Below are 121,356 nucleotides of genomic sequence, written 5' to 3' on the forward strand. Positions count from 1 at the left end.
CCTATAATTTATTTCAACCAACACGTTTCGATTCCTTGACAGCCAACTTACAAATATTCCATGTTTAAGTTTACATATAAAAGGAAGGAAAGTAACATTGAATTATAATTACCAAAACTTGGGATCCTCTGGCGAGAAACAATCAACATACCCCTCGTCTGACTCAAGAAGGTCGTCTTTATGTTGGTTGATTCTTTTGGATGCTAAGATGTTTTATGTCAGATTTAAACCCAGTTTTCCAAATGAATTGCATCCGAATGACATGCTGCTGCAATACTAGTTTATCCTCTTATCTAAGATGATTAGCCATATCTTTATCAAATTTCTGTCAGGAATGTGTTATTCAACACTCTGGTGATATGACATGAGGGCCCGATGGAAAAATACTGCTAAGAAGAAAACACCCCCCCCCCAAAAAAAAAAAACAAAAACAAAACAAAAACAAAAAAACAATAAAACAATAAAACTAACGAACAAAACAAAACAAATCTTTTCTTACACTCAGAGGAAATGACGTTCAAGACTACGACCAGGAATACGACCAGGGTGCTAGTAGAGGTAATAATCTTCACACAATAGGAAAAACGACTCCGGTAGGCTATCTCTCTCGTGCTGCTGTACAAACTATAAGAAGGCGGAAAGCTGATTTGTACTTTCATTACATAAAAATAAGAAGAATATCAAGGCCAGAAAATTCATGAATGCTCAAACAAGGTATCCTGAATCAAGTATAAACAATTATTCAGGAATCTTTAATGTTTCTTGAGAAAACAAAGAGAAAAAAAGGAGCTAGTCACCATTTTGTTTTCTTAAATAAGAGCAACATAAGAAAATGATAAAAATACCGAAGAGATCAACATCCTTAAAGGACTCAAGATTTAGATATTCAAAAGATGATGACAACTTCTAATCATGCGAGATCTTCAATCTATCACGCAGCCATCAACAGAAGTAATAAAACCAAAGACAATAACCACACTATACAGATTCGCAATAAACAAAATAGACGGCAAATGGCCTAATAGGAACAGCGAAGACAGAAAAATAGTACGATTTCACAACAACCCACATAGCAGAAGCAGAAGTTACCGTCGTGGACGAAATGGAAACCCGAACAATTGGTTCCAGAGGAGCAGAAGCAAAGAAAACTTTCAGAACAAGAACAACTGCTAAGGGAAAACTTAAAAACAGCAAAGAAAGTATCATGTAAATATCCAATATTCATGAATACAAGTTATTCCACGTAGAAATCAGAATAGATAATTAGTAGACACTGGCGCATCAGTGAGTGCAACGTCCCAATATTTTCCCTCTAGATTACCAAATGATATAGTTAAAAATGAAATGGAATGTCTAGACGAAAAACTTCATAGCACTTGTGGACGGAAAATGAAAATTTCAAGATTGTTGCTGCAAAATACTTAATTTGGCCAACCATAAAGACATATATTTGGCGTCCTCGTCCAAATGGTAAGTTTCAGGTAACTTACTATTTGGGCAAGGAGACCAACGTTTACCATTTTGGGCTGTTTTTTCAGCAGATGCACCACCTGACTCAGGAACCAGCACCGGTCCTACAGCACCACAATCGTCAGCACCTTTAGAAGCTCCACCGGACACCGTAATAAATGTGGAGAAGCTGCTGAATATCATGCAGGAAATGTTGAATTTCACGCAGAGAACACCCGATATTGACAACCACCAGCTTGTCCCACATGGTGCTAACAAACACCCACCAACTGGTGCCCCGGGCGAAGATGAGGGAGACCTCTAAAAGACGGAAAAGTAGTTCGTAAGTATCGACTACAACATTCAAAATTCTAATTTGTCTTTTTTTCGGATATTTCCGCAAATGGTTCGATATGTCACCAGCTTACAGAAAACACCCACAACGCAATCAACGAAGTTCAGCAAAACCATCCGCCAGACCACGGGAATCATCACCGGGTAAATCTGCATATTTAATGGAAAATCAATTAATAAATAATTAAATATTGTATGTGGATTCCAATCTTCAAGAACGCAAAAAAGACGTGTAAAAAAAGAAGGAAAATTTTAAGCCACCTACACGCATCATATCCGACGAAATCAAGAAGAACAAGGAGCTGGCAGGGAGACACATGCCGAACATCAAAAACGTTACTCGACGTTTTTAGGTAACTCGTTTTTAAATTTTTTAAAACAATCAAAATAAATCCGTCTAATACTCATTTACTTACTCCAGATACATAAGATCCAAACGCTTGCCTCCTAACCCAAGGACCGATGAGCCATTTTTAATATCGACGTATCCTTCTTCCCTGCTGATTTTTTCAAGGAGCTGTATTTTCTGGAACGGGAAACAATAGGACATTCCGCTTGCTTTTCTTCACATCTATAATGAAGAGGCAGATGGAGGAATGCAGAATGTGGTTTCTGGACCTTTCCACTTCATTCGTGATCCCATCAAACAGGTAGAATCTAATTATTTTTCCCATGTATCTACTAACAATATTTTTCCTAGTTGTTCTCCAAAAACGGGATGATCAATAATGAAAAAGGAGATTTGAAGCAGGTCCCATTGCTGTTTTTCTATATGACACGACGACGGGCAGTTGATAACGTTGCAATCTTTGACAAACTGAATGTATTAAACAAGCGTTAGGCCTAAAAATGTCTTAATAACCTTCTACTATGTTATTACCGTATGTTTTAGGAAATCATGCCCTTTCCTAGGGTTCAACGCATCGTCACCGACTTCGGAAGAGCCATCTTTGTTGCTTCAGAAAATGTTTTGCCCATTGTGTCCATGCATGTCCATGCAATTTTCATTGGTGTCAATTCATCATGAAAAAAATCCGCGACTTCAAACTTTCAGTGGAATACAACAAAAAAGGCCCTAATCCAGTTCGGGACTTTGTATTTCATTTACTCTGCCTCGCCTATCTTCCAGGTAACATTTAATTTATTACATTTTCACGATTATAATTCTGAATTTGTTATTATTACTTAGCTGAGAAGATACCATCGGTTTTCGACTCCTTGCGGACTACGGCACCGCCAGAACTGGGTAGGTTACTGGACTACATGGAGCGAAACTGGAATCGAGGTCGATTCTGGACTCCGGCTCACTGGTCGCGCTACAACCTTCTTTTACGTACAAATAACGAATGCGAAGGCCTGCACAACGATTGGAATAAGGTAACGTTTTATTTAACATATACAAAAAAACTATTTTTACTAATGGTTAATTTCTAACAGTTGGCGGTTAGACCTAATCTGCCATTTTACAGAATGACCATGGTGCAAACTATATGTGTGCAACTATGAACAACTATGCGACGACGTCAAGTTAACCCAGAAATTACTTTCCCACGAGAAGATAATACCCTTACAAACATTATGCTAAAGTTTGAAATTTTGGAATATGAAAGGATAATAAAAGACAAAATAGCAGCTGAGCAGTGTTACGTGACAAATTGTATATTTCATGTTTGCCTGCACTTTAAATTGGAATACCTCAACTGACAGCATGAATAAACTTAACTAAATAAATTTTAATGCTTGAACTTATTGATGCTTCTCATCTTTTGAAAGAAACAATACAAAAAACCTACAATACTTGTGCTAAAATTTTCCAGGTAAGGAACGGGGAACCTTCACTGACAGTAATGTCTATTATAACCATTCAGAAATGTTCCAAAATATTGCAACATTATTTTTACAGCTGAACTTGGAATACTTAAGGTAACAATTACTACATGTGAAATCAATATAAGGAATTAACTATGAAGAGTTTAGCAGTGTTACGTAGTCAGCTGCTGCCCAATGTAGGTAAACCTGTACGATATCCACTGACAGGAATGCAAATACAATAGTAAGATAATTTAATCACCTGAACTTGGAATCTTAGGTTAAGTACTCTCACATTTACTGTTATCGGTTTTGAGTCTTGGCAATAGAACCACGTTAAACGACAAGTCGAGCAAGAGTCACTGAACCAATACTGACCAAGGGAATAGTTAAAGTATTCTGTATCAAAATGGGAAAACAAACCCAATCCCTCTAAATCAATTGAGGAGTGTTGACTTTACTAGAAAACGATGCAGAACATGGGTACCTAAATCTGGAATTCAGTGGACTAGAGCCACATACAATTCATTCGGTCACTCTTAGAAACGCATGTATGGAAATCCATTCCTTGTTTCATTTATGATGCAAGGTGGTAGGCTTTACGATTTGGTCGATCAACTATTTGTTGACACCATCATTATGATGAAGGAATGAATGAATTTAAAACATCTAATTATTCCCTAAAATATCCGTACTATTGCCGTCCCAACTATTCCCTTACAACATATAGATAAGACAGTATTCTAGAGCAAATTACGTTGGGTATTGCGCCAACCGTTCGAGAACTGCACTACTCACTCTAGGAGGGAAGGGTCAACTTTTCCAAGTAACAACAATGCCTAAGACGAATAGCTTATGTTGGCGTTCCTGAGCCCGCCAAGAGCGTCCGATATAATTTGGCTCGCGCCAATTAAGCGTCGTGCAACACACTTCTCCACCCGTGTCTCCTCCATTTTTCTGCTAATTTCCGTGCAGATTGGTATGTACTCTGGTCTTTATGTAAATTGTGTGTGTGTGTGTGTGTATATATATGCGTGTATTTCGTGTTTTGTGAGTCCTGGATTTCGGAGCCCGTCACCGGATCTCCTTTCTGGATACCACCCAACTCTCTCGCAAAAGTCGCGTGTTCGGCGGCCATTGTGTGCCCCCCCCCCCCACCGATTCATTCTGTGGGTTTTTTGTGGGCCGTTTGCGTTTATTGTTGCTGACAGGCAATCAGCAACACGCCCGTGAAAATACAACGGCTTATTCAAACACGTTTCCGTTTTTGTGTTTCCCGTTTTTTTACATGTTTTGAATAACAATAGAACTGACCGACTGACAGACTGACACTGACAGGTGATTCCTGTTTTTAAGACTTGCAAGTGCCAATGCCAAAAAAGTGAGTGTTAAGTTTATAAATTCTGAAAATATAATTATTACAAATGTACGGTAAGAACGGAAACTAAACGCTACACTACACGCACACACACACACACATATTCCCAGTGTAGAAAAGCACGCACGTACGAAAGCGCGGGCTATGGAAAGAAAGCGGGAATTGCGAAAAGGGTTAGACAGCGCTGATGGTGAAAGCAATATCTCAAAAACAACAAAAAATATCCAATGCATAAGTTGTGTGTAAGAAAAACTGCAGACCCAGTTTTGCCAATAGTAAACTAAAAGAACACACTCAGAATATGATTGTAGAAGAACAGTTGAACACGACGAAGGACAGCTAGGCCTTCATATCTGAAATTGTCACCGTTACTTGAAACAGGGGGGAAGACAATAAGCCATAGGAGCGGTGTGATCCACGATTGAGGCACACATAGCCAACAATGAATCATAAATAAAACATTGACTTAAGCAATGTGCCAGTCAACGATGTCTCTGAGGAATTCGTGTAGTTTAACCAGCTAGAAGTCGTTGTGTGGGAAGAAAACAACTCCAGAAATGACGTGGTGGGAAAGTAAGAAGGACGTCATTTACCCAAAGTTGCTTTTTCCACAAGCAGTGTGAGCTGCCACCAGCCAGCCAGCAATATGTACCAGATTAGTACAGAACAAAATTTTAACGATTTGCTTAAAAATTTGGAAAAGTAGTACGAGGTGAAAGAGTAAACTAAATAAAACACAGTCTGTTGAAGTTGAACGTTGAATGAATTTCAAAACACTACCAAATTCAATGTATTGAAGCCTCTTCTTGTACGCACTACGTTTTCTTAATTGTTATTGAGTATTTCATGACATAATGGAAGAATACATTTGTTTTCAAACAAGGTTTATTTATTTTCTATATTTTGAAAATCTTCTTTAACTTCTGGCAGCAAAATATCAAACTTAATGCATTGTCAACAATGAAACCTTCCAAAACACTACGTCCAATTAGTAAACCAAGTTGGGTTGGAGAACATGAGGAACTAGGTTTTAAATAAAGAGTTTCTTAAAGAAGAGAACTTACGGGTAACAAGATGACAAACATATCTAACTGTTGAGACAACAATCGATATCTCAAATAAAAAATAATAAACCTTTTTTTTCTAGCAGGAAGATAACCGTTGACGTTTCGGCACCGATTCTTCAACAGACTCGTTTTCATTGATGTTACTGTGTAAAGAAAAGGGTTGATTATCGATGGCATTGGAATCTGCAAAGGCAATTAGCTTCATCTTGTTGAATGTTGCCACTGTGGTGTCTTTCATCCAAAGGTCTTCCAGAATGTCCTCTATTGTAGCTCTTTCTAAAGGGGCCACTTTCAACATTTTTTGGCCCAATGCAAATCTTTCAGCCGATACGGAATCTCAATTTTTTTCCAATCGAAAATGACCTGGGAAAAAGGCCAATAATTAGTATTGAGAATAACTAAAAAAAAACGAACTGGACAAGTAGCAAACCTCTTACAATTGGCGTTCTCACTGGTTGATAGCGCATCGCTGAATGGGTGATAACCCGACAACATATAAAAAAAGATCACGCCAAGGCTCCAGACATTGACGGCAGCAAGGTGCAGAGGGATTCTCGCAATCACATTGCGCTGGCCTACGTGTCCTTCGCCGATGAAGCCTAATGTCATTTCATTTCATTGCATTGCACATTAGGTCACTCATAACTGCAAACTTGGTTGACACTTGGTCTCATTTTGCAGTGAGTTACAAATGGCAATGGATGTCCTCGACAACAATTTCATTCTTGGCTGCAAGGCTTTCGTCGTGCGGGAAATGGTGTTTCACCATTCACGCGGCGATTTTCGGACGGGGCACGTCTGGACACACACAAATGGTACCGTTTTCTCCGTTACTCAGTTGAACTTTCTCCTCACATTCACTGCAATACCAATGCATATGTTTATTTTCATTTTCATTTTTTTTTCTTTTTTTTTTACGTTCACCTACTGTTTTAGCCACCGCGCTTGACTATTGTCGCATTTTTGAATCTACAAAGACATTGTTGTGTGATGACTGCCTGACTTGCGTCCATTGTAAGATCATGTTCCCCGGACGTCCGCGAACATGTGCCTTGTTTGACGTCACCGTTATTGAAGCAATTTATTTGGCTAGGAAGGCTTTGCGTCTGGCTGGTGGTCCAAGCACCCCTCGTTCCCCCTTGGATCACGCCGTTGGCGGTCTGCGGCAACGCTGACCAACTGCCGCGGCTGATTGATGTCAACGACGAGGCTGGTGGCGGCGACTCATCTCGGGATTGTGTTTCGTCAAGCGGTGTATTGCAAGAGGTTGACGGTTCTGCCGCTTCTCTGACATTGGAGTGGATTCAAGATTTGGCTTTTGGAGCAGTTGACCCGGCCCAGCCATTGATGAGTTTTGAAGAGTCCAACAACGAGTCAGACAACCCGGCCGCAACTGCCAAAGTCACTTTCGCCGACGTTGAGGCAATAGATGTTCCCTTTGTGGACGAGCCAAAGTGGGCGGAGGGTTTCGACTGTCCTTCTCACGCGGTGCCGTGTCATCTTGGCTTCTGGGACGGTTTCGTTTCGACGTTTTCGGCCAACTCCAACGACTCGGGGGTGGCTGACTTGTACGTCAACTCTGCTCCCGCGTTGGAGACCAGTCTCCGGAAATCCACGTCTTTGGCAGTAAGAAAATTTTACACTTACGTAGGCCATCCAATTGTCTAAACTTTGACTTTCATCTTTAAGTTGTTTGTATAATACAACGCCTGTATTTTTTTAAATAAAAAAAAAATTAATGTTAAGAATTTACTTTTAAACAGCGATTCCTTTTCTTACGTGCCTTTTTTCAAATTCAGATACTCTTGATTCCAATTGATTCACTTTGGATTTGAGTGATTCTACCGTAATTTCGAGATTATCGCCGTTTTCGACGTCAGCTGATGCGAGTTTGTTTATTTTATCTGTGGCCATTTGTAATTTTGCCTAGAAAGGAACATTGACGCAATGAGTATCGCTTAGCAACTTTCGTGTGGCGAGAAAAGAAAATGATAATTCAATACTTGTAATTTAGATAATGTTTCTACATTACGTTTTTCCTTTTTTCATGCTTGTGGAATTGTTTTTTGACACTTTGCAGGTAATCACAGACAGGTAGTCGCCGAATCCAAGTGATCTTTAGCTGCCAATAGCCACAACAGTACTTCTTTCATTATAGTCTGATAGGCCGTGAAATTAACTTGTTCGTTACTGCTGCTCTTCCAACTCGCTTAACAATCGAAATCAGCCAAATTAGAACACATGTGAAAATAAACAAAGGTGAAAAATTTACCGAAGCGCTGGAAGATTCTGTCGTTGTCTCTGCTGGACTGTTACCATTGGCTTGAACCAAGGGAACTTTGGCATGAGGTAAGCCTTGATAAAAAAAAAAGCAAATTTTAAGTGAGAAAGTTGGGATAGCTGTTTGCAGTGTTATTATACCTTTTATAACAACGAGAAAAGATTGTAATGCCTTTTCGGGGAGAAAGAGAAACAACGTACATTTGAGTAGGAAAGTTGCGGTATTTGTTTGCACAGTTATTCTTTATCAGGCAAAATATTTTGGCAATAATTGGTCATGTGAATAAGCAGGTATTACAGGATATCGATTTGACGTCAAATTAATTTCACATGGCTGGTCGCGCTCGGAAAAGCAAAAATAAACCAAGGTAAAGAAATGAAATGTAATACGGCAAACAATAAATTTAAATCGCGCTACAAAATCTCGTTCGGAAATGCTAAAATTCACTGATCGCGGTCGGAACCAATTAGAAGGATTTTTAACGAGGACTTTTTTACTTTAAAACGAATGCTAACCTTAAACCTTTTCTTTAAATTTGTTACTAGCTTAAATTGTCTATTTCTGTCTCAAAATTAACCATTTGGGTAGACAAATAAAAATTAAGTGAAAGAGTGACTCACATTTTGTTTTTGAGCAGTGCGACGATATTATTCAATTTGACAGGCATCAGGTACGGTGTTCGTGACATTCCTTTCCAAAAAGATGTTCAAATTCAATAAGATTTCAAAGAATTCAAAGACCGTTTTTTAAATCAAAGAATTCAAAGAATTCATTACCGGTGGCAAACCTGCTCATTCCTTTTTTTTAAAATCAATAATCTTTGTCACTCCGGATGGCGGAAGACACTTGAGGAATTCCGTCCCAAAAAATTAAAAAAAAAAGGAAATTTCCAATCGACTTTAATATTTCAAAGGCGAGTCTTACGTGGAGAAAAAAGGAGGGAGAGAGCTTTCTATATGCTTTCAACCATATAATTTCATCAGCTTATCGATTTTTTTTCATTATTATTATTATTAGCCTACTATTATTTTGGGGCAGCCGAAGCGATCCATCTGCCGGATCTCTCGTCGGCGGGATAGAGATCCGGACTCTGGCCGACTATAAGACGTCATGCCAAAACGATATGGGATTTCACGCTGCCATGTGCCTCAACTTGTCCCATCCAATTTTTCACGGCCAGAAGGATAACCTATTAACGAAGCTGCCACTTGTGTCGTTCCAGAACTGTCAACGATGACGACAAGTGGCGAGCAAAGAAAAATCAACAATTTTCTCATTTTTTTTTACCCCGTTTCACCGTCGATGACTAGAAATCAAATCAAAACGATTCAATCCCGCCGGATGTGTTTCTACGTAGAGGAAAAAAAATTGAACATTGAATTAAATAAGACCAGATTAAATTTTTTGGGGGGCTTTTTGCAAAAAAGGCAATTTATAGGACTATAAATATCCAGTCCAACTTATTATCCAGTCCTATATAAATATCCAACAACCCACTGCGCAATTCGGCCCGCGTTCAATCTGATCCGCTTTTTCCATGAGGCGAGCGTCTCCGAAACGACGCAGAGCATCCGGACGGCATCAATTCCACCTTGGGGGTTATTCACCGGTTATTGGTGAAACTACGTGAAAATCGCTTCGTTCTCGGCAAAACTGATGCCGGATGGTGATTTGAATTTCACGCTCCGGTTGGTTCCTACAACCACCTACAACCACATCAAGGCGAAAAGAAACTCATAAAACACCTAGTATCTTGTCGCCGTAAACAACTGAGGTTATTCAGGAGAAAAAAATTCAAATGTCAATGTTGGACCAAATCAAGTCTTTCCTGAACCCACATCCCTAGAAGCAATCGATTGGCTGGTATATATCAAAGTGCATGGTGGAATGACGCCATAAATCGAGGCATGGTGTAAAGAGTCTTCTTGTTGTGATGACAATGATTTGCTTCAACAGAATCAACAGATTTGCCGCCAACTGTTTTATAAGTTAAATTTGCTATATTTAAAAAATGCTACCATTACTTAACATTATAAAATTTTAAGGTGTTGCTTTTAAGCTGAAGAGATTTTTTGTAAGCCTTGCATGGTGGATTTCCCACATTTTTTGCTTTTTGCTTTTCTGCTTCCGTGCCGGTTAGTTCTTTTATTTTTTAAATTTTTTTTTTATTTCTAAATTTATACATTTGCACCAGCACTAGGTCGCGTCCCTGGTGGTCTTGTGTTCATGAATGAACGAAATATGTATTTTAATATATTGAAGTTATTTATTTTTGTTGTGATCTGGATGTCTCTGGCTGGACTTTGTTTTTTCCTAATTATTATGTGTGTCAAATTGTTATGAAATATTAAATATGAAAAATCATTTCTGGGCGGGATGATCTAACCATAGTTGTTACTTTCACGATAAGAATGTTTTAAATTAAACTAAAATTAGATGAAACAAAATATACCGGTACTGATTAACAAACTTGTTGACGATAACAGTTATAACGAATTTCTTGAAATGGCCAAAGGTAAATGTTTTTTTCCACAACACAAAAAAAAATTTGGGGTTTCAATATACAATTTCTAATCCAAAACATGTTTTGTTTTAGATGAATTGTTACCATTTGGACGACAACCAAAGCCAAAAGAAATTGAAAATGGGACAGCCAGCATCAATTCGATAAAGTAGATGTGGTTTCGAAAAAGTAGATGGAAGCGTCTCTTCCAATCCCTTGAAAGCACATAAGATACATCATGATTGACTTTTTGTCAGGATTGGATGTGTTCACATCCGAAAGATAAACGAAAAAAGAAAACAAACACGTTATTGACAATAAAACATTGGATGAAGGGAAACCGGCTAAACGAGTACAACTCACCTTTTGGATTTAACAAACGCACTATCTCCAAGTGCTTGTTGGCCATACGAAAAGCGTATGCAAGGCGTGCGGTTGGTGCCGGCTTTCGGAATCGATGAATCAAGGCAATAAAGGCTAACCCATCTGACCACGAAGTTGTAAAATTGGTTATGGCGATCTCAGCGTATTTCTGGATTGGGAAGAAATAAAATGCTTAATTTAAGTCCTAACAGTCGACTGCAAAGAAAAACGATTTGAATGCCATCTCGCGTTAAGAATATTTAATTTTTTCAAATAGTTCAGACTAAAACTTTGTTTTGTTATTTTTTTTCCATTCAAAACAAACAATGGAAAATCACGAGGAATACAAAGTTGAGGCAATTCTGGATATGGGGTAAGTTTTTTCAAGATTTATCAATTAGAATTCCATTAAAGTTTCATTATGGTTATCTATTACAGAATATGTCCAAAAGGCAAAACATGGTACCTTATCAAGTGGATTGGGTACGAAGAATCCACATGGACTTTTTACAAAAATGTGGGCGATGGATGTCCTGATATAATGAGAAAATTCTTGAAAGAGTAAGTTTTTGTTTTTTTATTTTTATTTTGACCACAGCTATTATATTACCTTACATGTTACAGCTTCAAAAAATCCAACCGTGCACCAGTTGAGTTGGTGGTAACCCATCCATTCACTGCGGAGCCAGAAGAATCCGATGAAGATTTTGCTAATGAAGTAGTGGAGCCTCCTCCGCTTCAAAATGAGAATTGTTCACCAGCTTCATCTTCTCATTGTTATGGCCAACATTCTCCTCCAGCTTCATCTTCTCATTGTGATGGCCAACATTCTTCGCCAGCATCATCACTTCATCTCCATTATACCTAAATTGCCAAGACGGCGACCAGCTCTCTATCAGAGGACATCGTTGAATATCTCGCGCATTGTCGCTACGAGTCAGTGTACGCCGACACCATGGCGACCGTTGCAAACTCACCCGCCTAGGCTGACTACACGCGTGTCAGAGTATGGTATTTGAAAGCGCCCAATGAGATGTTTCTCCAGCGAGTAGACGACGACGATGCCATTCGCCAAATGCTGCTGGCCGTTGATTTGGCTGCAGAGACTGCACGGCCTCTCTCGGAGCCCAGGGTAGGTCAACCCTGTCTCGCTTTCGTCAGAAACTTTTGCGGTGTTCTCCACTCGGCGGGAACTGCTCTGTGGTGTAGGGTAGTCGTGGAGACTGTGCTGTCGCCGAACGTCACTCTTTTATTGTTGGACTTTGGTAAGGTTGTCTCCATGAAAGTTTGCCCATGGAGCCTTCGAAGAATGAGTGCGGATCTCGACCAGATCCCGTTGATGGCCAGGAGACTGCACGCCCCAGTGTCATTCCGTACAGCGAGGGCAAGTGTTCGGTGGACGCAATTTCCTTTGCAAGAAGCTTTTCTCGAGAGGGCACTTACACTCTGTCGTGTGTAGGAGACGTCGGCCTGCTGACGGAGAACGGTCTAGACTGGTTTGTGATGATGCAGAAATTTCAGCACATTACATTTGCTCAGCCTCGACTTCCACACACTATTTCATCTTTAACTGGCAGTTACTGTAAAGGAAATTGAATTTGTGTTACGTTGCAAGCTGGCGTCCAGTTTTTGAAACACAAAAGCATGCTAAACCTCTCTCTGCGTTGGGTAATTGTTTTTTGGTTTCCCGAACCGCAACCGTCAGCTATCTAGTCTGTAACTAATTTCACATTTAACGGAATCAATTTTATTTGAAATTTTTATGTTTGTTTCAAGATTTACAGACTTGTTGCAGTCCTTTCGGTACCGTCCTTTGGTAGGTTTACTGTAATTATGTATTTTGATATGCGTTGCCACAAAAGAGAACATCTCTAGATGCCGGTGCTAGCCGAAATGAGAGCTTCTTTCTTCGTCTTTTGCGGCCCTCTACCGGACTTTTCTACGCATCACTTAACACAAACAAACTAAGCACATATTAAAGAGTTGCCAGATTCCAAAAAATCCAAAGGGACTCTTCACATCGTATTTCCTTGACATTTCAATTATAATTCTAGAAGAATTAGCTTTAAAGCTAATGCGCGTGTTTAAAAGCTTTAAAGAAATTGGGATCTTCCTCATCATAAAAAATGATAGACGTTATGGTTATTTCCATTTATTGGCTTACAAATACACAATCTTTAAGGCGGATATGTAAATCTCGCGCAGTTTCTTTTTTTTTCATTACATGTCTTATTCGACCATTTACATATTGAAAATGACTAAAAGAAGTGTGTGTTGTATTTTATAAAACTTTTTGATGTCTCATAAGTGTTATACCCAAGGATGATAAATTAAAAACATTGAAATAGTAGCCACGTAGCGTGTATATTGTCGTCAAATTTTCGCAAAAAGTTTATTTTTTAGCGCTAGAGGGAGGTAAAAAACAATCGGAAAAATAATCGACAAAAATTAAAGGCAAATCAAATTTTTCCCACAGAAATTTAATTGCCGATTATTTTTCAGCGATTATCGCTACCAGCCGATTATCGGCAAAAAAAAAATCGCGCGGTAAGTCTGAAGCAACGTATCCCAAGGTAAAAAAAAATATAAATGTTAAACTTCAAACCCGCTCTATATTTTGGGATGAATTTTATTTTGATCGAGATAGTACAGTCGAAATTAGAATAAAAATGAAAATGAAAATAAACATATGTATTGGTATTAAAGTGAATGAGAGGAGAAAGCTCAACTGAGTAACGGAGAAAACGGTACCATTTAAGTGTGTCCGGACGTGCCCCGTCCGGAAATCGCCGCTTGGATGGCGAAACACCGTTTCCCGCCCGACGAAAGCCTTGCAGCCAAGAATGAAATTGTTGTCGAGGACATCCATCGCCATTTGTAACTCACTGCAAAATGAGACCAAGTGTCAACCAAGTTTGCAGTTATGAGTGACCTAATGTGCAATGCAATGAAATGAAATGACATTACGCTTCATCGGTGAATGACGCGTAGGCCAGGGCAATGTGATTGCGAGAATCCCTCTGCACCGTGCTGCCGTCGATGTCTTGAGCCTTGGCGTGATCTTTTTTTATATGCTGTCGGGTTATCACCCATTCAGCGATGCGCTATCAACCAGTGAGAACGCCATTGTAAGAGGTTTGCTACTTGTCCAGTTCGTTTTTTTTAGTTATTCTCAATACTCATTATTGGCCTTTTTCCCAGGTCATTTTCGATTGGAAAAAAATTGAGATTCCGTATCGGCTGAAAGATTTGCATTGGTCCAAAAAATGTTGAAAGTGGCCCCTTTAGAAAGAGCTACAATAGAGGACATTCTGGAAGACCTTTGGATGAAAGACACCACAGTGGCAACATTCAACAAGATGAAGCTAATTGCCTTTGCAGATTCCAATGCCATCGATAATCAACCCTTTTCTTTACACAGTAACATCAATGAAAACGAGTCTGTTGAAGAATCGGTGCCGAAACGTCAACGGTTATCTTCCTGCTAGAAAAAAAAGGTTTATTATTTTTTATTTGAGAGATCGATTGTTGTCTCAACAGTTAGATATGTTTGTCATCTTGTTACCCGTAAGTTCTCTTCTTTAAGAAACTCTTTATTTAAAACCTAGTTCCTCATGTTCTCCAACCCAACTTGGTTTACTAATTGGACGTAGTGTTTTGGAAGGTTTCATTGTTGACAATACATTAAGTTTGATATTTTGCTGCCAGAAGTTAAAGAAGATTTTCAAAATATAGAAAATAAATAAACCTTGTTTGAAAACAAATGTATTCTTCCATTATGTCATGAAATACTCAATAACAATTAAGAAAACGTAGTGCGTACAAGAAGAGGCTTCAATACATTGAATTTGGTAGTGTTTTGAAATTCATTCAACGTTCAACTTCAACAGACTGTGTTTTATTTAGTTTACTCTTTCACCTCGTACTACTTTTCCAAATTTTTAAGCAAATCGTTAAAATTTTGTTCTGTACTAATCTGGTACATATTGCTGGCTGGCTGGTGGCAGCTCACACTGCTTGTGGAAAAAGCAACTTTGGGTAAATGACGTCCTTCTTACTTTCCCACCTCGTCATTTCTGGAGTTGTTTTCTTCCCACACAACGACTTCTAGCTGGTTAAACTACACGAATTCCTCAGAGACATCGTTGACTGGCACATTGCGTAAGTCAATGTTTTATTTATGATTCATTGTTGGCTATGTGTGCCTCAATCGTGGATCACACCGCTCCTATGGCTTTTCATTGTCTTCCCCCCTGTTCCAAGAAACAGTGACAATTTCAGATATGAAGGCCTAGCTGTCCTTCGTCGTGTTCAACTGTTCTTCTACAATCATATTCTGTGTTCTTTTAGTTTACTATTGGCAAAACTGGGTCTCTCTGCAGTTTTTCTTACACACAACTTATGCATTGGATATTTTTGTTTTGTTTTTGAGATATTGCTTTCACCAACAGCGCTGTCTAACCCTTTCCGCAATTCCCGCGGTTTTTTTCCATTGCCCACGCTTTCTTACGTGCGTGCTTTTCTACACTGGAAATATGTGTGTGTGTGTGTGCGTGGTGTAGCGTTTAGATTCCGTTCTTACCGTACATTTGTAATAATTATATTTTCAGAATTTATAAACTTAACACTCACTTTTTTGGCATTGGCACTTGCAAGTCTTAAAAACAGGAATCACCTGTCAGTGTCAGTCTGTCAGTCGGCCAGTTCTATTGTTATTTAAAACATGTAAAAAACGGGAAACACCAAAACGGAAACGTGTTTGAATAAGCCGGTGTATTTTCACGGGCGTGTTGCTGATTGCCTGTCAGCAACAATAAACGCAAACGGCACACAAAAAACCCACAGAATGAATCGGTGGGGGGGGGGGCACACAATGGCCGCCGAACACGCGACTTTTGCGAGAGGGTTGGGTGGTATCCAGAAAGGAGATCCGGTGACGGGCTCCGAAATCCAGGACTCACAAAACACGAAATACACGCATATATATACACACACACACACACACAATCTACATAAAGACCAGAGTACATACCAATCTGCACGGAAATTAGCAGAAAAATGGAGGAGACACGGGTGGAGATGTGTGTTGCACGACGCTTAATTGGCGCGAGCTAAATTATATCGGACGCTCTTGGCGGGCTCAGGAACGCCAACATAAGCTATTCGTCTTAGGCATTGTTGTTACTTGGAAAAGTTGACCCTTCCCTCCTAGAGTGAGTAGTGCAGTTCTCGAACGGTTGGCGCAATACCCAACGTAATTTGCTCTAGAATACTGTCTTATCTATATGTTGTAAGGGAATAGTTGGGACGGCAATAGTACGGATATTTTAGGGAATAATTAGATGTTTTAAATTCATTCATTCCTTCATCATAATGATGGTGTCAACAAATAGTTGATCGACCAAATCGTAAAGCCTACCCCCTTGCATCATAAATGAAACAAGGAATGGATTTCCATACATGCGTTTCTAAGAGTGACTGAATGAATTGTATGTGGCTCTAGTCCACTGAATTCCAGATTTAGGTACCCATGTTCTGCATCGTTTTCTAGTAAAGTCAACACTCCTCAATTGATTTAGAGGGATTGGGTTTGTTTTCCCATTTTGATACAGAATACTTTAACTATTCCCTTGGTCAGTATTGGTTCAGTGACTCTTGCTCGACTTGTCGTTTAACGTGGTTCTATTGCCAAGACTCAAAACCGATAACAGTAAATGTGAGAGTACTTAACCTAAGATTCCAAGTTCAGGTGATTAAATTATCTTACTATTGTATTTGCATTCCTGTCAGTGGATATCGTACAGGTTTACCTACATTGGGCAGCAGCTGACTACGTAACACTGCTAAACTCTTCATAGTTAATTCCTTATATTGATTTCACATGTAGTAATTGTTACCTTAAGTATTCCAAGTTCAGCTGTAAAAATAATGTTGCAATATTTTGGAACATTTCTGAATGGTTATAATAGACATTACTGTCAGTGAAGGTTCCCCGTTCCTTACCTGGAAAATTTTAGCACAAGTATTGTAGGTTTTTTGTATTGTTTCTTTCAAAAGATGAGAAGCATCAATAAGTTCAAGCATTAAAATTTATTTAGTTAAGTTTATTCATGCTGTCAGTTGAGGTATTCCAATTTAAAGTGCAGGCAAACATGAAATATACAATTTGTCACGTAACACTGCTCAGCTGCTATTTTGTCTTTTATTATCCTTTCATATTCCAAAATTTCAAACTTTAGCATAATGTTTGTAAGGGTATTATCTTCTCGTGGGAAAGTAATTTCTGGGTTAACTTGACGTCGTCGCATAGTTGTTCATAGTTGCACGCATATAGTTTGCACCATGGTCATTCTGTAAAATGGCAGATTAGGTCTAACCGCCAACTGTTAGAAATTAACCATTAGTAAAAAAAGTTTTTTTGTATATGTTAAATAAAACGTTACCTTATTCCAATCGTTGTGCAGGCCTTCGCATTCGTTATTTGTACGTAAAAGAAGGTTGGAGCACGACCAGTGAGCCGGAGTCCAGAATCGACCTCGATTCCAGTTTCGCTCCATGTAGTCCAGTAACCTACCCAGTTCTGGTGGTGCCGTAGTCCGCAAGGAGTCGAAAACCGATGGTATCTTCTCAGCTAAGTAATAATAACAAATTCAGAATTATAATCGTGAAAATGTAATAAATTAAATGTTACCTGGAAGATAGGCAAGGCAGAGTAAATGAAATACAAAGTCCCGAACTGGATTAGGGCCTTTTTTGTGGTATTCCACTGAAAGTTTGAAGTCGCGGATTTTTTTCATGATGGATTGGCACCAATGAAAATTGCATCCCAAGTGGACACAATGGGTGAAAAATTTTCTGAAGCAACAAAGATGGCTCTTCCGAAGTCGGTGACGATACGTTGAACCCTAGGAAGGGACATGATTTCCTAAAACATACGGCAATAACATAGTTTGAGTAGCAAGTTGTGTAACAACAGTTGGAACTCAAGGGACGTGACTTTCTTTGTATCTGGAAGTAGATATTTCAAAAATAAATTTCAAAACTATGAATGAAAATAGAAACTCTTATAAATCTAAATTTTCCTCTGCCTTGACAAGTTTTTCTAAAGTAATTTTTCCTTCGTGCTTTCTTGTAACTTCTTTCCCCCGAGCTACACTTCTTCTTCAACATGTTTCCACGATTTTCCGGGCAATTGTCAATTGTCTTGGGCGAAGAATTGCTCAAAAACTTAAACTCATCTTCAATCTAAACGAAAAATGATCAATTATAGATATGTTGTCAAGACTGCTAACACTTCTTGGCTAAAAACTTACAGGTCCATTCATTACAGTAATGAATATTTGTTTAATATTGTAGTTGCTTTGACCTTGCCTTTAGCTATAAACTTCCTATGGCTTTTACGAGTCATAGCAAACTTTTCCAACATCTCTTCTCGGTAGTTTTTCCGTTTAATTGGGGAATCGAGCACCTGCTCACGCAGGAATTTTTCAGCATCAAGAATGTCTTCAAGTGAAACTAGTGTTCCATAGCTAAACAATTGCGTTTCAGAATCCCGTCTGAAACATAGTGCTTAGGTATTTTATATAGACATAAAATGTTTGGCGGTAGAAATACTCATTTGTTTACTAACATCATCTGTTTTCTCCTGCTAGAGGGATTCCATACCTTGGAAGGAATGCGTTTAACTCGTCTGCAAAGGAAATGCAAACAAAAGATATTTCCAACATTTTTGAAATAGCACAATTTGCTGCTTTTTAAAATTCGGTTAATAAGTACTATTGTTTGAAGGTTTGGCGCTAAATCTTTTCCCACGAACAAAGTAATCCAGTGGACCCTTGATATGTATGTCCATCAAAAAACAAATCCTGTGCATACACAACAACAAGATCTATTATAAAATTGAGGTACACCAAAATTATAGTTATATACCCATGGACTTTTTGACGATGTGTTTTCTGTTGAGGGGTACAAATGTTCGATGGACTTGTCCATCTTTAAAAACTCCTGTGCTGTAGGAAATTTTTTTCGACTCTCACCTAAACTTACGAGAATCTGCAATTGTACGACAAGATAATTCTAGACTAAAAATTGTGTTAAACATTGTTATGTTCATGAAAATTGCCGAAAAAGAAATTTTTTTAAATTTCTATTGGACAGAGATTCGGAGGCCGAGTATTACCCAGTTTATTGCACCTAACTTTGACTTTTTACATATGTACATGAGGAGAGTTGGGGGAAAATTTACAATAGAAAATTTACATCTTTGTATGGAAACTGGGCCTGACGGCAGCTCTGGTGCGGGCAGACAAGTGGCAAAGCAACGTGGTAAAACAATGCACCTGTCCGGCTTGGTTAGACCTTGAAGACCACCGGCCAAGCTATGTGTTCAAGAAGGGATTTAATTACGCTACAAAACATGTGCTGTCAAATTGAACTACTGCGTCATACCGATCAGTGTAGATTCGAAAACAAACACAATCAAAAAACAATTTTACGTGATACCATATCTAACAGAAACTTGTTTATTAGGAATGGACTTTATCACAACAAATTCCGTTATATTTAAAGGTATAGCTAGGAAACTTTCATGCGTTGTAAACAAGAAAATAATTCCAATTGAAAGAGGAATTTAAAAAATTAGACAGTAAAAAGTAACGCTGAAAGGTGTAAAAATATCAGTAAATGAAGAAGCCGACCCAATTAAAATAGAAGATACAAGTCTAGATATACACAGAGAAAAAAAAACTAAACTGATAACGCCCACATCACGCTCCCATCCACCTTGCTAAAAACAAAGGAGGAGGAAAAAGCCATTCCTTAAAAAAAAATTAAACATTAGGTCACACTACTGAAGCATCCGTGCCAGCCACAAAACAATTAACACCAAGAAACTCTCGGCGAGATCATCATTACAAAGAAAACAGCCACCACTACAAGGCCAATATTGTCTCGGGAGAAGGTCGATTGACGATCAATTTCCGCCAATGGATCTCACGCCGCAATTGCAGGAGGATAATTCACAATGGGACAAGAAAATTATCGCCTTCCTAATCCCCCCGTCCCCCAAAAAATGGATTTTCAATTCAAAATTCGATTGATTTACAGATGCAACAGATTGTGTTTCATGAAGTAGCCGACAAAATCCGGAATCAACAAGAACAACTGGCCGGCAGTCATTGCTAAAAATTCGTCGTTAATGGATCAGCAAAAAGGATTCTAGAAGATAAATCCGATTCTCTTTGCAAATTCTTCCAAAATTCTCTTCGTCTCTCTTCTTTAATCCAGTTACGTTCCACAACCCTTATACTATGTAAATTGAATTCATTTTAAATACAATTCAATATTCGCTGTTTCAAGCTGTCGAACAACTGCAGAAACCACAAGAGTCATCAGTCGTTTCGTCTAACATAACTTACTTTTGCCATGCTAAAAATTCGTCCAGTTCGTCGTTAATGGATCCCCAATAAGCAGTCCTACTACCAGACTTGAAATATCAATTTGCTTGATAATCTGGACTACATTCTCAGAATCGACATCTTCTGATCTGGAAGCGGGTATTGGCAAATTGAGATCGAAGAAGCTAGACGACAAACCTGAAACAGCCTTCTCAACAGAAGATGGATATTATTAATTTAATATAATTCCATTCGGTCTAACAAACGCACCTGCTACTCCAGCGTTTTATGAACGAAATCTTGAAATCAGTAATTAGGAAATTTGCGTAAGTAATACCTTGACGACGTAATCATATATCCAACCACTATAGAGATCTGAAGCATGTTAAACATATAGACCAAGTATTAGCAGGGTGTCCTCTCATAACATGTCTCGCTTTTTCAAGAGTTTCAGACTAAAAAAATGAATTCCCTGACTTTGGCTAACGCAGAATATCACAAAATAATTAAGTGACTAGCCATTTCTGTATTGCATTTTTCAAACATGAACTTAACTAGGTTAAAGGGTCTGTGTTTCCACTTTAATTTTAAATGATTTCGGAGAAATTGAGACAGGTTACTCGATTAGTTTGGGGATGACTCGAGAAGGCTGAAATAAAATCTACATGTGCGATAACTGCGTTTCAAGTCGTCTTCTTTCCATTGATAATTGTTCCAAGTCTAGCTCCGTGAATTTCTGTTTATTTTTTATTTCTTTTAACTTCGCAACCAACGACTTTCTTTTCCGCTATTTTGTAGAATAACTGGCCTCTTGCCTCTTCTTGTTCTCTTCAAAAGCCTACCGATAGCGGAAAGTGTTGGAATTATTCCATGCGCACCATCTAGACATGATGTGGCACCACTGTATGGTCTGTCGTCTGCTATCCTAAAACCACGCTTCTTGTCAGTTGAATAGCGAACTAGCTATCTTCAATAAACGCTAGCTCTTTTCCCTTGCACTTTGTTAAGTAACCATTCAACATCACTACATATCCCAGGTATATAATTTATTAACTGTGTGAATAATTATAAGATGAGTGTGCCTATTAAAGTGATGTGTTGCACCCTCACTTACAATTATGTCAAAATCCTACAGGTTATGGGCCCAGCTACGCGCTACCTACCTCGTGGATACTAAAGAATGAACACATCCAAAGATGTTTCTCACATTGCCAAGTTTGATGGCCAAAATTATTCATTGTGGAAGCTGGGACTATGGGTCCTGCTCGAACAACACAACCTCATCGACATAGTAACTGGAGATTACACCATCCCTCAAATGGTAACAGTTTACTACAGCAATATAAATATGCCAATCAAACTTGCAGTAAAGACCCCATATTTACAAATGATAGATGGAAGATGCTGAACGTGATGCTCAACTAGCAATCATAGCAGAAATCCAAGATTGGAAAGAAAGAGACGTAAGAGCTCGAGGCTACATTCTTTCAACAACTGAGGTATCAATCTACAGGATCACTCCTAATATATACAATCCGGTTGATAACTTTCCTACATTATATATGTTTATAGTTGTCACAACAACGACTCCTCATTGATTGCATAACTGCACACCAAATGTGGACTACACTCACGGCTCAACACCTTGAAAGGGCATCTGACAACCAACACGACCTGTTGATGCGGTATTATGACTACAAATACCAACCTGAAACCGACATGAAGAATCATATTGCCAACATAAAATCCATTGCCCACCAATTGGGAGAAGTTGGACGCCCCATAGAGGAGAGAGAGCTGATCACCAAGATCATTAGCACCCTCCCGATTGACTACAAAGCTTTTGTCTCTTCATGGCGACATGTGGCAACAGAAAAGCAAACTTTATTGACTCTCACCTCCCTCATATTACAAGAGGAGAGAGAAATTACGAAATGGAGGCCAAAGTCAAGCGATAACAAGGATTCTGCTTTTCACGCCCAAAATCGTGACGAATCTCAGGGATACTCGAATCACTATCAGAAACGTAATTATATAATATAGTTATCATGATTCAATTTATCTAAAGGTTCCAATATTCTCAATCAATTACAGAAAGAGGAAGGGGAAAGAACCACTCCCAACACACTAAAGGCTTGAGTCGAAAAAGTGGACAAGACCGGAACAAAGGAGACAAACCGATGCACTGCTCATACTGTGACAAGACAAACCACGAGATAGAGAGCTGTTACACCAAGAAACGTCATGACCGAACTGATTTCGAACGTGCTGAACTAGCCAAGAAGATGAAGATGAATGACGGGTCTGCCAAGGTGGCATTTGCTCAACATAGTGAAAAACTTTAAACTTGAATCTAAAAAGTGTTGTATTACATTCCAGAAATACAAAGAGACTCAGAACTCCAGCTCATTTCCTATCACATCTCGTCTTGAAACTCGAAGTACTGGTGATTGGTTTGCTGATTCCGGAGCGACACAGCACATGTCGGATCAGAAGGAATGGCTCGTTGATTTTGTAACTGTACCAGATGGCTCCTGGAACGTCGACGGAATTGGTTCGGCCAAATGTTCAGTTAGAGGCTACGGAGACGTCAATATCTGGACTGAAGTAAATGGTGACAGGAAGCCCGCCACCATCAAGAAAGTCTTATACGTGCCAGGGCTAGGCATTAACCTATTTTCTATTGCCGCAGCCACAGACCTTGGATGGAAAGTCACATTTGCTGACACCATGGTTCACATTTCCTCAGAGAAAAACACCAAAATCATAGTCGGAGAACGAGTAGGCAGAAATTTATATCTCTTAGCCATTCAAGCTCGATACAAGGAGGAGCCGACAAGCTTTGCACTGGCATCCTCTGTCTCACCTGCCATTTCCACGTGGCATCGTCGCCTGGCACACCTAAACTACTACACCATCGTGAAAATGGCGTCAAGTGGTGTAGTAGAAGGTCTGGACCTAGCAAATAAAACCATTCCACCAGAACCTTGCAACGGTTGCGCATTTGGCAAACACCAAAGATCACCTTTTCCCATTGGCCGGAATCGAGCAACTTACACTGGAGAAATGATTCACGCCGACCTCTGCGGCCCAATGGAAGTGGCATCACCAAACGGGTCCCTCTACTTTGCCCTATTCATTGATGACTACTCAGGATGGCGATTCATCTCATTTCTTAAGGCCAAATCTGAAGCCGTGGACTGTTTCAAAGAACTTATCCATGTCATCCGTGGAGAGACAGGCAACCTGGTACGCACCTTCCGGACGGACAACGGCGGAGAATGGTCCAGCCACGAATTCGCCACTTGGATGACCAACAAAGGCATCCGCCATGAGACGAAAATTCCACACACACCCGAACAAGACGGCGTGTCCGAAAGAGGCATCAGAACAGTGACTGAAGGCCTACGAAGTTGTCTTTACGACACTCGTACCCCATTGGAATCATGGAACACCGAAGTGGTTAATGGAGCGGTAAATCTTATCAAAGAAAGTGGACTCCCGAAGTATCTCTGGGCTGAGGCAGCGTCATTCACCGTCTATACACTCAACCGCGTGTTAAGCAAAGTCTCACCCGTGACCCCTTTCGAAGCCTGGCATAACAAGAAGCCCAACTTATCGCACCTGCGTGTTTTCGGCTCAATCGCTTTCATCCATATTCCAAAAGCTGAAAGACGAAAGCTGGACCCAAAGAGCACCCGTTGCATCTTCGTTGGTTACAGCCACACCCAGAAGGCCTACAGATTTTGGAACCCGACAAACCGAACAATTAAGATCAGCCGGGACGTCACGTTTGACGAACATCATCGTCTTGTGGGTATACCAGGGGAACCCCCCGCCTACAACAACCAGAAAGCTCACTCACCGACCCTCGTCCAAGTCCAGGAGGAGCCATTGGCGGCCACCAGTGGTCAAGAACAACCTATCATCCACCTAGATAGTGACCCTCAGACCCAATTGAATGAAGAGATGCAGCCCAACCAGCCTACCGAGCCCAAAGCTCCTGATGAAATCGACGTAAAACAGCAAACTCAGCCACGTCGCTCCCTCAGAGGTCGAGTCCCCATCCGAGAGTGGAAGGCATGCCCGGTTATGGACCGACCCGAAACCGACAACTCCTACATTCCGCTCAACTACCAAGATGCAATGAACTGCCCGGCTGCCAAGAACTGGAAGATAGCGACTCAGGAGGAGTATCAGTCGCTGATCGACAATGGAACCTGGTCCATTGTCTCCTGTCCGAAAGACCGAACGCCCATCAAATCGCGCTGGACATTTGACATCAAGCCTGGATTGAATGGTGAACCACAACGCTTCAAAGCCCGATTCGTAGCTAAAGGCTACAGCCAACGCCCCGGGATTGACTTCAATGAGACATATGCCTCTGTCGTCTCCCATGACACCTTAAGGATCCTCTTGTCCGTTATTGCCACTGATGACCTCGAAGCACTCCAGGTCGATGTCAAGACTGCCTTCCTCTACGGCCCCCTTGAGGAGGAGATTTTCATGGACCAACCTGAAGGATTCATCATCCCAGGCCAAGAAAGCAAGGTGTGCCGTCTCCACAAGTGCATATACGGACTCAAACAAGCATCTCGTGTCTGGGGAGACCTGTTCACCGATTTTATTGAGCATCATGGCTTTCAAAGGAGCGAAGCGGACCCATGCCTCTTTTCCCGAGTACGCGGAACAGAAAGAACTTTTCTAACCACCTGGGTAGATGACGTCATTGTTGCCAGTAATCAGCAGGAGGCCATTAACGGATTCCTGATCGCCCTTGGTGAAAAATTCCAGTTTCGATCCCACCCCCTACAACGATATGTGGGCATCGCAATAGCTCGCGATCGAGAACAGAGAAAACTCCACATCTCCCAACCAGAATATATCTCCCAGATAGTGAAGAAATTTCACATGACATCATGTTCTCCCAAGTCAATCCCGGCAGACCCAAATGTCCACCTAGTCAAACCAACTGAGAAAAAGGAAGAAGAAAATGCTTTCCCGTACCGAGAAGCCGTCGGAGCTCTACTCTACCTAGCGCTGGTATCACGACCTGATATATCCTTCGCGGTGGGTCAGGTGGCTCGTTTTGTTGAAAGTTACAACCTCTCCCATGTCAAAGCTGTTCGCCAGATCATCTCCTACATTCACGGAACCCCTAACCATGGAATATGCTTCGCTGGATCAAACATAAACCATCTGGTTGGGTTTTCAGATGCTGACTACGCGGGATGCCAAACAACTCGACGCTCAACAACTGGAAGCGTCTTCATGTACAACGGAGGAATAATTGCGTGGTGCAGCCGCCGTCAAACCTGTGTGGCCCTGTCCACCACCGAAGCAGAGTACGTGGCCGCTAGTGAGACCGCGAAAGAAGCGATCTGGATTCGCCGCATTCTACCAATTTTCCAACAGGGCCCAGAAGCGCCAATTGTCATCAAGTGCGATAATCAAAGCGCAATCCAACTCGTATGCCACCCTGACCAACGTCCAAAGACGAAGCACATTGCTATCCGCTACAACTTCATTCGCCTACAACAAGCAAATGGAGAGATCAAAATGGAGTTCACAAGATCGGCGGATCAACTTGCTGACATCATGACAAAGGCGCTAACAAGCCCCCGTTTTCATTCCATCCGTGAAGAACTAAGCGTCGTACCGGGATTCATCTAGGACAGCAAAAAGGATCCATCATGTCCACCTGAGGAGGAGTGTTGGAATTATTCCATGCGCACCATCTAGACATGATGTGGCACCACTGTATGGTCTGTCGTCTGCTATCCTAAAACCACGCTTCTTGTCAGTTGAATAGCGAACTAGCTATCTTCAATAAACGCTAGCTCTTTTCCCTTGCACTTTGTTAAGTAACCATTCAACATCACTACATATCCCAGGTATATAATTTATTAACTGTGTGAATAATTATAAGATGAGTGTGCCTATTAAAGTGATGTGTTGCACCCTCACTTACAATTATGTCAAAATCCTACAGAAAGTAGACATGCCGTCATCATCTTCTTTGAAACTGGAACGTCCAGTACTCTACCATAAAAATTGGTGGTGTCGCTAATTCTTCGTAGATTGACAAGGGGCTCTTCATGAAGATTTTGAAAGATAAAAGTTTCGTTGACAGAAAAAAAAAACTTTCGACTTGAGCCCGCCCGTGGCTATATCAAGTGGTCGTAATCCATTGTTGGATTACGATTTTTCGGTAACAAAACACTTTGCAATGTGGATTTACGATCTGGTGGTTAACTTGTTGGTTTTCGGACCATCTTGACAATCAAGTGGTCGTAATCCAATCTTGTCCTTTTTTGGACCGTTGGGAATGCTGTTAGTAGAAAACCGAAAGAGGTGTAAGTTAATTAAATGTCAAGATTTCGTTTGGCTTATGGCTTATATTGTTTTATTAATCTTGATTGTTGGGCTTTTTTTAGGCATGTGAAGAAGGACACCAATCACAATTTTAAACTAGGAACAAGGCTGGTCCAGTGAAGATTTTGTGAGCACGGTCCACGGTACACATCAAAGTAGGCGAAATAAAATCGTCGGACGAAGGTATAGTCTTAAATAATGCTAAGTTGCAATAAATGGCAACTGTTCAGCAACACAGAAGAAAAGTAAGACTGATCCACAAGATTATTTGGAAGAAGAGGGAATATTAATCAAATACAAATATAAAATGTACAAATAACAAAGCAATAATTACAGCAGTACCGCACTACATTTTGCAACCCATAATACAGGGTCTACACTGCAATTTCATATTTGTAGTTATTGAAAAAATTGCGAAAAAATGATAACCTTTTTTATGTGTACATCTAACTTCTGCTGTGCAATGCAATCCCTGTAGAAATTCCGAATAAAATGCTATTCAAGAAACGTTAGTCCTCATTTATTCACGAACGACATCAATTCGCTATAGCTTTTACCTTCTAAAAAATGACAAATAAACCAGCAAAATGATTTCGTGTTCTATCGAATCGGTAGGTCAATATAGGAATAGAAATAAGAATGGTCGGAAGTCAGTAGTTCCGTATCCCCTTGATTTTTAAATAGCAATCCAGTTAGCGCGGTAGTGTTAGCAATGCGAATTGTAGTTTTTATTTTTTTGCATTCCAGTGATACAAATTTTGATGATCACAATTAGTGCTGTTCTGTAAGTGAAAATACGTTAGCAATTTGAAATTTGAATCATGGATAAGCAATCGAACAGTCGTCAAACAAGGGATTCTTTGCTGTTAAATGTGAGTTGTGGGGACTAGTGGCATGTATTTTGAATTGAGGTTTGATAATTTACATGTCCAAGATTTAAAACAGAAATTGGGTGGAATGCTTTTCCACTTTGCAGATGATGTTGAATGACTTGCCCATGTAGCATTAAATACGCAAAAACTACTTGCCGTCGGTCAGAGCGTGAGTCCACGGCATGCATTTAAAAAGTTGGGATACCGATATCAAATTGAATCGAACTATAAGTCATACTGCTAGTTTTTTTTTCTTCAGAAGACCTTCATCATTCCGATTTAATTTAATGTAATTTGAAAAAATATACCGGCTCGATGGTCTAGGGGTATGATTCTCGCTTAGGGTGCGAGAGGTCCCGGGTTCAAATCCCGGTCGAGCCCTGATATTCATTTTGATTTTGTTGATTAGGAACTCCTGTAATCCATATTCTAGAACGTGGTTTGTGTAAGATTTGGTAGCTAATTTCATCCAAAAACTTAATGCTATGATGCAATAGTATCTCGTATACAAGCACCTGGCATTCAGCAAGTTTTCATTTCGATTAAGAAGTGAAAGGGTATTTTTTTACAGATAGCAGAATCTTAAAGTTTTCATTTATTCATTAGCACATGAAAGATAATTATTTGAGGATGGCGGTATCTTTGATTTCAACTTACAGGTTTACCTATTCACAATTACTTTAAATCTTAATACTTAACATCGAATAACATCGGCTCAATGGTCTAGGGGTATGATTCTCGCTTTGGGTGCGAGAGGTCCCGGGTTCAAATCCCGATTGAGCCCTATTTGGTTAATTTTTCTTTAATGTGTTCCTATTACAGATTTGCTCGAGATTTGACTTGTTGATCAGTGTCGACTGACGTGACTGTTGGCTCACTTGGCTGTCGTTCAGCAATGCTCACTTGTGGGCCATCCTTTCGTATCTTTGAGGCATGGGGGAGTTGAGCCTGCTCCAGCTACCCGGCCAGCATCATTCGACTACATAGCCGACTTGTACTACCCCAGCTGGTTAAAGTTCAAGCCAGATTTAAGCAAATAAAAGTTCGCCGTTCTAATTTTGTAAGCATATACAGTACCTACCAGAAGTTTGGAAACGCCCGAGAGAAGCTTATCTAGAAAGCTGATTTTCGTGGCGTTCCCAAAAATCCATTTTTTCACGGGGGACAACCAATTTTTTTTTTGGAAGTAGCCATAATGGTCGGCTACTTCCTGAATTGTTTTCAGATTTTTATATCTAGGGGGAGGGCATCTACAAATGGATCTAAAAGTTTGGAAACATGCTGTAGGGGCTTATTAGAAATCGGCTACTTTGACGGTCTCTAAATAGGGGACAAATACACTTACAACGACGCGAAAAGTTGTGAAAAAAGAGCTTCGTAAGCTCTACAACGCGCGTCATTGTTTGAATTTTTCAAAACACATGTAGTATAACTAATTTTTAATTCAAAACGGGATTTATTATTTTATCCCTTTATTCCCCTATTTCCCAACTAAACAGTGTTGCCGCTTTTTCCCTATTGTCGTGTTATCCGAGGGAGGGAAATATAGCCTGAATTTATTCAATTGCCGCAAGGGGCGTAATAGTATTGACAGCGAAAAGCATTTCCGTTGGTTTTTTGAAAAAACAAAAATTTTGTTTTTGAACATTTTTCTAACCATCCCTCCAACGGCCGACCCGCCGTTTGCAGCGCCCCTTGCGGCACTTGAATAAATTCAGGCTTCGGGTTAGCGGGACGCATTGAAGCACGGTTGTAGTTGAAAATACGGGCAAGATGATCCAAATGAGGAACTGCATTTATATTTTCTTTTAAATACTGGCCCCTCGCAACTTCTTCTGCCACATGAAGGCCTCCAGTTTTCAGCTTAAAGTTTATCGCTACAAAGTTTTCTACTATTTTTATTCCAAGCTCGTCACAGTCGTTAAATACATCAATATTTTAACAAAATTTAAAAAAATTATCAAATGTCAGCTGTCATGTTAGGTTTTGACATTGCCTGCTGAAATTGAGCTTTTACTATTTTTCTGGCCTGTTTGTGTAATTTTAAAATATCAATGACCAATGTTTTCCTTCCTTGTATTATATATGTCGTGGATCAAGCAGCTGAACATATATGCTTGCCACTCTTTGATGTCACTTATAGATGTAGTAATCGAAGTGGTTGCAACACAAATATCAAGCCGTTTCCTGAGAAGAAGCGGCTTACTTTTTTTCTTGTGTATTTTTCCTGTGTAATTACAATTTGAAAAGAAAAGGGAAATTTCCTGAGAAGAAGCGGCTTACTTTTTTTCTAGTGTATTTTTCCTGTTTAATTACAATGTTAAAAGAAAAGTAAAATTTCTGTAAAATGGTCCATCCCATTCCCATTCTATCACTTAACTACCACCGGCAATCAGTGTTCCAACGGAAATGAAAATTCTTTGTAAATAAATAATCAAAATTTTTCCCCTGACAAATGACAGAAGAAAGACGTTACCTTATCGTTTGCAGAAGATGATATGGGATTTGATACAGGAGAAAAAAGAGACAACAAAGAATTCCGGCGGGCGTGAGAAGGAAAAAACTGCCAGTAACTGCTCCGCCTCTAACAGAGACTTACAATGTTTTTTTTTATTACTGGTCAAACAAAATATTTGATTGTGGCTATTAACAAAACGCCAAAAGTCCCTCGAAGGAAGGGCAACTCCTCGGCAGATACCATTCCTGCAACCTCAGAGGCAAAGGCATCCGCACCGGGGATTGTTTTCTGCCTCACCATAAGAAAATCACATCGTTGAGTCGATGCTTTCAAAATAATTTCGCAACGGTGTTGAAGATGTCTGGTTGTTACCGGTTGTCGGACTTGTTGACGTCTTTTAGTTTGTTCCCACCAGAAAAAAACATTGATGCCTGAGCGCCCAGATCACCAGTTTGGCTGTTGGGCCGTTTCCAGAGCATCTTTGGGGACGTCATGCGCTTGCTGCATACTCTGCAACAGCTCCGACCGGTACGCAACAGTACCACTTTATATTAAGGACTGGACTATAGATTGCTGAAAAATTTGTATCGAACAACCATACAAGCATACTATAAACAGACAGGGAAACATTTGGTAACTTAATCAACTGCCTCTTTGGACAAGTGACTTTTTAATATTACATGGCAAAAAAATCGAACAAACCTGCATATATTTGAGTGTCAGAAAATGGTTCCTAACACATTTATGGATGCAAAAAAATATATTTTTGTTTTTTAATCCTGGGGTAATAAAGAATTTTTGTCTTAGACGATCACTCTTTCTTCGTCCATCTAGTCCAAAAATACCGTATGCTGATTTTTTGGTTGGGCTCCGTCACTGACTACTACTTTAATAATTATATTGTGTTTATGGAGAATCAAATTGTTTTGGTGATAAATTCAAATAGGATACTTCCTGATGCAACACCTTTGAAGCGAAGAATGCAAAAGGCTGTACTAATTAACATTTGTACGGCAGGACAAGAATGGTCAAACATGGCAAGCAAGCCCCTTCGTAATTTTGTATTCAAATCTTTTCCAAAATCGACAAAGCCATGGTGTTCTATGGTTCCTTTTATATAGGGGGTCATTTTTAATCTTTTTTTTTATCAAAGAACAATTGTCCTCGTGTGCTCGAGAGGGTGCTCGAGCCTTAAAGAAAATTTTTCGCGGTTTTAAATACCAAATCGTTGAAACTGAACTTGCGCTCAGTAGTCGATAACATTCTTCTTATTGTATTCATGGAAGGGATAGGAAGTTGACCCTCTTTTTGAATGTATAGGTATGCCTTTGTGCTTTTCAGTTTGAGGACCAGACTTGCCATTAAGAAGACGTTGTTGTATTGCATGAGTTTTCTTGGATTTGGCTTTCATAATAAAATTTTCAAGTCTGAATTATTAGGAGTTGCTGTCAAATAATAAAATATTTATTATGTTGCATGGTCATGTAGCTACATGAAAACACACATGGAAAAAGTAATGATGTTAATAAGGTTATTTTCAACATAAAAATTAGAATGTGTCAATTGCTTTTCTATAGAAAGACATATCAGGTAAAGTGCGGTTTTTAAAGAAAAACAGATATGTTGCATCAATCCAGATCCAGAAGTCATAAAAGGTTTACGTGGGATCAAGATTTGTTCTTTCATTAAATGGACACTTTGATGTCTAAGGTTCTAGTAATGATCAAAACGTTGGCTTTGTCACAATGTCCAAATAAAAGCATTTTTCAACATTTTATTTCGGTATCACCCGATTTTTCTAAAAAATACCATTTTCATTATTCTTTGTGTGCGATTAATAGAAATGTTATTTTATTCACATATTTCCAATTTCGACTTCAGCTCCTGCAACAAAGTAAGGCTAGTCAATGTAATTTTGCAGATGGATATTTTTTTTACAAACCTCGGTCTTCTGTTAACTGTGATCTAATTTACAATTGGCACTTTTCAGTTGATTTTTCATCCTTTTTATGTTTCAATTTCAGAAACACGTTACGTTTCTCAAATTCCTCCAAATTTTTTACCAACGGGTATTACCTCCCACAACACTCGATCGGTCTTACGCATTCTGATGCTGGTTTCCGGAACTGGAGTATTGCCACTGCAACACAATATTCTAGACGACGAATTGTTGGCTTTGTTGGTTTTTGCCAGTTTTTTTGTTGTCTTAGTTTGATTTTGCCAGCTTTGAAATTTGTGGATTGGAATTGCCAAAGAAGGGAATATTCGTAGCTGTGCATGGCTTCGCTCTATGACGATTGCACGTGCGCCACTGCTCTTTTTAAAAGCTTCCCTTCCCCCCCCCTTCCCCCCAAAATGATTGACTCATTCTTTTTTCTGAGAAGAAATAATTTTTTTAAAGTAGAAAGATCGGCAAAGGCGCTGGTGCCCGCGCCAATGCCCTAACCACCCGTGCCATTACGCCGCCCATACCTCCGACTGAACCTCCAACAATGGATGAAAAATTAGCTTACAAGAAAGCTCCACCGCCTCCTGGAGCAGCTACTCCATCTCCAGCAGCACCGCCTACTCAGACACCAGTACCTTCTTTACCTCCGTCGTCTCCTCTATGCTCCCACTGCCAGCTAATGCAGATAATTCCAAAAATTGCTGGGGATGATGGAGCAGAACAAGTGCGTCTGCAAAAAAGACTTTCTTTTCGTCACCTCACCTCTCCGTGGAAGGCACAGTATCGCCGAGCCAAGGAAAAATTCTCATGTTCAGTTTCTTCACTTCGGTTCATTTCAGTTTCCTGCCAAATTCACGCCAATAAAAATAAAATACAAAAATACTAGCGCAGAGTTTTTTGGTATATCATTGTTGTTATAAACCGAGACAGCAGATATTTGTTTTTTTCTATAGGTGACAAAACGTTCTGCCTATATTTATATTTGTTCTAGAGGCAATAGCAAAACAAAATAATAACTGACACAAATGAATTGAATTGAAAGCAAATCCAATCAGCAAAGGCTTTCAAAATAATGTTAATATTTATGAATGAATTCTGTGAATGAAGGTGTTGTTGTTGTTCCGCAGTCGCCCCACCCAGTCACCCCACCCATTCTTTTTGCGCTAAGGAATTTTAAACCGATTCCAACATCGAAGAAAGTAGCTAAGCCACTCACCAGAGTTCCATTTCCAGCACGAGGGAATGAATTTAACCTAGAGCCAAGTTGCCCTGTACCTCTTGGTTCCTCATTCGTAGACCTTCTAATACTTTTTTAAAAGAAAATGAAGAGAAATGATCTTTTTCTGCAGAAGTCAACGTGCAGCGGATCTATAACGATTTCAACGCAGGGAACTTTTCTTGAAAGTTTTGGTTATCGTCTTACTTCAATACTCATACGGCAAGTTGTCTTTCACATATTATTTACGTAATCCTTACAAGAGTCTTGGCCACTTGTCTTTGTCTTTTTCATAAGAACAAAAATAGGTCATCGGCCACTCTACCGCCGGTAAATTTGCACGTCAATCCTTTTGGGAATCATAGCTAGACAAGGTGTAATCGAAGACAATATTAGGGGTTGCGTTAAAAAGGAAAATTAAACTTTTGAAACAAGAATTGAGAACCGTTATTGAAAATTGGAAGCAGGTTTCTACAAATGGTAAATCGTAGTCGAAGCCATAAAAAAGTTGCTTTTAAGGGTGAACGAACACTAGCCCACCTCTGAGGTAAAATCAATTCTCAGGCAACTCCCGAAGAAACAGACAAGGATTATTTTGCTAAAAAATGTGTTTGTGGTTTAAAAGATTCAACGCGGATGTTTTGTAAATACGAAACCGGTTGCTTTTTATAGTAGTTGATTTTCATTTTAAGTGATTTTCATAACTGATTATTCTCTGCCCCAAATTTTTCTTTATTTTTCGAAATAGCTCGAACAATTTTGTTCCAGGTATTTTTATGCAGGTTTTGGGGCTGCACTCCGTAAACCCAATACCAGAACCCAACACCAGCCACAATTTCTTCACACAATCACCAAAAGCATCATCAGCACAAACATCAGCCACAGCCAACATATCAAAACAATCACTGCCGAACTCGTACGGAAGCGCATATTATAACACCCATCACTGATCTCTTTCAACTTACCACAGGCTCATTGAGGCTTTGGTAAGGACTAAAAACTATGATGCACAAATGCACAAGAGTACAATATAAACACTTCTTTTTTTATTCTTTTTTTATAGTAGGGAGCCCACAACTACTTTCAAACCCCCTTCTAACACTTACGAAATACAGATTTGGGATAGTTTCTTTTCTTGTGTGATTGTTTCAGTGCTCAACAATCTGGAAAGTGGATTGGGAATTTGTGCAATTGCCATTTTTATTTGATTGGTTCGTTTTTCCTTTCCTTTCGTTGGTTGTCAACATATTCCAACTGTTTTTTTTTTAAATATTCGAGCTCTTTTCTTTCTTTTCTTTTTGTTTCCCCCACTCCTTCTGTTGGAGATTAAGATTTTCTTCGAATCCTCCAACAACTACTAAATCAAAATTTGTAGTGGTGGATGAGTAGTAGGTCGCTGCACCCTGCATCCCTGCCACCACGGTCACCTGCCGATCATCCAGCAACAAACGGTGGAACCAATGAAGACCGAAACGGTAGTGATCGCTCTATTTTGGCCGGCACAAGCAGTGGCAGCGGCGGTCTGGGCAGCCCAGTTAGTCTCACGAGTAATAACAGTAGTGCTTAAGAACTAAACGGTTCTCTGGGAATGGAAGCCTCTTTTCTGGTCGTCTACCATCGAAAATGGTCTCTCACAACGCATTGTTTACTTGCGCGTCGTTCACTTGTTTATTGGCTTTTTGTCTCACGTCATTACGACGAGCGAACGGCATCCATCGAAGGGCGTGAATGACGTCGAGCGAAATGCAAATTTTCTTATATATTTCTTCCAACAATAAAAAAAAATACAAAGGTAAAATTAGATCATCGCTTCTTTCTTTCTTTCAAGAAAAAATCTACATAGGTGATAATACAACAACGAAACGCTGCATTTTGTCCGTGCGGTGAATGGCTTTTGAGGGGGGGGGGGGGGTGAATTTGTCTTAATGAGCGTACGCAATATTTTTTTTGTTTTCCAGTCGTGAAAGAATCGGTTGTGACATTTAATCAATACAGCGGGAATTGGAACGCGATAGAGACTTTGGCTGAAAGAAAAGGTGATCTAAATAAAATGAAATTGCAAACGGTAGGCAGTTCCATGTTGATGTGCACCCATGCTTGCATTCAATGCTGGAGCTGCTGCTTGGTATGGATGGGTAAATTGGATGCCCAAAATACATTCATATGACATCATTTGGGATCAGCCAAATGATGGACAAGACCATGGATGGACATCCATTGACCATCGTTTGTCACTAGGGCATTAACCACGACTTTCACTTCGGCGTCCCCTATTCCATGAATCGATGCATAAATGACAGCGAAAATAATATCGATAACCCCTAACCAACCAAGGGCGTTACTCAAAAAAATATACAAAAGCCTCATGATAAGTTTTATTTACGCTCTCCACCCACTACCACTCACAAAAGCTTCAGAATGTAGAACAACAGTGTCTCAGCATTTACACAGACTAAAGTTGGACTAAGAACTTTCTGTAGTTTGTAGTATTCCCTAGTATGACAGCGTGGCGTTATCACCGTGCAACTCTCTCACAACCGATCATCCGATCCGAACCAACTCCGAACCAATCATCAAAGAAACGGCCTAGAAACGCATGGCGCATGTTTCGAAGCAGCCCACAGTGTTGTGGATTTTATTATAATTCTTCGTGGTGACACGGTGGCAGGGCTGAGGTGACGGAAAAACGGAATTTCTCTACCGCGAGGTTACCATCTTTATTCGTAAACATAGGTTGGGTGGATTTGACCCACCTTTTCAATAGAGCGACAGTGTGCGGAGATTTAAACATTACGGCCGCGAGGTGTTACCCGTAGAGTTCTCAAACACCACCGTTACGTTGATTATTCCTATCGACAGTGCTTCTTCTTCCGTAAAACTCATTAATGGTTCATCCTACCATGGGTGAATAGAAATAGTTTCTGTGCGAAATTAAAATCGATCGTGGAGAAACACGCCGTTGACCATTGACCACCTGACTGAGCGGCGGGATATTTACACTATAACAGGAGGAAAGGTGAAGGCAAGGCTATCTATTTTTACCAATTCTGTCTCTATGAGTCAGCGCTGAAGTTTCCAGTATTTGAACTTCTTTTTGGGATATCCCCCGTTATTACTCTTGTTTCGACAATGTCGGGAGCCGTGGCCAGTTAGCCAACACGTATAGCAAGCTTGCGTCTTCCTAATATGTGCTGCAGAAGGGAGAGGGTGTGCGACATCTCTCTCGTTAGCCTAAGTTTAATTTCTCTGACCATGTTATCCAAAAGGGTGTTGAGACTGCAAACGTTTCTCGGTTCTTATGGATCTAAGCCTCCACCCCCAACTCACTTCTTGACGCATTATGATCCTCAATTTCTCCCAGAGATGCCTCGTCTAAACGACGAATGAGATCGAAGTAAGATTAGTCCGACGTCGAGTTGCTGGACAGCATTGCTTCTTTATTGGCCGGGCTTTTAAGCCCAAACACTATCCTTTGGATCACTTTCAACAGCGTTAAACGTACTGGATTTTACGATTACGAATTATGATTACGAACGATGAATAGGAACCCGTAGATATGGCGCGCGAAAAATTCTTAAAGGTGAAATTTTGAGGAAAGAAGGAAAAAAAAATCTCACGTGGGGATAAAAATTGGCTTTGAAAATGAACTCACCCCAAAGAAAAAAATTTGGCATTCAGAACATTATCCCTTTTAAAAGAACTTCTAATTTCTAACTTTCATATTGATTTTAACTAACATATTCATCCTCAGGTAGGATAAGAACATGAAATGCTCGCAATTGGAAGCAAAAAGCTCTCAACGTCTTGTTTTCTTTCAATGACTTGTTCTTTGTCTTTTTAGAAGAACCCAAAAGTTCACTCACAAATTCCTCTTTCGTGATCATCGTCTTTAAAAGAACACGAATTCTAAGATAACCAAGATTACAAAGTATATTTTATTGGAGACATGAGAAGGGATAACATACGATACTCAATTTTCTTCCCACACTTTAAACTACTTCCCACGAATTAACTAAACGAAATTTTGCACGAGTAGAGCACTTAAACAGGCGAAAAAAGAGAGAAAGCTCTAAAGACGTAGTTCACGGTAGGAAGTACTGGGCGATCTTGTGTGAGCCATCTTACATATCCTGCCAAATCGCCCTTACGTTGCCTACAGCCACTTGTAGCGAGAAAGAGAATGTTATTTTGTCAATGTGAAACCTAGGCGAAGGAGTTTAAACATAATGTTCAAGTATTGCGTTAAAGCTGATGAGCTGAAAGATCACCGGCTTCATTTTTATCAATGTCGGAAATGACTATTGCGTTCTCCTCAATGACTCACAGCTAGCTTGGACACACCTCCTTCTTTGTTCCTCACAAGAGCGGATCTCGGGAATCCGTCCTTTCCAGATCAGATCTCGTCGACGCAGTTGATGGTCCATCCTCCTCTCGAAGTGTTGTCAATAACTTGGAGTACTAAGTCTCCTACTTGGATATGGCATGGATCAGCCTACCACTTTCTCCTGTTTTAGGAGTGAAAGGGCTACTTCGGTGGTCACAAACGGAAATGGTCCACAATTATTTTGAAATTTCGCCATCTTCAACGAGGGGTTGGGCTGGACTCGTAGAGAACATCGTCTAGGAAACAAGGATTAACTCGGGCTAGAAAAAGATGGTAATGTGTTAGAACAGTTGGATCGTTTGGGTCTCTTGAGCATCTGCCAATGGGTTGATCTTTCATGATGGACGCGACCTAGACTAAATACAAAACAAGTACTTCATCGGGAAAGGAATGGTATTGCAGAATAAAGAGCAGTGCATCCTTGAACGTTTTATTGAAACTTTTCCACGCTTTTCCTTAATATGGGGCAGATGGTGGGGCAGATGGCAATTTTTGATAATGCTGCTAACGGAAGCCATCCCTAGAAGTTTTCAGTATTGCACGTGCACAACAATCAGCGTCCATTTGGTGGTCACGTTTTGTAAAAACAGGTGATCTTGCACAATGACTTTCGTCGCATGATGATCTGAAGGCAGTAATATCGGATATCCTTTGAGAAATGACAATACCCCAAACGACAGTCGACGCGAATAAGTTTCTTCTTCGAATCAATGAATGGTGTCAATGTGATTTTAGATGAGTTTGTTCTTTTCCCTTTTCTAGTCTCCGGTATACCTTTCCATAGCTTTCTCGTTGAGCTACATGCAGATGAGGATGACTACAGCTTCTTATATTTCAAAAGTTAAGCTATAGGGGTTTGATTTGTTTCACTGAAGGGAGGAGATTGTAGGTGATTTGCTGTGTTGTGGATGAGTATATGGAGATGAAACCAACTAAACCAATTTCGAGAGATTAATTTTTGAGTCGTTGTCTGGCGGCTCAAAGTATTTTGGTGTGGCTGGCCAGCTGTTATTGGGTTAGCGGAGGAAGCCAGGGCCGGACCACCAACGGGTTTCTTCCGTGAGAGAGGTTTCCTCGACGCTGTAGCTGCAGTCATTGGCTAGTTTTAAAACGCCTGGTATGAGTCGCCATTATTTCGCAGCCGGTAAGGATACCACCACACGGTTCGCTTCCCGAGTATGGTAGTGGCAATGGGTGAAGTAGATCCAGCGAAGCACAGTAGATGAGTCCCAGTATGTTTCGACATCAAATTTAAGTTGGAGGTCTCTTTTAGTCTAACGCGCACGGCAATGTCGTGACTTACATTTCACGACATGAAACAACTATAGTTGTTCGATGAAAGAATTAATCATCGCAACTGAATTCTTCTAACATTTTTTAACTTTCACGAAAATCCTATTTTCTGTTCTCACAAAAATTCTGCAACAGCGTTAGTATTATTTGCAGATTCCAAGATTTTTTAACAGTCTCATCCCCAACAATCCCCAACAGCCCAGAATTTAAAGTTTACACTCCAAGAAGAGGTATTAGTGCTCTTTCTAACGCGTAAATTATCAGTTCAATCGCTGAGTTAGATTGGAGTAATTCGGAACACCGACTGAGAATCTGTAGCGATATCCTCGATAAAGTGAAGCGTAATGTCCTTGAAACTGAAGATTTGTCGCTATTTTACGCAAATGATTACAAGGAGTTACTAGATGCTGTACGAGTAAAGGTATTTCATTTAAGTTCACTTAAAATTTACATATACTGACAATGATCTCCAAATAAGATAAATTTTTGAGAATTGAAGCGAGCGTCTATCTTTGTTGACTTTGGCTCCGAATAGCTCGACACACGAACAAACAAGTGATTTTTTCGGTGTTTCCAAATACTTCGCAAGTATCCAGTATACCCAGTCAAGCCGTTGATTTGAAAATAAGCAGTGGTATTTTAGCCCAAGCTCCCAAAAAGAGGAATGTTCATTGTTTGAGTGATGGTAAAAATTCATTTACGTCAAGTCAAATTCATTTTGAAATTATTTTTTATTTTTCAATAGAGGAAAAAGCGCGAATTATAGATTTTTATAAATCCGATTAATATAGTCACCAATTACCGTGAATGAAAAATGTAAAAAGTGTGAAGCAGCTAAATGGAAAACTAATGAAAATAAGGAGTGAATTTTGCTTGTCAACATCTACGTCAACTCTACGCTGCACACCAAAAAATATAGCCCCACTTGTGTAGTGTGCAAGCTGTCCGCCTTCTTTGAAAATAGACCAGCCTATGTCATCAATGTTGGTGCTAATTGCATACACTCTGTTTGCGTATGTTTGTACCATCAGAACGTCAAACTCAAGCTGGACGTAATTGATTCATTAATGACCCGCTATTCAATATCATATATTAATATTATTGTTATGATTATTAAGGTATGTCCTTCCAAGTAGATATACGTCAAGATATATCCAGTTACCTTTCGATGAAAAACTCTTTAGAATTTCAACTGTTGAATGAGACATATTATTAATAGTTATTTGTCTAGCAGATCAGAGCTACAAAAAAGTGTTAATTTAAGTTGTGTTATCAATTTGACTTTGATTTTCTGTTTAAGTTGTAATTTTTTTTTAGTTTCTGATTGTTTTTAAAATTTGTTGTTTTCTTCGGTTCTTGTTTTCTTCAGGTACATTTTTTATTTTGGTTGCTTTGCTTAATTTTATGTTAGTTATAATTCAGGCTTTTCCTTGTTTAGTTATAATTAGTCTTCGTTTGTCAAGTCCTTTTTTGACAATGTCTTTGTTAGACAGTTTAGTTGCTGTTAAGAATTTGAGTTAAGATGCATTGGAATTTTCTGACGCTCTCGCAAAAGAGAATAATTTCCCTTTTCAAATTAATGACATTATTACTTTTAAAGCTTTCAACGCTTAAGAATCTGTTGGATCCTAAATGTAAATTTTAGTGTATTGTGTACATTACGTGTTCCCAATATGTGCAACGCAAAAAAAAACAAGAGCAACAGGTGCGAGACCAAAATAGTGTGCTTAGGCCGCCAATTGTAAGTTTGGATTTTGGGTTGTTTTAATACCTACTATCGGCAAATTTCGAATTGTATCGGAGAAATTTGCTCGCCAACAACGCCATATAAAAAAAAATTCAATATGTATCGCCGAAAAGAGTGAGTTTATTACCTGCCCACTGTCCATTACATTATACACACAAAGGCTTAATATTTTCCTTTTTCAGATATCTTACGAAAAACCCAGCCCTCCATCAATTTGTAATTTCCGATTTGTCCCTGGAGAAAAATACCACTTTGAAAAGGAAGGAAATCCATTACAAATGGGGGCAATTCATGAAGAGTAAGGACATAATTGAACGAACGAAAATTATAACAATTTCAGTGTCAAGCATTGACGTAGTCTTGTACCCCTCGATGAACACCTGTATCACGGGGGTGAGAAAGCACTCAGAGCAGATGATCGACGTAAAACCCTGTTGGGTACTCTTAGATCGGTTATTACCCGAGAAGAGATGAGGAAAAAGAAGAAATTTGTAAACTCTAGGAGGAAAAACAACGCAAAGAAGGTTTGGCTAAAGAAGCAGCCGAGAAGGCCGCACAAGTGAATGAGCAAACCCAAACAATCATGCAGTTGGCCTCTATCCACAAACGCCAGTTGAACATAGAACAAGAAAAGCAGAGATTGGGCCAGATTTGGATGAAGCAGCTGCAAGCCAGCATGGAGAAGTTTTTGACAGTAAAAAGTACAGTGGTTACTCTTCCGGTCACACCGGTCAAAAGTACGGCTAAAAGACGCAAAGAACTACTCCTGGACGCCATAAAAAAGCAGAGACTGCTAAGAAGGCAATTGACGATTAGGAAACAACACTACAAAAGGAATTAAAGTCTGAATTGAAAGAAGATTTAAATACTAATTCCTTCATGTTTACTTCCAGATATCACCTGACTATCAAAGACATCACCGAGAAAAAGGCAGGAAGCTTAACTCAGTCAGAGAAGCTTTGTTGGTCATTGTCGCGACACTTCGCATGTCGCTTGATCGCATGTCAAGTTTCTTGAATCTTGCATTCGGTTTCCCAAATCAATTTTACCGCCAAGATTGGCTTCACTACGAGAACACTTAACCCCTGTCAAGTGGTTCAAGGTATTCAAGGGGTTTCAGGTTCCATCCTCACGGATGGAACCTTGTACAAAAAAGCAATCGGAGAAACCTAAAACAACCTACGCTGTGACAGTGGTAAATATCCCCGTGCCTGGTGGTGCAATAGTGCAAAACACTATTTGAGTACCAACGGTACAATAGTGCAAAACACTATTTGAGTACCAACGGTACAATAGTGAGCACCAACGGTGCAATAGTGCAAAACACTATTTGAGCACCGACGATGCAATAGATTTCTTAAGGAAGACCATTTGGCGAAGTCAAAAGATTTTTGCAATATACATTTTCTCCGTTGGCATTGTGTTGCTATAAGAACAATTTTCCAAACAAAAAATTAAAAACTATTTAAAATTTTTATTATTATTATTTAAGGCTTAATTCTGCGTAACTATTATTTCAGTAGAGAAACAGTGTAGTCTGAAAAATCTGATTTCTAGTTTGATGATGACTTTTCGTCTTCTTTTTCGTGTAATTTCATATAATTTCCTATATGGTTCTTATTGTGATTAATATGCAGATTGTGTCGAGAATTAACGACACTGAATTGTAGATTCAACTCATTTTCTGAAATCAAATTCAAGTTCAGTTTGCAAAAGATGTGTTAGATAAAAAAAAGAGGAAGAGAAAACAAAAGTGAGACACACCAACCTGTATGAACAAGAGTGAGGCTTGATCTGCGTTGTTTAAAACAAAGAAGGTTTTGAAATCAGGGGTTGAGAGGGTTGCGAATTTAGGTGTGCAACATTTCAACTGTGTAATAATTTGTGAGTGAAACAATAATTTATTTCGACAAAATTTCGCATAAGGTTTTGGCTATACTGATTGAGCTAATTAGAATGAATGAATATAGTTTTGGTAAGCTTATAATCAAATCATAATGACGGCAATATGTTCTTCATAGACTGAGAAAATGTTCTTAAATCGCTTATAGGTAACTTTAAAACTGATTATTGTGATTAAAAAGTTATTATCATGGGACCATGTTATGTTTTTATGTTATCGCAGTCGAATCATTCAAATAAGACCTGTTCTATTGAGTTGTAATTTTCACTCATAGGTGGCAATGGTGACTGTCCAGTATTTTTACAAGCTGTCCAGTATTTTTACAAGCTGTCCAAGATTTTTGACGGTTGTCCCAATTCAATTCAATTCATTCAGGCAAGAGAAAAACAGAAGACAGTTACGCCAATGGGTTTGAGGAAGGAACGCAGAAATTTTCAAGATGATATAATTTAGATTCGTAAGTTTTTTAAATACCCGGTTGCTATATTTTGGACCGATTCCGCCTCCCTTCGGTACATTATCTATCTAGCTATCTTTCATGAGGCAATGAGGCATGGAGTATGAACGATGAAAATTAGGAAAAGCTTCGATGACGACAATAAATATCAACAAAAATTGTCCTTCGATCGTCAGTATCTCTAGGATATTTCCAAAATTCTTATGGAGAGGTGAAAAGCCTCCGTCAAATCTCAGGTTCACATAAAGCCCCTTGGGCGCCTTCGGAATTATAGTTAGTTAAATTTTAGATGTAAGTTTGTAATTTAAGATGTGGGTGGGATTGACCTAACGTTAAAAAAGGCCACTATTTAACCGATTTTTACTATGGCTTTTTGAGGGGTTTGATATTTACTTAATGTAGCGCCATCTGTTATCAGATCTGGGAAAATCACAGCCGTCAAAAAGTAAATGGCCGGTACTCACTTTTTAAATAAATACATTGAAAAGGTTGAAAGAGTTCGATAGTTTCTTTTTTTAGGCTCAGAAACGTCTAATAAGCTCTATACCTAACTTTGGCATGCCTTATAGTAAAAAACTAAACCTTAAAAATACCCTAAATTGTGTTTTTCGGATTTCCTCGATTCTGATTGGTCGAGAAAATTCCCAATAAAGACTTTCGGGGTGCCTCTCTCAGCAGACTACTGTAACTTGTGCTGCATTAAGAGCCCCTAAACCTTCGGTAATTTAGTAAACTAAATTCCTCAGGGATAAATTTTGAATTCTCCATAAGTTCTTGTTGGTTCTTGTTCTTACGCAATGTTTAATTATACAAATATGTTGAGCTTCTCTCGATAAAGTAAACTTAGCAGATTATTAACTAGGAAAACTTTTGGAACGCTAGGCCATAAAAGGAAAGATTGTAGACTTCCGGTTTTGTAAAAAGAAATGTAGCACTGATAAATAATATTCTGATAATTCCAGCTTTTGATCTAAACTAATTTGGGGCAATTTCAGGTAACCCTTTAAGAAGAGATTCTTGATACAGTACCAAATATTATTGACTCGCAAAATTCCTCGTACATCCTCAGAAAAATAGATTTTGGGAGTACTTAAATCGCGAAATCGAACGCCTAAAATGCGAAACCCTACGCCAAACGTGCAGTATTTTTCTAATAACATTTTAAAACTGCTTTAAATTCTTAATTTTGATTGTTTCGTGGTTTTTACCTCTTTTAACTGTGCATTTGTTGAATGTTCCGACATAAACAATGGGTCGGTTTCTGCCTCACTCTCAGACCCTTCGACATTCTCGTTTGGAGTGTTGGGCGTGGCCTAAAATCCTACGATAGCTTCCTGCGGAGTGGCCGCATCCTTTGGTTTTTCCGTCGGGGACAAATGTGGCGGATCATCTGACGCCTTATTGTGGGATTCTTCCTCGCACCCGGACCCTACGGCATTCTCGTTTGGGGTGTTGGGCAATGGGCATGGCCTGAACATATCCAATCACTTCCTGTGGAGTGGCTGCATGCTGTGGCTTTTCCGTCAAGCCAAATGTGGCGGCTCATTTGACGCCTCGATTGGTCGTTTTCTTCCTCGCTCCTGGATCCTTCGGAATCCTCTTCGGAGTGTTAGGCGTGGCCTCAACATCTCAAGTCGCCTCACCCTTGATTACCAGTCTTACCTATATTTCAAAATGTGGTAATTATAAATTTAACAATATTTAAAAAGAAGACGATGACGAATTAGGGTAGCTCTGCACGAAAAGAACGTAATTCTTTTACAGTACGTCGCTCTTATATAATTGTTTTTTATTCATATCCTAGTGTAAATGTAAGAGAATCCGTAAATGTAAGAAATACCACGAAAATTAAAAAAATTCCGAAATTATCACGAAATTCGAAAATAATGACTTTCTCTTACTCACTCTCCCTCTCGCTACAACAAGTGACTACTCCTCCTCCTTCCTACTGCCGGACAGCAAAGACAACGCCCAAACAATCAAACTACTCGAGAAAGGTTTGCGCTACAAGAATGACCGCTACAAATTGGATATGGGATATGCCGAAAGATACGGTAGTAGCACCAGGTCGATTCTCGAAAGAGCCTAAATAAAAATGATGTCAAGACCAAGGCCACCGAGACAACAATAGGAGATTTCGTAAACCAAAGTCATGCAAAAAAAACTGGAAGAAGACGAACTCGAAGACCCTGTCAGCCATTCGTGGTACCTACCTCACCACGCATTCTTCAACCCAAGGGAGCCTGGAAAATTTCGAATGTTTTTTTTCTGGCGATGCTGCTTCCTTTCGTGTCATTTCATTGAATAAATGCTTGTTGACCGGCCCCGATCTGCTAACTGCTTGACTAAAAGAATACTCCCCAGTACTCCCCAGTACTACCACGGAAATCCGTGGTAGTACTGGGGAGTATTCTTTTAGTCAAGCATAAAACAATTTTTAGTTCGGCTATAGGCCACAGTGGTGCGCATTGGCGTAAGCTGCGCACGACTTTTGGCTATGTCGCGTACTTTTGGATTGCAATAAGATCCATACTCGGGAAGCGAACCGTATGTTGGGATCCTTACCGACAGCGAAACAGAGGCGACTCATGCAGGCGTCTTAAATCCAGTCAATGACTGCAGCCACAGCGTCGAGGAAACCTCTTTTACGGAGGACAACCGTTGTTGGACCGGCCCTGGCTTCTTCCGCTAATATAGCTGGCCAGCCACACCAAAATACTTTATGTCACCAGACAATGACTCCAAAATTGATCTCTCGAAATAGGTTACGTCGGTTTCATCTCCGGATACTCATCCCCTCCACTCTCTACTACAGAAAAATCCCAGCCAATGTTGGTTGAAAAGAATTTTCACATGGGTTCTGAGATTCATCCGCAATCTCTTCGCTTCAGTAGCAAAAAGAAAATCAAAACCCTTTAACTTAATTTTTGAAATGTGAGAAGCTGTGAGGCCATCCTCAACCGCATATAGCTTAGCTCAACGAGAAAGCTATGGAAAGGAATACCAGCAGAGACTAGAAAAGGGAAAAGAGCAAACTCATCTAAAATCACATTGACACCATTCATTTATTTAAAGGCGAAACTTTATCGCATCGGCGGTCGTTTGTGGTATTATCATTTCTCAAATGAAATCCGACATTACTGCGTTCAGTTCATCATGCAACGAAAGTCATTGTGCAAGCTCACCTGTTTCTACGACACGGGACCACCAAAAAGACACTCAGTATCTCCGCACAGGAAATACTGAAAAACCAACAAAACCATCTTTCTTGAATGTGGAATTGAGTAACATCATCAGTTTTTTTTAACTCTTTTGATTGTATTTAGGCTTACTTTACAATACACATCATCGCTGTTGTTGGGCGAAGTAACAGGATTAATAAAAAAGAATGAAAAAGAATTTTCGATTGTGCAGAATTGTTTCTCAGTAAATGTTCTTGTGTAGAATGGCTTTATAGCAGAGCTGAGAAAAGGTCCGAGAGACTTCGGCGCCCATTAAACTCGATTCCGGAAGCAATTTGAAAAGTTTGCGGATTTGAGTCGGAGTGAAAGGCAGGTCAGAGGAAGCAGAGAAATCGACGGCTTTAGATTTGCTGTCTATTGGGACGACTGGTGCAGATGGATTGCTGGGCGGATTATTAATTTTAGCATCTGGCAATTTCCCTTCTTCTAATTCTCCTTCCTATCGTTATTTCTTGGTATCCACTTCCATTGGGTAATCGTCTTCTGGAGGCGTAACAATTTCTTCCTTGATTTTTTTCTCATCAACAACCATCTCGTGATCCAGCTGACGGAGCAGTGAGTTGACGATGCGGTGATCGTACGAGCCGTGTAGACATGATTGCGATAAGCAATCGCGTCCCAATTGAACCAAAAAGCTCACAATGTCGTCAACTAATAGTTTAAAAGCTGTAGCTATCCTCACAAGTGCAGGAAGATTTGGCAGTTAAATTTCCATACGCCCATTACTTGGCAAAACTGGACCGAATAAAAGTACATATTACATGAATATCAAAATAGGTAGGTAATTGATTTTCTTACCGCAGAGAAGGGTTGATAGAGTGTTGACAGCTAGACGGGCGACATTGGAAGATCTAGGCAGTGTGAACTGTAAAGACAGGTGTGATATCAACAGCAAAGAGCTGCTGGGCCAAGTCCCCGATAATAGGCTGGGCAAGTAACTCGCGGACAAAAAATCAAGACAAATGCGCATTGTGCATGGCAGGGATATCCTGTGTCGTCAACAGGGCAACAACTGCACGGCAACAGAGCTGAAGGATAACCCTATCAAATGAATAACAATCATTACAAATTGTTCAAGTATGTTTAACTATCCAAAGTACCTGGAAATGGACTAATATGACCAAATTTGGGTCTGCAATAATAAGTTGATGGAGGAAAGAACCAACAATGTTCTGAACCTCACGCAGTTCTGAAATCCGTTGATCGTTTGCCTGATAGAAAAGCAAGGTATCTTGTGATAAATTTCAACTTTCTGCTTTTGAAAAGAATATCAATTACCTCATCCTCGGGGGTCTGTAGGCAAAGCTCGAGCACTATGAACGACAGAGCTTTCTTGCGCAGCGATCAAGGCCATTTTAAGCGCTCTTCGCGTTCGCTGTCCGACGTGACTCCTGCCAAATTGCCAGGCCCTTGTGCAGCAACAGGATCGAAAAGCGGTTTGCCGAGTAAATGACGTGACAAATGGGTTCGAGCCTAGCCATGCTTTGAGCATGTATAGAAAAATTTGCATAGCTGGTGGACACCTGACAAAAAAAACGGTAATGATCAATTGCCATTCATTTTTAGTAGAATTACCTAAAAACTCGTGGATCGCACCGCAAAACGTGAAGTGGATCGAATTTCAAATGATTCTGCGTTAGAGTAGGAGGTTGACAGTCTTCCAAGGAAAGTTGTGGGCGAAGAGCATTGGCCGTCATTACCCAGAGTTGGCGTGGCAGGATCAAGTTCAGTTTTAACCAAATTTGACGATACATCTCTGAAGAAAATAAGTTTTGTTTTACAGGATAGAACTCTTCAATGATTCAGGAACATGAAACATACCTTGAACCTGTCTGGGAACAGTTTCATCGAGGATTGATCGAAAGTGCTAGATGAAGGAGTGCGCCACTTGCCACAATGATTTTGGGCCATTCCATGGTATTTCAATTTTTTTTTGTCGCGGTACCTCACCGATTTTGACGAAAAAAATACTGTGTGTTGTAAGCCATGGTTACATAACACTGTGAAATTTTAAAATTTTTTGGATCAGTGGTTGAGCGTGAATTGTTGTTCCAAATTTCCGGTTTTTTGCGGAATCGTAGTGCGGAATTTTCACTAAAACGTAAATAAAACGGCGGTGGATAGAGCAATTGAGATCGGACAAAAACCAAAAAAAGGAGAAAAAAAATGGAATTTTTTGGTTTGTGTCCGAGTCTGATCAGTCATTAGCAAGGTTACGCAATCTTCATTTAAAGAAAAAAAATTTAATGGCTAATATCTCCATTCTCGAACGGCGAAGCTGATCGCGACTTGCGCCATTCGATAGTCCGTCTTTATGTTTACTTATCCTGTAACAATTTTCCTCCTTCCAATCTTCGTGTTTTAGTTATGAATTATTTAAATGTGTTCGTTTCCCCTATCTTTTAACACAGGGGCCATCGCACCTTACACTTCTCCCAGAGAGGGGCGCGCGCATCGTTTACAGCTCCCCTAGGTATAGAGATAGGGAAAACGAACAGAATTTGCCTAAAATAAACACACGCATGTGTAATTAACTGCGAACGAATTTTTACTTTCACGCACGCTACTATGCGGCTGAACCACGAAAATTAATAAAAAATACAATTATAATTCAACTTTTTACGCCGAATCGAAATTCGAAAACAGAATAAGCGTAATATGAACATACGCATGTGTATTCAACTACGAACGAATTTTAATTTTCACGCACGCTTCTATGCGGCTGAACCACGGAAATTAATTAAAATTACAACTCTAATTCAATTTTTTACGCTTTATTGTAATATCAGGTCAGAATAAGCCTAATATGAACATACGCATTGTATTTAGCTGCGGGGAGGGGGGGGCGAGCTATATCGATTGAATTTCGTTGAATTTGGAATGCAGAGAGTATAGTATAGGAAGAAGAAGAGTTTTGTCTCGGATCACGTCCCCCAGCCTATATGGCTTTATATTTAAATATAATAAAGAAGAGAGTTGGTGGTGATGACTCGGTGGCGGTGCAAAAGAAGAGAGGGGGGGGGCTGTGCTGACAGCAACGGCATATAGGCCTATAACTATAACTGTATATATACACAATTACACACATATATATGGATACTCTGGTGCATAGAATTTGGCGACTTCCTTTGACTTCGTCTTCTTCTTTCAACATTAGTCTATAAGCATAAACCCTAGATTCAAACGATTTTAAAATAATACTAGCTATAAAAAAGCCACGCTCTAAGGGACAAGTCGACTCTCATAGACTAGTCGATAAGAATCGACTTTCCTCAGTAGAAAAAGTGACTGTGCGATTCGTCTATCAAAAAGGCACACTCTAATGGACAAGTCGACTCTCATAGACTAGTCGATAAGAGTCGACTTTCCTCAGTAGGAAAAGTGACTGCGCGATTCGTCGTTAAGGATCGATGAGATAGTGCGCGACCATGTTGCATAACGTAGGAACTGGATTTGTGGCCCACCAAATTCCACAACCATAAATCGTGAAACTATGACTCACACAAGTCTTTGTTCAATATTTCCCCTACAGTTTATTTAAGTACAACATTTAAAAGGCAATAGTTTTCGAAACAGAATAACAATTTAAAAAATAATAATATAAATAGCGACAAATTATTTGGAACGACAACTTTCAGCGGTGAGTTTCTTATTCTCCGATAATAATTCTTCGGTAGGTAAGAAGAACCGCTGTGTAAATGTGCGAGATTCCTCGAAACCAGTCTGGCAGCCTTTGAGCAATTGTTGAAATTTTTCGGACGTTTCGCACAACTTTCGCTCTTCTTCTTCAGCACCAGCAGCACTAGGCGGAGGAGGAACGACCTTGCGGGTGTCAAAGGGATTCTTGTAGTCGATTGGGATCAACGTCTTGTAATCGTGCTGATAGGTACTTTCCATCGGCCCGTAACTCGCCGAGTGATTCCAAAATAAAGTTGACGCAGGCGGTTGGGCTCTGACTGTTGGGCAAATCACAACCGGCTTCCGGTAATCGTGTTGGTACGTGCTCTCCATCGGACCGTAACGGATAGCTGGATTCCAGAGCTTAGCCGACGGAGTCCGAATCTGAGCCGATTTAATTTGTCGCAAACGAACAACTAATCTGTTTTCTTCATCCTACTGGAATAATCCATTTATGGCCATGAACTGGTACACTCAACTTTCTCCGGCTTGCCAGGCAGCAGCCACAGCTATTCCAGGTAGACTTTTTCGCTTCAATTCCGGCAGGATTTTTAAAAGACTAACAAAACACCTGATATTCCAATGGGCTAATTTGGCTAATGCAAGTCGACTACTAAGTTGCTTTCAATACGTTCAAGGGTTTCTACTATTACAGTCAACGTCAATCGAACGTTACTTTTGGTTGATTTCATTTACTACTATTTCCCAAAACAGAATTCATTCTAGGAATCCTCTTTTGCGGAATGATTGCGCTGGCGTGGAAGACGGCAGTTTGGATCCACCGGTCCACATTCCGAGTTGTGTTCATGTGCCGAGTGTCGGACGTCTTGCGATTCCTCTTCTCAGCCGAAAATAATAAGAACAATCGAGAATATGTCATCCGACTGATGATCCACGAAAGTTCAACTCGACTCGATTACGACGACGGCCAGTGCGCCATTTGCCTCGGCCCTCACGTCAAGAAATCGCGGACCACTTGCGGTCACGTTTTCTGTTTGAAATGTCTCGTCCAATGGTCCCGGGTCAAATTGGAATGCCCGACCTGCAAGCACCCGTTCGACGCCTTTTGCAAAGGATTCCAACCGTTTGACAACAACTATTACGCCTTGCAGCAATTCGAACGAGGGAATCTCGATCACATTTTCATCGAGCTGCTGCTGGTTGTGCTGTTGCCGGCCGCCATCATCGGATGGACCGTTTACTTCGCCGCGGGATGGATCATGTTGAAAATTCTGAATTACGCCATATCGTCGCAGACGGTCACCCAGTTTCTGGCGTTCAGGACGACAGTCAATTCGCACGGGCAGTCCCGGTGACTGGCCATTAGCTTTAAATATGTTTTTGGGTTGATTGGTGTGTTTAGAAGCATACAACGTGATATTGCAATACAAACTTGTGATCAAAATTTTCATTTGTTTGGACTTTAAAGCCGGAAATTTACGTTATAGAAATACACCTGTCTTAACTTACTTACTTATACTTAGCTTGTACTATTTTATGCCGTTTACTTTTATTGGGACGTATTGTTTAGCGGCACGTGTCGAAGGTTTCAAGGTAATTAAGAGAGAGGGGAAGCTTTTGTGTTTTGCGGACCCAGCCCCCGTCTAATCAATAATGGCGGTCGTACACTGTCTGACATGAATACTTGAGTGTCTTTGCTTTCATTTGTGATGTAACTCTGCGCAATAATTCGCTTTAGCGTGAACATAGCGCAAGGAATACCCCGGAATTTTTCATAGCGGGATGGGGTACATTTTCCGTTCCCCGAGAAGAAATTCACTTCGGCAGGTAAGTTTCTCACTAAAGTATCATTTCCTGCTGTGAAAGCAAATCAGCAAGACGCCAAGACGTCTGTAAGCAAAGGTGTACTGAAGGTAATATAATAACATTATTTCTGAAGTGTTTATGCTAGAATTATAACCTAAAAATGTTTAAATTTGTATGACATGTAAGTTACATTCTTATTGTTTGGTCTATTTGATTTATAGATCTTAACTTAAGTAATCCATTCAACTCTAAAAATGTCTCTGGATGAAGTAAGTGTACACTATTTTTAAGCAAGCCAAGAGTGTTATTGAATTTGAAAATTTCCAAGAAATTCAACAAAGCTGCCGAGGCCATCAGGACCATGACTATCGCTCCCTCAGATGATGAAATGAAGGAGATTTACGCCTTGTACAAGCAGTCCACTGTTGGTGATGTCAATACTGGTGAGCATTGCATCTTGACTAGACTCGTTTTTTTTTAATGTTGTCTGACTTGTCCCTTTTGTGAATAATTAGCCCGCCCGGGAATGATGGACCTGAAAGGAAAAGCTAAATGGGATTCTTGGGAGGCCAAGAAAGGCATGTCCCTTGATGCTGCCAAGGAAGCCTACGTGTCAAAGACGGAAGAGTTGGTGACCAAGTACAGCGCATCCAGCGCTTGAAAACATTAAATCGTCTGCTCTATCGTTGATTGCTTTAGACGTTTACGGGTTGTTGTTTGTCGAGTATTGTATGTTCAATGCTCAAGTTAATTTTTTACATCATCAGTACACCTTACGGAATGAATTTGCATTTGTTATTGTTTTTTAAAATGTTTTAAAGAGAATTGTATTTCTCGATTTTCTGAAAATTCATCTATGGGTTTAATTCAAATTTGGTGTGAGCTTGTAGGTTATTTGTCAGGTACGTTTGCATTTGATTGGCCTTGACGTCGGAAAATCCTGAAATTTGGTTTACGTGCTGTTTGTCAGGTAAAATTCAAAAAGTTTTGTCGTCTGTGTCTATTCTCCGAAATAATTTTATAGGCGACACATTAAAAAAGCTGACCTTGCCGTTAGATGATTGATTCCTGTTATTCCTGGGTATTTCCATTTATCACACTTAAGGAGTTTTAAATCGCTAGAGAGTTGCGCTATGACCATTTGCTGGATTCGTATTCCACACAGCAAAATCTATATTCTTATAAGCCATTAGTCTATAAATAAGAATTAGTCAAGAGAAGGAGAATATTATCGAAGTTGAATATTATGAATTAGTCAATTATGAATTAGTCAATTATGAATTCATCAAAACTTTTGAATCAAGGCCATTTCTTCAGAATAGCCAAGAGCAATTCATGCGTTATAGAAAAGGTCAATGAGTCGACCTTCCCAGAATTGCTTATTCTTTGAATGACGAACTCGATGTCGTTAAGCGTCTCCAGTCGTTGATGTGACGCATAGATACTTTCTACGATTCACTTGTAAAAATATTTTCACGGAGTATGGCGACAATGTTTCGCGATGAATCAAGTACATTTGTGCCTCAAAACATAGGAATCCTGCTAACTTTGTTATTCTTCACCTACGTGCTGGTAAGTTTTTCTGAAATAAATTTTTTTAAATTGCTACGCAAATTATCGAAAGGGAGATTGACGTTCTTGGATTAAACAGCTTTCAGCGCTGTTTTTTACATTCCTTGTTCGCTACCTAACTGGAAATGCAGTTTCGGAACGCGTTCCTACAGTTGTCTCTATTGTGGCACTCACTGTGGCGTCACTGCCAACTGGATTGGTACCTATCGACGTATTTATCGTCGGTTACATGAAAAATTCTTCGGGCCAGTTCCAACCGTGGGCCATCGATTCACGAGATCGTCATGATTTTTCCACTACTCTCCTCTGTGCTTACTACGGTACCGTGAAAAATTGACAGTTTGAATAATTACTTTAATCTGTAATTTCTTTTTTTATTATTTTACTTTCACTCAATTTTCGCTTATTAGCGTCCTACATAGCAACGCTTTTTACAACGTTCGTCATTATTCCTTTGGCGTATTTCTTTCACAAGACCGAAACTGCTTCCTCTGGACGGTGACTTCTTCGACTTTAAGTGGATTTCCGAATTTTTTTATAATCTTGGGATTTTTCATAAATGCAGATCTCGTCAAAATATTTTGCCCGCTTTGTGTTACACTGGTTTGTGTATCATGATTCTAATAATCTTGCTCTCCATCGGTGGCGTTGTGCCAACTCGAGAATTTCCCACTCCTAATTCAACGCTCGAAGAACAGTTTCACATCATGCTGGACGATTTGAAAACCTCGGGTAAATCATTTCGTTAAATCGGCCACAATTAAATTTCTAATCTTACACAGAAAATCCTTTGTTTTCAATTGTAGAGTTGGAAGACATGTTCTCTTTCGCATTGTCGGCAATAAGAATTGTCGGGCTGGCATTAATTACAACTTACGTGGGCATCGGAATGGTTTTGGGACCAATCAACCACATTCGAGGCTATCCTGATCCACGGACCGAGTTGGCCGGAGTCCGCAATCGCCGCACTGGCATTCAGATCGAGATATCTTCCATCCAGCAAAATCGAATAGTAATATCTGCTCTTACATGGTAACTTTATTGCGTTGATTTTAATTAATTTGCTTTAGACATTGCCACAAGAAGTGAGTCAGCTGCCACGATCCGAGGCCATCCGTTTGCTCTCTCTCGAACACGAAGATTTGGATTTACGAGAAAGAGAAGACCACTTGAAAGAAAAAACCAAACACTGGCTCTCGCCCTTCGTGATGGTCTGTCGGCCTACTCAAATCGGAGCTGGTTTAATCGGATTATTCATTGGACTTCTAATATTCATCTCAATTTTCATGAACAAGTATTTGCTCGGATGTGATTCGATTATTTTTCAATTTCAAAAGTGATATTGATTTATTGATTTTCCTAGTATTTTACGAGCCATGTTCTCCTGGGGTGAACATGTTGGTTATTTGATGCCGAACGTAAAAGTACTGAATCCGCTCGATCGTCTTTCACTATTTATCCAGCGAGTGTTTCCACTTGATTTCATTCTTCTAATATTCCTCGTAACATTTCTTATACTGGCAGCTACTTCAGGATTCCAAAAAGTTGGACTGGGGATTCCGTGGATAAAGGTAAAACCACTTGTTTTAACTTAGTTCATACAACATAGTTCATGATGTATTTTTTTTGCTTAATTTTTATTTACTTTAAAATTAGACGTACAAAATTAAACCTTGGAAAACAAGAAGCCGATCTCTGCTGGTTTTTACGGCGAACTTAATATTGATCCTGCTCTCCGTGGACATTCTTTTACTGAATCTTCTTCCTCAGTACACGACTTTCTCCTCACAACGCTACATAGCTTGTGCCGAAAATAAAACTTTGCAGTACCCACTTCTTCCAACACCCCTTCCAGATTCAGCAAAGGAAGACAAAATTCATTCGTTGAGCCATTCTTCGATACTGGACGAGTGCGATGAGTCGTTAGTCCTGCCGTGTGACTGGACCGCACCCGAAGGCCAGTGCGTTATGACTCGTATATCTGTGCTCTGGGCAAGAGTGTGTTACAAAACTTGGTATTTCGGAGCCATGTTCTACTGTATCACTTGGATTTTTTTAGTCGTAGTCGTGTTAGAGGGCTGCATTGCTACTTTCCGACCATCGCGTAGATCAAATTCGGCAATGATCCTTCCTGATCTAGAATCTTCTTAAACCTCAATTCTTAAGCCTCAATTTTCACCTCAAGTCAAAATGTATCCTGCAATTATTCCTTCATTATGTCTTAAATTGCATTATTACCAATCCAGGATATGGAATTAAAAGAATGAATCTCAGCTCTTGCCCGGAATAAACTAATGGCGAAATAATAAAAATTTATTTTTATGTCTATTTGTAAATCAACTCTTAAGCTAAATCAAAGTTTCCTGAATGTAAATTATTTATAGCAAGTCAATTTATGTCTCATGTTTGGGTTGAAAAAGCAACCAAGAAACAATATGTTGCTGATGTTTTATTATGTCGCGGAAGGTACGTAATTATTTTTTTCTTTTTCAGAGATCTAGACAACCCATGTTGAGAGTTTGTTTCAGTGAATCTACTAATCCCACGTTAAGAGTTCCACTACTTCTTTTTAAGAATATCTACGCTTAGAACTGTACGGGAGCAGAGGGGTAGTAGGGCAAGGTGAACATTGTTCACGCGAATAAAATTAAATGAATAGCAGTTTTCGAGTAACATAATTTTATCCCAATTAAAATGTTTTGTAGAACATTCTTCAAAAATGTTTTAGCACGATCTAACCAAACTACGATGACACTCCAACCAACGTCTGCCAGCGCGAGTTTACGGCTGAATTAGAGAGCCACTGCTTGAGGGCAATTGGGCAGCTGACAATTCTTATCCAGCAAAGCCATGAGCGAGTCCAGGCTATTGTTAAATGACTGGAATTTCTTTTTGCAGATAGTGCACGCCTGAAGAAGAGAATATAAATCGATCAAATCCGAATTAGGTTTTAATATGAAATGTGATCCTCGACAAAGCGATCCATCATCTCGACGGTGTGGTGTGGTGTCGGAGAAATGCGCAATTTCTCTTGACCACGCGGAACAGTTGGGTAATTAATGGCCTTATTTTATACAAATAAATTGGGTGAGCATGTGACAAAATTATCAGCTAGGATGTCTGGCACAATTCTTACCTGAACATAATGGCCCCGGGAACGAAGAAGTTCATCGGAAAGCATTGAAGAACGCTCTGGGTCGCCGACCTTGGAGATTTAATTTTAAAAAGCATGACTAACATCAGCAAAAGAATGCAGAATGGACAGAATTGTAGCAGTTGGTGGAACTTACAAAAACGGGAATGATATGCGACGGTGTATGTTCAACAGAGATTCCAGCTTCCATCAATTTGCGCCGTAGATAACGAACATTGAATTGATGCAATTCACGCAGCTGTCTTCCCTCTTCGGTGCGCAGAATGCGGACAGTCTTTAATGAGAAACATTGTCATGAAAAAATCTGATTGCGTATTATTTTGGTTTTATTAAAAGAAGAAAATATTACCTCAAGGGCTCCGCTTAGGACAGTAGGTGGTAGTGATGTAGTGAAAATGAAACCGGCGGCGTAGCTGCGCACCATATCCACCAGGTTGGAGGTACCGGCGATGTAGCCACCAAAATTGCCAAAAGCTTTACCTACGGCGAGATTTTAACGGATTTCGGAGGTTGAATAAAACCGAATAAAACAAACAATCCAAAACAAATCAAAATCAGAATTTGAAATACCTAAAGTGCCCGAAATGACATCCATTTGAGAGAGGACGCCATCTCTCTGGCCTATTCCGGCCCCTTCGTTGCCGTAAAGTCCAACGGCGTGAACTTCGTCAACGAACGTCAAAGCGCCAAACTCATGTGAGACCTCGCACAGCTCGGCCAGTGGACAGATGGCTCCAGTCATCGAGTGGACTGTCTCGAAGGCCACAATCTTGGGCACTGATGGGTCTACTTTCTCCAACAACTGTCGAAGGTGAATAGGATCGTTATGGCGGAAGATGTGACGAGGTACGCCGCTGTTGCGGATGCCTTGGATCATCGAGGCATGGTTTCCCGCGTCGGAGAAGATGTGGCAACCTTTAAATTTGACAATTGATACCAAATTTACTTAATCTGAGACCAACCACCAATCAGTCAAACAGTGTTTGAAATTTTACCAGGAAGAGCTTTGGCCAACGTGAATAGAGTAGAGTCGTTGGCAACGTAACACGAAGAAAACACCAACGCCGCTGACATTCCGAGGTAGTCATTAGAGCACCAGACGGTGATGTCCTTTTCCCCCCAGGAATATTCTTTGGCAAAAGGGAAACTATCGGCATCACGCAGCACGCGTTTGAAAACACGGTAGGAGTGATCTTGCTTCTTCTTGGAAATTTGATCACGGAAAAAATCTTCATAAGGGAAAAACCCTGAAGAAATATGTGAAATTGATTTAATGGATTTGATGAAATCTAAAATCTGTGAAAATCTGAATTTCTTTTAACAGCTTTAATACCATCGATTGTTGAATTCATTTTGGTCGTAGATGTCGTTTCTAATTTTCACGTTTAATATGAGGGGGAAATTCGCATTAGCAATGATAGTTAACATTTTTAACTTACTAAAGAGAAATAATAATTACTGGTAAGATTAATTAGGTCATGATCAACGACTGGAGTGCTGGTGTTCGTTATATTATTTCCATCACTTTCCTTGAAAGGACATGGAGATGAAATCCCTGAAACGAGTGAAGGTCGTTGTTGTTTAGGTATTTGCGATGGGAAAACACAATAGTCAATGTTTCTTATTACCTACGACTCTATTACTACCTTTGACCGGATTGGTAGTGCTGGCAAACATGCGAGTAGCCGCAGAAGCCACCGGGCAGATCTCTGCGTAATTCTTCATCAACATTTTTCCATGATGACTTTTGTAAGGCGCTGATAGACTGGACAAGAACGGACACGGAAACTTGCGCAACTACATGAGAGAAAAAAAATATATTAAACTGCTTGACGAGGATGCATAAAAAAAATTTATCAGATGTAGTGATTTAAAAAATATATACCGTTTCTTTTATTTTTTTTAACGAAACCTTAAACAACTTAATACTCGAAATTTCATTGGAATAGAATGAATAGAATTCCATTAAATTTGAAATTTAAAAAGCCAGCTGTGTTTTTATGAATATGTGATATCAAAACTGAGAAAGATGACTAGGATGGAACGTTGAAATAATTTCTTTCAAAGAAAAATTCAGCAGTTTGACTCGGGTTGACTTTCTCCATTGATCTATAGGCACCAGATCTATACGTTCGTCTGTACTTTGACTATAGATTTAAGCCAAACTTCATTCGACCCTTGAATATTTGATGTTTCTCTTGCTGAACTGCTACTAAAAAGTTCCTTGTTATAGTATAAAAAAGGAGAATTATGAAAGTAAATTTTATGTTACGTTAATTAATAAATATAATTATTATTTTTTAACGTGTTTTTTTCATATATAGAATTATATCACCGCAATCAAGTAAACTTAAAAGAAAATTGTTTTATTCCATTCTGCATCTCCTTATTTTAATGCCATCATGTTTTAATTTATCAACTTTTAATAAAAATTTTTCAAAAGTAGAAAGTAATTTGGTAGTTGTTTTTTTTAGATAATTGCGAAACAGGTAATGAGATCATTTACCATTTTGAGTGATTGGATGAGTAGAACACTGCTACCGCAACCTAAAATTACGAATGTATTAAGGAGGTAGAAGTTCGACTGGATGTATGTGAGAAGCTGGCAGCTGCCTCTTTCTTTCGACTGAATATTTATGAGCTCCAAACAGCGGTTTTTATTTCACTTCCCTAAGATTTTTTGTTTTTTGTTATATCTGCTCTTAGCGATTAACAGGAATCGAATTACATTTAAAAAAGTTGCAGATGGTCAAACTTCTTGCATGGCGATAGTTTATAAAGCCTGGGCTACACCAGAGCTTTTTTAAGCGTTACGTAAAATATTTTCGGTTTCAGCACCGTCATTTCCACCGTGGAAAACTAGTTGTAATCCACACAACGGTTGCTGAAACCAAAAATATTTTACGTAACGCTTAAAAAAGCTCTGGTGTAGCCCAATCTTAGAATCAACAAAATATGAGACTAAGCTGATCAACAGAAAAACCGACACCAGCGACAGCATTTTTGACGGTATTTACATTATATAAGATATCGTCCTAATTATATAACATACTACGCACACACCAGTTTATAATTTTTGTTCTGGTGGTATAGTTGGCTTTCACTGGAACCGAACTGTGACGGTTTTTTACTTGAATTTTTATGTAGCCTTGCATGTACAGGCAGTTGAAAGGTTTCCTTAATTTATCATGCAGGAGGAAAGAATGTACCTGGAATGTACGAATAGACGAAAAAAAATGGCAAAAAAATTTAACATTCCCTGTGAGTGTATATAACCATGTAGTTTTATGCCATAATAATATTGTTATATCTTTATATTCTACAAGATCCCATTTGCAGCTTTAGTGGTTTAAAAAACATATCAAGCTGATGGGTATGGCAATACTTTAGTGCCATTTTTCGAACATCATAAATTAAACAATTTTTCAAACATATTTTGTAAAGTAAAAACTAAAAGTAAAAACTTTTGTTAAATGTTTGTTAAATTTGTAAATGTAATTTTAAAAGAAAAAACTAAATGTAAAATCAAAAGTCTATTTTTAAAAGTTAATTTAAAAAGCAAAAGCTAAATGTTAAAGTAAAAATGAAATGTAAAAACCATTGGCTATTGTTAAAAGATAAATGTTAAACTAAAAACTAAACTTAAAAACTATCGAGTCCGCGAGCTATCCCGCCCCTCCTGTGCTGCCATCTAGCGACCGCTACTGCAAACGCCCATACAGACCTAGAGATCGGCGTCTCTTGCTCCCCTCCCTATAGACCGTTGCGCCCTCTACTTAAAGAGTGTGCGGAATAGTGCTGTTTAGCCAAACTCGCAGTCTGTGATGGCGTAGTCACGGATGTCAAAAAGTCCAAATACTTCATACTCAATTGCTTGACATTTCACGGCTTCTTCAACCAAAAGTTTGCTCTATTTATTCCATAGAGTTTGTCATTTCATTGTCATAATATCTCTATCTCATTATGTCTCGAGACATCATTTTTGAGGACTGTCTAACATGTGGATGTTCAGTAGAATTGTCCCTATTGGAAAACCATGTGTCCAATTGGTAATTTACATCATAATAATATATTGAATAAATTCACATCCTAAACTCATTTTCCCACTAGCATAATTCTAAATGAGCGGTCTGTTTCTGAAGTACAAAGGAGAAAGAAATTAGATGTGGACGTAAAGAAAGTGAAACAATATCTTGGTAAACATATCATTTAGTTCCGTCTCCATAAACTGGAGAATCCTTCAGGCTAATGCTTTTCAAAGTTTTTTGCTACAGATGAGAGAATTCCTACAGCTATTACTCATTCATCATCCACGGAGCCATTTACAGACATTTTGAGGCATTTTGTCTGAAATTTTCAATCTCTTGCGTTCACCTCTGTTTCAAGGTGTGGCTTTGGGCTCCCTTCTCGATTTTCTACAGGCATTGGTCGAGTTTAATGCACCTGGTTAGTGATGCTTTTTCATTAGTTTAAACTGAAATCCTTTGATGGCAACAAATATTTACCACCCAGGATCTTGTCTTGGCTGCCGCGATCTGTTGATGTTTATGATGAATTTGGCGTCGAAACCTGGTCTTCATAATACTGCTCATCATTCTGTCGCTCAGACTGTTGCTTCATTGGTTGTAACTCAACCAGTTTCTGAAGCTTTTACATTGGTGCAGAATTTCCTCCAGAAGGCTCAGAGACCTCATTCTGATTGGCAACACATTTTTGCGCTCCTTTGTATTGGAGAGATCGGCAAACGAATTGATCTTAACCAGGTTCCAGGGTTAGGACAAGCAATCAGCGATTCTTTCGACCCACCAAATAAGGAAGTACGTCTATTACTTTCTCAACTATCTGAATCAATCTATATCCGTTTTCTACAGGTGAAATCTGCAACTTCGCACGCCCTCGGATCTGTAACAGTTTGAAATCTTCCAGGTTTCTTGCCCTTTATTCTTACTCAGATTGAAAATCAATCGCGGCGCCAGTATTTGCTGCTCCACTCGTTATAGGAAGTGATTACTTCGCTATCACTTGGAATCGAGGCCATTGCACAATTACGTCCATTTGTCCCACGAATTTGGGATCTTCTCTTCCGTCACTGCGATTGTAATGAAGAAGGAACATGCAATGTTGTAGCCGAGTGTTTGGGAAAGCTTACGCTGACAGATCCTGAGGGATTGCTTCCACGTCTTCGAGCTGCTCTGAACTGCCCTTCTGCGTTGATGAGAAGTACGATCGTCAAAGCAGCCAAATTCAGCATTTCCGATCAAGTTCAAACCATTGATCCTCTGCTGAAGCAATGCATCGGCGATTTTCTTCAAACCTTACAGGTAAATAATAAGGTTTCATCGTGATTAACATAAACGGAACGTCAAATTGAATCTGCAATAGGATGACGACTTGAATGTGCGACGAGTGGTATTCATTGCGTTCAATTCGGCAGCACACAACAAGCCTTCGTTGGTCAGAGACTTAATCGATTCCGTTTTGCCTCAGCTTTATAATGAAACTAAAGTTAGAGTAAGTATTCAATGATTGGAGTCTTTTTTGACGATCGAATTATCCTTAATTAATCAAAAAAAATTAATTCACAGAAAGAGTTAGTCCGCGAAGTTGAAATGGGTCCCTTCAAGCACACGGTTGACGATGGTCTAGACCGTGGTAAGGCCGCTTTCGAATGCATGTACAACCTTCTGGATTCGTGTCTTGATCGATTGGATGTTTTCGAATTTTTGAATCACGTTGAACTAGGATTGAAAGGTTTGCTGTGTTTTCTTTCAAAAAGCACTCAAAACGTAACTCAATGTTCACATTCTTTTGAAATTTATTTGCAGCTCATAACAATATTAAAATGTTGACGTATTTACGGTCGCCCGTCTAGCCAATCTATGTCCTACGGCTGTTCTTCAGCGACTTGATCGATTTGTCGAACATCTACGAAATACTTGCACCGCCAGAGTCAAGGCGAACGCTGTTAAACAAGAATATGAAATGCAAAATGAACTGAATGTGGGTTCAGCTTCCTAGAATCATTTTTATATTATCAAAAACTAGCGTCTCCAACAAAATGATTTGAACAGCGTTCATCCATTCGAGCTGTGACTGCATTGCTGGTCATTCCTGATTCGGATAACAACCCACAACTTAACGAGTTCGTTCTGCATATTCGTTCATCTTCAGGTAATAAAATAACTACTGTTTCAATTTTTTCGTCTTAGAAATGAATGTGCTAACACCAATTATTTTTCAGATTCTTTTCGACTCTATCCAGAAAGATAGCTCCAGACATCACGGAAATGCTGCAGGAGTATCCAGCGAATTGAACATGGATTTCAGTTAAAGTGGTATAAAACTATAAAACAATGTATAAATCTATTAATGAAACACAACCGAATACAAAGGAATGCTCTGATTTGCTTTCTTTTTTTCTTGTTGAAAAAAAATACAGTTATGTATTTCTCGACTATGAATATCTGAAATGACATGGGGGAAAAAGTTGAAATAACGCATCAGATCTTAATTTGAATCCGCACACTCTTTATGTAGTGGGCGCAACGGTCTATAGTGAGGGGAGCAAGAGACGCCGATCTCTAGGTCTGTATGGGCGTTTGCAGTAGCGGTCGCTAGATGGCAGCACAGGAGGGGCGGGATAGCTCGCGGACTCGATAGTTTTTAAGTTTAGTTTTTAGTTTAACATTTATCTTTTAACAATAGCCAATGGTTTTTACATTTCATTTTTACTTTAACATTTAGCTTTTGCTTTTTAAATTAACTTTTAAAAATAGACTTTTGATTTTACATTTAGTTTTTTCTTTTAAAATTACATTTACAAATTTAACAAACATTTAACAAAAGTTTTTACTTTTAGTTTTTACTTTACAAAATATGTTTGAAAAATTGTTTAATTTATGATGTTCGAAAAATGGCACTAAAGTATTGCCATAGATGGGAGGATCCGAACTATGCAGATTTTAATTCACATAGTTTTTGTGTATCAAGTAATCAACTTGAAATTTTAATTTTGTGAATCTATTTAAGGTAATTTGAATGACTGGAGTAAGAATAAATGTGTCAAAAATAACTATACAATTTGACGATCAGCAAATTCTGGTTCACTCAACTGAAGTTAAGGACATCACAAAGAACAAATGCACTGACATTTTAAGTGGTATCCAAAGTAATGTAGTCGTCAAACAGGAAACTAGACTTTCATGGTACTGCTACTACTGCCTGCATTGATCCATCAGACATCATTAAAAATGCATTAGGAACGATAACTCAGTTTTTAACTCTTTAGGTTTCGTCAAAAATCTCTCGGTTACAATTTCCTCAGCATAGGCTTACTTTTTTAATTAAATTTTTTTTTATAATTTGCGTCGAACTGTTGAAGTGCGATGTTTAGCAGATCAAAAAAATATGCGTATATTTAAATTTGGTTGCAGGCCTACTGCTTTAATTTATTTTTTTTTAAATTTATTTATTTTCTTTTTGTTTTTTTGTAAAAGTATTTTTTATGCGGTTTTACTTATCAACACTTTGGAGAGCAAAAAAAATGTTGAAAAAATTTTCACCGATATTTTTGAACGTCTAGACAACACTTCGGTGTTGCCAACCAAAATTGATCCTTGTCCTGTTCTTTTTATGCCAATGGGGCACATGCAATATATTCTATTGACGACATACCGATGATATTTCAGTTAAATTGAACTTTACCCTCAGCATTGAACTGTAGTTTACGTGACTTAAACAACTAAGATCAATTGAAGTATATGGACTAAGCAATAATATTGTTTATCAACTTTGAAACACAGCTGTTTTTTTGCTCAACTTCAAGACGCGAGCGATGGTGCAAGCATATCTCATCAGAATCGCTACACTTCAAATGTTAACATAAACATGACACGCGAGCGATTATAATAAGCCATCTGTTAGTGCGTCAAACCTAAAGCCAAATACTCACTGTAAATATTTTGTGAATCAAACGATAAAAAGAAACCAGAACGCAAGATAACACGGCGGCACGTACATAATCTCGTCAGCACAAAATTAAAACTTGAATGCTTATGCGTGCTTGGTTCGTTAGTAAGTTGACCATAAAGTTTTTCAGTATTTCTTAATCTTCAGTTAAAAAAACAAACAATTCCGTACATGTGGCTTTTTAACATACTTAAAACCAGCAGCGATTCTCACACTACACTCTATAAATGACGTTGAATCTACTAATCCAATATTGACAGTTCCACCTCTAGAATATCTCACTTACAACTGAACATGAGCAGAGGGATGATAAGGCGCAAAGTGAACCAAAGTGAACATTTTTTAATGCTCATAAGATTAAAATATTCGAGTTACGTAATTTTATCCAAATTTTATCCTAATAAAGTGTTTCGCAGAACTTCTTTTTAAAATGTTTTGGTGCGATCTGACCAAACTACGATACGCTCCACCGTCCGCCAGCGCGAGTTTACGGCTGAATTAGAGAGCCACTGCCTGAGGGCAATTCGGTAGCTGACAATTCTTATCCAGCATAGCCATGAGCGAGTCCAGGCTGTTGTTAAATGACTGGAATTTCTTTTTGCAGATAGTACAAGCCTGAAGAAGAGAATATAAATCGATCAAATCCGAATTAGGTTTTAATATGAAATGTGAATATTTGTATACCGATCCGCATTTATTGCTTTTGAGTGGCAGACCAACACTTTTCCAAATGTCGACCATATCCTCGACAAAGCGATCCATCATCTCGACGGTGTGGTGTGGTGTCGGAGAAATGCGCAATTTCTCTTGACCACGCGGAACGGTCGGGTAATTAATAGCCTGATTTTATACAAATAAATTGGGTGAGCATGTGACAAAATTATCAGCTAGGATATCCGGCACAATTCTTACCTGAACATAATGGCCCCGGCAACGAAGAAGTTCATCGGAAAGCATTGAAGAACGCTCTGGGTCGCCGACCTTGGAAATTTAATTTTAAAAAGAATGAATAACATAAGCAAAAGAATGCAGAATGGACAGAATTGTAGCAGTTGGTGGAACTTACAAAAACGGGGATGATATGCGACGGTGTGTGTTCAACAGAGATTCCAGCTTCCATCAATTTGCGCCGTAGATAACGAACATTGAATTGATGCAATTCACGCAGCTGTCTTCCCTCTTCGGTGCGCAGAATGCGGACAGTCTTTAATGAGAAACAATGTCATGAAAAAATCTGATTGCGTATTTTTAGGGTTTTATTAAAAAAGAAAAAATTACCTCAAGGGCTCCGCTTAGGACAGTAGGTGGTAGTGATGTAGTGAAAATGAAACCGGCGGCGTAGCTGCGCACCATATCCACCAGGTTGGCGGTACCGGCGATGTAGCCACCAAAATTGCCAAAAGCTTTACCTATGGCGAGATTTTAACGGATATCGCAGGCTCAATAAGTGATCAATAAACAAAACAATCCAAAACACAGACAAGAGACAAAATCAGAATTTGAAATACCTAGAGTGCCCGAAATGACATCCATTTGAGAGAGGACGCCATCTCTCTGGCCTATTCCGGCCCCTTCGTTGCCGTAAAGTCCAACGGCGTGAACTTCGTCAACGAAAGTCAAAGCGCCAAACTCATGTGAGACCTCGCACAGCTCGGCCAGTGGACAGATGGCTCCTGTCATCGAGTGGACTGTCTCGAAGGCCACAATCTTGGGCACTGATGGGTCTACTTTCTCCAACAACTGTCGAAGGTGAATAGGATCGTTATGGCGGAAGATGTGACGAGGTACGCCGCTGTTGCGGATGCCTTGGATCATCGAGGCATGGTTTCCCGCGTCGGAAAAGATGTGGCAACCTTTAAATTTGACAATTGATACCAAATTTACTTAATCTGAGACCAACCGCCAATCAGTCAAACAGTGTTTGAAATTTTACCAGGAAGAGCTTTGGCTAACGTGAATAGTGTAGAGTCGTTGGCAACGTAACACGAAGAAAACACCAACGCCGCTTCCTTTTCGTGTAAACTGGCTAGTTCCGTTTCGAGTTCTTCGTGAAGCAAAGTGTTGCCGGAAATGTTACGAGTGCCACCGGCTCCCGCTCCGTGTTTGTCGGCCGCATTCCTAGACACAAAATCAGCATTTATGCAACCATATTCTTTTCGATTCATTTGGATTAATTTACTTGATGGATTCTTTCACTTGGGGATGAGCCGACATTCCCAGGTAGTCATTAGAGCACCAGACGGTGATGTCCTTTTCTCCCCAGGAATATTCTTTGGCAAAAGGGAAACTATCGGCATCACGCAGCACGCGTTTGAAAACACGGTAGGAGTGATCTTGCTTCTTCTTGGAAATTTGATCACGGAAAAAATCTTCATAAGGGAAAAACCCTGAATAAATTTTTAAAAATTGATTTGATTAATTTGATTATTTGAAATCTAAAATCTGTGAAAATCGGTATCTCTTTTAAATTTTTTACCTTCGATTGTTGAATTAATTTTGGTCGTAGATTTAGTTTCTATTTTTCACGTTAAATAATGGGGAAATGTGAATTAGCAATGATAGCCAAAATTTTAACTAACTAGAGGGAAATAATTACTGGTAAGATTAATTAAGTCGTGATCGACGACTGGAGTGCTTGTGTTCGTTATATTATTTCCATCACTTTCCTTGAACGGACATGGAGACGAAATCCCTGAAACAATAGGGAAGGTCATTGTTGTTTAATTATTTGCGTAAATGAGTAAATTCAGTAGTCAATGTTTCGTACCCACGGCACTACCTTCGACCTTATTGGTAGTGGTAAACATGCGAGTAGCCGCAGAAGCCACCGGGCAGATCTCTGAGTAATTCTTCATCAACATTTTCCCGTGATGACGTTTGTAAGGCGCTGAAAGCCTTGACAAGAATGGACACGGAAACTTGCGCAACTACATGACGGGAAAAATAAATAAATAATTAAACTGCTTGACGAGGATACATTAAAAAAAATTTAGTCAAATGTAGATGTGGTGATTTAAAAAATAAATAAATATGCTGTTTGTTTTATTTATTTTACTCAACATAAAACAACATAATACTCGAAATTTTCTGACATGTAGAATTCCATTATATTTGAAATCTAAAAAACCAGCTGGGTTCTTATGAAGATGTGTGATATTGAAACTAAGAAAGGTTAACTAGGATGAAACGTGGAAATAATTTAGAACTACATCAAACTACATTCAGCAGTTTGACTTGGGTTGATGACTTCCTCCATTAATCTCTATCCTTTTCTAGACACGATTTAAGCCAGACTTCATTCGACCTTTGAATATTTGATCTTTGTCCGGCTAAACTGTTACTAAAAAGTTCCATGTTCATAAAAAACGCGGATGATGAAAGTAAATTTTTATACGTCTATCGACTTCGATTAAAAATATAATAATAAATTTCTTTAGAACGTTTTGTTTCTAGAATGGTATCACCGCCAAAATTTGAAACAAAATTGTGATTTTCATTTCGATTGCTCACATAATCTTATAGGTACTATTCATATCCTTATTTGAAGTGCCATCATATATATATTAATTAATTAATTTTTAATTGAAATTGTCCAAAGGTGGAAATGTGGAGGTGTGAAGGTGAAAATGTAAATTGGTGGAATTTTTTTTCTCAGATATTTTCGAAATTAGTAATGAGATCAGTTACCATTTTTTAAAAGTGATTGGATGAGTAGAACACTGCTACCGCAACCTAAAATTACGGATATAAGAAGGTAGAAGTTCGACTCGATGTGAGAAGCTGAGCAGCTGCCTCTTCTTTTCGGACTGAATATTTATCAGCTCCAAACAGCGGTTTTTATTTCACTTCCCCTAAAGTTGTTGTTTTCCGTTTTCTGCTCTTAGCGATTAACGGGAATCGAATGACATTTAGAAGATGCAGATGGTCAAACGTCTTGCATGGCGATATAGTGTATAATATCAACGAAATATGAAACTAAGCTGATAAACAGAAAAACCTACACGAGTGGCAGCATTTCGCCGGTATTTACATTTAAAGAAATCTAACACACGTACACACATAATTTACAGTTTCTGCTCTGGTGGTTTGCTTTCACTGAAACCGATTTGTAGCGGTTTTTACTTGTAATTCCGATATAGCCTTGTATATAGAGCAGTTGAAAGGTTTCCTAAATTTATCATTTTTGCGGGAGAAAAGGATGTAAGAACAGACGAAAATGAATAAGCTAAAAAAGTTGACATTCCCTGTGAGTGAATAATCATATGGTTTTTCGTCATAACAATATTTATATCTATTCTACAAGATTATTTAAATCTAGCTGGTCTGCAGCTCTAGTGGTCGAAAAAACTGCTCAGTCTAGTTTCGGGAGGATCCGAAACTATAAAGATTTTAATTCCTAGTTTTTATGTAATCAACTAATCACCTTGTAATTTTCCACTAGGTAGACCTACTCTGGATTCGGATAGGCGACGGTACGGGTACACGGTACAGTCGCGTCGCTGCTTATTGCTTTGCTTTTTAAAAATGTTGGGCATAAAAAAAAATTTAATGAATCTATATAATAATTTGAATGACTATAAGAATGTAGGTGTAAAAAAACCCCGCACAATTTGACCATCAGCAAATTCATGTTCACTCAAATGAAAGTTACGTACATCACAACGAACAAATGCACTGACATTTAAGTGGTTTCCAAAGTAATGTAGTAAGCAGGAAACCAGACTTTCATAATACTGCATTGATGGACGCCTGCATTGATCCGTCAAAATCGTCCAAAATGCATTAGCAAGGATAACTCAGTTTTTAACTCTAAAGATTTTATCATTTTATCTGATTTTATCTCTCGGCTACAATTTCCTATAACTTTATAAAAATCTAAATTTTCGCACTATTCGATTGAAATAATTTTTTTGTGATTTGCTTCACAGTTATGTAAGCAAATCAAACAAAATATGCGCGTTTCTTTATTTTTTTTCAAGCCGTTGAGGCCTACCGTTTTAATTTTAATTTTTTTTTTTATTATTTTGTAAAACATACGGTTTTACTTGGCAACGCTTTGGAGAGCTAAAATAATTTTGAAAAAATGTCACCCGATATTGATATGTCTAGACGTCAGGCAACACTTCGGTGTTGCCAACCGAAATTGATACGTGTCCTGTTTTTTTTTTAAGGCCAATGGGACAAATGCGATATATTCCATTGACGACATACCAATGATATTTCAGTTAAATTGAACTTTATCCTTTCCTCACTGAGCTGGTATACGTGACTTAAACAACTGAGATCAATTAAAGTATATGAACTAAGCAATAATATTGTTTTTATAAACTTTGAAACACAGCGTTTTTGCTCAACTTCAAGACGTGAGTGATGGTGAAAGAATTTCTTAACAGAATCGCTAAACATCAAATTGACACGTACGTGAACGATTATAAACCATCTGGTAGTTCGCCGGTCAAACCTAATGCCAAAAACTTACTGTAAATATTTTGTGAATCAAACGAGAAAAAGTAACCAGAACGCAAGATAACACGACACTATCTCGTCAGCACCAAATTAAATCTTGAATGGTATGCGTGCTTGGTTGAGATGTGAGTTGGCCATTTTAGATTTGGCGTATTTTAGTAATTTCTTAATTTTCACTTAAAAAATAAAACAATTCCGTACATGTTGCTTTTTAACAAAATTAAAATCAACCGCGAGTCTCACACTATACTGTAAATAGATATACATATATATATATATTATGGATAAAATGAAACACTGGGTATATTTGCTAGAATTTGTTAAATGGTTCAAATTCGAATTCCGATTTAACCAAGCTAATCCCGAAGGCCAACGGGTTCGGACTCTTATCTCTGTGCTCTGGGCCACTCCCGAAGGCCAGTGCGATTGACTCGTTCGTTTCTCTGTGTTCTGGGCGCGGGTGTGTTACAACATCATGGAGATATTTCGGAGCTAGATTCAACTGTATCACTTGGATTTTTTTAGTCGTAGTCGTATCATTGGAGTGCTACATTGCTACTTTTCGACAATCACGTAGAATATATTCGGCCATGATCCTTCCTGATCTAGAATCTTCTTAAACCAACCATGGCTACAATCGTGAAATGTTTACCTTATATAAGAACCTGCAATGATACCTTCATTATACATTATTGCTACATTGCTAAATATTCAGGATATGAAATAAAAAAGAGTGAATCTTATAAAGCTCTTACGGTACCGTACTTGGAATTGACATGACGAAATTGTTTTTTTTTTATCCGTTTAAATCAATTCGACAGTTAAATCAAACTTTCCTGAATCTGAATCTCATCTCAAATTTCAAGAGATTTTCTGAGTATTTCTTTCGCGTTTACGTTGAAAAAAAAATATACATATATATTTTTATTGTAGAAGTTGTATTACGTTGACAGAAGGTACATAAGTAATTTTGTATAGGCTACAGATCTAAAATTAACCCCAAAATATCTACTTATCCAATGTTGACAGTTCCACTACTTCTTTTGAAGAATATCTCGCTTAGAACTGAAAGGGAGTAGAGGAGTGGTAAGGTAAAGTGAACACTGTTCATGCGCAAAACATTTAAATGTATGACAGTTTTCGAGTTACGTAATTTTATCCCAATAAAGTGTTTTGCAGAACTTCTTTTTAAAATGTTTTGGCGCGATCTGACCAAACTACGATACGCTCCACCGTCCGCCAGCACGAGTTTACGGCTGAATTAGAGAGCCACTGCCTGAGGGCAATTCGGCAGCTGACAATTCTTATCCAGCATAGCCATGAGCGAGTCCAGGCTGTTGTTAAATGACTGGAATTTCTTTTTGCAGATAGTGCACGCCTGAAGAAGAGAATATAAATCGATCAAATCCGAATTAGGTTTTAATATGAAATGTGAATATCTATACCGATCCGCATTTGTTGCTTTTGAGTGGCAGACCAACACTTTTCCAAATGTCGACCATATCCTCGACAAAGCGATCCATCATCTCGACGGTGTGGTGTGGTGTCGGAGAAATGCGCAATTTCTCTTGACCACGCGGAACAGTTGGGTAATTAATGGCCTTATTTTATACAAATAAATTGGGTGAGCATGTGACAAAATTATCAGCTAGGATGTCTGGCACAATTCTTACCTGAACATAATGGCCACGGGAACGAAGAAGTTCATCGGAAAGCATTGAAGAACGCTCCGGGTCGCCGACCTTGAAAATTTAATTTAAAAAAAAAAGAATGAATAACATCAGCAAAAGAATGCAGAATGGACAGAATTGTAGCAGTTGTTGGAACTTACAAAAACGGGGATGATATGCGACGGTGTGTGTTCAACAGAGATTCCAGCTTCCATCAATTTGCGCCGTAGATAACGAACATTGAATTGATGCAATTCACGCAGCTGTCTTCCCTCTTCGGTGCGCAGAATGCGGACAGTCTTTAACGAGAAACAATGTCATGAAAAAATCTGATTGCGTATTTTTAGGGTTTTATTTAAAAAAGAAAAAATTACCTCAAGGGCTCCGCTTAGGACAGTAGGCGGTAGTGATGTAGTGAAAATGAAACCGGCGGCGTAGCTGCGCACCATATCCACCAGGTTGGAGGTACCGGCGATGTAGCCACCAAAATTGCCAAAAGCTTTACCTACGGCGAGATTTTAACGGATTTCGGAGGTTGAATAAAACCGAATAAAACAAACAATCCAAAACACAGACAAAATCAGAATTTGAAATACCTAAAGTGCCAGAAATGACATCCATTTGAGAGAGGACGCCATCTCTCTGGCCTATTCCGGCCCCTTCGTTGCCGTAAAGTCCAACGGCGTGAACTTCGTCCACGAAAGTCAAAGCGCCAAACTCATGTGAGACCTCGCACAGCTCGGCCAGTGGACAGATGGCTCCTGTCATCGAGTGGACTGTCTCGAAGGCCACAATCTTGGGCACTGATGGGTCTACTTTCTCCAACAACTGTCGAAGGTGAATAGGATCGTTATGGCGGAAGATGTGACGAGGTACGCCGCTGTTGCGGATGCCTTGGATCATCGAGGCATGGTTTCCCGCGTCGGAGAAGATGTGGCAACCTTTAAATTTGACAATTGATACCAAATTTACTTAATCTGAGACCAACCACCAATCAGTCAAACAGTGTTTGAAATTTTACCAGGAAGAGCTTTGGCCAACGTGAATAGAGTAGAGTCGTTGGCAACGTAACACGAAGAAAACACCAACGCCGCTTCCTTTTCGTGTAAACTGGCTAGTTCCGTTTCGAGTTCTTCGTGAAGCAAAGTGTTGCCGGAAATGTTACGAGTGCCACCGGCTCCCGCTCCGTGCTTGTCGGCCGCATTCCTAGACACACAATCAGCTTTTATGCAACCATATTCTTTTCAATTTATTTTGATTAATTTACTTGATGGATTCTTTCACTTGGGGATGAGCCGACATTCCCAGGTAGTCATTAGAGCACCAGACGGTGATGTCCTTTTCCCCCCAGGAATATTCTTTGGCAAAAGGGAAACTATCGGCATCACGCAGCACGCGTTTGAAAACACGGTAGGAGTGATCTTGCTTCTTCTTAGAAATTTGATCACGGAAAAAATCTTCATAAGGGAAAAACCCTGAATAAATTTTTAAAATTGATTTGATTAATTTGATTATTTGAAATCTAAAATATATGAAAATCGGTATCTCTTTTAAATTTTTTACCTTCGATTGTTGAATTAATTTTGGTCGTAGATTTAGTTTCTATTTTTCACGTTAAATAATGAGGAAATGTGAATTAGCAATGATAGCCAAAATTTTAACTTGTTAACTAACTAGAAAGAAATAATTACTGGTAAGATTAATTAAGTCGTGATCGACGACTGGAGTGCTTGTGTTCGTTATATTATTTCCATCACTTTCCTTGAACGGACAAGGAGACGAAATCCCTGAAACGATTGAAGGTCATAGAACTTTGTTTAAGTATTCGCAATCTGTAAATGCAGTTGTCAACGTTTCTTAACAACGGCACTACCTTCGACCGGATTGGTAGTGGTAAACATGCGAGTAGCCGCAGATGCCACCGGGCAGATCTCTGCGTAATTCTTCATCAACATTTTCCCGTGATGACGTTTGTAAGGCGCTGAAAGCCTGGACAAGAACGGGCACGGAAACTTGCGCAACTACATGACGAAAAAAATAAATAAATAATAAGACTGCTTAATGTGAAAAAGATATTGAATTATAGAATTGTATAAGATGTGTCGATTAAAAAAAAATGTAGCTATGGTGTTTGTTTTTTATTCATTTAGCACGATTTAACGCAACATTAAAATAAACATAATACTAAAAATTTGATTGGATAAGAAATCTAGTATGTAGAAAAATGCGAATTCGTAGAAGTCGTCAGCAGCCGCTCCCTCCCAATTTTTTAATCAAGTATAACCTACTTATCTAGAGATGACTTATGTTTTTCCGAAAAACTACTTTGATCATTAAAGAAACCATCTTTTGCTTTGACATTTAGGCTATGCTTTATGTAGAGGATAGGTTGCCCTGTGCCCTTATGAACAGCAGGACGTTAGTTTAGAACTCACAAGCGATAATGCTCTAGGTCAGCGTCCAGTTGACTTCCGAGAGTCTAAAACTTGCAGAGACTTTGTTTATTCATCAGTTTGACTCGATCAAGCGATAAATGGTTCGTTCCAAATGTGAGTCGTTCGAGTTAGCCTGTGTTCGAACTTTGAGCTTACGATAGCAAAAGAAGAAAAAAAAAGTTGGAATAGACAAGTAAAGCTACGCAATAGTTAATGGGAAATAACTGTAAAGATTTATTGATACAATGTTGTTTTTTACGTAATAATCCTTGGTAAAACCCTTTATATTAATTGGTAGATCTGACAATAAATTTAGACATGTTGGTTTAACATTAGAGTCCACATTCCAATTTCAATTAGGAATAGTAAACTGTGAAACTTGTCAGTTTAAATAAGTGAAGAGGATTTCGTTCGTTTTACTGTAGATTTTGATTGTTTTAATCTATAATCGTAATCATCGGGAATATGGATTTAAAATCAAACATAACAGATGAAAATTTAAACTCGCGGTGGGTATTTACTATTCGTATAACTAACACATATACTAATGGAGAAATGACTTATAAATATAAATTTTTACTACAAAAATTCGAAGTTAAAATTCGAATTAATTTTTTTACCATCTTGTTTTGAAGTCTTGGTGAGTAGGAACTCTGCTACTGCAACCTCAGTTAGCAAACTATGACTGTATATAAGCTTATGGAGCTTGAATTTAGGAGCTGAACAGCTGCTTGTCTTCTTTGGACTGAATAAGTTGGGGGCTTTACCCGACTTTTAAGGAGTCTAGTTACTGGCTGGTGCTGGCTATTGGCTCTGCTCTCAGTGTAGGTACTTGAAAAACACTGAAAATACGATTGGCTAGACCGCGGATATTCACAAACTATGATTTTTACACGTAGGCAACGAGATTGCCGAAAATTATTGACACTTTATCGACAAACTATTTTTTTTTAACAAATTATTAAAATTATTTATAAAATCTGCACTAAGTTAACACCAATAGATGTTATTATGAATGGCTTAATTTATGGTTTAATAGTTCTATTGGTTCTATATAATAGATCCTCAATTCCCTATCTACCAAAATCCTTGCCAACATCTGCCAACATCTGCTACTCAAAAGTTAGTTTCCGTTAGTTCATGAAAAGCAATAACACATAACATTGCTGTGCGTGTGGTAGGCCTACATCTTTTGCCAACTTTTAGTGAACATTTGAAGTCCACAATCGCGAAAGCTGAAATCCCGCCATAAGGCAAAATTTAAAAGGCAGTAGTTTTTACATATGCGGAACGAACGTGAAATTTTAACATTTAGGCACTATAGTTCTACATTAATGCTGTAATTGGTCTAGTAAGCAAAAAGCTGGAAAAGCTATTGAGTTTTCCTTGTGTACTCAACGACACGACAAAGTGTGCATGTACTCAAACCTTGGATGGTTCAACATTTTAAGCGACAACCACTTTAGATTGCTGTGTGTGTATCGATGATGGTACAAATCGTGACCTTTTGCCACTTCAAAAAAAAATTGTGACTCTCGAAAGCTGAAGTCACGTGATCACGTACGCCATAACAGCTGAACGTCAGTAGTTCTACATCGACACTCAACGGGGCAGTAAAATACTAAACAATTGTATTATTTCGACACAACATTTTATCAATAGGCGGTTATTATATGCACAGACATTTGCAAAAAAAAATAATTGTTAGATGCGCGTGAAATTTTAAAATACTTTCCCAGACATATAATTTTTCCTGTAGAATTTTAACTTGTGAATAACAAAATTAGACCAATTACAATTAGCATAGACAATTAGCAGTGGCATTACTAACTATTTATTAAATGAAATATGAAATAGAAGTCGCACCTCACCGGAGTCATGCACGACGCGACGACGCCCTTCCGACGACCGGAACTATAAGGTATATAGGGCATATTCGGGCCTATTTATTAGACTCATAGCTTCGGAATTACGCAGGCTACGGAAAATGAGACATGTAAGATTTAAAATTTATACAAATGTGGAATCTATTCCATGCACACCTGTACCTGAGTACCGGCTGTAGGAAATAAAGACCGTCGATCGGGATTCTGTGCAGTGAGATGAGCGTGTGTGTGACGAGCGAGAGAGTATTAAAGAAATTTAAAAATAATAATAATTACATGATACCCACCGCCAGAGCGAAGAAGTGTGCCCAACCTGCCATTAGGGCAGAATTTTAGTTTCTGTCAATCAAGTATTTTTCTGCCGGGACATTTCAATTGCCATGGCCATAACATAAGGTTTATAATCTTTATTTCAATCGCAACGCCGCCTCCAAATCCTCAACCATTTCTACCACTAAACTACAGGGCCAAACCAACTAAACGTTCGACTGTTATTGAAACAAATTAAATGAATGGAATGTTTCACAAGAGTGGAAGCAATTCGTAAGAATTAATAAAAATTATCTAATAGCTACCATAGATGTTAAGTTTTTTTTTTTCAAGTCACCGTCAGAATGGAGTCTGGGTTACTTTGAAAAGAGCTGACACAACTAATCATTACCAAATATCTGTTACTTTTTTTCTTTCTTTCTTTTTTTAATTTTATTTTTACATTTTTACTGTTTTAGTCGTGGGCACGAGTCCGGCTTAAACGGCTTAAAGTTACCCTCAACTAATATTATGGATAACTCTGAACATTTTTCCGTTTTTATTTTATCGAGCATTAATTTACATTATGTTAGAATAGTTCATGCTGAAAATTACTGCAAATATTCAATGTTACCCAAGTTTACTGTGTCCATCACGTCCGCATTAATACACGTGCATGATGGCTTGTTGTTCTGGGAAAGATGTTTTGATGTGTCTGAAACGTCATTCATTTATGTCTGAGAGTCCTTAGACTAAAATAGTTAAAACAACAAGTCACTGGGGACAAGTATCAAAAAGTTCAGACGGTCAAGTATATCAGACGATATTGATCAAACTACGTGACTGGATATGGCAAGCCGTTCGTGCCACTTTTTTTCGTAAATCTAAAAACGGTAATCTAAATCTAAAAACGGTAATCATAATGCTCAATGTAATAGTAAACAGCTTTGTAGGGCTAATGATAAATGTATTGCTAATCCTAATGGTAAACAGCTTATATTATTGCGCAGTTTGCAGAGGGTTTTAAATTTTAAATTAATGATGACATTCCAAATAAGGAATTAATAATATATTTACAAATACAATTACGTTATCCATTTTAAATTTATTTATAATTTGTATTAACACAGACAATAATTGTTGCATTAACTAAGTTCAATCCCACAATTAGATGGCCCATTTAATCTTATTTTTGTAATACCCCGTTTCCAATCGAGCCAGTAATAGCTCGACATTTTCGCCATCTAGGAAGGGAAATTCGAATGAATAAATGTCATCTCCGTAGTGTCACCTAGTGTTGAATGATACAAGATTCTCACATTCAAAAATTGTTCCCGGCACGTTTTGAATAGATATTCTTATTAATTAAGATCGGAAGCGTTTAGCTCCCGAAGATAAAGATACAATCAAGGACGTGCTAGTCACAGTCAACACCCCCCCAGGGTCAAGAAGAATTGTTAAAACTGACGCGCGACGATTATTTCACCCAAAGTCCGCATTTGATTTGCATTGGACGTTGCGGAATGCATTCACTTAAACCAATCGAAATCTTTTTTGTCTTTTTCCTACACAAAAACCACATGGGGCGAGCCAAACAAAAATCTGCTGTTCAAGGCACCCCTTCACACAGCAACGCGCCGCTAGGGTGTCGGCTTGACCCATACCTTTAGATACTAATAAGGTTACTATATCTTCCAATTCTTGAAACCCAACAAACATACTAAACCCAACAACCTCTAAATTTATACCCTAAACCCCATAAGCCAATGCTTTACCTTAGCGATGTAATATCTGTAATAAATAAAAGTAAAAATATTGTTTGGACCAATTTTTATTTTCTTTTTGAAATGTTCAAAAAATTATCAAGACGGTTTTCTTCTGTACGAGTTTAAACGCAACCCGCCACCACTGCTGGGGCAATAAGACAAAAAACGATGTTTTAGTTTTGCGGAAATCAAATCAAGTTACAAATTTTTCAAAATCCACAACTTCTGTCGAATTTTGCATCTAGTCTACTGGAGCAGATAGCGATTCTGTGTTTGGTAGTTAAGAAAATGGTTGTTTAAATAACAAACGTACAGCGTACAGCGTTTTTTGCTGTACGCTGATTGGCCATTTTGGACACAAATTTGATGGCAACGCAGGATGTTACATGTTAGACTGCTCCATACTCCGTGTCCGTCAGCCCAAAAAATCATTCCCCGAGTTCATTCCCTGAGTTTTAGTCTTTTTTTTTTTACCCGTCACCCCGTTTGAACGCACTAAAGTTCGGGGAAAATGGCGACCCCCGAGTCCATTCCCCGAGTTTTAGTTACCCCCGTAGATTAGAAACTCTAGACATTTCTTGTCTAGGGAGACGACAAGTCTCTATCAATATCATTACGAGTTTGTCCAACAGAAAAGAGGCTGATGAAGTATTTCCAATTTCCAACAGTAAAAAAACAGAATAAGAAAAATGTATGGAATTGAACAATTTGTATAATAGATAAAGTTAACACCTACGTAATTGATCACAGGGACTAATGCAAATTTCTGAAGCGATTTCTTCTAGTTATTCCTTGCCCGATTTCATACAAAATTTATCGATGTTTTTTACGATAAAATCTAGGCACTTTTCTGAAAGAGATATCTTATTAATTTGAGGCATTTTAATTTTTAAAGAATACTGCTTCAAAGTTGAAAAGTCTGTATCTAATTTTCTATCTCTGCAACTTGACAAGAAATTAATTTGAGTGATGTGAGTTGAGCAGACGAAAACCTATGACAACGTCGAAACTCTGACATTTCGCACACATAAATTGTAGTTAACTTACTTATCTAGTTATGTAACATCGTTAAACTTAAAATTATAGTTCGTGTTTTATACACCTTAGCACCTTAGCGCTGATGCAGGCTGCTTCTCTCCCGGACGACGACAGACTGCGCTTATCTAAACGAATCTGTGTCTGTGTGCTGTGCCACTTCGAATTGTTATCTAAGTTATCTGGTTTTTCACTGTTTTCTATTGATTTCCAAAATAAACATTTGAAAACTATAATAGTTCTGACTCGTGACTGCAGTCGAAAGTGATTTTCATGGCTTGTCAGTACTAATCAAAGACGAGTAACGGAGCACAACTGTTAATCTCGAAGTGAAATCGATAAGGAAGTGAACATGTTGAGTTATATCAAAGTATGTTTAATATAATTAAAAGGTCTTTTTACTTGACATTTTTCCACGTCTTAATTCTCTATTTAATTTTCAGTGCACAGGAACCCAGTTTACCGGCCGCAGATTTTTTAGCCTTTTGAGAGATAAAAACTTTATTGGAGGAAAATGGGTTGCAGCATCTTCTGGCAAAACGTTTGAAGTAACAAATCCTGTCAATGACAAAGTCATTGGAACAGCTCAGGACTCAACTGTTGTGGATGCAGAAAATGCAATTGAAATTGCCAGTAACAGTTTTAGGAATTGGGCAGAATTGCCAGCAAAGGAGAAAGGAATAAAGCTCAAAAGCTTGCTGAAGCTTGTCAATACTCACAGTGATGATCTTGCAAAAATTATCACGGCTGAATGTGGCAAGCCCTTGGCAGAGGCCAAAGGAGAAGTCATGTATTCTGCAGGTATCGTTTAACAGTTGTCTCATTTTTCTTTCAACCGTTTTCATCCCTTTTCTCTTTATTTTCAGGCTATCTAGAATGGTATGCTGAAGAAGCCAAAAGAATTTACGGTGAAGTTTTGGTATACCACTTTGGACTTCCAGTTTCACACTGAAGCTTCATATCTTCTTAACTATGCCATTTGTAATGTATTTAACTAGGCTGCACCAAACAATACGAGAGAGATGGTAGTCTTGAAAGAACCGATTGGTGTGGTTGGCTTCATCACTCCATGGAACTTCCCTTTGGCCATGCTCGTTCGTAAAACTGCAGCTGCTCTTGCTGCCGGTTGCGTTTGCGTAGCCAGACCCGCCGAAGACACGCCATTTTCTGCACTAGCTCTAGCTGCCTTGGTAGAAAAAGCTGGTTTCCCAGCCGGAACTTTCAATGTCGTGACATCGTCACGATCCCAAGCCGGACCCATCGGTCAAGTATTCTGTTCCAGCCCTAAAGTGGCTGGCATTTCGTTCACAGGTATACCATTACAACAACAGCCCATACATATAAGAATCCTTTTAATCACTCAATTTCGAACACTGAAAAGGATCGACTGCCGTTGGTAAAATACTTTACCAACAATCTTCCGGCACCGTCAAACGACTTGGATTGGAACTCGGTGGCAACGCGTCCTACATCATATTCCCAACTGCCGATCTATCGAGAGCTGTTCAAGGTGTCATGGCTTCCAAATTCCGAAACGCTGGCCAAGCTTGCGTGGCCACCAACCGTGTACTTGTCCACGAATCGGTTTTTGACAAGTTCTCCGAGATGCTGGCCACAGCTGTCAAGAATCAATTGGTCTCTGGCGACGGGTTCGACCCCGCCGTCAATCAAGGGCCACTCATTAACGAGCAGCAGTTCCAGAAAGTCGACGGGATCGTCAGAGACGCCGTGAGCAAAGGAGCTCGTCTCGTCTCTGGCGGCGGGATTCATCCGACTCTGAAGGGTCGCTTCTATCAACCGACGGTGCTCGCCAACATCACCGAGAACATGAAAATCTACAGCGAAGAAATCTTCGGACCCGTTTGCCCCCTCTACAAGTAAAATTTGAATGATTTCAAACTGTCGTCGTTTCAAACCGATTTCATTCGTCGAAATGTTTTGTACAGATTCTACTCCGAGGACGAGGCTGTGACCATCGCCAACAGCACGAGACGGGGGCTGGCCAACTATTTCTACAGCAACGATTACGCCCAAGTGTGGCGAGTGGCCAAACGTCTCGAGTCGGGAATGGTGGGCGTCAACGAAGGCCTCATCTCTGCAGCTGAAGCGCCGTTCGGCGGCGTCAAAGAATCCGGTTTCGGTCGTGAAGGCTCCCGTCACGGAGTGGACGATTACGTCCACACCAAATACGTCTGCTTTGGCGGATTAAACAATTGAATGAATTAAATTCCAAAAGGTTCACATTTTTACAAAACCCAAAATAAAAAGTCTTCCTACATTACGAATGTGAATTTTAAAAACATGTTTCAAATCATACCGTGGTGTGTGTACGTGGGTATACAAGTTTATTAATGTTTAATTTTTTTTTATGTTGTAGTTTCTTTTCTTTTAAACCGGGGGCCGTTTGTCAAAAAAAGATTCTCATACACAACAACACTTCCATTCAAAGTAATATGGGATTATTAATAATAAGTGTGTATCATACAACAGTCAAAGAGATAGATAGAGAGAGAGAGAGATAGAGACGTTAGAGGAGGAAGGTGTTTGAAATGCAACACAACAACAATAGTGATGAAGGGGGGGAGGGATTTATTGGACAATAGGAGGGCGGGGCTTAAGAGTGGGACGTTTTGCAATCATATATACCAACAATATTTAGAAGGGAAAATACTCGAGAAAAATAAAAAATCAAACAAACAAAGGCGAACATAAGACATGTGTGTGGCATCGAATCGATATATAAGCTTGTGATCATTTCTTTTTTTTCTTTTCTCTCACCCCGTAAAGAATGCTCTGAAACAATTGGCAAATCTGTTCGCTATTTCTTTTTTTTTATAAACTCCAAAGTTGGGGGAATTTGAAACACAAGAAACAAAAATAAAAAGGATAAATGGTTTTTGTTTCCACCCAATTAGAAGTTTTCTGAGGTATTAATATTTTTTCCTCCCCTTTTTTTCATGTGTGTGTCAGTCTGGTACATTTTATTTATACGGCTCAAGTTCTTTGAAATGTTTCAAATTATTTAGTTGACAAGTAAGTTTTTTGTTGTTTGTTTTTTTCTGGTTTTTATTATTTCGCTCTCTATCCACAGGGTACACACACACAGGCGCGCGCGCAAGTGTGTGATGGTGGAGGGGATTTCCTAACTTTGACAAGGGATCAACAAACGGAACAAAAGAAGAAAGGGAAAAAGGAATCAAAATAAAAACAGTCCAATCCATGGTTGAGCTTATTGTGTCATCCTCAAGAGGATCTTCCTTTTTCTTCCTTCAACTTTTTTTTGTGTTTTGTTATTTTCCTCGTAAATGGGGGGAGAACAGAAAAAAGGGATAGCTAGAGAGTCTGTATAGTAGAAATCGATAGAAGGAAGCTTGGCACAAGGATCGTTTTTTTGTTTTCTTTAATAGACCATGCATATATATATATATAAATTCTATGTATGTATATATATATATACGTGAGTGTGTGTGGTAGACCCTCCGTTTCTCTTAATAACGCGAAGCGGAAGGTCCAAAATCGTTCAGTCGAATTTAAGAAAAAGGAAAAAAAGAATTTCTTAAATTTGTGTGTCGTTGGGGATTTTTTTAAAAAGAAAAACGGTGAAGGGCACTCGCTATTACGTAGATACGTTTCCTCGTCTGATGGACCCTGACCATCAAAATGTGGGACTGTGTGTGTGTGAATCTGAAGTTATGTAATCAAATAAAAAGTCGTGGGAAAAAAGAAACGAAAAAACCTAAAAATCTTTTTCGCGGTCGAAAGCGAAATAGCACCGGGAAGGGACAGTTGTACAGAAAGAATTAGGAAAAAATTAACGCTTTAATTGAAGAATGGTAATTCAAATGTTTAAAAATTACCCAAAAGATTGAGAGAAATCAGAGAAAAAACCTGTGATGATGATGATCGTGTCAACAACGTGTTGTGAATTAAACTGATGATTACTTTAAGCTCATAATACTGAGATTGTACAGTTTTGTTTTTCTTTCACAATTTAAAATCGAGAGCTCGAGTCGGGAGGGGGCGGGAATTGATTTTGAATTTTTTTTTTCTTTGTTTGCTCGGTTTTTTAAAAAAATTCTTGTTTAGAGAGAGAGAGAAATTTTTGAGATCGATCCTTACCGGAGTTTGTTGGTAAAAGGATTAGCTGAGTAATTAAAAAAAAAATGAAATAATAGTATACTATAATAGTAAAAAAACGGTTGATGTCGGGAGTGATTTAGAGTGGGGGGAGGGGGCGAGAGAAAAAACAAACAACTGATATGTCCACAAAAACTGGAAAAAAAAGTTTACAGAACATCTGGGGAGCATTTGAGCATCGAAAATATTAAACTTTTTCTTTTTTTTCTTCTTTTTGTATATGATCGGGAGTGATGAAGGAAATGAAAGGGACACGATCGATTATTGCCGTTCCTTGATCAAAGATTAGAGAGAGATGGGGGGGGGGGGGGGAAATAATAATGTAACACCCTGATGCTGGACTCGCTATGTATATATAGTTTTAGAGAGTTTCTTTTCTTTTTGTTTAATTAGTTAGAGATGATTTCGGGGGTAATGTACCTTGTAGTAGTGCAAAGTGTGTGTCATCTCTTTCTTCTTCTTCTCAGTACCCACCGAAAGCAGCCGGATCTGAATTTCGCTCATCTTTCGGCCCTGCTGATCCTCCTGCACCACCTCCTGCACTACCTCCTGCTCCACTTGGACCTCGGCTTCCATCGAGGGCTTGGTGATTGGCGGCAGCTGCGTTGAGGTAGCTGGCAGCCGCTTGAGTGGTCGTGTACGAAGGGGCGTACGTGGTGCCGTAGGCGTACGAAGTGCTCGGGTGGAAACCGCCGATGACTCCTCCGGATCCTGGCGGATTGTAAGGAGAGAAACCAGATGGCGCCCCGCTATGCGGCGGATGAGGGTACGCCTGGCCGTAACTAGAGTATGGAAAGCCAGCAGCCATGGCAGGACTCCGACCGTTCATTTGAGACGTTGGGAACGACATCGGATACGACACTGTCCCCGTCCTATTGAAAACTGATTCTTGGCCACCTGACACCAACCGAGAATAAATATCCCCCCAAAAGAAAAAGAAAAAAGAAACAAGGTTACATCACGTCATCATCATTGGCTAATAATCACCAAAAAATACTAACGGAAATTTGAGATTTTTAATATAATGCAGACTTTTTTCTGTCTAGTGGATAGATGTTGTACCTGGATTGTAGAGGTTGGGTGGAAAGGATCCTCCATTGGGGGTAGTGTAGTGAGGCGCGTAGTGACCGAATGACGTTGAAGGATAAGAGAAACTAGGCTGGGCAGGGGCTGTACTGTAGTGACCGAAACTCGTCGACACGGCCACGGGTTGCTGACCATGTAAGCCGTTTGGGTGTTGCTGTTGCTGCTGCTGTTGATGCTGTTGTTGTTGATTCTGCTCTCCATCGGCCATGTTTGGAATTTGGTCCACCAACGATTCCAGACCTGATAAGCTCTTACTTGCAACATCCTGTTGGGAGGAGAACGAGATGGAAAAAGAGAGAGAAAAACGTTTGAAACGAGAACGGAAAAAGACACGACGTTGGGTGACACGAAATGACCTTTACTTGATTGGGGACGTGATAAGCGACTGCCGGTGGCGTAGGCCTGTAAGCCATGGGCTGCGGAGTGCCCGGATGACTCCTGGGAGGAGGTGGGTGGTGCTGCTGCTGCTGCTCGGCCGCTTTGCTGCTGCTGCTGTTGACACCGGGAGAAGTCATTTGGTGATGCCTGGAATCGCCGTTCAATTCGGCCGGTGTGGCCCTGTGTTCCGTTTTCGGATGGCCTTCCCTCATCCTGTCGCTTACGAAGAGGAAATCAATTAGCCAATTCCGTCCGTCCATCAAAATGGATGGAAAATTTTGAGACTCACCCTGGATCGAATTCCAATTGACGAGGCGATGACGTGGCCGGTTGAGGTGTTGATGATGTGGATTGATGGGGAGACATGTCGTTACAAAGTCCCGATAGCGGCCCTCCTCCGACATTGCTGGACGCCCGTCCGTAATAGTCGAGAGCGTGAGAATGTTGTTGCTGACTGGAGGCGGAGGATGATGATGACGGGTGGTTGATTACACTGGGTTGATTATTGACAAAAGAGTGGCCGGCCATGCTGGAGTAGCTGGACGGGGCAGGTGAGTGGGGCCCGCGATTATTCTCCAGGTGAGAGTGATTGGAGCTGCTGCTGCCGCCGCCTCCGCCAAATGAATTGCTCAGACCTCCGTTGGCATCCATCATCTGCGGAACGGGGCGGACCTCGTCCGTTCGGATCTTTTTCGGGCGCCCTCGCTTCTTCTTTGGCGGCTGGCCGTTGACAAAGTCGGCACCGTTCATGGCAGTAGACGAGCTGGACGTCGCAGCCGAAACACTCGACTGCTTCACCGGGGTAGGAGCTGTTGTTCCGTCCGCTCGAATTTTCTTGGGCCGCCCACGTTTCTTTTTTACCGGGACCTGGCCACCCATTCCGTCCTCAATTGGAAGCAAGGCAGGGAGATTCATTGGCTGTTGTTGTTGCTGCTGTTGTTGTTGCTCAGAGTCTACCGAGAACTCGCTGGCTCCTACTAGGGCCGGCAAGTCATCAGACGATAGGGAATCAACTGCCGGAATTGAAATGATTATTAGATATTATTGAAAGAATAAAAATAACAAATGAAATGATTCGACGTGTTACCTTTTAAATGTTCACTAATTTCCGTGCCGTCGTCAGCGGCCCGGATCTTTGGATCGTTGAAGATCACCTCATTCTCATCGATTTCGGGAATGAGGCCGTTGAGGTAGTCGCGGAACTTTTTCAGCGCAGAGTAAAACGGCACCTTGTCCATGGCTCTGGGCAGTTGAGCGCATCGGGCACTCGAAGACGGCATCACCCAAATGAACTATAGTGGGGGCAAAAAGAAGACACGGACCAGTTAAGGAAAGACACAACTCAAAACCCGTTATCAAGTTAATCTAGTTAGGAGCGTGTACACAGAGACAAGCGAGCACAAGGGATGAGGAGGTCAAAAACTTTTTGGCGCGTCTTGTTCATCTTCGCTAGTTGTTGTAAAACAAAAAAGTGGTGGTGGTGGGTGGGGTTGGCATGTAATCTGATAAAGGAAAACGGGAAAAAAGTTTTGCTCCTCCTTTCACGGTTGGGCTGAAAACAAACTCACTGTATTCGTTCCGTCAATACATTCGGGCTGCTTGCCGAAGGTGAACTCCTTCTTGCCGCTAAAGACTTCGTAGATACCTTTGCCGTTAAAGACGGCAATCTTTGGCCGGTACTGCTGTAACTTTTCCAGTAATATCCGGCCGCCTACAAGCGTGAAGACATAAATTATAATTCTCCCCTTTTTTTTACTTTACAAATTTTATGTCAAATTTTTATGATGAAGGAAAAAAGATTTAAGACTTGAAAGAAATTATACGTGTAGGATAATACCTTCTCGGATTTCTTTGCGAGTCAGATCGGCGCTACCCTTTGTAGCTCTGGCTACCATATTGGTGAATCCGATGCCAAAATGCATCAGTTTAAAGTCATCATCGGCCGTCATCGGTTCCGGAACAAGGCCGGCTAGATACAGGCACTTCCCTGTTGGCGGCACACAAACGTTTAACTACGTCAATAAAATGTTGTAATGAAAATTCATTTTTTATGATTATTATTACAGAAATGGTTGCCCGGCCCTGCGTAATGATGTCCTTTGTATGCAGCGAAAAGGCCCGGATTAATTCCAATCTAATAAAATGTGGAGATATACAAACAATTAATTGCAATTTTTCTGGGTATATAAAAAGTCATTCGAAATCAAAATGGCGACTCTTACGATAACGACGTCCAAGTTTGAGGCCAGATGATCTGGGAGTGTTCTAGACCGAACTTCCTCCTCAGTCATGCCGTTGAATCGGTCATGTCTTCGCCTCTGTTTGTAATGCTCAGATTTGGTGTACTTCCGTTTGCCTGGCTGGCCGTCGGCGGCGTCAGCTCCGACCGGGAGAATGCTGTCCATTGTCATTGGCGGCAGTGGCAGTGGCTCAACGTCCCTATGCGCAAAAGAGAAAGGACTGCACGATGAACAAACAAAAACAAAAAAACATGGAGGAGGTCGAAAAATTCAGATTTCTGAGTCATCTCGATAATCAAAATCAATATTGATAATACCTTGGGACTGGTTCGGGTAGGATTTTCTTCTTTCGTCCACGCTTTTTAGGTGCTGGACCCGTGGTGGGCTCAGTTTTGATTGACTCGACAGCGGCAGGTGCAACTGCACTTCTGTTTGCCCCTGTTTCTTCATCAACAAAACTGTACGGATCTTCTGTGTTCTCATCTTTGTACACTGGGCCACCTGGATTGCAGAGAAAGGAAATGAACCCAACGACCAACATAACTGAAATGAGTCATTTCTTGATGATACCTGTGTTCGATGGCATCATGCTGTAGTGGGATGGAGGGTTAAGGCTCATTCCTCCATCCATCCCGTGCCCATAGTGATGTGGATGGTGGTGTTGATTCATGTGGGGGTTCGGGATCTGTGGCTGGGCCTGTGGGTAGTGAACAGGATGGTGGTGGTTCTCTGAGCCAGGACCGTTCTGATGAGGTGGCCCATAGTGATGATGGTGGTGAGAAGCTAGATGATCGTAAGTGTGTTGAGGCTCTCCATAGTGCATGTATGGATTGTAGTGATGATTGGCGTAGGTGCCATCATTGATGGCATAGTTGTAGTCATACCCATTGTTGCCCATTGGTTCATTCTTCACGTAACTGAGATGGTGATCACAACGGTTAGGCCCTGCCATCGAGTGCTGGAAAAACCCAAAATCAAGCCAGAAACAAAAACTTACGGAGTGTTGTGGAGTCCATGAAGGGCCTCCTGGGCAGCCATGATATCCAATCTTTGGTTTCAGTAAACGAAACTGCCGTTTTTGTGTGTGAACGAGGGGTAACTCACAGATTTCAACAACAAAAAAAGAAATATATAGATGTGTATCCAAGATGGGGGTTCGAGAAAGAATCACAGTGGCGCTCGAGTTTCAGACTTTTGACCACAAAGCTCTTGAAGCCGAGGCGCGATCTGTCTGATGGCTGCAATCGTTCATCATTTTGGTGTGTACTGCGTGTATGGCTGCTCGAAAAGAAATCTTTTTTTGCCCACTCTCAAGTCACTACGGTGTTCCTGCTGTTTGACGCAAGGTGATGCAGACTAGCCAACATGTCAACACCAAACAATGGATGAAAAATCGGGGGGGGACCACTATATCGATAGAGGGCTGGCTATATAGCTGGTCGTCGTTCTCTTCAATATTAACGATACACACACACAACACACACGCAGACACACACACAAACCATGAGCAGCTGAGCTCTCAGTTCATCTACTGAAAGTACAACGCAACTTTCTCTCGGCTCTCCTTTGCACTTGGCATCAAACAACTTGGCTCCGCCCACTAGCTGGCCCGAGCTCTCGGCGCGTCAGACTGGTTTTTCACTGACGGGTTTATGTTGTACGTCTCTCTCTCTTTCTCTGGCCACCATACGCAAAAAGAAGAAGAAGAAATGAGGGTTTTTCTCAAGATACTTTGGCCGAGATAAATATTCTTTGGTTTGGTGGTGGCTGGGGTTGCTGCTCAGCTCCAACCCACCAACCAGCTAGTCGAAAATGTAGATTTTTCTAAACCATATTTTTTGATAGATTTCGCCGTTTGAAATCTAAATGGCCTCGGACGGAACATTACAGACGGTTTTTTAATGTTTTTCCCTTTTTTTGGGGGCCCTTTTCTTTCTTTTAATGGCGGTGATAAAATAATATTAGCGTCCGGGGGTTAGCGAAGGGAAGAAGAAGAAGGCTAGAAAAACAAAACACTAACGCCATCCGCATATATAGACTTTTCTACACACACTGGGGCTGGGTGGAAAAGCTAGTGAGTGACTCTGGCACGACCTTGGCTATCGTGTACACACTCGTCCGTCGTGATGGCGAAGGAAAGAGGGGGGGGGGGGGGAGGAGGGCGGCGTTTGTGTTAGAGGACTAGCAAAGAAGAAGTAGAAGTAGAAGAAGAAGAAGAAGAAGAAGAGAGAAAATGAGCATGAAAAAAGAACCTCGGGCGTGTTCTAAACCTCGCTCTCAGCACATATATACCCGTCGAATGTATGTGTGTGTGTGTGTAGTTACTGGTCACACATAAAACTCAAGGTGAATAATGTTGCAATAGCACAAATAACTGGCAGCTCTTTTTGACTCTCTGTGTCTCTCTCGGAATCATTCCCGACCGATGGTGGTGGGCAATGGCCGACGTGAGTTATGTAGTTTCTGAACTCCCAGTGATGATCATCTCAAAATCTATTCGCATATAAATGTAGTATACTATAGATATCTCCCCCCGCATTTCAAAGATTACAATCTTCTTGACATTTCTTTTTAAGAGAGAAAAAAGAAATGCAGTTATGAACGGTTGACTGGACACGGTCACGTTAACTCGGTCCCCTCCCTACTACTCCCCCCCATTGGAAATGGTCGGGGGCACACATACACACAGGGAAAAAGCTGCCGCGGGCCGCTCGGGCTGGTGATCATCGGTTACGACCGAAAAAAGAAACGAAAGAAGAAGAAGAAGGTTAGAATATAGTGTGGTAAGAAAGAAGAAGGGAAGAAGAGGAATGAAGAAAAACGGGCCGGATGACCGAGGGGGGTTATTTCGAAACGGGGCTCAGGTAAAACTCATAAAATATAAAGGTCCACACACATTTCTCAAAAAAGTCTCCCCCCCCCCCTCTTAACAGCCCCGAGGTGTACCACCTCACCCGAAAATAAGTTGAAATCGTTTTGTCGTCTGTAATAAAATCAGGGGGATAGAATAGCAAAAGCCACCACCCCTCCATCAATAAGGAGAGAGTTGTATGCACGCTAATCGATGGTCAATAAAAATGTTTAAAAACACAAAATGGCGGTCGTGATTATCTATCCATTTAAGGGTGGGAGAAAATAATTTAACAAAAATCTATTTTTCAATTTCATCAAAACGAAAATGTAGTATAAGAAGCGAACGATGAACTTTGCTTTCAATCTATATAACGCCCACTACTACTACCCCCCGCCCGCCACCCGTTTTTCGGTGTGGGGCTTTGGTCGCTTTTTACTGTGACGTAGTAGTAGGACGCGCGCGGCCATTATTGATTTTACCTGAGCCCCTCTCTCTCGGCTCTCGGCTTTTTTCAACGTTCAAATGGGAGAAAAAATTCGGGAGCGTCGGCGGCAGCGGCGGCGGCCTAAAAGTCTGACGCTCTCGTTAGAAAACGAAACGAACCTAAATGAGAGAGCGATGGGCGTGGCCTTTTTAGGATATGGCCGTTTCCTGTTTCCGTTTTTTTTTTTTTTCATCCGTCATCTTCATCATCCATCCATCCATCGCGAAAGGGACCCCGCGTAATAAGTTGCACAGGGGAGAGGGGGGAGGCTAGCTGCGGTCGGCGGATGGAGTGGGAGGAGCCTACATATTCATCTAACAGTTTCTTCTTATTTCCAACCAACAGCCACTTGAAGGAGTGAGCTGCTGTTTCAAGTGCGTAGTTTCAAGAGGATTTTTCACTCCGGAACGGAACGATGGATGCGCCTCAAAGTTTTTATTTGTTTCGATTTTCGATGGGGACGGGCGATGATTATTAATAAATTTTCGATTCGTAGTAGATACGAGATGGTGGTGAGAAATAATTAAGCGACGCCGAGTTGCCAATTTGAGCCGCTAGGCGCCGTGGCGCTACTGGGCAATCCCCCCCCCTCACCAACTCCACGATCCGAAAAGTTCCCCGGAGGAGCAACTGAATCTGTTATCGAGCGGCCAGGGCAGCAGCAGCAGCAGCAGCAGTAGTCCACCGAGCTCTTCTCTCCGTTCCTCCTCTCTTCCGTCTGATTCTTCCGACTCGATTCACTTCTCTCTCTCTTTCTCTCCTCCTCCTCCTCTTCCGTCTTTGGTGGCGTCGTGACGTCATTACATCAATAACTGCCGGCTCCTGCTGCTACCTCTCAAACCCTACACCAGGCGGCCATAGCTCCAACACAGAGAGACTTTCGCTCCGTCCCGTCCGTCCATCTTCCAACCCGAGCAGCCAGCCCAGCGTCGTCGTTCAATTCCAGCCGACACCACACGCAACAAAGAGCCATGGGTGCGTCTCTCAAGGCCAGCAGCAGCAGCTACTACACCGCAGCAGTGTCGTCCTTGGTGGCCTTATGGCTGATCCTGATCGTTATCGCCCCAACAGGTTTTGCAACATTTCACTTAAACGTTGTCCTCCCTCCCACCTCCCACCTAAAGATAAAATGGTGCTGTCTCGATTCCGGTTTATTCCGCGCTGTGTGTGTAGTTTCTTTCAACTTCTGACCATTTTCGTTTTGCGTCTTCTTCTTCTTGCCCAATAGCCGAGGGGAGCATCAGTTGCTACACGTGCTCATCTCGCAATGGCACCGACATGAGCTGCGAAGATCCTTTCCATCCGGCCATGTCCGATTACAAAATCGGTTGCATGGTGCCCAAAGAAGGTCACGTGGGCAAATTTCCGGCCAATTTCTGCGTTAAAGTTGTCGGCACAGTCTGTAAGTTTTCCTCCGAATTCTAATAATAAATTGTCGATTTAGTTTCTCTTCCAATCTCTTGACGACCTTGTCTTCATTAACATTTTTCTCTTGGTGCGATGTGATTGACTTGACGACGTTGACTTTTCTCTCGACTGGCCAATAATAATATTTGGTTTTTCGGTTGTTGTACACTTTCAACGAACCGTTAGATGGCACCAGGGAGAAGCTAGTCATCCGAACCTGTACCCTGGAAAACGTAAATTTATAAAAATAATAATAATATTATAAAAACAAACAAACAATTTGAATTTTTTACATTACAGATGGAAAACCAGTGCGGGGAATTCAAATACGAACACGAAAGTCTGGCCGGATGCATTCTGACTTGCCAGAGCGACGGATGCAATGCGGCAACCAAAAACCTGATGCTGCCCAGTTTCGCCACCGCTTCCTCATTCTTCCTAGTCTACAGCGCAATAACTCTACTAGTCAACGCGTCACCATCAGTCTGATGATCAAAGAAATCAAAGGACAATTTCCTAAATGAAAAATTCAACGTACAATTTTTAAATAATCCAAGTCGAAAATTTGTTTTCTTCCGTCGTCATTTCTTTGAGTGGGGTTTTTTCTCGACCGAAAAAATAATCCTTTTTCCATTGTATTTAATATTAATTGTAAACAAAATGAAAGTGTTTCACCGCTTTCGATTGGTTAATTCTAATAAACTTGTTCGATCCACGACGGTGTTTTGAGAATGTGAAAGAGACTAGATGGAAGATGCTGGAATAACGGGCCGTTCGTGGCGGAAAAAGATCCTGGCGCTGTTCAAGTTGTAGAATAACAAATCAAATTCCTGTCGCAAACGAACAAAAATCAAATCAATGTGACAAGGATATTATTTTTTTAATTTCACCTGTCGATAAGTTTCTAATCGGTGGAGGGTCAGACTCAGCGTGTCCTGACTGGCCTGCGATTGGAGTCCGGCCATTTTCCTTTCGCGCTCGAAAAATTCCCTGACGGATGAGAACCACTGCAGGGCGTCGAAATCCTTCCACTGGTCCAGAACGGAGAGGCAGTAAGCCAATCCCATGGCCAGTCCGTCGTCGGTGAAGGTGCACGTTTCCTGCTTGTTCTTCTTCATCAGCTTCTCCTTGCAGGTGACGATGTGTTCGACGTAGTTGACCGTCAGCGGCGGAACGATGACGTAAAAATGGCGCAAGTGCGAGTGGCGAGGATCGCGGAAAAACGGCCGGAAGACGTCCACCAGCAGTTTGAAATAGTCGGAACTCTCGGACAGATTTTGAGCCAGATCGTCCAGCACCTTGTCCAGGGCTTTGCTGGACAGTTCGGATAGGCTAGAGAGAGCCGGATTAGATTTAGCCAAGGATTCGAATAATCCATCGGCCATGTCCATCGTATCGTTGTGGTTTTTAAGGCTACTGGCACTGCTGCCCAGTTGATGATCCAGTCCAGTTTCATTGAGATAAACCAATTCCGCCAAATCCGGAACAGGAGCTGGAAAAAAAAATAATAATTCAATTTTTGTTAGGAATATCATTTGAATCCGGCCGGAATGATGTATAATACCACAGGATTCGGCGCTGCAATGGATGGATCCACTTCTCAACATCCTGACGTAGCCCAAAGCGTTTCCGAGGTGGGTAATGAGTATTCGGAATTGGTCCAGATAACTCAATCCGATGGAATTGAGTCCCAATTTGCGGATGCCCCTGTGGAACTTCTCGGCCCGCTCGTACGGATATCGGAGAGCCGAATCTTTGCCTTGGCTCAACTCGCGCAAATAACGAGCATCTTTCATCAGCCGCGATTTGATGTGCTCGTCGTACAGGAACCTATTTGGGCGGGAAAAATTCAAACGGTTCAACACTTAAAAAAAAAAAAAAAAATAAAAGTCTGAAAATTTCATTTACTGAGAAAAGACGAAAAACTTTTTGCGGAGAAACTGGTAGGTGAAGTTGACGGCCGTGTTGACGACGCCGGACCCGTGGGTCCTGATGGAATTGGCCGCGTGTTTGATGCCGATCGTGCTCAAGTGTTTGCTGGTGCTCGACTGCTCGACAAAGAACTGGTTGTTGAGATTGTAGCCGAAACGGGCCACAAACAGGTGAATGTTGCGCATGATTTCCAGGACGTCGAGCCCTTGCTCCAGGGTCTGGCTGGGCAGCCGGTCGGGCAGCGGCTTCAGGTTGAAAGCCAATCCGGCCAAGAGTCTCATCTGGCCGTACTTGCGCCAATCGTGAGAGGCCAAAGCGGCCAGATTGTAGAACGTCTGGCCGAGATAGTGTTCCACCCGGTGGGGGACGCTCAGCTGCTCGTGCCGGCCCAGAGGCAAGTCGCCCAGCGCTTGGCTCAAACACGGCGACTCTTTGAACGGATTGCGCGGCGTCGGGTGGAGGTGGGCGTGCGACTGGATCCGCAATTCCGTCTCGACCGAGGCGCACAGCGGCTCCAAAATGTGGACGTCCAGGGATCGGCGGATGAATTTCTGATGCCCTTCCACCAGCTGCCGAGGATTGGCCAGATGCTTGATGCTGGCCAGAGCCAATTCACAGTCCATGACGGCCATCAGAGTCTGTCCAATACGTGACGATTCGAAGCGTCTTTCACGAGCTTCCGGCAGGTAAGTGTTGAGGAGAGACTTGTGCCAGTAAAAGACTTCGCAATCGGCCAGATAACTCAAACGGTGGCGGATGCCAACGGAAAGGAGCTCCATCTTCTGAAGACGATGGGCCAGCAAGGACAATTCTTCGTCCTGGAAGGCGGTACAGGCGATGGCCAGCGAAATCCTGGCCGTCGAAACACGGGATGATGTGCAGGGACCTTTCAGGACTCGCTGGGCCAACGCCAGAGCCGCGCTGACCGTCTTCCGGGGACGTTTCTTGCTGCTCTTCTCGCCGGCCAATCGCTTGGCGGCCAACTGGACCACGTCGGAGACGGAACGACGGAGCTGCTGCTGCAGGTGCATCCAGGCCTGCGGGTAATCCGTCAGCTGTTTCTCGATGGCCTTTTGCAAGGTCTTGATGAGCTCGAACGTCTGAAAGGCGGCCATGACTGTGCCTTTGGAAATGACTGGCTGGATGGCCAAGTGGAGGTTCAATATCAAACGGACGACGCCGCTCAGTTTGGCCACGTAGCGAAGCCCCTGCAGGACCAAACAGCACTGATTGGTCAATTCTTCTTGGCTGTTGACGTGCTGGCCGCTCAGCCGCGACAGCCAGAGGACGATTTTCGTGTTCCACATTTGAAGGTCTTTGGCCAGCTGCTGGGAACGCTGGCGGACGTACTGGAACCGGGCAGAGCCGACACTCTCCAGCATTTTGGCATCGACGGCCCGGTCTCCGCGGGGTAGATAGAGCGACAAGAATTGGTCAGGGAACCACAGACACGACCCGACCAGAGGGACGGCCATGATGGAATTTTTGGCGACATCCAGGATGGTCTTGAGCTGTCGGTTGTCCACTTTTAGACCGATGTGAGCGTGCAGGACAAACAGGCAGACGATGTTGAGAAACTTTTGCATGTTCTCGTAATTGTCCCGCTCGCCTTCCTTGTCCAGACGGAACGATAATTCTTCGAGGAAGCCCTTGACGTTGGCTGAAATCTCGTCCAGCAAGACTTTGTTGTTGCTGGTGGGGAAACTCTGGTTCATGCATCGGAGGAAGAGCGTGCCCGAAAGAGTTTTCTCGGTGATTTCGTCGAGCGACAAGTCCAGCAGCCGCAAATCTTCCGGCGTCGTGTCGAAATTGGAGGCGTTGTGTTGAATGGATCGAACTACATGCTGCAGTTGAGCAACATGTTCCCTCAGCAAGTTGTTTCGGTTAATGATGGAATCCAAATTCACAAGGATTGACTGAAAAGCAAAGAGTGTGTGTGTTAGTTTCGGGATATTTTTAAGGGAAAAGTTGAGAATTAAAATACCAGCACACATCCCATTCTTTCGAAAATGATTTTGAAATGAGTTTCCCCAATCTCAAAGTATTTTGGTCCAGCGCCAGAGCTGCAGTACAATCTTGAAAGCTGGCCCACCATATTTTTGATTACTTTGTAGCAATAGTTGACATAGCTCAGCAACTTTTGCAATGTTTCGACCATTCTCCCGGCACATGCATGGCCCTCTCCAGCCTGCAGAGCTTTCTCGTCCACACCCTCACCGTAATAGAGGAGAGGGTAGTAGAAGGACCTTCGGTATGAGAAAGAAATGAACATGAACAGAACATGAACAGAATGAAATGAATCTAACCTCCCCTCTTCAACAAGAAAGTCCATCTCGCTGACTAAATGCCCCAGAGCCAGGACAACTTTTCTCAGCTCTTCATGATCAGAGTGGACAAGGTCGACTAGGGAGATGTCTTCGCAGGGAACTAAATCCAGACTGACTGTCTGACTGACATTTTCCTTGCTCAAATTTTCGTGAATTTGACACACTGCTTCCAGATTTGAGCCACACTTGACCATGAACTCGCTATATTCTCTTGCAACATATTCTTTGGCCACCTCTGCATTAAAAAAAAACAAGAGATTAGTGAAACTGATTACCATTCTAACTAATAAAACCAACTCACTTTCTGCGGCATATCTCCCATACTCGTGGTTGGTGACTGTCGAGTTCCCATTCATCCCTACCATTTTCAAAATCAAAGCAACACGATATTTCAATAAAAATCAATTAAATCATTTAAAAAACGCCCGTGACTATAATAACACGTAAACAAGCTCTGGAAACACAAAAAAATAATCTGAATCTTCAAATTCTCGGAATACCAAAATCGTCTGCTAGATCACAAAGTTGCCGGATGGGATTAAATCGAAACTAAAAAAGTTCCAATTTTTCCAAATTGGTTAATTTACATCTTTCGATCTGTTTCGATGATGTAACATTAGTATAACAAGAGTATTACTGATGAGATAACAATGAATAACTGTGACGTAACAACTATAAATGGTCAATCGAAAAACATTTTGATGTTTCTGGCGAAATGGTTTCCCACGGTCTAAAACATCGTGAGAAAATAGATTACGGGGAACCTGGGCAGCAATCGATTGGGGGTGGTGGATTAATCTCTCCCCCTCACCCCAATCCAATATGATGAAAACTAATGACGCCGGGTTGATCTTGTTTTATACAACCCCAGTGGGAATTACGAGGGAGTTAGACGGTGGGGTGAATTATTCGCACCACCCCGAAATGTCTGGGTGGGTGCCACATTCTTTCCTGGACAACCGTACTACTATACTGGGCAAATGGTGAGAAAAAAGTGAACGCGCAAGGTCACCCACACCGGACAGGTCCAGCAGCAGCAGCATAGATATAGCGGCTCGATTTAAACAACCCACCTGAGATATGCCAAGGGTCTCGACGGATCGGACATAGCGGACGAGGTGCGAAATCGAAGAATTTTCTCACGATTCCGCCCCAGTACCAAAAAATTATTAATTGTAACTTGTGAATATATATCCTGGGCGCCCGTCTTTATTTTTTCGCTCCACCCACACACACATCACCCAACCCTCTTGGTCCACCTTGCTATATGTAGCCGGACTGGGTGGCCCAAAGTATTTATTCCCGTTCTGGCCATCGGCCGAGTATCACCGTCAGCACTTGCACCACCACCAGTTCTTTTCAACTTTAAAACTTTCACAGTCAATTTATCCCCAAACAGAAAACCGTAACACTTGTACGGCTTTGTTTATATTTGTCAGTTTAGTGGCCGGTCCGTTCTATGTGTGTGTGTGTTATGGTGGCTCACTGATTGATTGATTTCTTCCCGAGTGATTGAGAGGATTCAGTGTGTGTGTGTGTCTATACTGTTAACGGATTTCTTATCTAATCAACTCACAACCCAATCAAAGAGAATGCGCTGTCACTGGATCAGCAGTGTCTTATTCCTGGCCGTCATCACCATTCCACAATTCGCTTCGTCCACTTGGTGGTAAGTTGAGAGATATCGTTTGTGAGTGAGTGGGCTTAAGTATATAGATTCCCCCCCCCCACCTGGACGGTGAAGCGGATGGGAAAGGGGTTAACCGATTTAGGGAAGTTGTAAGAGTGCTGGATGGCCGGCAACGTTTATAACGAAATTTGGGCTCCTATCGTATTTGATAGTGAGAAACGGTGACTGCCATTTTGCTAGGGTTGCTTCTATGCATAATCCTGAGGGTTGAAGGGTGTCTCAATTTCACGTTCGCTCGATTGCGTCTATGCGATAAGAGCGTGAGTGTGTGCGTGTAATAAGGCTTCCGTAATTACTTATAAAGAAAGATACCACCGCTCAGCTCAGCTCTGGTAATAAGGTAGAGACCAAATCCCCTGGACTATGTGTATAGGTATCATATAGCATATCGGTCAAACTTTTGGGCACGGATATTATAAACCAATTAGCATATTTTATTTAAAAAAACCCTTTTTTCTGATTTTCTTTTTCTTATAATTTTTGCCCAGGTTTTTGAGCAAATTTCAACTGGGCACGGCGGCTAATCCGCGGATGTATTGCGATCACATTCCGGGCATGGAGCGGAAGCAGAGACGACTCTGCCAGAAGCATCCGGATCACATGGTCCAGGTTGGCGAGGGAGCCGCTACCGGAATCAAAGAGTGCCAATTCCAATTCCGCCAGCACCGATGGAATTGTTCCACCATCGACAGGGACGCCACCGTCTTTGGCAAATCCCTGGTCAAATGTAAGAGTCTGATTTATCTTGTACATGAATTTAAAATAAAACTAAACTTAAATCATTTTTTGTGTTTAAACAGCCGGAAGTCGAGAAGCGGCTTTTGTGTACGCCATCAGCTCGGCCGGCGTGGTCCATTCGATCTCTCGGGCCTGCAACCGCGGCGACCTATTGAACTGCGCCTGCGACAAGACAAGACTGGGCAAGCACCACGACCAGCAAGGCGAATTCGCTTGGGGCGGATGCTCCACCAACGTCCGCTACGGCAGCAATTTCGCCCGTCAGTTCATCGATGCCCGCGAGCGCAAGATGAGAGACTCAAGAGCCTTGATGAACCTCCACAACAACCGAGTCGGTCGAAAGGTAAATTTTTTCATTGGCAATTTCAATCAAAATTAACAAATTATTCAAAGAAAAAATTAAATAATTAATAGTTAAATTAATTAATTAAATAATTAAAATGAATTAAATTAAATGAATTGATTTGAATTGATAGGCTCTTCACAAATTGATGAGGCACCAATGCAAATGCCACGGAGTGTCGGGTGCCTGCAACGTCCGCACTTGCTGGACGACACTTCCGGAATTCCGCGAAGTCGGCGCTTACCTGAAGGAGAAATACGACGCCTCGCTGGAGGTCAGCTCCGACCCGTCGGGCACGACGCTCATCACGGCCGACCATCTCAACGACAACCGCAAGAGTCTCAAGACCAATCCGCCGCAAGTTCACGATCTCGTCTACCTGGAACACTCGTCCGATTACTGCTCCTTTGATCCCCTCACTGGTGAGTTTTAAAAAAATGCTAATTTCATTCAATCAAATGAATGAATTAAAATTAGAATATGAGTTAACATTTAAATATTCAAATAATATTTAAATGAATTAACCAAATAATTTTTTATTAAAATATTCATATGAATTAAAATTAAAATATTCAAATTAGATTTAAATTTTATTATTTAAAAAAATATTGAAATGAATTAAAACCAAATAATTATTTTTTTTTTTAATTTAAAATAAAGGTTCGATCGGGACGGCCGGAAGACCGTGCAATAAAACCTCGAAGGGGATCGACGGATGCGATTTGCTGTGCTGCGGACGCGGTTACGACACGAGGCGAGTGCTGGTGTCGACGCCGTGCAATTGCACGTTCAAGTGGTGCTGCTCGGTCGAGTGCAAGACGTGCACCCAGTGGAAGGACGAGCACTTTTGCAAGCCGCTGCAGTCGTTTGAACTCAACAAATTCAACGCCACCAAACAGCAGCAGCAGCAGCAGCAGAAGAAGAAATGACACAACCGACCGACATTTTTTGAAAATTTTGACTAGACAAAAAACAAAAGAATAATTTCCAGATATTATTATGTTATTATGAAGTATTTCTTCTTTTTTTTTTCTTTACCTTTGTCTCGGTGAGCGCATTGATGTACATAGTTCCAATTTTAAGTATCTGAACAGAAAAAAAATTAACTTCTTGAAATGATCGAATCGTTCGTCTTTTTATTGTCCATTACGAGTTGGAATTAAATTCAACTGATTTTCTACCATCCACCAGATGAGTGCCATACGCTTTTGTCGAGAATAGATGTGACAGAATTGACTCCGTGGCGGATGGTTATTTACTACTGTAGCTCTCCAGCTGATAAACAAATTTTCAAATGTTCTTCTCGATTAATATGCAAATGTTTTCCCATTGTTACAAACAATAAAACCGTTTTTGCTGAATTGATGGGCGGTTAAATTTGCAAATATTTATTTAGACGTCGACACGCATTAAAGATTTCCACATTCCGGCTTCCGCAGAACCAAAAGACCAATAACTCCGGGACTACACCGCGTACAACCACAAACACTAAACTTCTTGTTACTAATTGGGATCAATTGAAATCAAACAAATGTGGTCAGTGACTCGGAAATATCTTCTTCAATGAGATATCCATTAAAGTTAGTGTAACCATTAAGTGAGTTATGAAGTGTTACCCCCGGGGAAATATTTGCAATCTCTAACCATATTTGATCCCCCGCTTGCAAACTTAGAGTTGATTGCAGAGAAAATGTCTCGTATTCACCTGGGGTGTTGGTCTCATCAGCGTGACCACCCGACATGGGATTACCATTCTTCATCAGTCGCATAAATAAGAAAACCCAAGATGTAGAAGATGGAAGAAATGCAATTCCAGATGCAGAGAAAAAATATTGGCCCGGGCGAGGTGCCGTGAAAATCCAGGTCGTTTCGTTCATGGCTCCTCCTACATTCAATTCCACAATCTCGAATGGAACTGGAACTCCAACTTGATTAAATGGTAAGGTTTTCTTGACGTAAAAATAAGTTGGTGATGATTTGACATCTTCAAACCCGATCCAGCGCTGGAAACCTATCGAATGAGAAACACATATGAAAGTTTAAGAACGTTTCAATGCTTACCTTTGACTTTACCCGCGTCATTTGGTAACTTGGTGAAATCACAGTAGACCCTTTCGACCATTTTAGCTCCCACGACGGAATATAATCCGCTCAAAGTGTGTCCCATCCGCCAGAGGTCTTCGCACGACGTTGGCATTCCAGTGACGGCAACTTGGCCGGTACATTCGAAACGTCCTAGTTGATGAATCCCGGATGAAGTTTCCAGTTGAGTTCGGCCATAATTGAGTCTCGTGACGGGCAGAACTTGCTTATCAGTGATGACTCCTGAATATTTCAAATAATAATCATAGATTAAATTTGTGTCGAGCAGATGATGAGATATTTAGTTCTAATACCGTCATCGGTTAATGGCACTGAAGCGGCGGAATCGCAGTTGCATTTGGTGAAAGGATCGACGCAATTTCCATCCAATCCGCACTGGCAAAGATGGACGTCCGTGTTGTCACCGGCCCAAAATGTTTTGGCATTTCCGTTTCTGTCATTCCACCAGGCGTATGTGATGGCATTGAGTTCCAGCGGTGCAAAATTGCAATCGTACTATTTAATTAATCACTATAGATTAAGTTTACTGGGGAAAAATAATGAATAAAAATGGCGTATTACTTTAATTGATTGATGACATTCGGCGGAGAGTTCAGCTAGCGCTGAAATTTGCCGACTACTGGCGTTGTACCTGATCGTCCTGGAATAACATCCAGGATCAGCGCAATGGCCAACATCCATCGGCGACTCACTGTCGTGCAGAATAGCAGTCGATCCTAGAAACAGAAATTCCAGGTAAAAGTTACATTATGTGAGTTTAACTACTTTAAATTACCTTTTGCCATGTCACAGTAGACGTAAATCGGGTCATCGCCAACTCCTTGGCCGTCAGGATCGATCCAGTACATGCCGGAATTCAGCGATGGATCCGCTGCCCGAGCCTCTCGACAAGTTCTGGGCATAGAATTTTTAACGGATAATTGACTTGTTCTTTGACCTTCTGCTTGTTGCAGAGCGATTTCTAGCCGAGCCAATTTCTCCACTAAAATATCCTGTTTATCATATTGTTTCAAAATTTATTTTAGCGGATTATTATTACAACACAGCGCTAATGAGAGGAAACCTACGTGATGTTGAACTTTAGTTTCCAGTTTAACGTTTTTGGCCTCCAGTGCCGCAACTTTGGTCTCCAGTGCCATAACTTTGGTTTCTAGTTGAACATTCTTTGTCGCCACAACTTCATTTAACCTTACCTTTGGAAATAATACAAATAATACAGTCAAATAATATCAATAACATACAGGTACGAACTATGCTGAGAACAGTTAAAAGTTTAGCCAAACTTACATAATTTTCAGTTAGTCGTTTCACTTGGTCTTCCAGACTGAGAGCAGCGCTGGTCTGCCAAACCGAAAATAACAAAGAAAGACTCAAATGGATTAAAAATAATTCCAATTTAGCCATTTTGACTTTTAATAAAGAGCAATCTACTATACACGTAGTGTGTCGTTGTAAACTTGTGAGACAAAATTGATTGATATGATAATAATAGACGAGGTTTTTTCCCCATTCAAGATAAGACGGCCCAATCAAAGTCCGATCGCAATCAGTTAAAAAACAACGATGAGATTTGTTCAAGTTCTAAAAATTTATTTTTGGGTGGATCGATGCGAAAATACGACAATGATATTTAATTCCGAATCGAATCTAATTTCGTCTTTACCACTGTCACAACGATTGCCATCTCATCACAAAAATAAGCTAAATATGCAAAATGAATATTTACGGACGGTCAGTTTGTCACTGTGAATATAAGCATACAGATGCCAATTGCACCGGAATTCTTTGGAAAATCTGAAGCTTGACCTACATCGGCTACTTGGAAAATCTTGTTGTCGTCCATTTGTCCATTCCTCACAGCAATTAAAAAAAAAAAAAAAAAAAATCGAAATGATTCCCTTCACTTTCACGATATTGGTGGAATTCGCACAAAAATAGTTCAATGATTTTTAAAAAATTCTGCCAACATATTTCTCAACGAATCTGTAGTCTGTAGCTTCAGCAGTCAAAAAAGATAAACTATTTCAAACGATAACCCAAAATTAAATTACTACCGTATACGCGGTTGGCGGTTTCTGTCCAGCCCAGATAAAATACTCAACTGTTTTCCCAGCGACACCAGAATGGAAAGAGAAAATGGTGAATTGCAATCAGCATAACGATATTTTCTAGTCTTGAATAAACGCTCAAAAATCGAACAATGTTAATACGAAACTAGACCTCCACGAATAATTAGATGTTACATAAGATACCACGAAATCTTGTCTGACCTCCTCGATTTCATTTTCTCCACGGGTTCGTTTGGCCATTCTCAACTTGTTGATTAAATATTACATAACTCTCACAACAAAGCACCACGTCCCTTTATTACGTCAAGAACTTGTCTATGCTGGAGATTTTCGCAAACTGTTCATATTATCATCATTTCGAACCACGTCCCCACTCGTAAACGGTGGGTGGATTTTGTTTGAGAAAAACATCTTTTGCCACGTGTCGCATAAACGACCTTCAACTTGGCCCAAAAAATAAAAGTCCAAGTTAAGAGAATTCCCAGACGATATCATTTCCGACGTGTGTGTGCAAGGTAGACGTGGTTTCGCGGAACGGACATTTATTCCTATATCGATCAACTCGTTAAGAATCGATTCCAACCGACATCCATTTATTGGCAACACACTATCGGTTTGATGGCGCCGCTTTGTACAGTGGTGACGTCAGCGTGACGTCTATCCTAATACTTTTCTGGTATAAAAACACCCTTCCGGCCACCCCCAAACAGCTGTTATTAGATCAAAAGTTTAAAACATCTCGTGGTGCTCACGTCGTCGGATCACAAAACGTCCATTTTCCAAACTTTGGAGTTCAGTTACAAAATCCTGACTAGTTCAATGTCGACGACTACTACTAGCCCGAATGTGCATCAGATTTTCCTGGCCGTCCACCGCGGATTGATCGGCCATCTACGCCGAGTGCTGGAGAAAGATGGCCGGATACTCAAGAACCTGTGCGAATGCAACGAGCAGAAAGAGACGCCATTGCAGGTGGCCATCCGAGAGCGACAATTCGCAGTGATTGAATTTCTGGTCCAGTTGGTCAAGGATCACATCCAAATCCATTGCCATCCGCATTCCAGGTGGGTCAGGTGCATGTCGCCCTTTTCCTGGGATAAAATCAATGTGGAATCGTTCGCCATCGGGCCGGCCGAGTTTGGCAAGGAATTCACCCAGACGTTCGTCCTGCCGTCAGCCGACGTGGCCATCCTGCGGGACATGGCCAGCAGCAATCGGATCGGCATCTTCAAATTGATCGAGTACCTGATCGACGTGGCCGATGACGACACGTCCTGGTTCGAATTCTTCCTCAATTCGATGGTGGCCAGCTCGATGGACCGGGCCCAGAAGATCATTGCCCTGGAACTGATGGGCTCGGCTTTTATTTTAAAAATTCGACTGGCCGATGAGCAGTTCGAGCCGGACGAAATTTCCGGCGGACTGCGCGGACTCCAGTGCTGGAAAAAAGCGCTGGAACTACGCAATTCGACGGCCAACGGCCGCCGACCGCTGCCCAAGATCCCGCACGTCCTGTCCAGCGCCGCTCGCAACGCCCTGGGCGATTCGGCCGAAGTGACGACGCCGGAACAATTGCAAGAATTGGAAAATCAATTGAGACGTCACGATCGACGATCGCTCATCACCGATCAGGCCTTTCTCGTCATCCAGCGGACGTTCGCCCAGCGCCAGCTGGGCGCCGAGCCCAATCTCTTCCATCTCAAAACCCTGCTGGACTACGGCAAACAATTCAAAACGACGGGCGATCATTTCTCCAACACGGAAATCCATTACGGCCGAGCGATCAACATTTCGCTCATGATTATGCAGCAGTTCAACCGGGCCGATTTCCCCAAATGTTTCCAGGTTTTCGTCGAGGCTTTCCTGCTCTTCGCCAACGTCCTGAACGGACTGGGCCGCAAGACGACCAACAACGCCGAGCGGATCAAAGAGCTGACGTTCGCTCACGTCCTGGAAGCGATCACATTCGGCTTCATGATCGCCACCAATTTGATTTTATTGCCGCCGATCTGCGATCAGCACACCATGTGGCAATCGATGGTCATGAGGAAAATCTATTTGCTGATGGTCACCCTGTTCAAAATGATGCCCAAACTCGATCCGCCGGAAGGCGAACGACTCTGCCGAGTTCTCGGCAATTTCTTCCGCGTCGAGCAATTGCGCAACGGATTTTCCAGCATGCTCCACCTGGCCGTCGAGGGCTTCGTGTCGGCCAGGATCGACATCACCGTCCGGGCTGAGATTGTCCAGTTTTCCTGGACAACGGAGCCGATCCCAAGAGCCTGAACAGAAACGGCCAATCGCCGCTTCACATTCTGGCGGGAAAATGTCAACCGAATTCAAACGAGTTATTCTTCGAGGTGTTCCAGGTCGTCCTGGAAGCCGGTGGGCATTTGGATCAAGCCACACCCGATGGTAAAACGGTCATCGCCGTCCTGATGGACAAGAAAAAACAGTTCCAGGATGAATCGCTGGATCCCAGAGTCGACCATTGGATCAACACGGTCATGCCGCTGGAATGCTACTGCGCTCAGAAAATCCACCAGGAGCATATTGCGTTCGAAGGCGACGAGCAACAGCTTCCGCTTTGCCTGCAGCAATTCATCGAGCAGCACAGCCCGCTGAAAGGCAATAAACTGATAGGTGATTATTTGATTAATATTATTAAAAATTACGTAATATATTTAATTTAATCTAATTTAATACGATAAAATAAAAATAAAATTATTTCAAATAAAATTAATATTATTAAATAAAATTAATAAAATTTCATTAATTTTATTTAATTTTATTAATTAAAAAATAGAAAATTCGAATTAATTGTTTTTATACACTTAGAAGTCGAGAGGACTCCGCCGATGGGATTTCCATTTAGCGCTTATCAAGTCCTTCAAAATTCTGCCAAGGCGTCTCACATTTCCGTTTTGCACACGATTTTCAATTATTTCCGGTCTATTTTCGATTGCAAAATTTGACTAATTATTTTGGTGACTTTCATTTTATTTGATTCCTTTCATAAAAATTTAGGTGACGGAATTTTGTTGTATTCGTCGCACCTTCCGAGGCTTTGACTAAATACACTTTTATCTTTGGTTCTGGAATGGAACTATACGGTCATTCATTTGAAGACCGATTGCGAGCAAATAATGATTGAAGTATACGCCAGATTGGGTAACGTTTCTTCGAGTCATTTTCTATTAGCTAAAAGATTTAAAAAAAAATTGAAACGTCAAAATCTATTTAAAATAATAATAAAACAAAAAACATCGATGACAAATCGTTTCAAACGTTTTTTAAAAGAACTTAAATCTGTGCCCCTTTGTCGCTTTTCTCCTTATTTACGTACACAATTTCATTTTGAGATTTTAGTCGACCTCGCCCCCCTATAGAATTAGATAAACCCCAAAAAGACAGAATATGCCTGTACATAGTATACAGCGATAATGGTACCGTAAATAAATGTTGTGTACCCGGTGAACCCCCGCAAATTATACCCCAGCCCACCTAAAAACAAGGCCAAGGCTAAGGCTCATTTCGGTCTGCCTATACCCTTTTTTATATGGGCCCGACCTTGACTACACCAGTTACATAAAAGGGACAAATCCTTGGAATTCCACTTACTTTGCTTACCTAATCATATATGGCCTGCTGCTGACCTGCCTTCCGGCCTGTTGAACCTCAGACACTGCATACACTACAACAGTTTTCTTCCTAACGCTGTCGTAGACAGTCGTCCATCTGACCCTGCTCTCCCAGTTTCCATTACGTAAGCGATTGAATCTTGTTTTTTTGAAGTTTTACATCGCCACATGTCCATTCATTTGTCATCTGATAGCCAAAATCGTTTCAAGTTAATTACAAAATGGTTGAATCCAACGTGTTGGACCTTGTTTCCCAAGCAGTTAGTCAAGGTTCGATCGCCGAATTAAATCAAATAAGAAAGCGCAACAATTGGATAGCGATACCTATTCGTTATGTAACCCAGCCTCTGGGCCAGCAGGGCGAAACGGCCCTGCAGTCGAGTGTCAGAAACGGACACTACGACGTCGTCGAGTTCCTAGTCGGCGAATTGAAATATCAAATTTATCCCGAATGGGCGAAATCGATCGACAAAGTCCCGTCTAATTTCACCTGGACGAATTTAAATTTCAACAAAGTTCTTCCACCGCTCGTTGTCCAGTCACCCGAGATGGAAGTTATCCGTGACATTGCCAACCAAATTCCAATCGTCAAAGTCATTGAATATCTGATCGATCCGGCCAGCGATGAGCCCTGTCAGTGGCTGGAATTTGTATTGAATTCGATCGTGGCCAGTTCGGCCAGCCGGACGGACAAGATCGTCGCCTTCGTCTTCAAACCGAGAAACTGCGTCTGGAGGGGAGTCCAATGCTGGGAACAGGCCATGGGCCTTCGCTACTCGACGGTTGGCGATCAATCGGCGATCCCGATCATTCCCGATCCAGCGGCCAGCTCTCTGTTCAATGTCGACCGCAAGAAACTCATCACTTCACCGACATCCCTCCAGAAATTCAAAAACGAATTGCAACTTAGTCGCTACAACCTGCTGGAAGCTCAAGCTCAAGCTCAAGCTCAAGCTCTGTCCGTCAGCCAGAGAATTGTCAATCAATTCGGGTGGAAGGGTCCTCATTCGTTCCACCTGGAACATTTGATGCGCTACGCTAATCGCTGCTACATCGACGATAATCAATACGGCTGCTCGTTGAACATTGCGATGATGATCCTCCGGCAAACGGACGAGTTTCGTTCGACCTCTTCTCCCAACTGCATCCGCATCTTCGTCGAAACTCTGGACCTGCTTGTCGATTGTTTGAAGCACAAAACAGGTGATGAAGAATTAACGTTCGCCAATCTCTTGGTGGTCGTCAAATTCGGACTGGCCATTTTGCTGAATGTCATGCTGTTGTCGCCCGTCGTCCGGCCGACCGTCGATCGCTGGCAGTTCAACGTCATGGATCAAATCCATCGTTTGGTTTTAGAGCATCTTGGACGCTGTCGTAACAATCCAGCAGAAATTCAACAGCTGAAAGATTGTCTCTCGCCGTATTTTCGCGCCAATAATTTGAAAAAGTTCACCAATCTTCTTCACCTGGCCATCAGTAGCAAAGGGACGGACGGGTGTCAAATATTGCCCGTCATCCAGCTGTTCCTGGAAGCCGGAGCCGACCCGACCAGAATCGACGCCAACGGCAAAACTCCGTTACATCTTCTCGCCGAAAATCAGGATTGGTTTCGGTCCGATCCGGAATCGTACCGACAGGTGTTTCAGGCCTTGCTGGATGCCGGATGCTGTCTCGACCAATCCATACCGATCGGCGAAACCTTTCTGAGCATTTTAAACGGCCAGCAGAAATCCAACCACGTTTCAAAATTTCGTTTCCATCACTATCTGGGTCCGCTGGTCAATGTCGTCATCCCTCTGGCCTGCGCTTGCGCCAAAGTCATCCGCCGCAATCGGATTGCGTTCCAAGGCCGACTTCCGCCGCGGCTGCAGTCGTTTGTCAGCCGCCACAGCACTGTGGAAGGTGAGATTGTTATACACACAGGGTAATGAGTTATATAATAGGGTGACCTAATTTTTTATTTTTATTTGTTTGCCTTATATTAGATAACACAATTTCAAACAGTGTTGTCTGAACGCAGGAGCGTAGGCCTAGTTCCACGAAAAGAGAAAATGGAAACCATACGTATTATATGTGATTGGGTTTTCTTTAACCTTTCGACAAATCTCGTGCTCTTTTAATAAGCGACTGAATTAGATATAATGTGCAGAATTATGTTTGACATATAGGCTCTAGCTAGTGTTATTACACAGTTCTCTAGTTTATTACTCTGTTGTTTTAGAAATAAACAATTATTCCTAATTGGTTTTTCGATACTGAGTGGACATGTGACATAAAATTAGGCTGCTTGGCAACGAAACCAACAAGGATGATTTTAATAGTTTTGTGAGTGGCTTTTAATAAGCTTCGCTGTCCAATATAAAAATCTTAACGGGAAGAAAGACATATTGACTCAGCTCGACCCACAAGTGTATAGCGACAACTGGCTATACAGCCCTATATTACCCATGTAACATTTAATGCGCATTTTAATAAAGAGATAGAATGACTAGACGAAAAGGACAACACATTTAATAGGAAACGACTTTTTTTTTAAACGATACGGCGTATCTTTGGGCTAATGATAGAAAACAACCGGATTGGTCGATGGCTATCACAAGAATGATGAAATAACCTGCCAGAAGTCTAATAGTAGAAATATACAAAAACCCGACTGATGGGTGGATTTCTTGGGATGTGATGTGATGACTTTATGACCAGGACACTTTTAATATTTGAATCATTTTTCGTTTTCCTGGTCTTTCTTTTTTCTTTTCAAGCAATTAAAATAACTAAGCTACTAAATTAATCAAAATTATTTCGTGATTCACACGTATTCACTATAGAGAAGAGTCGATTTTTAAGTGAGTATATAGTGAACAGGCATGAATGAAATATATACAGTACAATACAAACAATCAGTTCAGCTGGCTAGCTCGAAAATGAAATTGAATTTTTCAAATGTATTTAATGCGGCGTAAACGGTAGCTAATTGGCGAATGGCACCAGGTGGAATTGTGTTGCCATGGTCCCTACGTGCAAGTGGAAAAGCATGATGTGAGGTTTTGATTCTCAGTAATATTATTATTATTATTATTTTAAATCATGAAACGATGAATAATATTAATACCATGGAGACACTTTGACCATATTGCCCATGGCTTATAAACTTAAAACGCGGTATCCGTATTTACGTCTGTTATGTAATTTTGGGTCATTTAGTTTTTTGAAGCAGCTAATTAATTTTAGATGGTTTCATTTAAAATACACTTGTGCGATGACGTTTAACTTTCATTGCAGTTTTTAATTAGACAATTCCAACTAAGATCGGAATAAGTTTAAATGCGCCCGCCAGAAACTTTTACTCGATCTAACGAAACGTTTTCCCCTTTTATAAAATAAGTTTCGGGCCAATTAAATTAATTATTTTTAAAGCAAAAAAAGAAAAAGAAAGTTCCGTGGGGATTTTTCTCCTCCGACGATGCGCAATTAAGTTGCAGTGCACAGCAATTATCAGCAGATAAGATTCGTCATTCGTACGAGAGGTGCCTCTGTCAGGTTCGTCAGGTTACTTATTACACCTGACTCCAATTAGTATTTACTATTTAGTAGTCAGTTGCATAGCGTCGTGGTTGGTATTGCTTCATCAATCCGCTGGAACCATTTTTGCTTTTTTTAATATTCGCACTCTTCTCCCCCGCCGGTCCGCCCCATTGTTAAGTCAGACTGGCATATAGAAAAGGATTGAGGAGCGTTAACTTTAGCTTTGAAAAGTGATTCAATTCGAACTTTTGGCAGATTTTCAACCGACAGTTATTCGAGTCCGACGGGAGTTGTGATGACACAATGTCGTCATGGCGAACACACGCTGCTGCCGTCACACTCGTCAGAGTTTATTCTCATTTCCCAGACGCTTCTGGCGAGCGCCATTGTGTCTGCTTCTATGACGTCGAGTCAATCCGAGGTAGTATATACATATGAATGGAACCATTCTCTTTCTTCTTTCACCTTATTCTCATCAGCACGTTTCTATATTTTTAGACGAAAAAAGGTTTTTGAACTGGGCCATTCATTTGATGGGTTTGTCTAGTCACCAGAGATACAATCAGAAAACATCAAAAGGTACACAGCATTTACGTATAGTTTACAATCTAATAGGTAGGCGGATATATTTACTGGAGAAGGTGGGGATGTCACTTTTCCTCCGAACTGGGACGTCTACGTTTTGGAATTACCCAGGGCCAACGCAAAATAGTTTTCCAACATTTGAAAAAAGAAAAGAAAAGAGAAAATGTATAAACGATTCTTTGGAAAAGATTTAAAAAGAAAAAGAATTCGACGAAAAGGAGCCATGACATTTTTTTCATTTTCTTATTATTTCTTATTTATTGGTAGGCTAAATTGCAAAAGTGAATAAGGCGTAATGTAATAACACGAAGTATTTTTTTTTTTTTTTTAAGTTTAGATGGTATCTCGGTCTGAGTGGCATAAAATTACAGACATGCGCACAGCCGGAGTCGATTTACCGACTCCGGCATACAAAAGTCTCCGCAATTCCGCTTTTCCTACTCACACGACCGCTGGAATCCCCACGGCGCTGGCACGTCTGTTATTCAGTCCACAATAAGTTTAAATTTGATCAATTCGTTCAAGTGTTTTGTTTGAATGGTGTGAAAAATATAACTGTCGCTCGTATTATATTGACAGCCGGATTGCTGTGGTTCAAAATGGAACGGCGGATGACATTAAGTGGCCATGTTCCGTCTTTATCTCTCATTCCGTTGGGGACCTGTCATAGCGGCAAGTACTACATCGACGGCGAATGTCTGGGTAAGCATTCCCCCTACCAATTCATTTATTTTTCTTTACTTAAAGAAATAATTAAACGTGGAATATAATGAGCACCAGATTGGGGATTCCTCCAAAACGAATTATCTGTCACAACACCAGCTGTGTGCAATCAAGACATGTTTGTGTGTCATTCACTGAACCTTAACACTTTACTAATAATCTATTTCCACTTCTATCCGCCAGTTGGCCTTGTAGCTAAATAATAGGCTTTCCGGTAGTGATGTTTCGTTAACGATAACGGATAACGTGAAAAGTCCGTTAACGGACCTTTTTGGGTGTTCGTTAACTTAACGGATAACGCTAACGTTTGGCATTTTTCAGACGTTATTTTCAAACGTTATTTTTGTTTTTAACAGCGCTGCCAAATATGAAATTTTTGGATTTTTCAAAATGAAATTTGTATTTTTTGCGCGCTTCCAACATTTTACTGTAGTAGGTTGACTATGAAAACGAATTTAAATAGCCAGTGACAGTGAGCAGTAGTCTTCTTAGCTTCTCTGAGGTTTTTTTTTGCTTTCAAAACGTGGCAAACGAAACTGTATAAGTAGAGTAGGGAAACAACTAGAATCAGAGTGTAAATCTTTAATGTCAGATTCAGACTCTGATGCTCCTGTTGACGGTGAATAAGCGTGGCATCTGCGATGTTAGAAGATCTCAAAAGAAGATTTAATTTCATGACAGATTAAAGAGATCCTGATTTCGACTGCTCCTACCTTCTAGCCACTTCCCTCGACTGCATTGAAACTGAACTTTTAGACTACTTCCACTTTGCAAGTCATGAATTTGATCCTTCTAAGGATCCACCAGTTCAAGATGTGATCTCTTACTGGAAGGATTTGTCTGGTCGTTTCCCCTAATTATCCAAAATGGCCTATAATTTACTGGTTATACCAGTTTCTTCGGCATCATCTGAACGCGAATTTTCCATTGCCGGATGGCACTGTCTAGGACACAAAAATAGGACGGCGGAAGAAGTTTTGGCCGCAAAAGTCTTCCTCACTTGCAATAAGGATTTATTGAGGCCTTTACTTTTTTAGTTGGAACTTGTTTTTTTTTTCTTTTGTCTGTGCGTCTTTTTAATCAAAAGTTTCTGTTTTTTTTTTAGTTGTTAATTGCTTCATTGTGACATTGTTCAACGCCAGCAGCAATTTCAATATAAGTAATCAAGACCGTGACTGATTTCAGTGATTTTATAGTGCAATTTTTTTTATTAAATAACGGTAAAAATAACGTCGAATTTTCGTTAACGGAGACATTTTTAACGGCGTTAATTAACGGCGTTAACGAACGTGAAAAAATGAGACATCGTTAACTTAACGGATAACGCTAACGTTTAGAAAAAGCACTAACGAAACATCACTACTTTCCGGCCCGGCCAACTTTTCCTTTTTCAGTTATAATGATGTGTGTCTTCACCATCTCCTCCGCTCGACGCCACGAAATACTAAGCTGAAAGTGTTTTTCTTTCTTTCTATAAAAACCAGTTCATCTTGAAGAGATCAATATCAAGTTGGAAAACGAGGATCCCATTACTCGCCCACTTCGGTGCGCCCTCGCATTCCTGGACATTCTCAACAAGGTATAATAGAAAATGAATAGACTAGATTACAATTCCACCAAACTAACAATTAATTTATGTGTGTAGGATCTACCTAATCCCGATTCTTATCAACAGCCAGGATCAGCCCAGCATTTTGAATTCAACAATCAAGTAGGCCCTATATAATAAGGATTCGCTTATACGGTTGTATACGGTATTACTCGGAAAGTAATTTTTTTCAAATGTTGTTTGGTTTCCCTGTCTTTCAATAGATTATTGGCTGAGCTAACTACACCCCTAGAATGCCTGGGAATGGTCGGCGTAGAGACTCGGTCCAATCAGAGCAGCACGGTAACACAACCAGTTGACATCTACAAACTGAGCTCTACAACGCCAAGGAATCCTTTCTGGATGGTGGGGCCATGCCAGCCGTTCTCAGTCACGTTCGCCACACCTTAGAAAAGGTAAACTCGGTAAACTGTCACAATCGATCCCGCCCAGGTTATATTAGCCGAAAACGTTTCCTCCCGATTCATAGCAGGAGCCGTTGTCGAGCGATTATAGCATTTCGGTGAATCATTCCCTGTTACTCGTACGAAACATCCTGAACGCTTCCGAACGATCTACTCAGATGGCGGACATAGTCTTTGATATTGGCGAACGACAGGATCAACAGCAGGACCAACTGGTGCGAATATTATTGACCCAGGGACTGGATCGTCTCCTCATCAGCTTACTGGCCTGCGCCCACAAGGTGAATTAATTAATTATCATTTGAAATCTTTTATTTTCCCGCTTCTAAGATTACAATATAAAAATTAATTACGTAGTGAACTGGGCGAAGAGATAAATAAAATTTCGCGGAACGATGTTTTAAATAATTGGATAGTGATCCTTTAATTTGGCGTGTATGGATTTTTAATTCCAAATTCTTCCCACCTGATGTTCTTTTTAGGAAAGATTTTGGATCAAGTCTTTACCAGAACTACACTTTGTTGAAGAAATTAAAGATTGGGAACCGTTGGGAACACCAACACCGCGAGGAAAGGTGGTACCACTAAAGCAAACTGCTAAAACTCTAACATTGCACCTCCATAATGGGCAATTCGTAAAACGTGGTGGTACGTTTTTCTGGTTTTTCTATGGGAATTTCCACGGATCGGAGTTCAAAAATTGTGTAGTCCGCTCCGCAATTCAAAGTAAACTATTTCTCACCAGATAATTATAGGCCTAATACCAAATAACCCAAAATATTTTGTTTTTTTAATTAACAGAAGAAGTTCGTAAAGTGTTTCCTAATGCAGACGCCGAATTTGATATGAATGTTCAATTATGGTTCGACAACCAACCATCTTCATCAGTAGTCAGAAACACCGAAGCTCAAAGAGCTGTACTACGCAGATGTATCATCTGTGTCTGTAATATAATAATATTTATGATTAACAGTTTTAAATCCTAGTAATTCGGAAAAGAATTTTTTCTTTATCTCTTCCACAGCGTGAACGAGGCCGTTTTAGATAATGCTGATAAAGATGGCCTGATGAACCTCCACAACAACCGAGTCGGTCGAAAGGTAATTCATTGGCTATTTAAATCAATTAAAAAAATGAGCAAATTATTAAAATAAAAATTTAATTTGATGAAATTCATCGCTTAAAAAATAAAATAATTAATAGTTAAATTAATCATTAAATAATTAAAATTAATTTAATTCAATGAATTGATTTGAATTGATTCGCCCCCTAGGCTCTTCACAAATTGATGCGGCACCAATGCAAATGCCACGGAGTGTCGGGTGCCTGCAACGTCCGCACTTGCTGGACGACACTTCCGGAATTCCGCGAAGTCGGCGCTTACCTGAAGGAGAAATACGACGCCTCGCTGGAGGTCAGCTCCGACCCGTCGGGCACGACGCTCATCACGGCCGACCATCTCAACGACAACCGCAAGAGTCTCAAGACCAATCCGCCGCAAGTTCACGATCTCGTCTACCTGGAACACTCGTCCGATTACTGCTCCTTTGATCCGCTCACTGGTGAGTTCAACAAAATATGCTAATTTGCTTCAATCAAATAAATTTAAATTATTCATATGAAATTAAAATTAAAATATTCAAATTAAATTTAAATTTTATTATTTAAAAAATATTGAAATGAATTAAAACCAAATTATTTTTTTAAAATTTAAAATAAAGGTTCGATCGGGACGGCCGGAAGACCGTGCAATAAAACATCGAAAGGAATTGACGGATGCGATTTGCTGTGCTGCGGGCGTGGTTACGACACGAGGCGAGTGCTGGTGTCGACGCCGTGCAATTGCACGTTCAAGTGGTGCTGCTCGGTCGAGTGCAAAACGTGCACCCAGTGGAAGGACGAGCACTTTTGCAAGCCGCTGCAGTCGTTCGAACTCAACAAATTCAACGCCACCAAACAGCAGCAGCAGCAGAATCAGAAGAAGAAATGACACAACCGACCGACATTTTTTGAAAATTTTGACTAGACAAAAAACAAAAGAATAATTTCCAGATATTATTATGTTATTATGAAGTTGTTGTGATTATCTTCCAACTCAAGCGCACCCAAGTGGTGTTGCTTAACCTTAGTGTTGCTTAACCTCACTCCCGTTAGATGTCTCATGGAAGATATAGTTGACGTCTGCTACCTGTCCATGTGACAGTCCCTTCACTCTCTTAAGAACCGGTCATAGGGTAAGACTTATCTAAAACTATATATTCTGTCATCCATGGTATCTGTAATACAATATCTCGTTAAACTCACGCTCATGGTCTAATGTTCAGTCACTAAACTCAACAGGTTATGGGCCCAGAGTTACGTTGCTGAACACTGACTGACAATGGCCGAGAACGAGATCCAAGATAACCAACCTTTAAGGGCAATTGCCCACCTGCCAAAATTCGATGGCACCAACCACCGAGAGTGGAATTTTGAAATTGACTTAGTCTTCCAACACCATGACTTGAAAGACGTAGTGTTGGGTAATGAAGTACTCCCAGAAGAGGTAACAATCTCACTCATTCTATTTCTTTTGTAAATATTTCAGTTGTATCGTTCTATCAGCACATGTCTTATTAAATGTTCAATGCAGTTTGAGGAGTGTGATTGTCGTATGGACAATCCACTTAATCAGAACAAACAGCACTTTGCATTCAGCCTTAACGCTGCCCTTTTTTTTTTTTACATTTCTCATTTGCAAAACTGATATTAGTCAGCCTTCACGCTACTCATTCATCATCACTGCTCTGCAGTTACTAAGAGAACAAGACAGTCAGCCTTAACGCTGTAAATTTTTTTTCTGTTCTTCATTTTTACAATTTTATATCAGCCTCCATGCTGCTCATTTTTTCAATACTGCACTGCAGTCACTGAGAAGACAAGACAGTCAGCTTTAACGCTGTTTATTTCTACTGTTCTTTGCAAACTTAAATCAGTCAGCCTTCATGCTGCTCACTGCTCAGCCTGCTCGATTGCTCTGTAATTATTCAGAGACTTTGTCAATCAGCCCTAACGCTGCTTACTCTATTGTTCAATGTGTAGTCACATCAACAAGCTTGCATGGTATCCATTCCATTGCTTTTTTTTACACAGAACAATCTAATCAGCCTTAACGCTGCAGTTGATCTTTACACATACATGTACAATTGCATTCAATATGTATACTTTGTTAATACTCTTATGTTTATCATATTAACCTCATATTTCCTCTGTTGTAGGATCGAAATGAAGCTGGTGAATTGCTGAATGATGCAGCCATAAGGCTATGGACGAGGAAAAACATCACCGCTATTAACTTCATATTTGCCTCAATTACGAGAAAAATGAAAGAAAACTTATACACTCCTGGCCTCAATGCGGCGCAAATATGGGCGAAGTTAAATCTACAATATCAGCTCCAAACCGAAGAACAGCTGCATCTTCTATGGCAACAATACTACGACTTCAAACATACAGCTGGTACCTTTCCTTATATCATTCATTTTTTTTCCTTTACTGAACAAGTTTCTCTCCTTAACAGGAGACGATATGAGAACCATGATTCAGAAACTCTCAAACATAGCTGACCAGCTAAGAGAAAGAGAACAGATCTTGCCTGAAGTCCAACTTGTCTCCAAGGCCCTTGCAACACTTCCGGAAAACTTCCGAATCGTCAGAACTGTTTGGACCAGTCTTCCAGCGAATGACCGGACACTTGATCATCTACTGCAGCGACTCATAACTGAAGAAAGCGTTCTGAAGTCTTACCAAACAAAAACGGAACACAACAATGAAGCTGCATTCACCAGCCGCCAAAGATTTAACTCTGGTCGCGGAGGATCTGGAAGAGAACGTCATGGGGTGCAAGGTGGTTTTGTGGACAAACGGCCACGTTGTGGCCACTGCAACAGCCCAACCCATGAAGAAAAGGTCTGTTTCCAAAAACACGGTTACCCCCCAAACTGGAACACCACGAAAAGAGGACGAGGTAGAGGCAGAGGTGGGGGCAACCCACCCAATTCATCCAACGCCCTATTGTCCTTATCAAATCTGGATCCGAGAAGTATACTGACATTCCTCGTGGACTCAGGAGCTTCCAAACACATGAGTGACCAAAGAAGCTTTTTCACAACCTTCAAACCAATCGAAGCCGGCACTTGGTCTGTCAAAGGTAAATAATCAAATCTTTTGATTGGCCAAAAGGAGCTTCTCATCTCAATTCTTTTCTCTCTCATCCCAGGCATCGGAGACTCTGAACTGGACGCTCTAGGCGTCGGCAACATTGACGTTATTGTGGAAGTTGATCAGACAACAACATCCAGGACATTAACGGAAGTTCTATATGTCCCTGGACTTGGCTCAAACCTCTTCTCCGTGAGTGCAGCAACTGCCAATGGTCTAATAGTCACGTTTGACGACAACAAGGTATCATATTATCCTCAAAACCAGTTGCATCACGAACCATTCACAATTTTTCTTTGGGATCTTTCCCCAGGTTCTCTTTAAGAGAAACGGCGAAACAGTCCTCACCGGGGAGAAACAAAACGAGACTTTATTCCAACTCCACATGAAACCTGACATTCATTCGACCCAGAGTGACAACATCCAACCTCTCACTCTCGTCGCGCTTGGAGCAGATCTTCGAGCATCAATCATCACGTGGCATCGCCGCTTAGGTCACATAGGCTACCACACACTCCTGAAGATGGTAAAAGAAGATCTGACCATCGGATTAAACATCAATGGCGACCGTGACATCCCCGCGTCACTCTGTTCCAACTGCGAGTTTGGAAAATTCTCCAGAATACCTCTGAAAACGGGAAGGAACAGAGCAACAAGGATCGGAGAACTTACCCACTCAGACGTATGGGGTCCCATCGCCACCACAAGCATCGGAGGGGCCCGTTATTTTGTCACCTTCAAGGACGACTATAGCGGATACACAACAGTTTACTTCATGAAAAGGAAGAACGAAGTTCCGGCCTTGATTCGACTTTACCACGCTCTTCTCCTAAACGAAACTGGCTTCTACATGCTCACACTTCGTTCGGACAATGGCAAAGGAGAATATGTCAACAAAGAAAACGCCGAGTGGCTCGCCCAACATGGGATTCGTCATGAAACCAGCGCTCCTCACACACCAGAACAAAACGGCTCAGCAGAACGTCTCAACCGGACCCTTTTAGAACCAGTCCGATGTATGATAATTGAAAGTGGCCTACCCGCTTGCTTGTGGGCAGAAGCCACCTCATACACCACCTACATAAAGAATCGGGTCCTATCAAGAACTGCCCAACTCACTCCCTATGAGTACTGGAATGAAAAGAAACCCGACATGACTCACATCAGGATATTTGGATCAAAAGCTTATGTCAGAAACCCAACCGTCTCATCAAAACTAGAACCTCGTAGTCAAGAAGGTTTCTTTGTCGGTCGTTGCTCAACTCAAAACGCATCTAGAATCTACATTCCTACAACTGGAAAAATTGTCGTAAGCAAAGACGTCAAAATCGATGAAACCATTCTTTACCGTGACCATATTGCAAAGGATCTTCTACCATCAAAGGTTCGTTCACATACATATTTCCTCTTATATTTCCATATATACATATATATTCTATGTATATTCATATGTACTGCTATATACATTTCTATACATGTTTCCATGCTTTGTACATATAGTCCATATATATACATATATATATATATATATACATATATCAATATATACATATATCTTTATTTCTACTTATATACATACATACTCCTTATTATTCATGTAAAATAATTTTTTTTTCTTCCCTTCAAAGGAGCAATTACAACTCGCTGAAAGCAACGAAGAAGCATCAATGGACACAAGAGAAACTGACGTCCCAATCACCGTAGAAACTCCCAACGAAGAAGAAGCTTGCCCAGTATCTGCAATCGAAGACGAAATTCCCCTCATCACAGACGAAACACTTCGCGAAGGGTCAAACCTCCCAACTGACCCCCTGATTCACAACGAAGTCACTCAGGAACCCGGAATGATCATAGATCAAGATGCTCACGATGCCACTCCAATTGCAGCAGAAGTTCCTCAAGCCAACAGCGTCGATCAACCACGCCGGTCCACGCGCATTAGAGAAAGACAGATCCAGTCAGTCGCCAAACAAGCCGTTCTTTCTAATGACTCAGCCAACCAAAATCCAACGGAGCCTGAAACCTATCGTGAGGCAATTAACTGTCCGGAGGCTGAATTCTGGATTGAGGCAATGAATGAAGAATACAACTCTCTAATCAAAAACAACACCTGGACACTATGCCGACTGCCACCCGACCGAAAGGCAATCGAAGGCAAATGGATATGCAAATACAAGCCCGGTTTCAAAACGACTTCCCCACGATACAAGGCAAGGTTCGTGATCAAAGGATTTTCTCAAATTCACGGCATCGACTACACCGAGACTTATGCCCCAGTTGCCAAGACCTTCTCCTTCCGAATGATTATGGCCATTGCAGCAGAAAAAGATCTTGAAATGATCCAACTCGATGTAAAAACCGCATTTCTCTATGGAACACTGGAAGAAGAAATCTACATGGAACAACCCGAAGGTTTCATCATCCCTGGAAAAGAAGAGGAGGTGTGTCGTCTCGTTAAAAGTCTCTATGGCTTAAAGCAGGCCTCCCGCGTTTGGAACGTAAAATTTAATGAATTCATTGTAGCCTTTGGTCTTGAGAGATCTAAATGTGATCCCTGCATTTACTACCGCCACCTCCGTCCGGGGGAGCCAGGTGAGGAAATAACCTTCTTCATCCTGTACGTAGATGACGGCCTGATCCTGAGCAACCAAAATGCAGTTCTGCTGAAAATGATTGAATTCCTTGGCAAAGAATTCGAAATACGCTCTCTTCCAGCAGACCGATTCATTGGTGTCAACATTGAACGCGACCGCACTCATCGAACAATTCACCTCTCTCAACCAGACTACGTGAAAACAATTCTAGCAAGATTTGGCATGACAAACTGCAGCTCCATCACCGTTCCAGCTGACCCTTGCGTTAAACTGTCGCCATCCATGTGCCCTCGCACTGAAGAAGAAAAAGCCCCAATGATCAATGTTCCATATTTGGAGGGGGTCGGCTCTCTAATGCATCTTGCTAATCTGACACGACCAGACATCTCATTTGCCGTTGGACAGGTTTCACGTTTTTCCCAAAACCCTGGCATGGAGCACTGGAAGGGACTGAAAAGAATCCTGGCCTACCTGCGCAAAACCGTCAACCATGGACTCTTATTTGGTGGTGGCAGCAACGAACTCTGTGGTTACGTCGACGCGGATTATGCCGGAGATCTGGAGAATAGGCGGTCAACATCTGGAGCAGTATTTATCCTCAATAATGGTCCCATCTCTTGGCACAGCCGTCGCCAAACCTGTGTTGCTCTGTCCACCACAGAATCAGAATTCATCGCAGCCTCTGATGGAACAAAGGAGGCAATATGGCTAAGACGTCTGTACGCTGAACTAGGTGGTGCCGATCTATCCGTCCCTTTACATTGCGACAATCAAGGCGCCATTGCTCTAATTCTCAACCCAAAATTCCATCAACGCACAAAACACATGGACGTACGCTTCTTTTTTGTACGCGATGCTCAACAGGAGGGCAAAATTGATGTCATTTACATCGAGACAGAACTTCAGTTAGCCGACATCTTTACAAAGGCCCTGCCGACTCCGAGATTCGAGATGCTGCGCCACAACTTGGGTGTTCAAGAGCTTAATATTCAGAATGCCTAAATTAAGGGACGATCAAGTTTCCTTATATGTCATGAAGTCTCAATTATTCAAATGCCTTTGAACTGCATCCTTATTTACTAACCCATTGAGGGACGTTTCTTCTTCCTTGCCTTTGAATTCCAATATTCTTGTTTGGGGTGCGCTTAAC

At 40.7% G+C, this 121,356-nt stretch overlaps 13 protein-coding genes, 1 long non-coding RNA gene, 2 other non-coding genes and 1 pseudogene across 21 annotated transcripts; 12 read left to right on the forward strand and 5 right to left on the reverse strand.

Moving 5' to 3' along the window:
* The first annotated feature begins 28,155 nt into the window (after nucleotides 1-28,155).
* Trnap-agg lies at nucleotides 28,156-28,227 on the forward strand. The gene has a single exon. It is a non-coding gene; the product is annotated as a tRNA-Pro (tRNA).
* Nucleotides 28,228-28,558: 331 nt separating this feature from the next.
* Trnap-ugg lies at nucleotides 28,559-28,630 on the forward strand. Its single transcript has one exon. It is a non-coding gene; the product is annotated as a tRNA-Pro (tRNA).
* A 21,576-nt stretch (nucleotides 28,631-50,206) lies between these two features.
* Nucleotides 50,207-51,488, forward strand: LOC124337703. Its single transcript, XM_046791736.1, has 2 exons — nucleotides 50,207-50,690; nucleotides 50,887-51,488. The coding sequence occupies exons 1-2, from the start codon at nucleotides 50,627-50,629 to the stop codon at nucleotides 51,486-51,488; spliced, it is 666 nt and encodes a 221-aa protein (XP_046647692.1). The 5' UTR covers nucleotides 50,207-50,626.
* Nucleotides 51,489-51,887: 399 nt separating this feature from the next.
* LOC124337313 (acyl-CoA-binding protein homolog) lies at nucleotides 51,888-52,724 on the forward strand. The gene is made up of 4 exons (XM_046791420.1): nucleotides 51,888-52,046; nucleotides 52,161-52,208; nucleotides 52,268-52,382; nucleotides 52,455-52,724. Exons 2-4 carry the CDS (start codon nucleotides 52,194-52,196, stop codon nucleotides 52,598-52,600), a joined length of 276 nt encoding a protein of 91 aa, XP_046647376.1. The 5' UTR covers nucleotides 51,888-52,046; nucleotides 52,161-52,193; the 3' UTR covers nucleotides 52,601-52,724.
* Nucleotides 52,725-53,116: 392 nt separating this feature from the next.
* On the forward strand, nucleotides 53,117-55,772 carry LOC124336980 (probable lysosomal cobalamin transporter). Its single transcript, XM_046790967.1, has 8 exons — nucleotides 53,117-53,511; nucleotides 53,591-53,831; nucleotides 53,922-54,009; nucleotides 54,077-54,243; nucleotides 54,318-54,523; nucleotides 54,582-54,805; nucleotides 54,875-55,082; nucleotides 55,168-55,772. The coding sequence occupies exons 1-8, from the start codon at nucleotides 53,422-53,424 to the stop codon at nucleotides 55,660-55,662; spliced, it is 1,719 nt and encodes a 572-aa protein (XP_046646923.1). The 5' UTR covers nucleotides 53,117-53,421; the 3' UTR covers nucleotides 55,663-55,772.
* A 31-nt stretch (nucleotides 55,773-55,803) lies between these two features.
* On the reverse strand, nucleotides 55,804-68,461 carry LOC124336988 (5-aminolevulinate synthase, erythroid-specific, mitochondrial-like). Its single transcript, XM_046790978.1, has 12 exons — nucleotides 68,321-68,461; nucleotides 67,401-67,560; nucleotides 67,230-67,325; nucleotides 67,110-67,148; nucleotides 66,813-67,020; nucleotides 66,567-66,751; nucleotides 66,142-66,486; nucleotides 65,912-66,042; nucleotides 65,700-65,837; nucleotides 65,546-65,614; nucleotides 65,318-65,473; nucleotides 55,804-56,420 (listed from the first exon to the last, which is right to left on the reverse strand). The coding sequence occupies exons 1-12, from the start codon at nucleotides 68,321-68,323 to the stop codon at nucleotides 56,304-56,306; spliced, it is 1,647 nt and encodes a 548-aa protein (XP_046646934.1). The 5' UTR covers nucleotides 68,324-68,461; the 3' UTR covers nucleotides 55,804-56,303.
* Nucleotides 56,345-71,656, forward strand: LOC124337428. Its single transcript, XR_006917355.1, has 2 exons — nucleotides 56,345-56,458; nucleotides 71,516-71,656. It is a non-coding gene; the product is annotated as an uncharacterized LOC124337428 (long non-coding RNA).
* On the forward strand, nucleotides 60,457-63,060 carry LOC124337034 (annotated as a pseudogene).
* LOC124336987 (5-aminolevulinate synthase, erythroid-specific, mitochondrial-like) lies at nucleotides 71,019-74,964 on the reverse strand. Of its 2 annotated transcripts, none has more exons than XM_046790977.1 (12): nucleotides 74,825-74,964; nucleotides 73,643-73,790; nucleotides 73,461-73,556; nucleotides 73,333-73,371; nucleotides 73,037-73,244; nucleotides 72,791-72,975; nucleotides 72,366-72,710; nucleotides 72,144-72,274; nucleotides 71,931-72,068; nucleotides 71,773-71,841; nucleotides 71,545-71,700; nucleotides 71,019-71,477 (listed from the first exon to the last, which is right to left on the reverse strand). In XM_046790977.1, the coding sequence occupies exons 1-12, from the start codon at nucleotides 74,825-74,827 to the stop codon at nucleotides 71,361-71,363; spliced, it is 1,635 nt and encodes a 544-aa protein (XP_046646933.1). In that variant the 5' UTR covers nucleotides 74,828-74,964; the 3' UTR covers nucleotides 71,019-71,360. The 2 variants fall into 2 exon arrangements, with proteins under 2 accessions (XP_046646933.1, XP_046646932.1); XM_046790976.1 differs by having other exon boundaries at nucleotides 73,631-73,790.
* Nucleotides 74,965-79,307: 4,343 nt separating this feature from the next.
* Nucleotides 79,308-81,499, forward strand: LOC124337015 (succinate-semialdehyde dehydrogenase, mitochondrial-like). The gene is made up of 6 exons (XM_046791019.1): nucleotides 79,308-79,510; nucleotides 79,584-79,941; nucleotides 80,007-80,059; nucleotides 80,139-80,451; nucleotides 80,522-81,017; nucleotides 81,087-81,499. Exons 1-6 carry the CDS (start codon nucleotides 79,493-79,495, stop codon nucleotides 81,355-81,357), a joined length of 1,509 nt encoding a protein of 502 aa, XP_046646975.1. The 5' UTR covers nucleotides 79,308-79,492; the 3' UTR covers nucleotides 81,358-81,499.
* Nucleotides 81,469-90,314, reverse strand: LOC124336889. Of its 4 annotated transcripts, none has more exons than XM_046790794.1 (12): nucleotides 87,979-90,314; nucleotides 87,552-87,898; nucleotides 87,299-87,482; nucleotides 86,964-87,180; nucleotides 86,806-86,875; nucleotides 86,579-86,728; nucleotides 86,310-86,452; nucleotides 85,829-86,033; nucleotides 85,031-85,754; nucleotides 84,720-84,960; nucleotides 84,340-84,628; nucleotides 81,469-84,174 (listed from the first exon to the last, which is right to left on the reverse strand). In XM_046790794.1, exons 1-12 carry the CDS (start codon nucleotides 88,017-88,019, stop codon nucleotides 83,741-83,743), a joined length of 3,045 nt encoding a protein of 1,014 aa, XP_046646750.1. In that variant the 5' UTR covers nucleotides 88,020-90,314; the 3' UTR covers nucleotides 81,469-83,740. The 4 variants fall into 4 exon arrangements, with proteins under 4 accessions (XP_046646750.1, XP_046646749.1, XP_046646747.1 ...); XM_046790793.1 differs by having other exon boundaries at nucleotides 84,726-84,960; nucleotides 86,964-87,201; XM_046790791.1 differs by having other exon boundaries at nucleotides 86,964-87,201.
* A 762-nt stretch (nucleotides 90,315-91,076) lies between these two features.
* LOC124337191 lies at nucleotides 91,077-92,441 on the forward strand. Its single transcript, XM_046791289.1, has 4 exons — nucleotides 91,077-91,390; nucleotides 91,548-91,721; nucleotides 91,913-91,959; nucleotides 92,027-92,441. Exons 1-4 carry the CDS (start codon nucleotides 91,291-91,293, stop codon nucleotides 92,213-92,215), a joined length of 510 nt encoding a protein of 169 aa, XP_046647245.1. The 5' UTR covers nucleotides 91,077-91,290; the 3' UTR covers nucleotides 92,216-92,441.
* On the reverse strand, nucleotides 92,348-96,499 carry LOC124336878 (WASH complex subunit 4-like). The gene is made up of 7 exons (XM_046790767.1): nucleotides 96,287-96,499; nucleotides 95,965-96,220; nucleotides 95,643-95,904; nucleotides 93,635-95,574; nucleotides 93,291-93,556; nucleotides 92,617-93,218; nucleotides 92,348-92,556 (listed from the first exon to the last, which is right to left on the reverse strand). Exons 1-7 carry the CDS (start codon nucleotides 96,348-96,350, stop codon nucleotides 92,470-92,472), a joined length of 3,477 nt encoding a protein of 1,158 aa, XP_046646723.1. The 5' UTR covers nucleotides 96,351-96,499; the 3' UTR covers nucleotides 92,348-92,469.
* An 807-nt stretch (nucleotides 96,500-97,306) lies between these two features.
* On the forward strand, nucleotides 97,307-99,823 carry LOC124337063 (protein Wnt-2b-A-like). The gene is made up of 5 exons (XM_046791088.1): nucleotides 97,307-97,654; nucleotides 98,164-98,402; nucleotides 98,476-98,756; nucleotides 98,890-99,178; nucleotides 99,417-99,823. The coding sequence occupies exons 1-5, from the start codon at nucleotides 97,578-97,580 to the stop codon at nucleotides 99,683-99,685; spliced, it is 1,155 nt and encodes a 384-aa protein (XP_046647044.1). The 5' UTR covers nucleotides 97,307-97,577; the 3' UTR covers nucleotides 99,686-99,823.
* A 411-nt stretch (nucleotides 99,824-100,234) lies between these two features.
* LOC124337003 lies at nucleotides 100,235-102,340 on the reverse strand. Its single transcript, XM_046791004.1, has 7 exons — nucleotides 102,147-102,340; nucleotides 101,927-102,052; nucleotides 101,635-101,851; nucleotides 101,421-101,575; nucleotides 101,153-101,354; nucleotides 100,830-101,081; nucleotides 100,235-100,767 (listed from the first exon to the last, which is right to left on the reverse strand). The coding sequence occupies exons 1-7, from the start codon at nucleotides 102,261-102,263 to the stop codon at nucleotides 100,280-100,282; spliced, it is 1,557 nt and encodes a 518-aa protein (XP_046646960.1). The 5' UTR covers nucleotides 102,264-102,340; the 3' UTR covers nucleotides 100,235-100,279.
* Nucleotides 102,341-113,042: 10,702 nt separating this feature from the next.
* LOC124337704 lies at nucleotides 113,043-114,391 on the forward strand. The gene is made up of 6 exons (XM_046791737.1): nucleotides 113,043-113,110; nucleotides 113,212-113,403; nucleotides 113,481-113,693; nucleotides 113,895-114,138; nucleotides 114,214-114,329; nucleotides 114,386-114,391. The coding sequence occupies exons 2-6, from the start codon at nucleotides 113,362-113,364 to the stop codon at nucleotides 114,389-114,391; spliced, it is 621 nt and encodes a 206-aa protein (XP_046647693.1). The 5' UTR covers nucleotides 113,043-113,110; nucleotides 113,212-113,361.
* LOC124337173 (protein Wnt-2b-B-like) lies at nucleotides 114,044-115,402 on the forward strand. 2 transcript variants are annotated; one of them, XM_046791263.1, is made up of 5 exons: nucleotides 114,044-114,138; nucleotides 114,214-114,357; nucleotides 114,412-114,512; nucleotides 114,686-114,974; nucleotides 115,134-115,402. In XM_046791263.1, the coding sequence occupies exons 3-5, from the start codon at nucleotides 114,480-114,482 to the stop codon at nucleotides 115,400-115,402; spliced, it is 591 nt and encodes a 196-aa protein (XP_046647219.1). In that variant the 5' UTR covers nucleotides 114,044-114,138; nucleotides 114,214-114,357; nucleotides 114,412-114,479. The 2 variants fall into 2 exon arrangements, with proteins under 2 accessions (XP_046647219.1, XP_046647218.1); XM_046791262.1 differs by having other exon boundaries at nucleotides 114,214-114,512.
* The last annotated feature ends 5,954 nt before the right edge of the window (nucleotides 115,403-121,356 follow it).

Source organism: Daphnia pulicaria, chromosome 4 (assembly GCF_021234035.1).
Source record: "Daphnia pulicaria isolate SC F1-1A chromosome 4, SC_F0-13Bv2, whole genome shotgun sequence".
NCBI lineage: Eukaryota > Metazoa > Arthropoda > Branchiopoda > Diplostraca > Daphniidae > Daphnia > Daphnia pulicaria.

Bases quoted from the DNA above. Each gene is read 5' to 3' on its own strand.
- LOC124337703 (XM_046791736.1), top strand. From the start codon at position 50,627: ATGGCCATGAACTGGTACACTCAACTTTCTCCGGCTTGCCAGGCAGCA. The intron at 50,691-50,886 runs GTAGACTTTTTC...TTCCCAAAACAG, and splicing joins AGCAGCCACAGCTATTCCAG to AATTCATTCTAGGAATCCTC.
- LOC124337313 (XM_046791420.1), top strand. The intron at 52,383-52,454 runs GTGAGCATTGCA...GTGAATAATTAG, and splicing joins TGTTGGTGATGTCAATACTG to CCCGCCCGGGAATGATGGAC.
- LOC124336980 (XM_046790967.1), top strand. From the start codon at position 53,422: ATGGCGACAATGTTTCGCGATGAATCAAGTACATTTGTGCCTCAAAAC. The intron at 54,244-54,317 runs GTAAATCATTTC...TTTCAATTGTAG, and splicing joins GGACGATTTGAAAACCTCGG to AGTTGGAAGACATGTTCTCT. The intron at 54,524-54,581 runs GTAATATCTGCT...AATTTGCTTTAG, and splicing joins CCATCCAGCAAAATCGAATA to ACATTGCCACAAGAAGTGAG.
- LOC124336988 (XM_046790978.1), bottom strand. The intron at 67,326-67,400 runs GTACGAAACATT...CTATTGTTTCAG, and splicing joins GGTCGAAGGTAGTGCCGTGG to GGATTTCGTCTCCATGTCCG. The intron at 65,615-65,699 runs GTAAGTTCCACC...TAAATTTCCAAG, and splicing joins CGCATATCATCCCCGTTTTT to GTCGGCGACCCAGAGCGTTC.
- LOC124336987 (XM_046790976.1), bottom strand. The intron at 73,557-73,630 runs TTAAGAAACGTT...CAATCGTTTCAG, and splicing joins GGTCGAAGGTAGTGCCGTTG to GGATTTCGTCTCCTTGTCCG. The intron at 71,478-71,544 runs GTATAGATATTC...TCTCTTCTTCAG, and splicing joins AAAGCAACAAATGCGGATCG to GCGTGCACTATCTGCAAAAA.
- LOC124337015 (XM_046791019.1), top strand. The intron at 80,452-80,521 runs GTATACCATTAC...AACACTGAAAAG, and splicing joins GGCTGGCATTTCGTTCACAG to GATCGACTGCCGTTGGTAAA. The intron at 81,018-81,086 runs GTAAAATTTGAA...TGTTTTGTACAG, and splicing joins CCCGTTTGCCCCCTCTACAA to ATTCTACTCCGAGGACGAGG.
- LOC124336889 (XM_046790791.1), bottom strand. From the start codon at position 88,019: ATGGCTGCCCAGGAGGCCCTTCATGGACTCCACAACACTCC. The intron at 85,755-85,828 runs GTAACACGTCGA...CAATTCCGGCAG, and splicing joins AATTAGTGAACATTTAAAAG to TTGATTCCCTATCGTCTGAT. The intron at 84,961-85,030 runs GTGAGTCTCAAA...CCTCTTCGTAAG, and splicing joins CAATTGGAATTCGATCCAGG to CGACAGGATGAGGGAAGGCC.
- LOC124337191 (XM_046791289.1), top strand. From the start codon at position 91,291: ATGGGTGCGTCTCTCAAGGCCAGCAGCAGCAGCTACTACACCGCAGCA. The intron at 91,391-91,547 runs GTTTTGCAACAT...CTTGCCCAATAG, and splicing joins GATCGTTATCGCCCCAACAG to CCGAGGGGAGCATCAGTTGC. The intron at 91,722-91,912 runs GTAAGTTTTCCT...ACGAACCGTTAG, and splicing joins TAAAGTTGTCGGCACAGTCT to ATGGCACCAGGGAGAAGCTA.
- LOC124336878 (XM_046790767.1), bottom strand. From the start codon at position 96,350: ATGGTAGGGATGAATGGGAACTCGACAGTCACCAACCACGAGTATGGG. The intron at 95,905-95,964 runs GTTAGATTCATT...CTCATACCGAAG, and splicing joins TTTCTTGTTGAAGAGGGGAG to GTCCTTCTACTACCCTCTCC. The intron at 93,219-93,290 runs GTATTATACATC...TTTTTTTTCCAG, and splicing joins TTGCAGCGCCGAATCCTGTG to CTCCTGTTCCGGATTTGGCG.
- LOC124337063 (XM_046791088.1), top strand. From the start codon at position 97,578: ATGCGCTGTCACTGGATCAGCAGTGTCTTATTCCTGGCCGTCATCACC. The intron at 98,403-98,475 runs GTAAGAGTCTGA...GTGTTTAAACAG, and splicing joins TGGCAAATCCCTGGTCAAAT to CCGGAAGTCGAGAAGCGGCT. The intron at 99,179-99,416 runs GTGAGTTTTAAA...TTTAAAATAAAG, and splicing joins CTCCTTTGATCCCCTCACTG to GTTCGATCGGGACGGCCGGA.
- LOC124337003 (XM_046791004.1), bottom strand. From the start codon at position 102,263: ATGGCTAAATTGGAATTATTTTTAATCCATTTGAGTCTTTCTTTGTTA. The intron at 101,082-101,152 runs GTATTAGAACTA...TGAAATATTCAG, and splicing joins AGTGCCATTAACCGATGACG to GAGTCATCACTGATAAGCAA. The intron at 100,768-100,829 runs GTAAAGTCAAAG...CTCATTCGATAG, and splicing joins CAAGTTACCAAATGACGCGG to GTTTCCAGCGCTGGATCGGG.
- LOC124337704 (XM_046791737.1), top strand. From the start codon at position 113,362: ATGCCAGCCGTTCTCAGTCACGTTCGCCACACCTTAGAAAAG. The intron at 113,404-113,480 runs GTAAACTCGGTA...GATTCATAGCAG, and splicing joins TTCGCCACACCTTAGAAAAG to GAGCCGTTGTCGAGCGATTA. The intron at 114,139-114,213 runs GTAAACTATTTC...TTTAATTAACAG, and splicing joins AGTCCGCTCCGCAATTCAAA to AAGAAGTTCGTAAAGTGTTT.
- LOC124337173 (XM_046791262.1), top strand. From the start codon at position 114,480: ATGAACCTCCACAACAACCGAGTCGGTCGAAAG. The intron at 114,513-114,685 runs GTAATTCATTGG...TTCGCCCCCTAG, and splicing joins ACAACCGAGTCGGTCGAAAG to GCTCTTCACAAATTGATGCG. The intron at 114,975-115,133 runs GTGAGTTCAACA...TTTAAAATAAAG, and splicing joins CTCCTTTGATCCGCTCACTG to GTTCGATCGGGACGGCCGGA.